This window comes from Macrotis lagotis, chromosome 2 (genome assembly GCF_037893015.1).
Source record: "Macrotis lagotis isolate mMagLag1 chromosome 2, bilby.v1.9.chrom.fasta, whole genome shotgun sequence".
In the NCBI taxonomy this organism is placed as follows: domain Eukaryota; kingdom Metazoa; phylum Chordata; class Mammalia; order Peramelemorphia; family Peramelidae; genus Macrotis; species Macrotis lagotis.
In genome coordinates this window covers 39,074,694-39,218,872 of record NC_133659.1, presented here as the reverse complement: position 1 = coordinate 39,218,872, position 144,179 = coordinate 39,074,694, and the positions used below count along the sequence as shown (strand labels likewise).

At 38.3% G+C, this 144,179-nt stretch overlaps 3 protein-coding genes and 1 pseudogene across 9 annotated transcripts; 1 reads left to right on the top strand and 3 right to left on the bottom strand.

The window, feature by feature from the left end:
- Window positions 1–1,029, bottom strand: part of LOC141511854 (transcription factor A, mitochondrial pseudogene) — a 2,898-nt pseudogene extending 1,869 nt beyond the window's left edge.
- Window positions 1,030–24,602: 23,573 nt separating this feature from the next.
- On the top strand, window positions 24,603–44,242 carry LOC141512632 (guanylate-binding protein 2-like). The gene is given in 13 exon segments (XM_074221727.1): window positions 24,603–24,711; window positions 26,390–26,462; window positions 28,418–28,626; window positions 30,051–30,178; window positions 30,303–30,412; window positions 30,701–30,897; window positions 31,375–31,512; window positions 31,515–31,616; window positions 32,693–32,973; window positions 33,546–33,758; window positions 33,952–34,054; window positions 34,354–34,547; window positions 41,018–44,242. Coding segments are annotated over 11 exon segments (1,782 nt in total). The 5' UTR covers window positions 24,603–24,711; window positions 26,390–26,462; window positions 28,418–28,436; the 3' UTR covers window positions 41,144–44,242.
- A 15,940-nt stretch (window positions 44,243–60,182) lies between these two features.
- Window positions 60,183–92,268, bottom strand: LOC141512630 (guanylate-binding protein 7-like). Of its 7 annotated transcripts, none has more exons than XM_074221721.1 (22): window positions 92,061–92,268; window positions 84,166–84,374; window positions 78,380–78,507; window positions 78,047–78,156; window positions 77,536–77,684; window positions 75,820–76,005; window positions 74,111–74,238; window positions 73,825–73,934; window positions 73,307–73,503; window positions 72,529–72,771; window positions 71,606–71,886; window positions 70,990–71,202; window positions 70,696–70,798; window positions 70,226–70,404; window positions 69,029–69,138; window positions 68,506–68,711; window positions 67,795–68,037; window positions 66,787–67,067; window positions 66,010–66,222; window positions 65,706–65,808; window positions 65,248–65,441; window positions 60,183–62,730 (listed from the first exon to the last, which is right to left on the bottom strand). In XM_074221721.1, the coding sequence occupies exons 2-22, from the start codon at window positions 84,353–84,355 to the stop codon at window positions 62,608–62,610; spliced, it is 3,690 nt and encodes a 1,229-aa protein (XP_074077822.1). In that variant the 5' UTR covers window positions 84,356–84,374; window positions 92,061–92,268; the 3' UTR covers window positions 60,183–62,607. The 7 variants fall into 7 exon arrangements, 6 of the variants coding, with proteins under 6 accessions (XP_074077822.1, XP_074077823.1, XP_074077824.1 ...); XM_074221722.1 differs by having other exon boundaries at window positions 68,515–68,711; XM_074221723.1 differs by lacking the exon at window positions 92,061–92,268 and adding an exon at window positions 78,885–79,128 and having other exon boundaries at window positions 78,380–78,591; window positions 84,166–84,254.
- A 34,917-nt stretch (window positions 92,269–127,185) lies between these two features.
- Window positions 127,186–135,633, bottom strand: LOC141510973 (guanylate-binding protein 1-like). Its single transcript, XM_074220342.1, is given in 10 exon segments — window positions 127,186–127,384; window positions 128,642–128,835; window positions 129,129–129,231; window positions 129,425–129,637; window positions 130,187–130,467; window positions 131,341–131,605; window positions 132,125–132,299; window positions 132,597–132,707; window positions 132,833–132,964; window positions 135,452–135,633. Coding segments are annotated over 10 exon segments (1,695 nt in total). The 3' UTR covers window positions 127,186–127,345.
- Window positions 135,634–144,179: the final 8,546 nt, after the last annotated feature.

Genomic DNA, 144,179 nt, shown 5'->3' with positions numbered 1-144,179 from the left:
ATAACTAGGTGCTAATAAAAAATATGTCAGCATACTGGCTGAAGTCCGTGTATTAACAAAAAGAGATCAATATAAAATGTTCACCAATGTCATCCTTGGAAATTTTGCCAGTCTGGTATAGTGAAACCTGATTGGCTCCTTCAGTATTTATCATATTCATTATGAAGATGCAAACATCAATAGATTTCTTCAAGGTGTTTTCCAATTTTGGCTTTTAGCTTTCTAAAACGTAAAAGATCTTCTCTTCCAATTTCAAGCATTTTTTCTTCCCATGATTTAATTTCATTTCCATAACGAATTTTACTATCTTGAGCAAGTTGCATATATACCTGCTTCTGAGATAATGACAGAGCTTTCCACTCTTCATTTAAAATCTTCATCACCTGTGATGAAAGTCCTTTTGATTCCTTAAAGTGTTCAGAAATAAAAATATTATAAGCTGAACGAGGTTTTTTGGGCTTTCCAAAGACAGTTAACTCCCTTTTTTTCTATATTATTTCTTTTCTAGACTTTTTTCGATGCTTTTCTTCTTGCAAACTTTTTTTCTCCTCAGGATTAAGCTCTGCTTTATATTTAGAGACCTCCTCTTTGTATACTTTAAAATCTGCCTTGGTGGCCTCTTCATGTACTTTCTACTGTGATTCTGGAAGCTCCCTCCAAGCTTCAGAAATCTTCTTTATTATCCCTTTGCTTTTCAAATCTGGATTTTGTTCTTTGAATACAGGTCGTTGTTCCATTGTAAAACGAATGTATGCAGTCAAGGCTTCTGTGGAGCATTAGATAAAATACAGTCTTTCATAAACCATTCCAATCCACAGATAGCACTGGGCTCCAACAGCCCCCCGGGCCCTCAGGGCCCCCCCCCCCCCCCCCCCCCCCCCCCCCCCCCGGCTCCCACTCAGTAGCAGCTCCCCGCCCCGGGCCATGGCCCCGGCACCGCTCCAGTCCTCCTGCAGCCCTGGCGCTAGGGGCTCCTGAGCGACCTGGGGTCCGACCACGAGCAACCTCTGAGCCCCGAGCACGAGGCATTGTGGGAGCAGGGACATATCTAGGTTTTCTAACAATTTATTTACCTCCTTAACTTCTTTCTTGTTTATTTTATGATTTCATTTATCTAAATCTGAGAGCAAGAGGTTGAGGTTTCCCACTAGTAGAGTTTTAATGTCTATGTCTTCCTGTAGTTCTTTCAGCTTCTCCTCTAAGAATTTGTATGCTATTCCATTGGATGTATACATATTCAGTATCGAAATCACTTTCTTTTCTCTGGTGCTATGCATTTTTGCAGCTGCTTTGTCTGAGATAAGAATTTCTGCCCCTGCTTTTTTTCACTTAATCTGAAGCAAAATTTATTTTACTCCAAACTTTTTCCTTTACTCTATATGTATCTCTTTGTTTTAAATGAGTTTCTTGTAAGCAGCATATTATGGGATTTTGGTTTTTAACCTACTCTGCTGTTGGCTTACATTTTAAGGGAGAGTTCATCCCATTCATATTCAAAGTTATAATTACTAACTCTTTATTTCCCCCCTTTCCCTCTGTTTGTATTTTTCTCCTTTTCCCCCTTTATCTGTATTCCCCAGTATTTTGTTTCTGAATACTACCACCTTTGATGTGTTTGCCCTCCTAAATCCACGCCCTCCCCTTTCTTAACCCTTTCCCTTTTCCCTTTTTCTTGCCCTTCCTTATGATAGTTCCCCTTTTTTCTCCTCCCTCCCTGGCTCCATTCCCCCATCCCCTTTCCCCCCCCTTTTAATACTAGAAAGGTAAGATTTTTTTAAGTTAACTGAGTGTGTGTGTAAGGTAACTTTAAGCCAAGTTTGATGAGAGGAAGAGTCAGGTGTTTCTTATTTCCTCCCTTCTCCCCCCCATTACAATAGGTCTTTTGTACTTCTTTATGTTGGATTTCTGTTAAGAGGTTTGTTTCATATTTTTTATGAGGGAAGATCAGGAGACTTTAGAATCCTGCCTGTCTTCTCTCTGCCATCTTGGCTGGAAGTCTCCAAGAAATGTTTCTTAATAAACCAGGCCTTAAAGGAAATGATGAGATCAAATAATCAAACAGAGAAATGAATAGACAATTTCTCTGATTTCCAAACCTCTAAAATTGCTAAAAACAAAAACTAACATAGAGCAACTTCCACTTCTTCCATGGTCTTAGAATCCAAAATAAAAGTTAAAACAAACAAAACAATAATCCTATTAAACTGATACTCAGCCTGCATTCCCACAGCACTCTTCTCCCATGGTTTACTGCTACCAGTGAGGCTCCACTAGCCAAGCACAGGATACAACACAAGGTCTCATAACAAAATACAAGTTTAAATCCCATTGACCTTTTCTCTGGGCTGTGGAACTTTGCTTGGTTCTTGAAAGGCAGCCAAAGTTGGGCAGCACTCCAGACTACAGAAGCTTTCTGGGTCCCAACTCACAAACAGACAGCCATGGAGGCAAACTTCTGTGCTGAGGCCTTCTACAAGCAATGCCTCCACATCCATTCCTCTCATTCTTTTCTTACTCTCTACATTTTAGTTTCTGTGCTCATCATTGAAAGGAAAATGTTCTCTTCAAAGGTGTCAGTGATTTCTTAATCAAAAGTCTAATGGCCTTTTCTCAGGCTTCATCACTCTTGACCTCTTCAATCTTTAAATTTTATTTATTTATTAATTAAAGAATTCATTAAATAAATCAATCTGTGCTAAGTACAGAGGGTACAAATAGAAAACCAAGATAGTCCACGATCTTAAGGAGCTCACATTTTAATGAGGAAACAGTATGCACAGAATGTTTTAATTCTAAGTATGATAGAAAACTCCATGTTCAGAGGCAGAGCCAGGATGGTAGAGTGAGGGGAACCAGTGAGGTAAACGCCTTCACAGTCTATTCCAAACAGATGTAGATAATGCCCCAGACCAATTCGTTAAGGAGAAAAATGGAAAAAAAAATAATCACAACAAGTCATTTAACCAGTCTATCTCAGTAGAGAAAAACAGACTGGGAGTTTTATGTATCCTGGCATTGAGGACACTCCAACACAAAAGGGAAGACTGTGCCAGGGCAAGAAGGTGTCTGGGGACACCCCCAGAGCCACATCAGCAAACTCTACTGAGTACAGGTACAAAACATCAACTTAGTCACCTATTCCCCAGTTCTGGTCACAGGTTCATGGGTATTGAGAAAGGGAACAGGGGTTCCCACATAAAAAGAGACCCTGGGATGTTCATGGAGAAAGCCAAACTTCAGAATCCCATTGCAGCAATGATGCAACTCAGGTCCCCAAATTTAGAGCAAGATCTCCCTTCTGGCATCTAGCCCAGTCTGCAGAGGAATAACCAAGTCAGAAATCATGGCCCAAATGAGAACTTACTTTGAATGAGAACTGCTACTTTAAATCAATTGAGTTTTCCAACTGGCTGCTAGGGCTGGAATCCTGTAGCAGTCTCCTCCTTCATAGACCAAACTCAGGTTACATGGCTCTGGAGCTTAAAACATATGAAGACAGAAATGAGGCAGAAGGAATATGGTGGACAGCAGACAGTGAATCAGTTCACTTTAGGAGAACTGGAAGCTTGTAGGTCACCAGCCAGTCCCTAAGAGACAGAAACAACATTCATTAATACACCAGGAACATTACAACTGGATGGGTCCAGATCTGCCCTCAAGAAGGGTGACAGAGAAGAGGGTGAACATCAGAAAGGAGGCTAGAAGATTGGGCAAAAAGAATAAAGAACTCTGCCATAATGATGCTAGACTATGGGACTAGAGTGGGCTATCATATGGTGACTATGAGGGCTGGGGTAAAAGCAGCAATAGTGAGGAATGATTAGTAATTCATAGTCCAACTTATCTGCTTCTTGGTGGCAGCAAATCAACAATTGTTGCTGCTCATGAGACAAGTGAGCTCCCTCTCTTCACTGACTTCTCTTTCCAAGGGTGGCATGGAATATGGACAGGAGGCAGATCTTGCTGTTTGAAAGGCACTGCCGCTCACAAAGACTCCTGGGTTCAGGCCCTGGCCTGCTCCCTCAGAGTCTGAGGGCAGATGTGGTCACTCAGGTGTCATGCTCAACTTCTCACCATCTCTTGCTCCCCCTCCCAACTCTTGCCAAGTCCTGTAGGTTCTCCTTTACATCTACCCTGTACATTTTCTCTTTTGGCATAACCACTACACCAGGGTGTGAACCCTTCACCTCTTGCCTGGACAATTGTGATTGCTTCTGATGGTTCTCCATGCCTCGTGTCTCTGCTCAATCTAGTCCATCCTACTTACCTATGAAAGGGAGCTTTCTAAGTACAAACCTGGCCATGTCAGCTCCCCATCTCTTAATCACCAGAGCTTGCCTATCTCCTCTAAGATCAGATCTAGAACCCTCTCATGGCTGTTCAAAACCCCCTCTAGAGACATACATATGCACATTTACAAGTGACTGAATAATGGGCTGATTTCCTAGAATCCAAAAAGTTTCAGTTTCCATCTGCCTCAAAGTTTAAAGGAAATAAACATCAATTGTCTTAAAGAGGGGAACTGGTTGGGACATTCTGCTCAGGAAACAGGTGAAATGGGAGGAGACTGGACTTGAGTCAGATGTGAAAGGACTATTTAGAACTGGGAGAAATTCCGGGAATTTTGTATAGTTTTTTAATTTTCTATTTTATTTCCTGTCCATTATTAACTAGCAGTCTTTGTGGATCTATGTTTAGCATGATTATAGATGTAGAACCTGTGTCAGATTGCTTTCTTTCAGGGGTAGGAGGTGGGGAGAGGAGGAAAGGAGAAGATTGTGAAACCCAAAGCTTTGCAAAAAAAAATGATTGGTTAAAAACTAGCATTGTATGTAGATGGGAAAAAACAAATAAAATACAAAAAAAAAGAATCAGCATTACTGAGAATCAGTTGAGATTTGCAAAGGATTTAACAAACTTAAGGTGTTACAGAAATTCTAATTATTATTCTAATTATTATCATAGTGATTATTTTTTTCTCCCTCTCTTCCTGTCACCACTTCGAAAAAAGAAAGACAAGCTAATGTCATGTAAATAATACACACAAAAAAAAGCCTCCCACACTGATTAGGTCCAACAATATATTTTTAATTCTAAATCTTGTGCAGTGTACAGTTAATCTCTGTATTCTAGATAAGTTCATCCTCTGTAAAACCATATTTTCTGCAAAAAGTGATAATTTGGTACTGATTTATATATTCTTATGCTCTTAACTTCTCATTTTGGTCTTACTGCCATTGCTATTGTCAAAGAAGAATAAAGATTCTGGGAATATTTGCTTGACCCTGATCTTACTAGAAAGGCCTCTAAGTATAAAATGTTTGTGTGAGGATTTCATTAGATGCTATTTACTCTAGTAAAGTAAGATTCATTTATTCCTCTTTTTTCTAAAAGTCTTAAAATAGTCAGTAGGTTTTGTCATAAACCTTTGAAAATCAATAATTATATGACTTGATATTTATATTATTAACCTGATTTATTATATTGTAATTTTCCTTATGATGAAAAAGCTCTATTTTCTTGAAATATATAGTACTTGGTTATGGTATATAATTTTTCTAATCTCTTTTTGTAACCTGCTTAATAATATTGTATTTAAAATGTTTGTGTCAATGTTTATTAGAGATACTTGTTTGTAACTTTCTTTCTGTGCTTTATCTCTCTCTAATTTAAGTATCAAGATGATATTTGTATCATACAAAGAAATTAGAGGCGTGCCTTCTTATTTTTGAATCAGTTTATGTAGCATTATAATTGTGTGGTCTTTGAATATTTGATAGAATTAATTTGTAAATCAATCTGATGCTAAATATTTATTTGAAAAAAATCTTCTGATTCTGGGTTATGTAAACAAATTTTCTTCTTTTTTTAATCATGCTATTTTATATAGTTTAAGTATTTATCTATTCCTTCTAGGTTTTCAGTTTTGTTAGGTATAACTGGGCAAAATTGTTGCTTTTACCCTGCCTATTTTCTCATCAGGAATTGTTGAGAGGTTTCCCTTTTCCCTTTTTTTACAGATAATCTTGTTTTCTTTCTTTTATCAGATTAACTGTATATGATTCATTTGTTTTTTTTTAAATGTAGCTTCTAGTTCAATTGGGTGTGTCATAGTGAAGAGAGGGCCTGCCTGCCCTTGGGCGGACTCATCTTCATGAGGTCAAATCTGGTCTCACATACTTGCTGATTTTGTGATCCTGGGCAATTATTGTAACCCTATTTACCACAGTTTCCTCATCTGTAAAGTGAAATGGAGAAGAAAAATTGCAAACCACTTCAGTATTTCATCTCGGAAAGCCCCAAAAGAGGTCAGAATGAATCAGACTCATGAAAAACAACTGAAGAAAAATCAACAAAATTTCAAATGTAAGCTCAATGGGCTTTTGCTTTCAATCTCGTGAATATTTTTCTTTAATTTTCAAAATTTATGCTTTGATCTTTTATTAGGGATTTTCAATTTTTCTTGTTCAGGCTATTTTTTAAGTTTTATTCCCAATTCATTATTTTCTCTCATATTCATAAAAAAAGTGAATCTAAAAAAGCAAGCATTAAAATCATGCAGTTTGATAAGAAAAAACAAACTTTCGAAAGACAGAAAGGGATAAACAGGAAACTACATTATGGTGAAATAATCATAGGCAACAAACCAATATCAGTGACAAAATTACATATCTCAAAAGCCTTAACATCCAAATTCATAAAGGAAACATGAAATGAACTATAAGAAGACATAAAACACAATAGTGGCAGAAGAATTCAGTATTCTTCACTGTATTTTTGATGTATCTATCAGAAAGATAAATAAACAGAAAAGTATGAAACTGAAAAATTTCTGAATAAATTCTCATTAAAATACTTCTGATATCTTCTAAATTGCACTAAAAAGAATTTACATAATTCATAGCATGGGATTGAACTTTTAAAAAATTGGTTGTTTTCAGACACACAGATAGAGCAATCATTAATGAAAAGACAGAATTAGTAAATACATGTTTTATAGAACATAATGCAAAGAATATAGTTATTGGGTCAGGAACAGCAATCAAAAGAAACAGACCCAGATGGAGGCTTAACAATGAGATCCTAAATAATGGGTGCACCAAAGAACAGTAATTATGTTAAATACAGGGATATTTTTGAAACAACAGAGAAACACTTTTAGGATACAATCAGTGCATGCCTCAGGAGGATAAAAAACTTTCTCATAAATGTTCACTTAAAAATAAAAAAAAATAATTTATTGAATCTGCATTTTTAAAACTAGAAAGCCAATATAAAAATAAAACTTATATAAAAGAAAAAAGGAGAGATTTTAAAGTTATTAGAGCAATAACAAATTGGAAACCAATATTAATGATAAAAATAAAAACTGATTTTTTGAAAAAAACAAAAAAATGATAAACCTTTAGCTAATCTTATTAAACATAAAGGTGGAAAACCAAATCAATTAAATCGTAAATAAGGAAGATGAGATCAAAAGAATATATGAAGAAATAAAAAGAATAATCAGAACATATCTTGAAAAGCCAAGCTTGACTTTGGCAAAGCAGTAGATGGGGGAAGGTGAGGGGGAAGGAGTGAGCCTTCATTCTTATAAGAAATGACTCAAAAAGGAAACAACATACACCATTAATAGGGTAGGAAGGGAAGGTGATGGGGGAGAGGGTACACAGAAGGGGAGGGGTGGGTGTAGGTGATGGAGGAGAGGGAAGATCCTCAGAGAGAGTAGTCAGATATAACACACTTTTTTTTTTGTTTTTAAAGGTGGTGGGGTTGGGCGATCTGCCCAGGTCCACCTGACTGGATGGTTGTTGGGTATCTGGGGTAGGATTTGGGCTTGGGTTGTCCTGGCCCCAAGGCTGGTTCTCTGTCCACTGCACCACTCGGTTGCCCCACAACACTTTTAAGGAAGGATGACTTGAAAGGGGAAAGATAAATGAATAAATGGGAGTTGGGAGGAATGATTGGAGGGAAATAAAATTAGTAATAGCAACTTAGGGGAAAACTATTGAAGTACCTTCTCTGATGGACTTGAGATAAAGATTGTGACCCATCAGAGACAGAGCTTATGGTATGACACAGACTAGTACAATGTTTTTTTTTTTTAATTTTCTCTCACTTTATTTTTTGTGATTTTTTTCTATTTTTGTGGGGGGAAGTGGAATTATGTTTACTCATACATCAAAACTATTTTAGTATTGGATAAATAAATAAAGGAATGAAAATTTAAAGAAAAATAAAAAAAGTTCTAAGTTTGACCCTGGAGAAAGTTGGGGAGGGGAAAGAGAGAGATTAGAGATGTATGATAAGGTTCTTCCACTCAAGAATTTTGTTGAATGGCTTTCCTAACTCTTTTTTATAACCTTAATTTTAAAATGTATTTTCACCCTTCTGAAACAAGGCCAGTTGTATCTCCTCTAATTTCTCGGAGTACCCTGAGCCATTCTGATGTCATCCCTCTCCTGTTAGGCACAACTGAGTAGTACTTCAATTCTGCTAACTCATTTTTAAATTGACTTTGACAGAGACAAATACAACAATGATAGAGCAGAAGCAGAAATACAAATATTTCCCACCCACTCCCACCAATTCAGGTCACTCTCTCCTCTATGCCACTTTATCTTTGAGGAGTTGGATCACATTTCACACTTTCTCCACAACCTTGGTCCCACCAAACTCATGGCCACATATGGCAAGGCTGCTAGGTGAGCCCTTCTCTCAGCTGCCCCTGGGCTGTGTCCTGAAGATCACTACTCCCTTCTAAGGGTCTCAAAACTGGACAAGACCCATACTCCATACCAGAATGTTAAGAGGGCCTCAATCTATTGCACTTTTGGAAGTCAGCTCATCATAAGCTACAATCTCTTACCACAGAAACAAAAGCACCCAAGTAGAAGCAAAGCAGCAAGACCTGTGTTCGTGGGCCACGTGTTGGTCTCCTCTGGCCAGGACCTAAGGTTCTCTCCTTCTCCCACTATCTTCCACATATGAAGGGAGCAGCCCCACCCCCAACTAGAGCAAGTCCTGGTAGATTAGTTCCCAGTCTTTTGAAGGCTTCCTTCTCCCTTTGGAACTCATCTTCCTGCTCCCAGCAAGCAGAGCAGCTGGCGCAGGTGGGATTATGAGGAACCCAGGAAAAGAGGTGGTATGGAAGAGATGAGAACCACCCAAGAGGGGCCCTCCAGAGCCGCAGTCCATTTTATCTGGGTCAGTGTGGGAACTGGTCTAGTTTGGCTGCACATATTTATTGCAAGAGCTTTGTTTTCTAATGGCAGAAGAAGAGAAGAATGGGAATAAGCATTTATTGAGTGCCTCCTATGTGGCAGATAATGTGCTGAGAACTTCACCAATATTCTCTCATTTACTCCTCATAACAGTCCTGGGAGGCAGGGATACTGTTCTCGCTAATTTACTGATGAGGATACTAAGGCTAGCCGAGGCCATGTGACTTGGCCAGGGTATTACTGTTACTCAGTGTCTGAGGTCACATTTGAACTCAGGGCATACTGACCCAAGACTCTGGGAAGGAAAGAGAGAAAAATGATTTTTGATCATTAAAAATGAAGTTTAAAACAGAGGGGGAAAAATAATTGTAGCCTTGATTATATCAGACTCTTTGCCTCCATGTACTTTAGAAGAAAGCAGGCATTTTTATAGGGAAAGACAGAACATTGCAAATGAATCCTGTGTCAAGGAAAGAAGCTGGAAATTATCATTGGGGAAGATTCTAAATGCAGTGAGTTTCCAGTAAATGGACAGGCTAGAGATGCCAGTTAATCATCCATCCATCCATCCATCCATCCATCCATTCATCCATCCATCCATCCACCTTACATTTATAAAACACCTCTGGCACAAATGCCAGACACCAGGGATATGGAGACAAAATCAAGAGTGAGAGCTTATCTAGAACAGAGACAGCCTAGAGAGATGGTTACATTTGGTTCTAGAGGCAATCGAGAGCTTTCTGAGGCTTTTTGAGTAGGTTTGTGATATGGCCACATTTGTTGTTCATGAAAAATTACTTTGGCTTCTGTATGGAGGACATCCTGGGAGAAACTTGAGGAAGGGGGTTCAATAAGGATGCCCTTGTAGTAAGTTGAGGCAAGGAGTGATGAAACCCTGCACAAGAGTAGCTGTTTTCTGAGGGGAGAGATGAGGAGATGTGAATGAAATAATAGGAAAGTTAAAAAACAGATTTTGCATCTTATTGGTTATGGTTGTGAGGGAAAACAAGAAGTCATAAAATGCCAAAATTTCAAAGATAGATGACTGGGATAGAGGCATCCTCAGCAGCGATAGGGAAGTTTCAAAAAGAGAAGGGAAGTTGGGGTGTTGGGGGGGAGGTGGTAGTTATTATGTTCAGTTTGGAACATAATGCATTTGAAATGCTTGTAGAACATTAAACACAAAGTATCCACTAGGAGTTGAATGTGTGTGACTGAAACTTTTGATGATGTTGTAAATGATATTCGGGGTATCCAAAAGAGATAGAGGGTTGCTGAAAAGTAAAGGAATTCATCATCCCTTTGAAATTTAAAACTGCTGAGGATTTTAATATAAATTATTGTTGCAAAGAATACTGTTTAAAAACTTTTCTCCTCTTGGAGAAGGGACAAGCATTTGAGGGCAGAGGTGAATAACAAAAGGCTAGGTGAGGTCGCTTGGGAGACAGAGACAGAGAGAGAGAAAGGAAGACTGTCAGGGAGTACTGACAGGGCCAGAGATAAAGGACCAGCCCAGAGTGTGGTTTAGGTCCAATGTTTAGAGACTTACCCATTATTTGGCCATTGGGTGCAAAGGGAAATCCCTATGTGACCAAAACCAAGTGGAAGTTTGGAAGCTGGGGTTATGGAATGAGACAGGTACAAAGCTTACATTTAACTATGGAACCATAGGAGTCAATTTACATCTCAGGAGCAGATAACATTTTAATACCTTAATGAAATCCAACAGCACAAAAGACTAAAAAATCTGTTTCCAACCACAAATCTCTCACATTCACAATTCTCTGCACCAATAAGGGCTAGAACCAGATACATAGTTCTGTGAGTCATCTACAAAGAGACAGGAATTAGACCCATGGTAGCTGATGAAGACATCAAGTGATAGAGTGTGGAAAGAGAGAAGAAAAGAGAATTAGAGAAGAGAAGAGAGGAGAGGACAGGAGAGGAAAGGCTAAGAGAAGGGAGGAGAATGGAATGCCTAAGGCACACCTAGGGTACAGTCATAGTTAGGAGTAGTGAAATGAAAGATGACCTTAAAAAATATTGAGTAATGGTCTGACAGATGAGAGAAGAACTAATAGAGAGCAGCGTAACTACAACCCAGAGGAGAGTAACTGGCAGAACAGGGTGGTCAGCAGTGACAGGGGCCAGAGATCAAACTAGTCCATACTGTCTATTATAGACAGTCACAGGGAAATTCTATTTACATCAATGCTTTGTACTACTATGAGTCCTGTTCTCTGGAGCTGTGGAAGGAGGTCTCTGGATAGGGAGAAAGGACAGTTTTCTTTAATTTTACCTTTTTTGTTGGGAAAGAATTCCCAATAAGGAAGATGATCTCATAGTAGCAGCTACACAAAACCTTCCAAAGTTTAATTAAAATTGTATTTGAATGCTTTTTGTCATATTTTTATGTCAGTGTCTCTTAGTTCCTAAGCCCCAAGGATTTCCAGGTCTTCATAGGTCCAATTATTTATAAAGGGAAAAAAAACCAACTTTTATACAGAAAGGAAGGACACACTAAAACTGGAAGTAAAACCAAGTTCTTTCCTGAGAAAATCAACAAGTTCCATAAATATTACTAAGGATTAATTACAAGGTTGCATTGGGAAATGCACCATTTTAGGGAGCAAGTGAGTTCATCTTTTAGGACATATTTCAGGCTTTGTCCTGGAGAAATAGTTCAAAAACTTAGGGACAAATATTGTTCCCTTTCGATTGGGAGACTTCTCCATACTAAATCAAAATCCTTTTAAAAAAGAAATCCTTATTCAAACAAATTTAATAAAGTTGTTTTCTTTAAGTCATCCATCTGGGGGGAATTAAGTTCTCTCCCCCCAACCCCTTTTATTTTATCTCCTCACCAGCATATTTCTTGTCTCCTTATTTTTATCACCTCCTTCACTTACTCCTTTTATTTCTCTTTCTTCCATGGTTCTGTGAGGAATGAGAAAATATCAAGGGAGTTTATACAGTTCAGGACAGGGAGATAATATTAGAAAGAAAATACCTTGGATTTAGTTGAAGATTGTGAAAAGATTTTTTTTTCCTATTCTGTCCTTGCTTCTTTGTATAAATAGCACCTTATTTTCTCCAGTTATATGTAAAGATAATTTTCAACATTCATTTTTTTTTAGCCAGTAACTCTTCCTGATATGCTTTAATGCTATTTTAAAAATTTTTTCCAATTTCATTCAAAAATAGTTTTCAGCATTAATCTTTTTGTAAAGTTTTGAGTTCTACATTTTCTACCATCTATCCATCTCTCCCCTCCACATGACAGCAAGTAATCTGATATAGGTTATACTTACAGAATGATGTTTAACACATTTCCATATTATGTTGTGAAAGAAGAATTGGAATTAAAGTGGGAAAAAACCATGAAAATAAAGAAAAACTAAATTAAACAATTTTCAAAACAGAAGATAATATACTTTGGTCTGCATTCAGCCTTGAAATGTTTTTTTTTCATCTGACTGTGGGTGACATTTTATATCAGAATTCCTTTAGAATTGCCTTTGATCATTAAATTTCGGAGAGGAGCTGGCCATTTCACAATGTTGCCGTTAATATCTACAATATATTCTCTTGATTGTGCTCACTTCGCTCATAATCACTTCATACAGCTCTTTCCAGGTTTTTCTGAAGTCCAGCCACTCTTAATTTTTTTTAAATTTATTTTTTATTCTCATTTTGTCCAAATGTTTTTTCACATTAATAAAATATTCTTGTTTACAGGAAAACTAAATACACCTCCCCCCGTGAATATAGATAGACTTGCTTGGGTGAAAAAAGAAAAGCAGAGAGGAAAAAAAATTAAAATTAAATTAAATAATAGTAATAATTGTAGGTATGGCTAGGTGGAGTAATGGACAAAGCACTAGCCCTGGAGCCACAAGCACCTGATTCCATATCCAGCCTCGTAAACCCAATAATCACCCAGCAATGTGACATGGAAGCCACCTGATCCCCACTGCCCTGCAAAAACCAAAAAGAAGAAAAAAAATACCCAAAATAAAATAAAGTAGTAATAATAGTAGGGGTGGCTGGGTGGCAGACAGAGCATTGGCCCTTGAGCCAAGAGCACCTGGGTCCGAATCCGGCCCCAGACACCTGAAGATCACCCTGCTATTTGGCCCCAGGCAGGCCACCCAGCCCCACTTGCCCTGCACCCTCCTCCAAATAATAATAACAAAAAATGTGCTTCAATCTTTGTCCCAACACCATCAACTCTGTCATGGGTGGATCACATTCTTTATGATAAGTCCATCGCAAAAGTTACTTCCATATTATTCCAAATTTGCCATTGCTGATCACAACTACCTCCTTTCTTATTTCTCCACTACCATGTACTATATTTTCTCTCTCCTTTCACTCTGACTCTGCTGTAGGGTCACTGAGTGGCGCAGCAGACAGATCACTGGTCCTAGGGCCAAGGACCCCTGAGCCCCCATACCACCCCTTAGGCCCAGAATCCACCTGGCCCTATGGTCCTGGGCAGGCCTTCCAATCCCAGACCCTTGCATGAAGTAAAAAAGAAAATGTGTTATATCTGACCACTCTCCGCCCATGGTCCATACTCTCCTCCTTTATTCACATCCCCACCCCTTCCCCCTGCTTCCCCCCTCCTTCTTACTCCAGATGTCTATACCCCATTGATTATATTTGCTGTTTCCTCTCCTAGCCATCTCTGATGAGAGCAAAGGTTCCCTCATTCCCCCTTGCATGCCCCCTTTCATATCATTGCAATAGCTCATTGTAATAAAAAAAAAATCTTGTTATGTGAAATATCTGGGATGATTCCCCCTCTCCTTTTTCTTTCTCCCATTCCATTTCCCTTTTTTCCCTATTGACTCCATTTTTACAACATATTTTATCTTTGAATTCAGCTTTCTCCTGTGCTTCAACTATAAAAGCTCCCTCTACCTGCTCTATTAACTGAGAAGGTTCATATGAATGCTATCAGTATCATTTTTCCTATACATGCACTTCATCCTCATTAAGTCCCTCATATTTCCCCCCTCTCCTCCAATCTCCATGCTTCACCTGAGTCCTGTATCTGAAGATTTAACCTTCTGTTCGGCTCTGGCCATTCCAAAAGGAACCTTTGAAATTCCCCTGGTTCATTGAAAGTCCATCTTTTTCCCTGGAAGAGGACATTCAGCCTTGCTGGGTAGTTCATTCTTGGCTGCTTTCTAAGCTCTTTTGACTTCAGGTATATTGTATTCCAAGCCCTACAAGCTTCCAATGTAGTTTTTGCTAAGTCCTGTGTGATCCTGACTGCAGCTCCATGATATTTGAACTATGTCCTGGCTGCTTGTAATATTTTCTCTTTGACTTGGGAGTTCTGGAACTTGGCTATACTATTCCTAGGGGTTGGTTTTTTGGGATCTCTATCTCGGGGGGATCGGTGGATTCTCTCCATTTCTATTTTGCACTCTGCTTCTAGAATATCAGGGCAATTTTCCTGTAGTAATTCTTTGAAAATGATGTCAAGGCTCTTTTCCTGATCATGACTTTCAGGTGTTCCAATAATTTTTAAATTATCTTTCCTAAGTCTGTTTTCCATATCAATTGTTTTTTTCAATGAGATATGTCACATTTTCTTCTAATTTTTTCATTGTTTAGGTTTTAAAGTATTGATTCCTGATTTCTGGTAAATTCATCAATCTCCCTGATTCTATTCTTTGTCTGAAGGATTTGTTCTCCTCAGAGAGTTTTCTTATCTCTTTTTCCATCTGGCCAATTTTGCTTTTTAAAGCATTCTTCTCCTCAGTAACTTTTTGAACTGTTTTATCCATTTGACCTAAGCTGGTTTTTAGCATGCTATTTTCTTCAGCATTTTTTTGGATTTCCTTGACTAAGCTGCTGACTTCATTTTCTTGTTTTTCCTGCATCTCTCACCTTTCTTTTCCCAGTTTTTCTTCCAACTCCCTCATTTGATTTTAAAACTCTTTTTTGAGCTCTGTCATAGCCTGAGCCCAATTTCTGTTTTTCTTGGAGTCTTTAGATGCAGGAGCTTGTGCTTCCTCATCTTCAGACTGAGTATTTTGATCCTTCTTGGGCTCATTTGCAAAATATTTCTCAATGGTCTTCCTCTTGTTTCTTTGCTTGCTCATTGTCCCAGCCTAAGCCTGTTTTTGGGGGGGTGCTTCCTGAGCTTTTGGGACACTCCCACAAGGTTCTCAGTGTGTGAGGCTCTGTCCTCCCTCCTGGTCTGTGAATGACCATAAGCGCCCCCCTCTGCCAAGGGGCTGATGTGGGGGGGGGCTGTTGTTCTATGGGGGGCTTAGACTGGGATCAGGATCTGAATGTGGTCAGAGTTCCAGAGTCCTATTCCAGGGGCCAGAGGACAGAGCTCGGCAGTCTCTCTTCCCACTCTTAATTTCTTACAGGACGATAATATTCATCTCATTCAGATGTCAAAACTTGTTTAGACATTCCCCAATTGATGAGCATCTCCCCAATGTCCAATTCTTAGCCACTACAAGAAGAGTTATTATTAATATTTTTGTACAAGTACATTTTTTCCCCCTTTTATGATCTCTTTTGGATATCAGCCTGGTAGTAGTATTGCTGGATCAAAGAGTATGTACAGTTTTATTGCCCATTGGGCTTAGTTCCAAAACACTCTCCAGAATGATTGGAAAAGTTCACAACTCTACAAACAACAAAATCACTTGTGTCTAATTTACCCATTTCCTTGCCAACATTGAACATTTTTCATTTTTTACATTTTTACTAATCGTATAAGTACGAAGTAGCACTCAGAATTCTTTTAATTTTCATTTCTCTAATCAGTAATTATTTGGGGCATTTATTCTTGTGAAAATAAATAACTAATTTCTTCATTTGAAAACTGCATGTTCATATTTTTGTCTATATATCAATTAAAGAGTAACTTCTATTCATATAAATTTTACAGAATTCTCTTTATATTTTAGAAATGAGCCCTTTCTCAGAGAAACTAACTGTAAAAATTGATTCCAGGTTTTCTGAATTTCCTCTAATCTTGGTTGCATTGGTTTTATTTGTGCAGGACCTTTCCAATTTAATGTCATCAAAATTACCCATTTTGTAATTTGTCTTGTTCTCTCTTTCTTGTTTGGTCATAAATTCCTCCAATATCCATCGATCTGACAGATAAACTATTCCTTGTTCTTTTAACTGGCTTATGCTATCACCTTTTATGTCTAAATCTTGTTATCCATTTTAACCTTATCTTGATATAGGATATGAGATGTGCTCTATGCCTCATTTCCATCACTCTATTTTTCAGTTTTTCCAAGCAATTTTTGTTATATAGTGAATTCTTATTCCGCAAGCTATAGTATTTGGGGTTATCAAAAAGTAAATTGCTATAGTCACACACTACTTCTCTTTTGTATTTAATCTATTCCATTGCTCCATTGCTCTGTCTTTTTTAAATATAGATTAAGAACTTCTTTGATTTCTTCAAGAAATAGCCAAATCTTATATTTATTTCTATGTGGATTTTCAGAATTGCAAATATAGAATCTTATATGAATTTGCTTTCATTTGATATCCCAAAAGTTTTGTTGCAGTATTACAGTTCACCCTATATAGTATTAATAGATCTAACATAACTGTTTTTTTAGGTTTTTGAATGGGATTTCTCTTTCTATCTCTTGCTGCTTGTTAGTAATATAAGAAATTGCTTATGCTTTATGGAGGTTTAATTTAAATCCTTCAACTTTGCTAAAGTTGATAATTATTTCAAGTAGTTTTTTTGTCTATTCTTTAGGATTTTCTAAGTATACCATCATATCAACTGCAAAGAACAAGAGTTTTGGTTCCTCATTGCCTGTTCTAATTCTTTTACTTTTTCTTCTATTATTACTAAAGTTAATATTTCTAGTACAATTTTGAATTATAGTGGTGATAATGAGCAGCTCTTTTTTATCCTGATCTCATTGCAAATGTTTCTAGCTTATTCCCATTTAATATAAACTTACTGATGATTTTAAACAGATATTGCTTATCATATTAAGGAAAATTCCATTTATTCCTCTATGCTCTATCGCTTTTAATTATAATGGGTCCGATTTTTTCAAAAGTTTTTCAGCATCTTTGGAGATAATCTTAAGATTTCTGTTATTTTTGTTGATGTGGTCAATTTGTTGATTTTCATAATATTGAACCAACCCTAGATATTGGGTATCAATCTTACCAGATTTTAGTATATTACTCTAGTATTGATTTCCTATAATCTCTTGATAATATTTTATTTAAATTTTTTGCATCAATAATCATTAGGAAAATAGATCTAAATTTTTCTTTCTCACTTTGGGCTCTTTCTGGCATAGATATGACACTATGTTGGTGTCATAAAAGGAATTTGGCAGAACTCCTTATTTACCTATTTTTTTCCAAAAAAAGTTTATATAGAATTACATTGAATTTTTCTTTAAATGGAATAGAACTCACTTGCAAATTTATCTGATCATGAATATTTTTTCTCAGGAACTTCATTGATTCAGTTTCTATTTCTATTCAATTCTATTTGTATTCAAATTATTCTCCTGATATAGGGTCATTTAAATCTTTTATTTCCTTTTCGGTTATTCTGGATAATTTATATTTATGTAAATAGTCATCTATTTTACTGAGGTTGTCAAATTTATTGCCATACAATTGGGCAAAATAGCTTCAGATTATTATTTTAATTTCCTCCTCATTGATGGTGATTGCTCCTTTTCATTTTTGATACTGCTAATTTGGTTTTCTTCTTTCTTTTTGAAAAACAAATTAGCCAAGGATCTATCGATTTTATTTGTTTTGTCATAAAACTATTTCTTAGTTTTATTTATTAAATAATACTTTGCTCACTTTCATTTTTGTTAATCTCTCCCTAGATGTTCAGAATTTATTGTTTGGTATTTAGTTGGGAATTTTTAATATGTTCTATTTCTAGTGTTTCTAATGCCATGCTCAATTCATTTTGTAATGGCAAGCTCAATTCATATTTTATTCATGTAAACATTTAGAGATAAAAAATTTCCCCTAAGAACTGCTTTGGCCACATCCCAAAAGTTTTGTTATGATGTCTCTTTATTTTCATAATCTTGGATGAAATTTTGATTATTTCTATGATTTGTTGACTTATCCATTCATTCTTTAAATTGAGATTATTTTTTTGCCAATTAATTTTCAGTCAGTTTTTCCATGAGCCTTTATTACATATAATTATAATTGCCTCAGGCTCAAGAAGGGATGCATTCAATCTTTCTGTCTTTCTGGCTTTGGACAAAGCTTTTCACTTCTATGGACTTCCATTTCCTCATTGATCAAATAAGAGGGTTGAACCAGTTGACCTTTAAGATCCCTTCCAACTTTTGGTCAAAATCCTAAGGGTATATCATGAGGATATTTTCCCTAATAAATGATTAGTATTACATAGCTAAACAATATTGGTGGAGTTGTGAACTGATCCAAACAATCTAAAGAACAATTTGGAACTATTCCAAAAGGCTATAAAACCTATGTCAGATTGTTGTGGTCTTTGAGAAGGGGGAGGAAAAAGAGGGAGGAAAAAGAGGAAGAGGGAACAATTTGGAGCTGAAATCTTAGAAAAATGAATGCTTGTGTAAGTGTGTGAGCTGGCTGTTCTGAAATTACAGGTTTCTTTTCATGTAATTGGGAAAAAAATAAAATGCAGTTTCAATAATATAATTATCCCTTCTACAAGATACTTTTGAGAAATTACACATCTGTACCTATCCCAAGACAATAACCAAATATAAGGGTCCCCAAATTGCATCATGCTCATTTCTCCATACTCTTGTGCAGGTTCCTCCCTTGGCTCCACAGTGCAGTCTCACACCAATGGGCTTTGGAGGAGGTGTGTTCCTCATCCCAGGAAAGAAAATCACACCCTCATTCATCTGGAACTGGAAAGGATAAGAAAGGAAGATTTTGTTCATGACTGATCATGAAGGGGAGGATGCTAGTTTTATTAAAGGTCTTAGACCTACAAAAATCTTAGAGAACTCGATTTTCATCTAGAACATAAGGATGAAAAAATAAATAAATCTCTCTAGTTGGCAATTTGGACAAGGGTATGTCATTTATTACTTAACTGGGCTTCACATGACATTCCAGCCCCAGGATAAGTTTTATCTCTTTAGCTTTCTTTGTATAATTATCCATAATTTTACCCATATTGTGGGATGGGGGGGTAGTACTAAGAGTGTGTTGAATGAAATGAAGGGAAGGGAAAGGAAGGGAAGGGAGGGGAGGGGAGGGGAGGGGAGGGAAGGGAAGGGAGGGGAGGGAAGGGGTGGGGAGGGGAGGGAAGGGAAAAGTTCCCTGACATTTTGTCCCTTCTCAATTCTTCCATTCAGGGCACCAGAAATTTCAGAAGGAATTGACAGTACTTTGGTCTTTTAATTAATTTCATAAAAAGGAGAATGGGGCCAGAAAGGAAAAAGAGGGTTCTTTCTGTGGAAGCAACAGCAAAATCTTCAGTCAATCATGATCCTGAAAGTTCATTTTCAACCTTCTTTTTTTTTCAAACTTCTTTATTTAAGACAGTCACATGGCAATTATTTTCTCTACAGATGCTAGCAAAGGAATTTCTAACCTGGGGTTCTATGAACTTGCTTTTTAAAAGTAATATGATAATTGCATTTCAATATTATTTCTTTTCTTTGAAATTCTATGTATTTTATGCATTTAAAACTACCTGAGAAAAAATCCATAGGCTTCATTAGACTGTCAAGTTAACAGAAAAGTAAAATGAATCTCATCCTGAGAACAATAGCTTAGTAGACTTTACGGTTGTGGTCTTCAGTCATGTAACCCTGAAAGTGAATTTACATCCTCCTTTATATGAGTCACATGACAGCTGTTTTCTAAAAATGCTGGTTGACTATGATATTGTAATATGAGTATTGTTAATTTTGAGAAGATCATACTTGAAGATTATACTTGAAATAAACTTAAGAATTTTTGGATTATTGTCTAAGAAAAATTATAAGGGCAAAGCTCTCTAGAAAATTACATATTGTCCAAACTGATTTGCCACTTTCCCATAATCTTTAAGATCTCTTAGGATAGCTATACCTGAGGCTACTATAACAGCAAGTCTAGAACCAGGATATGGTCCTGTTTAGAATATCTCTGAACATGCATAAGTGAGAGGGAGCAAGATTTTTTTGTGGCATTTCTAAAAATTCTGATAAGCTCTGATGAGCTCCTAACTGTATCTTTACACCTCCTTTCGTTTATATTGTTCTAAAGAATCAATTTGAAGCCAAAAGAGACAGCTGTTGTAACCAGAACCTGAATAACTCCACAAATAGGTGCAGTGCTTTGCTTCAGGACATTTTCAGACCTCTAGAGGAAACAGTGAAGCAGAGGTTCTTCTCCAAATCAGGGCCATTCTGCAGAAAAAACCATGAGCTTATAGAGAACTGCAACCATCAGCCCAGGAAGGAGGTATGGGTAAATCCTTGCATTAGGGATGAATTCACATTAGAGGTGAAGGGAGAATTTTAGGAGTCATTTTCAAGTCCTGAAGTAAACACCAATAACATCAGATTGCATGGCTTATTATCAAAGCCATTATTGCATGAACAGCCAACCTATGACTTTAACCCAACAGCATTATTTCTTTTTTTAATTCCCTGTTTTTCCATTGTCAGCCTGAGGAAACTGCCAGAATACCCGAGTTCCAAGGAAGATGTAGCTAAAACAATTGAGCTGAAGGATCAAGCATTCATGGTCAAATGAAAGGAACTTTTGGGTAAGGAACTTGTCAAACAAGACATGAGATAGTCAGGGAAATCTAAAACACTGTCATTTAAAACATCTTAGTTTCTCTGGAACACTAAGAATCCACCAAGGGATCTTCCCTGGTTCAAAATTTTGTCCATCTCTGAATACACATCCATTTGATGAAGAATGACAGTTGAAGGCTGCAAGAAGTCTATTCTGTAAAAGAACTGTGTAGTTTAAACAAAGACCAAAGATTATTACCTTCAATTTTTTGAAATAAAGTTGTCCTATGTACTAAATAATTTTCCATCTCCAATATTTTATTTTTCCTCAATGATATGTCTTTTTTCCTCTCAACACATTCAATGTTCATCAGTGCATAACCTGGAAACAATGTAAAGATTATCAGATTGCCTTCTATGGAAGGGAGAGGGGGGAAAGTGTAGAATTCAAAACCTTACCAAAAAAATGCTAAGTAGAACTCCTCTTGTATGTTATTGGAAAACAAATAAAATATATCACAAAAATAAAATAGTGAATAGTGAGGATTTTTTCCAATAACTTCGGAAATCCCAATTTTCTAATGACTTTTCTTCTCAATACATTTTCCATGTCTATTCCTTTATCGTGAATTGTCTTTTTTTTAGTTCTGTAAATATGACTGTGCAAATACTCTTTCTACTTTGTTCATTTTTTTTCTTACATAGAAGCTTCTAGTTGTTGCTTTCTGTTAGGCTTTATATGTCATGTTGTTTTGTGTTTTCTCCATTTATTCTGTTATCTCTAACTTTAGGTGTGAATCTATATTTGTTTGGAGGGGGGTGGGGAGGAGGACAAATTAACACCTATAATTACAAAATCACAGAACTTCTGAGTAAGGAGACTCCAACCTCCATCTGGCTCAGCCTGTCCTTCCGAAAGAAGCCACAATATGTGTACCATGAGATCATCCAGTAGACCTTTTTCTTGGAGACCTCCAAAGAGGTCACCATCTCCCAAAGCAATGTCTACCACTTATGGGAAACTCTAAGATGAATGGTGAAAAGATGTTGGTATGGCCCATACACCAAGATAAAATGAAAACTGATAAATCATTGAAACACCAAGCATGATATCAGAAATAAATTATGTCAACTTGGGAGAATGTACCTGTTAGGTCTTTGGAGAAGGGAAGAGTTTATGATTAAAGAAGAGATAGAGAAGATCAGTGACATCTAGGAGGTACCTGGATAGAGTTGTGACCCTGGACTTAGGTCACACAGCTAGTGAGAATCTAAGGGATAGATTTGAACTCAAGTCATCCTGACTCCTGGCTCAAAATTTAATCCACTGAATCACCTAGCTGCCATATATATAGTGTGTAGGTCTGTATCTAAATTTATTTACACACATTCACATAAAAAGAGCTTATATATTATTTGTGTGCATATATGTGTATGTGTAGATATTATCTTTAACGATGTCAACATATGAATATTAAATATCAGTAAGACAACATTTTCCTCTATCAAGTTGTATGTTGTTTGGGGGTTTTGATCAACCAACAATGAGCAGGATGAGATTTCAGATTCTCAACATTTTTCAGTCAGTCATGAGAAGGTGTTGTCCCTGGAGTGGCGTTTGTGAAAGCTCACTGCTTCCCTACTACAATCTGCTCAGTCTGTGCATGGGTGAGCTTCACAAAGGTGTGGGAGAGCCAGGAGAAGAGTGCAGAGGTCAGTATATGTTAATGCTGTTTTGGTCCTCTCTTTTGATAACAATCAGGTTTGAGATTTTGCTTCCCAAGCCTTGAGTACTCTTCCCTGATGATAGCCTGGGCTAGTGGAAAGCCTGGAATTTGGAATACAGAAGGTCTGGGTTTGAGATTCTTGCTCTCTGAGAAATTCCCATAACTTCCCTGCTTCTCGTTTTACTCATAGATTCCTTGTTTCTAAGGCCCTTTCCAACTGTGCATCTGGTCATTCACAATGTCTGAGGACAGCTCCCTTGAGGTTGCCTCCAGCATGGATTTCGAGTGGGTCCTGGCTCTGACCAGTGACCTTTTCAGACTCTGTTCTCTTGTTTCTGCATCTTTTGCAAATCTCTCAGGGTCTGGACCACTGGGGTCCCTGCAGTAGGAAAGCAAGAACTACTTCCATTGCCATCTGCATTTGCACCCACATATCCTCTTGGACTCCTTTCCTTTGGGAATAAGAACTGAAATCTGGGTCCCCTTTGCTATTGGAAAGAAATGACAATGAATTGTTCTTCGACTAAATCTCTCCACCTCTGCAGATCCTTCCTTTGCCACTTGACCCCAGATGGGGGAATTGTAAGTTTATAATGGATGGAAGTTCCCACCAGAAGATTTGGGCTCCATTTAAGAGAAAACATCCTAAGAATTGGAACCACACAAAAGGGGAATTAGCTGCTTCCTGCAGATATAGACTGAGCTAAGAGATTCAGGTATGTTGGAGGTGGGGAGGAAGGACTCCCTCACATTAGAATTAGACAATCTAACCTTCAGTCATGTCTCACTCTCCATGACCCTGGGACTCTACTGTTCATGGGGTTTTCATGACAAAGAAACTGGAGTTATTTGTCTTTTTTTCTCATGGTTTAAAGTAAATGGGGTGAAATGACTTGTACAGAGTCACACAGTCAGTACATGTGAGTTAAATTTGAACCAAGGACTTCTGACTCCAGGCCCAGCCCTCTATCCACTGAGACACCCAGATGCCTCAGAGACATTCTGAGATCCCTTTACCAAACTGTGCTTCTCTAGCCTCTTCTATTGCTCAAGGCTTCCACCACTTCCTTTCAATCCCTGTTCTGACTCCCCTAAGGCACATTTCCCACCAGTCTCTTCTGCTTTGCCAGTTTCCCAGCTTACCCTTTCCTTGGCTCACACCAGCAAGGATCAGTCCTTAGAACTCTGCTCCCCCATCAAATCAGGCCCCCTGGCATTTATCCTGAGGCCTCAGTCAAGTCCCTCTACTCTGGTCAAATCTGACACCCTCCATCTTCTTCCTCCTCCTCCCCAACCAGGCCAAGACCCTCCTCTCCTCCCTCCAACTGTCACTCAAGTTAAGCTTTCCTCTCTCAGGTGGGACCCTCCTGCTCTCCACTTGCTCTCCAAACCCAATGTTATTAGATCAGACATCACAGCCTCTCCACTCACCCTGATTCAAAGTGCTGGAAAACAACACAAGCCAGAAACAATCCTTTAAACTCAAAACTTTGGGATATGGAGTCTCAATAGACACAGGGGTACTGGTGATGATGCAGTAAGGTTCTTTTGGAGGGGGGGAGAGGGAGGGGTTTCCAGAAACCCCTCAGAGAGCAAGGGATCCAGATAGTACAAGTGGACAACATACTTCTATTGTATTATCTTTGGTTGGAAACTAATTCCAAGAAAACCCCACAAATCATGGAAAAATCCCCAAACTTGCAGAGCTCTGAGGAAATTTGTTTGAGACTAGCCTGTGGGACAAAGGCTGACCCCAAAGAGTATCCCCCCAACCTCCCCCCATTTCCTTTTTCAGCCTCTCAGGTCAGTGGGGACTCAAATAAAAGGGGATTTTCTTTTCTCTTTCACTTCCATTTCTAGTTTGCTTGAGTTTTTTGCTTATTTTTAATCTCTACCATGTGAAAGGCTATAAAAAGCCCAAACTAGGGAAGCAGAAACATCAGAATAGAAAACAACAGCCAAAGAGAAGGAGAGGAAAAGGAGAGAAGCCAGTCCTCTCAGAGCCAGCAGAAATTGGTAAGGATTCACACACATACACATACACACACACACACACACACACACACACACACACACACACACACACACACAGAAACACAAACACAAAAACAAACACATGCACACACATACAAAAACAAACACAAACACACAAAAAAACAAATACAGAGTTCCACTTCAAGGATGTTTGCACACATACAAAGACAAACAGACATAACACATGGGTGCACACACCAACACAAACAAAAACACACACACATAAGCTACTTTCTCTCTCTCTCTCTCTCTCTCTCTCTCTCTCTCTCTCTCTCTCTCTTTCTGACTCTGTCTCTCTCTCCCTCCCTCCTTTTGTAGGGGGCATCCTCCAGGACCCCTTGAATGAGCAAAACATGAAGATACTAACAGCCCCTCCCTCTCAGTGCTGGTGTAAAGATCAAATGAGATTTAGAAAGCACAGATCAGAAACATGGCTGTTTTATAAATGCTATCTATTAGTATTATTATATAAGTAAATAAGGGCATCCTTCTAATTATTATTAATTATGAATATCAGTGTATAAAAACAGGAAGGGGTCCTGGACGATGCCCTGCATAGTTGACATCAGGGTTTCTTGATCTGGGTCCATGCTGCCCTGCCCCGATACCAGGGAGTTCAGAGGACCCTTGGTCTGGATGGGAAATAATATATTGCTGTTTTTGACTTCTTCTGTAATGTGTGAATTTTATTTTCTGTATTTAAAAACCCTCTCTGAGGAAGGGTCCATGGGCTTCCCCAGACTGCTAGCTAGATGAATCCCTGTTCTAAAGGGTGGAGGGGTCCTCTGCAGAGGATGAGACCTGCAGACTCTTCAATTGGTCTCAAGCCCCCCACCACCAAAAGAGACTGAAACCGCCCAAGGGTTTGACCTCAATAACCATGAGGGAAAACCAAGTAAATGAAGGTTACCAGTGATTAGCAGACAAGACACCTTGGAAAGATGCTGTCAGTGGACATGGAACTGGACTCAACATGACCAGGAAGAGGACAATGGTCTGAATGGCTTTAGCAAAGGAGCTTTATCTGAGGCTTCATAACTGACTGCAAATCATGGAGCAAAACAGTTCTGGAAGAATGGGAGCTCAGGATCATCCAGAGGGGATGAGGGAGCACGTGGAAGGTATGGGCAGAAGGAGCCAGACCTGTCTCAGAGGCAGCAAGACCTAGGGCAGGTCATGCCTCTGACCGGCCTAACCCACTCACCCAGAGGAGTCCTCAAGAGGCTGAGCTCCAGAGCAGGGTGCTTTCTGTGCCAGGGGTGGGGGTGGGAGTTGGTGGGGGTTTTGTTGAGAGCCCCCCTCCAGTGACATTACAGTGAAGGTCCTATAAAACTCCCCCATCAAAACACACACACACACACACACACACACACACACACTCACATACAAATATACACAATACATATACATAAAGAGATACACACATATACAATATATTGATTTCCACATATATGGATACAGATATACAAACTCCTATTAAACACATAAAAACAGATATATATATTTACATATATATGTATATATATATATATATATACATTCACATTGCACATAACACAATACACTCACATGCATGTATATACATACACACACACACACACACACACACACACACACACACACACACAAACAAACACCCCTGTGCTTACCTCCTGACTAGGATAATCAGCTTTGCAGTCAAAGGACCTGAGTTCAAATCCTGTTTCTGTCATTCTCTACTTAGGTGATATAGGGTAAGTCACTTCCCTGTCTCAGCCTCATTGTAATTAGCTATAAAATTAAAGGATTGGAAAGTCTAAAGTCCTTCATGTCTCAAATCTAGAATTCCATGACCCAAGAACAATTTATCTCAATTATGCCTCTTTTGCTTTTTTTTTTAAATTTCAACATATATGACCTAATTATAGTCCCAGACGGGGAATATCTGGCAACTCTCTAATTCTTTGACTTTTATTGTTCCTCTTCCAAATAGTCATAATATCCTGAAGCCCTGAAAAAAAGGCAAATCCACAATCAAAGGGATTGCTCTTGGAGAATCTGGATTCACCCCAGGAGAGAATCCTGGTCCACCAAGACATGTCACCTCATAGCTCTAACTAGAGTCAAGAAAACAGGATACCTTGAACATTAGCAGAATCTGGTTCAGAAACTTCGAGGGGATTAAACAAAAGCCGGGAGGATGGAGACAAGAGACAAGGCAAAGGCATGATAGAAAAGAGAGACTGAAGCATCTTAAATGAGTAGAGTATTACTGAAATAAGAACTCAGGGATTCTCAATTTTTAGTGCCACAGACATATTAGCCAATCTAGTGAAGCCTTTGGTTCCCATTTAAGAATAATGCTTTTATTTTCATATGCTAAAAATACATCAGATCTTCAAAGGTACCAATAATGTTGAAATACATTGTCAAACTATTAAAAAAAAGTTCACAGAGCCCAAATGAGGAACACCTGGTAGATACTAGGACAACTTTAAATTATGAGGGTAGAGGACTAGATTTCGTGAACCATCTCTTGGACATCGTTGTATGTCTCAGAGCATTTTAGTCACTATTACATGTGTAACAGTCATCCACTTATTGAAAGAAAAAATGATGGAAAGAACAATACTCAAGATTGAGAGTAGATTGACTCCCTGGGAGGTCACTGTTGTGTCTTGACTTATTCTCATTACTTATTCAATAGGAAGGTGGCATGAGATAATGAGATACTCCTTGTGATGCTCTCAGAACTCTGCTAGGAGAGAAGTTCTTAACCATTTTGGATTTGATATTTTGAGGAATTTATTGCATCAAACTTGTGTTCTTTACAGTCCTATGCATTTTAAAGCATTACTCTGAGAATGGATCCATAGTCTTGAACAGAATAATAGTAAAAACTTCCATGCAGTGAAGAAGCAATTCCCTAAAACAGATCAATCTGGTTAAGGGGATTGAACAAAGCACCTTCATTCTCCTAATTTAGATACTTTCCTTATTAGTTTCAGGGATGCAGGGCTTCTCCATGAGTCAGTCAATCCCTCCTTTGATGAACAGTTAGGTCTTCCATAAGAATGAAGCAAAAAAAGTTCAATGCAAGATTTTATTACCTTAGAATGTGTTCAAATACAGTTAAGATTTTTTAGTAAAGTGAGGCTAATTTATTTAGGACAGGACACTGTCCTGATATTGCTTCTTAATATTTTGAAAGAAATACGAATCCTACTCATATTTGAATATATATATATATATATATTTATACATATATATATATATATATATATATATATATATGTGGTTCCATGCTACTAACTAGCTTCATATCCTTGAATAAATTATTGAAATTCACTGGGATTGATTTTCTCCATATGTGCCATATAAGAGAACTGGGCTACATATGTTAAAACATTGCTCCTGAATTTAAATTATACAATTCTATGGTTCAGATTCACACAAATTGAGAGAACTAGAGTAGACATCACTGCTTTCTCTTGTAGATTGGATTTGAAGAGACAGAAGCTAAATACTTAGAAATATCTGCATAGATTAATTCTGTTTTTTAAAGAAGACAAGAGGCTCCCCTCACATATATGGGGAGAGTCACAAGTGATACAGGGCAGCAGTTCTGTGGGGGCTGTATCTTGGTTCAATATTTAGTAATAACAATTGTGCACCTCAGGATCTATGTGACCAGACTTTCCAATTGCAGGTAGCACTCCACTTTCAAGATGGCCTCTGGTGTCCAGATGTCAGCCCCAGTCTGTCTAATTGAGAACTCAAAGGGACAAATGATGGTGAACGAGGAGGCTCAGGACATTCTCTCCTCAATAACTAATCCTGTGGTTGTGGTGGCTACTGTGGGTCTGTATCGCACTGGCAAGTCCTACCTGATGAATAGGCTGGCAGGGGAAAAATCAGGTATGTAAAGCCAGCAAAGTAATGGTATGAATAGAAGACACAGCAGTCCATTATTCATTTTAGTGACTTCTTAGAAGGCCGGGTCTCATTCTGACCCTTGGTATAGAGAGAGACCCCTTGGGGTAATCTGGAAGACAGAGGAAGCTTCCTCCTTTATGTTTTAATAACTGGCATGTAAACATATATGTATATTATGTATGTATATTATATGTAACATGTACATATAATATAGGCATAGGTATGATACCTTATATATGTTTTGTGTGTGACACATTTTGTGTGTATATATAGTGATAAATTATAGGATGATGCATTATATATAATATATAGGTATATTTTCTATACTTCCTTGTCATAATTCCATAGGTAGGGGCAACTAGATAGTTCAGTGGCCTTAGGGTCAGAAGGACAGGAGTTCAAATGCAATCTCTGGCACTTGATTCGTGCTAGATTGGGACCTTGGGCAAATCCCTTATCCCAACTATCTCACAACCAGGAACTTCTCAGGTCTTCCTGATTCATATTCGGATACTGAATCTTGAAGGTTCTGGAGGAGAAAGTGAGGCTGGTGACTTAGCACAGCCCACCCCTCCCCACTCAAATGCGATTCATTTGCTTGTCAAGGCATCACCTCCCTGATATCATGGTCTTTTTTTTGAGAAGGACAAAATCCCCCTTAATTTTCAAAGTCCAGTTTAGGTGTTCCTCTTCATAGCTGAAGAAATTTCATCAAGAAATAAAATTTCCCTCCCCTCACTTCCTTTCATATGTATACCTGTCTAAGTAGCATTTGATTTTTATCATAATATTATTTGTCTTATATCTCCTATGTACTATGTATAGGATGAAGAAACTGAAGGATTAGGTCTTTGCCAATAATCCCCCCAGTTAATTTTAGAGGTGGAATTTGAACCCAGTTCTTTCTACCATCCTCAAAACTCTGAACAACAGCACACTGTCTTAAATTCTTCTTTGAGCAAGATTTGAGACAGAATTTGAGCATAGGCTAACAGTGGGAGGGGATTTATATGAGCATTATAATAAACTTTAAGATTAAGGTTTTGTGGTACTGAGAAAAAAACAAAGGGAGTCAAAGATCTAAGCTTAGGGCTCAATACTCATATTTATTAAGTAAGAAAACCAGACATATCATGCTATCTCTCTGACTTCATCTGCAATATGAAAGAGTGAAATTGTATGATCTACAAATCCCTTTTGACTTTAAATCTAAGATCCTGTGGCTCATGAAATTCCAGACATATTTGATTCTATTCCCCTTCAAATATTCTAAAATTCAGGCAATTTGAACAAATGACTATTTCTTTCAGTGAATGATTAATGTAGCTGTACTAATCTCAAAAGCACTCATTAAATATGAGAATCTCCAGATTGCTCCCTGCTCATCTCTCCAAACTGTGGTGCAGGTTTCTCCATTGGCTCCACAGTGCAGTCTCAAACCAAGGGCATCTGGATGTGGTGTGTTCCTCATCCCAAGGAACCAAATCACACCCTCGTTCTTCTGGATACCGAAGGGCTGGCCGATATGGAGAAGGTAAGAAGGAGGACATTATGAGCCTGCAAAAACCCTAGGAAGCAGGATTTTCACCTGGTACACAGGTATGCTAATCAAGGAGCTAATGTGGGAGTGGGAGAGTATCCTGTCTCCTGACTTCTAGGGCGACAACAAGAATGACACATGGATCTTTGCCCTGGCCGTGCTCCTGAGCAGCACCTTTGTCTACAACAGCATGGGCACCATCAACCAGCAGGCCATGGACCAGCTGCAGTATCCTTCTGTGATTTGGGGGATAAGTGCAGTTGGGGAAGGGAAGAGAGGAGGGTTTTCACTCCCTTCAGACATCTCTCTGAAGCCCAAGTCTAAGGAAAGGTGTAAATTTGAGTGTGAGAATGTATATACACATCAAAAGTTATAAAGTAATTCCTTGTGTTTCATGCTGACAAAGTAACCAGCTGGTTTAGGGCTAAGAAGAATTAAAAGGTTTCAAAGAATTGAAGGAAGTGTGGAACCAGGGCTGCAAATTTGTCTGCCATATTTCCTTATTTTATCTACCAGCTTTGTGACTGAGCTCTCAGAACACATCAAGAGCAAATCTGCTTCTAACACTGAGGAAGTAGCAAACTCCTCAGAGTTTGTGAGCTTCTTTCCAGATTTTGTGTGGGTTGTGCGTGATTTCACCTTGGAATTGGAAATCGATGGGAAACCTGTCACCCCTGATGAGTACCTCGAGGCAGCACTGAAGCTTAAGCAAGGTTCTAGGGCCTGAGGGCTGGGCATTGATGTGAGGAGTAAGGGAGAGGATGGGGGGAAACCTTCTCCAGAACTTATTTTATATTCTGGACACATATTTCTCTAGCTATTGTTCCTCCATATTGACTGAAATGCAGTTTATTGGCTTCAATGCAAAACATTACTTCCATCTTTGAAAGAAGTCCTTTGTTTTTTTTTTCCATCATCATAATCATCATCAACATTAAAATCAGCAATCTTTTATTAAGCATTTTAGTGGGCCAAACACAGTGATAAGCACTAAATATACAGTGAAAGATGGGCAGTCTCTAGCTTTATGGAGCTCACATTTAGATGGGGTGTCTACCTGGACCGAGGCCTAGGCAGAAATGAGCTTATTTCAGTCCAAACAGAGGTCACTGAAAGGGATATAATTTTATAGGGGGTCCGAAGTCCAGTCTTAATTATGTATTAAAAGACTTATCTTTCCTTTATCTCAGGTGAATCTGAGAAAGTTAAAAAGTTCAACTTACCTCGTATCTGTATCCGCCAGTTCTTCCCCAAGAAGAAATGTTTTGTCTTCAACCAACCCGTCTACCGAAAGAAGCTTTCCCAGCTTGAGAAACTTGCTGACAGTGAAATGATGATGAATTTGTGGAACAATCTCAAAGTTTCTGTTCCTATATCTTCCAGCACTCCAATGTAAAAACTCTCCAGGGAGGTGTCACAGTCAATGGACCCCGTGAGTCCTTTCTCCTTCCTAGTCTTCCTGTCAGCTATTTTCTTCTACTGTCTGTAAGAAAACAAGCTCTTGGTGCAACTAATTTGTGCAGTGGTCAGAGCACCTGAGGCAGATCTGAGTTCAAATTTGACCTCAGAACCTTCATACTTATTTGCTGCCTGACCTTGAGCAAATCACTTAACCCTACTGCCCTGCAACAACCACAAAAAATACTGAGACAGAGACAGAGAAAGAGAGAGACAGAGAGAAAGAGGGAGGGAGAGAGAGGGAGAGAGAATAGATTCTCCTAGGAGAATCTCTGATAAAGATATAAGATTAGATAACAAAAAAACTTTCCTAGTTCCTTTCCAAGGATCTCTCATCCATTCTTACCATTACAAACACTTCTGTTCTCAGGTGTGAAACCCTATAAAAGGCCAAATAAATTCCCTAAAAGATAGTAAAAATTTGGAGGCATAAAAAGCTAAGCAGAAAACAGAGAGTAAGACAATTCTTTCACTATTTATGTCATAATTAATTTGTTTTAGTTTTTTTTTGCAAGGCAGTGGGGTTATGTGGCTTTGCACAAGGCCACACAGCTGGGTAATTATTAAGTGTCTGAAGCCCAGATTTGAATTCAGGTACTCATGACTCCAGGGCCAGTGCTCTATCCACTGCACCACCTAGCCTCCCTGTTGCCATAATTAAATTAATGAAATGCTTATGCATAATATTTTGCATGATAGGTTCTGACCATTTCCAAAAGAGGTAAAACAAATGAAGTTATGAAGAGACTGGCCAGAGCTACCCTGTTTAGAAATGAATCTGGACCTTTATTGATTCTTTAAATTGCTTCTCATTATTACCTTCGGGGGATACTTCTTGCTCCCATATCAGAAAGATTCCAGAAAGGTCCACAAAATCATAAAATGTTATCCTGAAAGAGTTAATTTGGGAAACTTCAATATTCTGTTGCACTCCCCTATGGTACAATAATGAAGATACTTGAAAAGTCAAATTAAAATACCCATTATTTAGCATGATAACGCCTGACATTTCTAAAATTTTCACCTCTGGCATTTTTGTTTTCTTTGTAGGTCTAAAGAACCTGGTCCTGACCTATGTCAAGACCATCACCAGTGGAGATGTACCCTGTATGGAGAATGCCCTCCTAACACTGGCTGAAACAGAGAACACAGCTGCAGTTCAAAGAGCCCTTGCATACTATGAGGAGGTGATGAAGCAAAGGGTCCAGTTCCCCACGGAAACTCTTAAGGAGTTCTTGGACGCACATGCCACCTGTGAGAAGGAAGCCATTGAAGTCTTCATGAAGGAATCCTTCAAGGATGATGACCGGAAATTTCAAATGGAACTAGGGGTACTTTGACTAGTCTTATTCATGGTAGGGGAGGGTCATCATGAAGATGGCAGGTCTGGAAAAGAAAATGAGATTCTTCCTGAGATCAACAGCTTTCTAGACTAGATCATGGTCTTCAGTCAGTCATGTGATCCTGAAAGTCTATTTGTAGTCTCTTTTAAGTAAAAAAGTCACAAGGAAAATATTTTCTAAAAGATGCTCATTGATTAAGATAATATAATACATTTATTATTAACTTTAAGAAATTTTATATTACACATAAATGAAGAATTGAGCCTTGTGGCATAGAGTACAGATGATAAGTGAAAAGACCTTAAGGAAATTGCATATTGTCGAGACTTATTGTTTCCATTTCACATAATCTGTTAGCCCTTGTATGATAAATATACCAGAGGATGCTTAATAGCAAGTCTAGAACCATGCTATGATCTTGCAGAGATGGAAGGGGGAAAAGATTTTCTTTTAAGAATTTGTTTCTAAAAAAAAGAATTTATTTCTAGAAATACTTATGTTTCTGATATATTCTCCCAACTGTGCCTTTTACATTTCATTATCTTTATATTGCTATAAAGAAACAGGTGGAAGCCAAGAAAGAGGTCTTTTATAAGCAGAACTTGGAGGAGTCCACAAAACGGTGCAGAGCTTTGCTTGAGGATATTTTTGGTCCTCTGGAGGAAGATGTGAACAAGGGGATCTTTTCTAAACCAGGGGGCTATTATTCCTTTATGAAGAATATGGATGAACTGAAACAAAAGTACTACAAGCAGTCCAGCAAGGGGATACAGGTGAACCATCGCATGAGCTATTGATTAAGGCTAGGGACAGAGAGGGAACCTTAGGTGCCATGTCCTGGGGTGAATGACAGTAATGGCAAATGGAATGCCTCACTGTCAAGGTCAGTGATACATGGATAGTCAACCTTTGACTTGACCCCAACAGCTTTATCTCCTTTTTCTAATTTGCTTTCTTCATTGCTAGGCTGAGGAGACTCTGCAGGAATACCTGAAGTCTAAGAAAGGTACAGCTGAAGCAATACTGCAGGCAGACATGACACTCTCAAAACAAGAAAAGGAAAGAGAAGGTAAGAAGTCCATGAATGTGATCCTAGCTCAAACCCTTCACAGATTACTTCAATATCATTAGCATCCAGAAAGCTCTTTTTTGTTACCTAATCTTTCTGTCTGTCGACATACATGTCTACAGACATTCAACTTGTCTGTGGCTGCTCTCTACCACTTCCCTGTAGCTGCTCTCATGCAGAATGTCTGTGAGGAGGAAGTTAAGTTATTTAAGTTGGGATAAACCAGAGCAGAATGCTGCCATGGGCACCAGTGGACCTTCATCTCTCTTTAATTTTCCCCAATTTTTCATCATCCTCAGTGGAGCGTGTGAAAGCTCAGGCTGCAGAGGCTGCTGCAAAGCAGTTGGAGGAAGGCCAAAAGAAGGACAAGGAGCTGATGGAGCAGAAGGAAAAAAGCTATCAGGAGCATTTAAAGCAAATGGAAGAAAAGATGGAATTAGAAAGGAAGCTGATAAGAGCAGAGCAAGAGAAAGTGACATTACTGAAGCTCAAGGTATGTAATCCATGAGTTCACACATATGAAGTGGTTTTTCAAAATTCATCACTAATAAAAAGTTCAAAGAACTTAATATTGAAGGGAACTTAGAGATAATCTAAACCATTCCCTTTCAACTGAGTTGACTGTTGTCCATGGTCTCATATGAATCCTTCACAGTGTGTCATGCTACGCTGAGTATATTGCTGGACTACTCTTCACAAAAACACCAAAGTTATATGTGAAGTGTCTACTGATAACTGCTCACTCTTGCCACAAGATCTTTTCAAATCAAACTTCTCTGCTTAATAGCATTCCTTACCCAGATTTTATCTTGAATAAACTGTTATTAGTGTTTTATCTAGTCATCCCCGTCATGTGCTTTTCCTCTGCCCTTTGGGTGAGCCTCAATTGTTTCAATGCCTAGATCTACTAGTGAAACAAATTAAGTGTCTTTGTCATAAACTGCTGTTTCAGTCTTTCCTACTCTCGGAACATTACTCCATTTTTGTAAGACAGGAATTTTATTTTATTTCAGAATCTCCAGTTTTGACATTTTTAAATACTATTTTCTCTACAAGATTATTTTAATTTTGGTCATTGTTTTTGAAATTATAAAACACTTTTAATCTCCTCTTAAATAGTTCTATTCCTCTCAGAAAAGTTTAAATGCCTTACTTCACAGCATATAACAACAAGCATAAAATAGCTATTATTTTGTTGAGATTTGATTGGTTTATGGAGAAGGAACTCTTTCTGGACCATATCTAGTCTCCTGTGGCCAGCTTTTCCAGAGGTCTATTGAATTGCAAATTTTTGTAAAGGAAATTATTTGAGATCCTGTCGGACTTTGTATTCCATTTTATTCATCTAGATGGAATGATCAAATTCAAGGGTTTAATTTCCTACTACAATAACTTCCCTTCAAGAGTGGAGTAAACACACACACAAATACACATGCTTTATATGTTAGAGCATATATATTTATATCCTATACTTTATAAAAATAGAAATTTATACTAAGCTTCCATAAATAGATATATATGTAATTTTTCAGTGCAATTCTTTCCCTTCAAGTGTATATATATATATATATATACTATATATATATATAATATATATATATATGTTTGCCTATAAAATATCCTTACAATTTATATATATATGTGTTTCTATATTTATATATATGCATATACATAGATATACACTGTACTGTGGAATGAGAATCAATTACAATTGAAAGTCAAATATTGCTAAAACTTGATCCTATGCATGTATGTGTATGTGGGAACACATAAATATGTGTGTCCATGTATACATCTACATACAAAACAAACTATAGTGTTTCATTTTTCTGGCATAGCCAGGAACTTTTGCAAAATGAATATCATCATTCTATCTCAAACAATTTCATTTTTTTGATACTTTAATTTTTGTCTTTATCATTCTGAAATTTCATAATGGTCTCTCTTAGAAGATGGAGTTTCTGATTTCTTCAAGCTGAAAACCTATGGATTCTTTCCGCTTCTAGGTTTTATCAGCTCTGAACCATTCTCGAAATCTCTGCTTATAAATATCTTCACTTTGGAGAAGAATACTTGATTTTTTCAATACCTCCCAGAGTCCCCACAATTCATCTCATGTTTGATCTTCTTGAGCTCTCTTCCATTGTTTCTTATTGTTATCAATATTGATTTTGGTTTGGGGAACATCTGGGATTGTTCTCCAATGTCTTGGTGGTTATTCTCATTGAGTATTCCTCTATGTCTTCCCAGGTTCTTCTTTTTTGTCTCCTTGTAGCTACTTTGGTTTCTTTAGAGAAATAATCATGTTCATTTTTTTCTCTCTCAGTATTTCTTCTCTCATCTCTGGTGCTGATTGCTTTCTTTTTCCTTTTTTTTTTCTCTTGCTCTCTGTGTTGAAATTGATAAGGTTATACACTCTCCATGTCTTAGTTTCCTCATACAGAAATTGTCCAAATCATTTCATGAACTACTTCACCGGGGTCTAGGGAGCAAAAAGTTTTGTAAACTTCCAAGCACTATGCAAATAATAGCTTGTGAACTTTAACTATTTTTCTACGTTACTTTTACTTTCCTCCCTTTTTATCAGTGCCTTCTTTCCCTTTCTTTCCCTCTCCCTCTCCCTCCCCACTTCCTTTTAGGGTAGGATATTTTTAGGGTATATATTTTTAAACACAATTGGGTGTAAATATTATTCCCTCTTTGGACTAAATTAGTTCACAGTAGTATTTATTTATTGTTCACAATCTCCCTTCTTTCCCTCTACTTTATTAGATCCTTGTGACTTTGAAGTGGTGCTCTATCTCCTCTAATGCCTCACCTTCTCCTAGAATAATACTTCTTATCCATTCTTTATTGTTTTAATCATTTCTTGTACCCACAAATCCCTCTATTGAAACATACCCCTTTTATATGAACTGGAAGTAGTACAATTTTCAAGGACTGATTGATTGATTGATTTGTAAGCAACATTGCTTCATTCACACAACTTCTGTCAAAATACACTCCCCTCTCCTGTGCCATTTAGAACTACCCTTATCCAGAGTGATAAAAAACCCATCAAATTATAATCAATTTATACCCGATCCTCTTTTCAAGTACTGTCTGTAGACATGCAATCCTCATGAGCTAAAGTATCTTGAAAAGGAAAATCACTTTATGGACCATTTATACCCTGCCTCTAATTGCACTCCCTTTAATCATAGTTAAAGGTACCAAGTAAAGCAAAATCACTTCATGATTAAGGTCTAGGCTGACTAAGGCCTCTCTTTCTCTGTCCCTGTAGCACTACAACCCTCTTTAAGTATTGAGTCCACTCCTTCCTTCTGATGCTAAAATGATACAGCTTTCATTAACTAAAGTATCAAGTAAAGAAAGATCACTTCATGATTTATTTTTGTACAGATCTTCTGAGGGCACCCACTCCCTGTATTGTAATTCCATACTGCTTAGCAACATCACTTCATGATCCATTTATGACCATACCTTATTTTTATTTGTCAGGTTCTCTGCAGATTTATTTAAGTAAACAATGATATCTTGCCATCAGAAGAAAAAGAATCTTAATTTTACATTTTATGATAGAGGGGAAGTTGGTATAGAAGGAAAAAAAATTACTAAAAGTTTCTTTTGTCATTCTAAGTGCACATAATTAAACTAAAAATTCTGAAATAAATAGATGATGGCCCTGGATTAGTCTAAAAGTTTGTCACTGGCCAGCAGAAGCATCTGTCCACTGGCTACCTGAACCTGAAATAGTTCATCCTAACCTAATTAAGGCAACAATTTTGACAAAAACAAAACCAAAGAAAACCCCCAACCAATTAGCTACACAAAGCCTGGCTGAAGATCAGCTATTGGATGGGGAATCCCTGGGCTGCACTCCCAAGTTTGAGAATGATCACTTCTGTCTCCTTCCAGAGCAGAGTCCCTCACCTAAACTAAAAACAGTATATACAACAAAGTGTGGGTATTGAGTGTGGGAGTTTTTTGAACAAACTAATTATGTAATATGAAAAATGTGTTTACTTCCAACAGGTCCAACAAAGTGAAAAGGGGCCCCTGTTAAGAGAGCAAGGGTTAAGAACTCTGGCTTCTCCACAGTGCTAAGTGGCTCTACTGCCACAGACACACAGAGAGGGTTAAGAAGACAGCAATTCAAGACTCTTTCAGATGTCTGGGACCCCAGCTGTGCCAGCTCTGGGGTCTGGCTTTGTTTGTCTTTCGTAAAGGCTTCCAAAACTAAGCCCCAGAAGCCCAGCAGGGCTCCAGCTTGTTTGTGAACAGTCCCAGGGTCATGCTCCTGTGCACAGAATCTCAGTCATTTCTCTCTGACTAAGGCATTAGAATCTGGGCTTGCAGCTCATTTTATCCCCTTCCATTTACCTCTTTCTGCATCTCTAGAGTCTTTGTATTTGAATATTGGACTTTCTGTTCAGATCTTGTCTTTCTATCAGAAAATGTTGAAAGTCCTCTATTTCATTGAAAAGTCTTCTTTTTTCCCCTGAAAAGATATGCTGAAATTTGCATTGTAGTTGATTTTTGGTTTAATATAAGGTCTTCTTCCCTCCAGAATATCATGTTCCAGGACCACCTATGGTTGCTTGTTGAAACTGATGAATCCTTTGTAATTCTGATTGTGATTTCTTGGTATTTAAATTGCTTTTTTTTTTGGTTGTTTGCAATATTTTCCCCTTTTACTGAGAATTCTGAGATTAAGTGACAATATTCCTTGGAGTTGGTATTCTTGGATCTCTTTCTGGAGGTGATCTTTCAAGTACTATTTTGTACTTGAATCTGGAATATTCTTTCAAGTACTATTTTGTTTTCTTGTTCTAGGATATTGTATTGTGATTTTAAGTGTCCGTGGATCTGCTTCCACAAAATGACACTCTCATACAACAAATTTTAATTGGGATTTATTAAACTAAACAAGGAATAGGACAATAAGACAAACGACACTGACACAAACAATACAAAATTACTTAGAGTATTAAAACTATTACAATAATTATTAAGATAGAGGAAAAAGAAAAAGAAAAAGAAAAAGAAAGCATCACAGCTTAGGGGGAACACCATCTCTCAAAGTCAATGCTGGGGAAGCCCCGGATCAGTCCAGTCGTCAGCTCCATGGGAGAGGCTTCGGTGTTTTTCAACCCGAAAGTGATTTTTATACATTAGAGGACAAAGAAGGCATAAAGCCAAGGCTTGAGCTAAGTTCCAGTATTCAGTAATAAATGTAAAAACCATCTGCAGATTGTGTGACCGGCTGAAGGCCATGTACTCGTAAACGGCATATTCTTAATTAAATTGTTTATCCTGAAGGAGGTAGCCAACTTCTTTCGAGGATAAACAGTTCCTGGAATGGCTAGTTCCTGGAATTACAGCTGTCAATAATCAGTAGAGTTCATGGATCAGTCATTCAGGCCTTGGATGGTTAGTATTTGAAATGATCTTATAAAATGGGTAAACTGATTTTTCCCTTCAGATATTAGGGTAGTTTTCTATGATTCATCAAAAACATTTCCCTTATTCTTTTTTGATTGAATTTTTTCTAGTAGACCAATAATTCATAAATTAATTCTCCTAGATCGAATGTAGAGGACATTTGCTTTTCCTAAAAGGTACTTTATTATTTTCTTCATTTTTTAAGCATTTTGGTTTTGTTTGATGAAATCTTTGTATCTCATAGAGTCATTTATTTCCATTTGTCCAATTTTAATTTTGATGATTTTATTTTCTTCAGTAAGTTTTTCTGTTTTCTTTTTCAGTTAGGTAATTTTACTTTAAAAATAGTTGCATTCCATTTCCAGTAAGTCAGTTTTATTTTTTGATCATTTGCAGTCTTTTTCCAGTTGGTCATTTTTACTTCTAGAGGAGTTGATTTCATCAGTCAATTTTTCATAATTCTCCTGCATACTCTCATTTCTTTTCCATTTTGTTTTGTTTTTTTAGGTTTTTGCAAGGCAATGGGGTTAAGTGGCTTGCCCAAGGCCACATAGCTAGGGAATCATTAAGTGTCTGAGGCGGCATTTGAACTCAGGTACTCCTGACTCCAGGGTGGGTGCTCTATCCACTGTACCACCTAGCCACCCCCTATTTCATTTTTCATTTTTCAGTTTTTGTTCTTTGGTTTTTAAAATCCTTTTTGAGTTCTTCCAATGGGGTTTTGATTTGAGATCAATTCACACACTCCTTTGAGGCTTCACATGAAGGCAATTTGTCACTTCTTTCCTCTTCTGAGATGGCATTTTTATCTTCCCTATCAGAATGGTAGTTTTCTATGGTTAGTGCTATTTTTGTTTTTCCCCTGGTATAGTTGAGCTCTGCTCCTAGGGTACAGGGAGTATAGTCCCAAGTTTTTTTCTGTTGGATCTGGGGCTGCTCCCTGGTTTATTGCTCACCAGGACATTACCCAAGTAGCCCAAGTATTGCCTATGCAGATGTTTGTTTCTTCCTTTATGCCAAAATGTTGCCTATGCAGTGATTTCTTCCCAACTCGGTTCTGTCTCTTGCCTCAGTGTTCCCAGGAAACAGACTTTGTCTTCTGGTGGGGATGGGACCCTTTGTGCTGACCTGTTGAGTTACGTCATGAGCTGGGCTGTGGCTAAGAACCTCCCTCTGGCTTTCCTGCCCTCCTGCCTAGACTGGGCTATACTTCCCCCTTACACCAGAAGAGGAAAGACTTTTACTGAAGATGTTCCATGATATCTTCAGTTGAGAACTTGTCTCACTCTGTTTTTGGTGGAATCGGTGTAGAGGATTCATTTAAAATTTGTTCAGAAAAAGCTCCAGGAGCTTCCTAGCTTCACAGTGCCCTTTGGGCTCCACCCTAGCAACTCCTCCTCAGGTCATTCAGAGACTCTGGGGAATTATCTATTTGGAGATGAATAACTAAAGAATATTCCCAGGGTTCTGTGTGGTCCTTTGGTTTCATGCTCTTCAATGCTATTTGTTTCTCTTCAGGAACAGAAAGAATTACTAAAAGAAGGATTCGCAAGAGAAGCAATGGGACTTCAAAAGCAAATTGAGTTTTTGAACGACAAAATGAATGAATGCAAAAAAAATGAGTCCACATGTATCATATTATGAAGACAGAGACCTTCTCCTTATTGTTCACCTCCAATATAATTTGAAGGAGTGAGTTCAAGGACCCGGAGATTTGTGGAATTGTACTAGTGTGAGGGTTACTAGACATGTAAGGCTTATAAGTCTGAGAGTGTGACTTACTTTACTTAAAGATCTGTGATGATTTTAAAATAGAAAATAGTGTGTGACTGTACCTTTGCATTTGATCCCTATATAAACTGGCTTTATCTTCTCTTTTTTCTTAAATAAAGTGGTGCTCCTGGTATTTATATGCAAATACCATATAGAGCTATATCCAGAAGTATAACAATTTCTAATGAATGACGACACAGGTCTGTAAAGCATGATCACCAAATGAGTGTGAGAAGGTTCATTTCAAGGTGAGAGAATGATAGCTGGGAAGATGTATCAGAATTGTCCACTTGGATTCTTGTGATTTAGGGTTGGAAATGGGGGTGAGCGGTGAAGAGGAGAAGGAACCCAAACTTCGATATCATCTCTCACTGGGCTCAGTCAGGTAGGATTACTCCCAGTTCCTGTCTTCTTGTGAATTTGACTTTACTCATTGGTGGCAGATGGGGAAAAGGTGCAGGAGGCAGTCACCGAATCACTTACCCAATTTCCTCCCTCCAGAAAATAGATCGTCCTTCCTATATGTACTGTGGTTTGGATTTACTTATTCATCTTTCTTATGGGGAAGCTTTAATAATGTGCAAACCTTTTTGTTTATCCTGATCCCCTAGCTGGTAGTCTCAGTAATTAAGTGTATTTCTTTCTCTAGCCCAGGAGTTCTTAACATTTTGTACTTCATGGATTCCTTTGTCAATCCAGGCAAATGTATAAATGCCTCAGAATGATGCTTCAAACACATAAATACATGGATATGCACATGCCAGTCATAGCACCTCCCTAGATGTCATGTTTCTCATGTATAAAATGAAAGGTTTGGACATATTTTTCTTTAATGTCCTTTTGGTTTCAGGAAGTTTGTGGAGTTGACTGGAAATACACAGATGCACACATTCATATATGCACACATCTATATATAAATACACACATAAACACATGTGTATATGTATGTAGGCATATTCAAGAAGCTGTTGTTGTTGTTCAGGCCTTTCAGTTTTACACAACTCTTCATGACTCTATTTGGAGTTTTCTTGGGAAAAATCCTGCCATAGTTTGTCATTTCCTTCTCCAGTACAGAGGAGAAAAGTAAAGCAAATAGGGTGAAGTGAAGTGCCCAGAGTCTCACAGCTGGATAGTGTCTGAGGTCAGATTTGAACTCAGGAAGAGGATTCCTCCTGATTCTGAGTCTGCCCTCTATGCACTTTCCCATGGTTTCCTATTTGGCATTATAGTAACTGCCAGCAGAAAAGAGTCCTTGCTATTAATGCCAGCAGACAAGGAACCTTCCCTGATGGAGTTCATGGATGTGGTCCTTCTGCCTAAAGAGCTGCACCATGAAGCCATAGGTTCTGCTATTCTTGCTAGGTACAAAACACAGAAAGGCTGTTTTTGAACTTGGTTTTAGAGAATAGTCCTGGTGAAGCCCCCACATGTGGGGAATCAATAGGCTCTTGCCTCATTTCACAGAGAGTTCAGCCACACATCTGTTCTAGGCTTAGGGAGTGAGAAGCATCAAGAGTGCCTTCCTCCCTTGCTTTCTTACTACAACTAGCAGAAGCATTTCAAAAAGCCAAAGACAGAAGAGAGGAAAAAAAAAGAACAAAGAAGGGAATAGACAAATGAGGAGACTTATAGAAAACCTGTGAAGAGTAAAGTTTGAAGTGCCCTGTAATACTAAGGATTATTTCCAAGTTTTCTTGAACATTTTCCCTGGACCTTGAAAGTTTGTCTCAGGATTAAAATCTAGTGAAAAGGGAAAGGGGACAGCTGGCTTGCACTGATGTCTCCAAGCAGCTTCATCTGCCCGTAGCCCCTTCATCAGAAGCCCATCACTGGCTCCTGGCTATGTGATCTGGAGACATGTAGGGTCTAGTCCCACTTAGGCAAAGTTTGCAAAGGTCCCTGATTTTAGTTAGCTGAGACGTGTACTGTTCAGGAGCAGGGCAGTGTGAGTTCCCAGAATATTTCAGGTGAATATTTCAAGACAGGTGTAGGGGGAAGGCGAACATATCCCTAATGCTAGATGGACAGCTCTGAGGTTCAACCTGTTCTTTCCTAGGTGGTAGTAAGGACATAGGCAGGAGGAAGGACCCTTGTTCTAGGTACTTGAGGTTCTGTGGGCTCACTCCTATTCAGCCAGTACTAGGAAAATGCTGGGAATATTTCAAGGACTGGCTCCAAAACAAAGGTTGGATTCTACATGGGGAAATTGCTTGTTGAGCAATAGCTGCTCTTCTTCTGAGTTGTTCATTCATGCCTAACTCTTTATGATCCCAATGACCAATTGTGTTCTTGGCAAAGTTCCTGCAGTGGTTTGTCATGTCCTTCTCTAGCAAATCATCTATTGTCAGCCAGTGCTCACTATCACCACCACAAGACAATGATCTATGAGGGCAAGGGTACATGGAGCTAATTTGTTAAGAGTATCTAAGCTAAACCTTAAAAAGAATCAGCAGGGAAAGCAGGAAGATGAATAATACTACCTAGAATTTGAATCACCCTTTGAGTTTCACTAAGTGATTTTAGTATCAGTTTAGCCACACTGCAACCCACCGAAGCAGGCACTTGTACTATTGTGCCCATTGCACAGATGAAGAAGTTGAAGTGCAGAGACCTCAATTTCATGGTCACTCAGCTAGGAGGTGTAGCGGACAGGACATGAGCCCAGCTCCTCCTGACTCCAGGCCCAGTCCTATATCCACCTTGCTGCAACAACTCACATGGGAGGCGAAGGCATGTCTTTTCACTGTTCTGTGTCTTTTCCTGACCCAGACTATACAGATGCTATTTCAAATTCAAGGTAAATGGGAAAAGTCTCCTTTCACTGTCCCATGTTGGAAACAGTAAAGTCTGCTTTGGTCCAAGCTTTAGAATGTTCCCAGGAGTAAAGATTCTCAAATTACTATATTACCCTCAAAAATAAGACTGGGACCATTATTAAATTTTGCTCCATAAAGACCATTAGGACTAATTATCAGAGGATGAAAATGTGCAACAATCGACATTTATTCATGCACAAAACCCTTTAAGTACAGCCATGTCATCTTCTGGAACATCACCATAACACTCTAAACCCATATTCCAGGCTGTATTTCTCGCTGCTCGATTTCCTGTAAAACCATCAGCCCCAGTCTCCCATGTCCCTTCAATGAGCACCTCTTGTCCATGTTGCCTGCTCCTAGTACACTGGCAACACAGCTGTCAGTGATTTTTATCCCCTGAATTCTTCACCCAAGTCACCACTTCTTGTAGGCTCCACTTCACAGAGTTTCCATGTTGATTCCTCTCCATTCCATTATGGATGAAGTCTTTGATTTCCAAACATAAATTGTCCCTGAATGGTTTGTTTAGCAATAGCAAGAGTCTGTAGCTCAGCAGTCCTTCCTGCAGGAATCATCCTTTGATCTGTTCATCTCCATGCAATGAAGTTGTTCACATCTTTGGCCGGGGAGCACCGGCTGAATCCCAGAGGAGCAGTCCTCTCTGGTGGCCTCCTAAACAAGTGACAGCATTCAATGGAAACTGCTTCTGGGCAGCAGTAGGCTTTTGTGGTTTCAAGAGCATAAATACCTGCAACACACAGTCTTATCTTTCTTGGCCTTAGTGATGATTAGAGGTGGGACTTTCTTTCTATCCCGACTTTAGCAAGTGTGCAAGTTATTTGGCAATGGCGTACCTGATCAATCATAAGTTTTGAGTTCACACGTAGGCATTTCCCTCTCATGCAAAGACCTCCACTTGGGTATTTACAAAAACAAATACGATTCGTATTTTTATTTAAGTATTAATGATTAATTATTTAAAAAATTCAAAAAATAATTGTACGATTAATAAAATTATGTATTTTTATTTACTTATTTTTAATATTATTATTTTATAATTCTGTAAATCCATTGTGTGTTGCAATGGATGTACTAAATGTATCCATCTGGCTGACAATATAACTGGGGCTTATTTTGGGCAAAGGGCAGCATTCTGATATATCATGCTGGGGCTTATTTTCTGGGAAATACAGGCACTCCTGGTTTGTCCTCTGAATTTATGGTCACCAAGTCCTTCTTTGGTTTCATTGTAGTGTGGCCCTGGCTTTAATCATTGGTTTCATTGCACAGTGGATAAAGAGTTGATTTAGGAGTCAAGAAGAGTATCTCTGATAAACCTGGGGTTTAACCCTAGGTAAGTCACATAGCTTGCCAATGGCCCATGGAGCTCTCTAAGACTTTAATTTGCAGAACAGTTATAGGCCCACATTTAAGATGGGAGTTCCACCTGGATGTAGGAGATTATTACATGAAAGAAACCTTTGGTCCAGAACAAAAAAAAAAACCAAGATGATGGAAGTTACTCCCCTTCCAAATAGGGAACAAGGACTCCACGGTTTGATCTCATGAAAGGAATCCAGAACTAGCCTCCCAGGGGATGTTCAAATAATGGCTGTATCTCTGTCTGCTTTCTGTCCCTTCAGGTGAGGCCTCAAGTGGGGGATGCAGTCAAACCCCAAGCCCAGAACCCTGGTTGAACCACAAATTGTAGACCTTTACAACCTTTTCTGGGATCAAGGAAATTAGGACAGCAGTGGGGATGGTCATGCTGCCTTCTTTTCAGGGTCACCAGGGATTCTTTCTGACTGTAGATTTCTCCCTGTGCTTCTGGTCCAATGTATATAATCTATAGATTTTTATTTGTTTTGGAGAATGTTCCAGAGTTTGAACCATGGCAGCCTTCACTGTGTCAAACATGGAGGGCAGGCTGCCCTCTGTATCATTCCTAACACTATGAGATGTAGTCCTTATTAGATAACACGGAGTAGTATAAAGAGACTGTCATTTCCCTTGAATTTGAAACAGCCAGCATCTGGATAGTCTGGGTCAGAAAAGACAAGAAAAAGTGACAAGACATCTCATCCCCTACCATGGAAGTTGTTGAGGTGAGGTGGATATGGGGTTGGATCTGGAGTCAGGAGGAGCTGGGCTCCTGTCCTGTCAGCTGGGTGACCAAGGACTTGACATCTCTGCACCTCAGCTTCCTCATCTGTGCAATGGGCACAATAGTACAAGTTGCTGTGTGACTTAAATGAGATTCTTCTCCTAAAGCACTTAGTGAAACTCAAAGGGTGATTCATATGCTAGCTAGTGCTATTATTCTTCCTGCTTTCCCTGTTTATTCTTTTTAAGGTTTAGCTTGGACATGCTAATGAATTAGCTCCAACTATTCTCCCTCTCATGGGTCACTGTCTTCTTGTGGTGGTACTGAGTCCTGGCTGACAATAGATGAACCACTGGAGAAGGACATGGCAAACCACTGTAGCATCTTTGCCAAGAAGACAATTGGTCAATGGGCTGATGAAGAGTCAAAGAAGAATGAACAACTCAATATAAGAGCAGCCCTTGCTCAACCAGCAATTTCCCCAAGTAGAATACAATGCTTTGGAGACAGTCTTGGAAACTTTTCAAGCATTCTCTTAGTAGCTACTGAACAGGGGTGAGCCCACAGAAACCCAGGGACCCAGAAGAAGGACCATCCCTACTGCCCATGCCTCTAGCCCCACCTAGAGGAAGAAGGGTCATCCTCAGAGTGGTGCATACTTACCTGAAGTGTTCTGGGAACTCATGCTGCCCTGCTTCTGAACAGTACACTTCCTAGATGAAACTCAGGTGCCTATGCAAACTTTTCCCAAGTGACAGAGGACCAGGCCATAGATGCTTGAAATCTAATTCTAGAGTGGTTTTCACTTCACTAGGCTGAGAATCATTTATTCGACTTCTATAAGAGACCTGCAGAAACCACATTGCCCCCTTTCCTACCTCTACATACATGACATTTCACCTCCACTTAGACTAATAAGAAAATGTGATACACAGAGTTTAAAGTCCAGGTCTCCCATATCTTGACTCTGTCCTCTTTCCTTTAGGCTTATCTTTATTGGTCTTCTGAGGAATGGTACATGGACATAAGCCTGTCACCCTCAACAGGTGGCACTGCATTGGGGAAAGGGGGTGAGTAGCTGGGTCTCCAGAACACCAAGCCAGGAGTCAATACTGGGCTTCCAAATAAGGAACTAAGGTCATAGGAAGCTGTTTGTAGAAAGCAAAGTAAGCAAATGTGTCTTGTTCAAGTTTGCCCCTTTTCCCTTTCTCACTGAGTGCTTCCTTTCTTTTTTCTTTTTTAAAGATCCAGATTTTATATTATTACAATAATTTTATTATAAGAATAAAAATAAACCCCCTTCCCCCCAAAAGATGAGTAATCTCAAGGATAGTGAGAGAAAAAAATGTACCTCAGTCTGTGTTCAGATTCCAATGGCTCAGCCTCTGGGGTGAGTTGCTTTCTTTATCATAAGTCTACCAAAGAAGTTGCTGCAATATTTTTCCCACATTTGCTATTACTAGCTGTATTTCCCTCTACTCTATTCCTCCCCACTCTCATTTTTTTCTATTTTCTCTCTCCCTTTTATCCTGGCCCTGTCCAAAAGTGTGTTGTATCTAAGTATCCCCCTCCTCAGTCTTCCCCGATTGTATTACCTATTTCCCCCTTCCCTCCCCACATTCCCCCTTATCCCCCTTATCTAATCCTTTTCTTCTCATTTTTCTCTAGGGTAAGATAGATTTCTCTACCCTATTAATTATGTATGTTATTTCCTCTCTGAGCTATTTCTGATGAGAATGAATACTCACTCATTCCTCCTTGCCTTCCCTCTTTCCACTCCATTCAAAAAGCTTTTTCTTGACTCTTATGTGAAATTTCTTAGCTTCTTCTTTATCTCCTTTCCCTTCCTCCCAGTACTTTCCTTTATCACCCATTGACTCCATCTTTTTACTATATTATACTATTATATTCTGCTCCTTCCTGCGCCCTGTCTATATATGCTCCTTCTAACAGCTCTTATAAATGAGAAAGATCATATGAGTTATCAGTATCTTCTTCTCATGCAGGAATACAAACAGTTCAATATCATTAAGTTCCTCATAGTTAGTCCTTCTCATCCACCCCTTCTATGGTTCACCAGAGTCCTGTACTTGGAGATCAAACTTTCTGTCCAGCTCTGGCTGTTTCAATAGGAAGGTTTGAAAGAGTTAAATAGAAATTTTGGACATCAAACAGGAAGCTCAAGAGACACAGGAAAAAGTTAAAAAAGGGTAAAAAAACTGCTATCCAATAATTTGAAAGTGGCTATATTCCCACCTGGGAGAAAGCTTCTCATAACTCTTGAGAATTGTAACTCTATTAGAGAGAATATACTTAGCCAAAAGTGACAGAAATGCATGATTTATCCACAAAACTGCTATCCATTAAAATGGGATTGGCTATATCCCTACCTGGGAAAAAGACTCTAATAATTCTCAAGAATTATAACTCTATTAGAGAGAATATACTTAACCAGAAGTAAAGGACACTTATGACTTTTCTATGACTCAGAAAGATTTAAAAACAATACCTCCTCAAAAATGGGGACAGTAAGTAGATGGGAGGAGGGCGGAGAATGAATGGGGTAAATCTTATTACATTAAGAGGTACAAAGGAACTATTGAAATAGGGGAGAATAAAGGAGGAGGTGAGAACTGCCTGAATCTTACTGTCATCAGATTTGGCTTAAAATTAACATACAACACAATAAGTTAAGAAAGCTATCTTTCAAGTATTAACAGGGGAAAAAAGGGGAGGGGAGGTAAAGGGGAGCTAACAGAAAGAAGGGAAGGAAGAACGGGCAAAGGAAAAGAGGAAAGAAAGGGGAGCGGGTTGCATATAGGAAGGCAGACACACTGAAGGTAGTAGTATTCAGAAACAAAACACTGGGTCATATGGATAAAGTGAAAAAAGAGGAAAATACAAAGAGAAGGAAGTTAGCATGGAGGGCAATAAAGAAGTCACAATTATAACTTTGAATGTGCATGGAATGAACTCTCCCCTAAAATGTAAGCAAATAGCAATAAATTCTGGATTAAAAACCAGAAGCTTACAATGCATTGCTTAGAAGAAACTCATTTGAAGCAGAGAGATACATATAATGGTAAAATGTTGGAGCAAAATATATTTTGCTTCTGCTAAAGTGAGAAAAGCAGGAGTAGCAATCCTTATCTCTGACAAAACTGCTGCAAAAATAGATAGCATTAAAAGACAAAAGAAAGGAAATTATATCCTCCTAAATGGTACCATAGACAATAAAGTAATTTCAATATTAAATATGTATGCACCCAATGGTATAAGATCCAGATTCTTAGAGGAAGAGTTGAAGGAGTTACAGGAAGACACAAACAGCATGACTCTATTAGTGGGTGACTTTAACCTCCCATTCTTAGATTTAGATAAAGCCTACCATAAGATAATCAAGAAGGAAGTTAAGGAGGCAAATAGTTTTATAGAAAACTTAGATATGATAGACATATTAAGGAAATTGAATAGGGATAGAAAATTACAAACCTGTTTTTCTGTACTACATGGCACTCACACAAAAACTGACCATCTCCTTCGGCATAAAACTCTAACAATCAATTGCAGAAATGCAGAAAAAGTTAATACATCTTTCTCTGTTCGTAAACCAATAAACATCACATGCAATATTGGGACAAAGAGATATAGACTCAAAACTAATTGGAAACTGAATAATCTCATTTTAAAGAATGAGTGGATCAAACAAAAAATTATAAAAAGAATTAATTATTTCATCCTAGATAATGATAATAATAAAACAGCATACCAAATCCTATGGGATTCACACAAGGCAGCTGTCAGGGGATATATTATATCTTTAAATGCTTACATGAATAAATTAGAGAAAGAGGGAATCAATGAACTAAATATGCAACTGAAACATTAGAGAAAGAACACATTAAAAAACCTCAATTAAATACCAAATTAGAAATTCTAATGGAATTCTATATGCTATCCAATAAGATAAGATTGGCTATATTCCTACTTGGGAGACAGACTCTAATAACTCTTGAGAATTGTAACTCTATTAGAGAGAATATACTTAGCCAGAAGGACACTGATGACTTTTCTGTGACTCAGGTAGAATGATTTAAAAACATTACCTCCTTGAAAAGGGGAACAATAAGGAGATATTAATAAAAGTGAAAGCAAGAAAACTATTGAACTAATATCTAAAACAATGAGATGGTTTTATTAAAAGAAATAAATTTGATAAACCACTTGTCAATTTGATTTAAAAAAGAAAGAAGAAAACCAAATTGCTATTATCAGAAATAATAAAGATAACCTCACCACCAATGAGGAGGAAATTAAAGTAGTAATTCAGAATTATTTTGCCTAACTCTATGCCAATAAATTTGATAATCTAAATGAAATGGATGAATATTTGCAAAAATATAAGTTGTGCAGGTTAAATGAATAGGAAATTAAATACCCAAATAGCCATATCTTAGAAAAAGAAAATCAACAACCCATTATTGAATGCCTTAATAAAAAATATCTTCAGGGCCACATAGATTCACAAGTGAATTCTATCAAACATTTATGGAACAATTGCTTCTAATTCTGTATAAACATTTTGGAAAAATAGGTGAAGACAGAAATCTGTCTAACTCTTTTTATGACACCAATATAGTGCTGATACCCAAATCAGGAAGAGTTAAAAAAAGAGAAAGAAATTATAGACCTATCTCCACGATGAATATAGATGCAAAAATCTTAAATAAAATCTTAGCAACATATTTACAACAAGTTATCACTAGGATAATACATTATGATCAATTAGGATTGATCCCAGGAATTCAGGGTTGGTTCAATATTAGGAAAACTATTAGTATAATTAATTATATCAATAACAAACCTATTAGAAATCATATGATAATATCAACAGATGCTGAAAAAGACAAAATACAGCACACATTCCTACTAAAACACCAGAAAGATAGGAATAAATGGATTGTTCCTAAGAATGATTTGTAGCATGTATCTGAAACCATCAACAAGCATTATATGCAATGGGGATAGGCAAGAGGAATTCCCAGTAAGATCAGGGGTGAAACAAGTATGCCCATTTTCACCACTACTATCCAATATTGTATTAGAAATGTTAACTTCAGTGATCAGAGAAGAAAAAGAAATTACAGGAATTAGAACTGGGAAGGAAGAGACAAAACTTTCACTCTTTGCAGATGGCATGATGGTATACATAGAGAACCCCCCAAAATTATCTAAAAAACTACTAGAAATAATTAGAAATTTAGCAAAGTTGCAGGATATATAATAAATGCTCATAAATCTTCAACATCATTTCATCATATGAATTTAGTAAGATGCAGCAGAAAGAGCTAGAAAAGAGGAAACCCCATTCAAAGTAACCTCGGATAATACAAAATACCTGGGAGTCTACCTGACAAGGGATACTCAGAAATTATTTAAAACAATTATAAAACACTTCTCACACAAATAAAATCAGATTTAATACCTGGCAAATATCAACTGCTCATGTATAGGTGGAGCTAGTATAATAATAATGACAATTTTACCAAAATTAAACTAGTTGTGCAGTGTCCTACCAATCAAAATTCAAAAAAAAATACTTTTATGAGTTAGGAAAAATTGTAAGCAAATTCATACAGAGAAATAAAAAGTCAAGAATTTCCTGGGATTCAATGAAAAAAGTGCAAAAGATGGTGGCTTAGCCTTAACAGATCTACAGTTATATTATAAAGCATCTGTCATCAAAAATGTCTGGTACTGGCTATGAAATAGAGGGGTGGATCACTGGAATAGAGTAGGTGCAATAGCAGGATATATAGGAATAAAACCTCTCTCTTTGATAAAATCTGCTGGGAAAATTGGAAGTTAGTATAGAAGAAACTTTGATTAGCCCAACACCTCACACCCTATACCAAGATAAGTTCAAAATGAATACAGGATTTAGATATTAAAAACAATATCATGAGCAAACTAGAAGCTCAAGAAATAGTTTGCACGTCAGATCTATGGAAAGACAAGCAGTTTATAACAAAGGAAGAGATGGAGAACATCATTAAAAACACACTAGACAGTTTTGATTATGTTAAATTATAAAACTTTTGCACAGAAAACTCACTGTAACCAAGATTTAAGCAAATTTAGTTAATATGGGAAATGATTTTTACAACTATTGCTTCTGACAAAGGATTCATTTCTAAAATATCCAGTGAACTGAGTCAAATTTTCATAAAAAGCCATTCTCCAATTGACAAATGGGCAAAGGATATGCAAACACAATTTACAGATGGGGAAATCAAAGCAATCCATAGTCATATCAAAAATTGTACTAAATCACTACTTATTAGAGAATGCAAATTAAAGTATCTCTGCGGTATGACCTCATACCTCTCAGACTGGCCAATATGACTCAGAAGGATAATGGTCAATCTTGAAAGGCATGTGGGAAATCTGGGACACTAATACATTAATGATGGAGCTGTGACCCCATCCAAACTTTCTGGAGAGCAATTTGGAATTATGCCCAAAGGGCAATGAAGATGTGTATACCATTTGGTCCAGCAATACCACTACTGGGTCTATACCCTGAAGAGATTATGAAAAAGGGTAAAAATTTCACTTTTACAAAAATATTCATAGCAGCCCTGTTTGTGGTAGCAAAGAATTGAAAATTATGTGAATGTCCTTCAATTGTAGAATGGCTTAATCAACTGTGCTATATGTATGTCATGAAACACTAATGTTCTATTAGAAACCGGGAGGGATGGGAATTCAGAGAAACCTGAAAAAATTTGCATGGACTGATGCTGAGCGAGATGAGCAGAACCAGAAGGACATTGTATACCCTGACAAGCAACATGGTGTGATGATTAAACTTAGTGGACTTGCTCATTCCATCAGTTCAACAATCAGATGCAATTTTGGGGTATCTGCGATGGAAAATATCATCTGTATTCAGAGCACGAATTGTGGCGTTTCAACAACACCAAAGACTTTTACCTTTTAATTTAAAAAAAAAAAACACATTTCTTATTATGTAATTTTGTTATCTCTTATACTTCATTTTTCTTTGTTAAGAGTATGATTTCTCTCTCGTCACATTCAATATAGATCAATGTATACCCATGTAAACAAATTAAAGAGCAACAGCCTGCCTTCTGTGGTGGGTGGGAGAGAGAGCAAGAGTAGGGTAAAAACTGTAAAACTCAAAACAAATAAAATCTTTCTTTTATTTAAAAAAAAGAAAAGAGAAACAAGAAAAAGAAAAAAGTTCAATTTAGATGTTAAAAAATATTTCTACCTTTCTTCATTTGATTATGAAATTTTAGTTCCCTAATACACATTCAGTTTTTGATTCAGTGCCTTGTACTGCAGGAATAATGGTTTATTCCTTTTTATTGTCATTCAATTTTCCCCATATAGCTATCACATCTAACTTTTTTACACCTTATTTTATCTCCTTAACTTTTTTCTTGTTTATTTTTGATTAGATTTATCTAATTCTGAGAGACATAGGTTGAGGTACCCCACCAGTAGAAATTTGCTTTCTGTGTCATCCTGTAACTCATTTTGCATCTCCTCTAAGAATTTGGATGCTATACTGTTTGATGCATCCATATTGAATATTAAATTATTTCATCATCTTTGGTACCTTTTGAGCAGATATGGTTTCCTTCCTTATCCCTTTTAGTGAGATTTGTTTTTAAAATTGCTTTCTCTGAAATAAGAATTATTACCCCTGCTTTTTTTCACTTCATTTGAAGCATAAATAATCTGCATCAGTCATTTACCCTGCTTCAAATATGTTTCTTATAAGCAGCATATTGTAGAATTATGGTTTTTTATTCCATTCTGCTATCTGTTTCCATTTTATGGGATAAATCATCCAATCCACATTCACAGTTATTATTATTGTCTTTATTACTTTCCATGTTATCTCCCCTCCATTTGTTCTTTTTTCCTCCTCCCTTCACGCTAACCTCTTCACTAATGCTTTTCTTCTAAGTACCTCCTCCCTCAATCGGCCCCCCTTCTATCAGTCACCCTCCCTTTTCTTCCCTCTTTCCCTTTCCTCTTCATCTTTCCATCCCATCTAATTCCTCCTTCTCTTCCCCTCCTAATACTTGAGTGCTAAGATAAATTTCTAAACCCAATTGAGTGTATGTGTTATTCCCACTTTAAGCTAAATTCAATGAGAGTAGTATTCAAGGAGTTCTCACCCCCTCTCTTCTATCTCTGTGCTGAAATAGGAATTTTGTGCCTCTGCATGTGATGTAATTTACCCTATTTTGTCTGCCCTTTCTCTCAATCTCAATAAAATCCCCTCCCCTTTTGAATGTCTCAATTTTTTAAAACATTCTATCAAAATCAAGTTATGTTCATACTTTCAACCTCAGCATGCTCTCTCTAATAGAATTACAGTTTCTAAGAGTTTTGAGAATTTTCATCCCATGTAGGCTTGTAAGCAGTTTAACCTTATTGAGTAGCAGTCTTTTCCTTTTTCCCATTTATCTTTTCATGTATCTCTTGTGTCTCCTATTTGAAGATGAGATTTCTGGTTCTGTTTGCTCCGGTCTTTTCATCAGGAAAGTTTGAAAGTTACCCATTTCATTAAATGTCCATCTTTTCCCCTGAAAAGATATGCACAATTTGGTGGGTAGGTGATTCTTGGTTTTATTCCAAGTCCTGTAACCTCTGTTATATCATATTCCAAGACTTTCAGTCCTTTAATTTGGATGCAGCCAGATCCTATGTAATCCTCACCATGTCTCTTTAGTATTTGAATTGCTTCTTTCTGGACACTTGGAGAATTTTCTCCTTATTCTGATCATTCTATAGTTTGGCTGCAATATTCCTTGGCATTTTCATTTTGAGATCCCTTTTCACTTGGTGATGATTGGATTCCTTCAATGACTATTTTACCTTCTGGTTCCAGATATCAGGGCAGTTCATGAGGATTTACTGAAGAATGAAAACCAGGCTCTTTTTCAATCCTGGCTTTCAGGTAGTATAATTAATATCAAATTATGTCTGCTGAGCATGGAAAGAATTACATAAATTGATGCTGAACCAAGAGAATATAGTACATATTAGCAACATTGTGAATTGATCAAATATATGGATTATATGGATTCAGCTCCTCTCAGTGGTCTGGGGAGCTAGGATAACTCTGGGAGATCTGTTATGGACAACCCCATCCACACCCAGATTAAAACACACACACAAAATCCAAATGAATCCGCTGTTCACCTTTTAAAAATTTGTCGCATATTTTCCCTTCATATCCCATGGTTTTCTTTCTTTTTCCTTAGTCCTAATACCTTAAATACAAAATGATTACTATGTAAACATGTTAAACACAAATGTATGTGCACAACATTCACTAGACTGAGGGGCTGGAGGGGGAGGGAGAGTGCAAGAAAAGTGTATAATTTATAAATAATGTGAGTGGATGAATGTTGAAAAATCTTTCCACGTAATTGGAAAAAATAAAATATCAATCAGAAATTCTCTCTCCATTTATTATCCTCCATTGCCCAGTTCAACTGTTTACCAATGAGGTATTTTACTTTTTTGTTCTATTTTTAATTTTTTAATTTTATTTAACAGGTTTCTCATTAAATTCTTAGTTTCCATTATTCCTAATCTATTTTTCAAGGAAGTATTTTCTTCCTTCAACTCTTGCATCTCCCTGTCCATTTGGTCAATTCTATTTTTTTAATAGTTATTCTCATTTTGTACAAATAAGTTTTTTTTGCATTAATAAAACATTCTTGTTTAAGAGTAAACAAAATACCCCCTCCCCCCATAAATATAGACTTGCTTGAGCAATAAAGTAAAGGGGAGAGAAAAAAAATTAAAATTAAAAGAATAATAGTAATAATTGTAGGTATGGCCAGGTGGCGCAATGGATGGAGCACCAGCCCTGGAGCCATGAGCACCCGAGCCCACATCCGTCCCCGTAGGCCCAACCATCCCCCAGCCTAGTGACATGCAAGCCACCTGAACCCCACTGCCCTGTAAAAACCAAAAAAGAAAAAAGAAAAAAAGACCCAAAATAAAATAAAATAGTATTAGTAGTAGGGGTGGCTGGGTGGCAAACAGAGCATTGGCCCTTAAGCCAGGAGCACCCGGGTCCAAATCCGGCCTCAGACAACCAACAATCATCCTGCTATGCTTCTCCAGGCAGGCCACCCATCCCCATTTGCCCTGCAACCCCCCCAAATAATAATAATAAAAAATGTGCTTGAGTCTTTGTTCCAACACCAACAACTCTGTCATGGATGGATCACATTCTTTATGATAAGTCCATCGCAAAAGTTACTTTCATATTTTTCCACAGTTGCCATTGCTGATCGCAACTCCCTCCTTCCGTATTTCTCCACTACCATGTACTATATTTTCTCTCTCCTTTCACTCTGACTCTGCTGTAGGGTAGCAGAGTGGTGCAGCAGACAGATCCCTGGTCCTGGGGCCAAGAAGCCCTGAGCCTCCACACCACCCCTTAGACCCAGCATCTACCTGGTCCTATGGTACAGGATACGCCATCCAATCCCAGCCCCTTGCAAGAAGTGAAAAAGAAAATGTGTTATATCTCACCACTCTCCCCCCATGGTCCATACTCTCCTCCTTCATTCAGATCCCCAGCCTTCCCCCTGCTCCCCACTCCTTCTTACTCCAGATGCCTATATCCCATTGAATATATATGCTGTTTCCTCTCCTAGCCACTTCTGATGAGAGGAGAGGTTCCCTCATTTCCCTTTGCCTCCCCCCTTCCATATCATTGCAATAGCTCATTGTAATTTTAAAAAAAATCTTATTATATGAAATATCTTGGCCTATTCCCCCTCTCCTTTTTCTTTCTCCCATTACATTCCCCTTTTTTTCTATTGACTCCAATTTTATACCATATTTTCTGTTCAAATTCAGCTTTCTCCTGTGCTTCAACTATAAAACCTCCCTCTACCTGCTCTACTAACTGAGAAGGTTCATATGACTATTATCAGTGTCACTTTTCTATGCAGGAATACATGCAGTTCATTCTCATTAAGTCCCTCATATTTCCCCCCTCTCCTCCAATCTCCGTGCTTCACCTGAGTCCTGTATCTGAAGATTAAACCTTCTGTTCAGCTCTGGCCGTTCCAAAAGGAACATTTGAAATTCCTCTGGTTCATTGAAAGTCCATCTTTTTCCCTGTAAGAGGATATTCAGCCTTGCTGGGTAGTTGATTCTTGGTTGCATTCTAAGCTCTTTTGCCTTCTGGTATATTATATTCCAAGCCCTATGAGCTTGAAGTGTAGTTGCTGCTAAGTCCTGTGTGATCCTGACTGCAGCTCCATAATAGTTGAACTGTGTCCTTCTGGCTGCTTGTAATATTTTCTCTTTGACTTGGGAGTTCTGGAACTTGGCTATAATATTCCTAGGGGTTGGTTTTTTGGGATCTCTTTCTCAGGGGGATCGGTGGATTCTCTCCATTTCTATTTTGCCCTCTGCTTCTAGAATATCAGGGCAATTTTCCTGTAGCAATTCATTGAAAATGATGTCAAGCTTCTTTTCCTGATCATGACTTTCAGGTATTCCAATAATTTTTAAATTATCTTTTTTAAGGCTGTTTTCCATATCAGTTGTATTTTCAATAAGATATTTTACATTTTCTTCTAATTTTTCATTTTTTTTTTGGTTTTTGAAGTATTGATTACTGATTTCTGGTAAATTCATCAATCTCCCTGAATTCTCTTCTTTGTCTGAAGGATTTCTTCTCCTCAGAGAGTTTTCTTATCTCTTTTTCCATCTGGCCAATTTGGCTTTTTAAGGCATTCTTCTCCTCAATAACTTTTTGTACTGTTTTATCCATTTGACCTAAGCTGGTTTTTAGCATGCTATTTTCTTCAGCATTTTTTTTGGATTTCCTTGACTAAGCTGCTGACTTCATTTTCATGTTTTCCTGCATCTCTCTCATTTCTTTTCCCAGTTTTTCTTCCAACTCCCTCATTTGATTTTCAAAGTATTTTTTGAGCTCTGTCTGAACCTGAGCCCAATTTCTGTTTTTCTAGGAGTCTTTAGATGCAGGAGCTTGTGCTTCCTCATCTTCAGACTGAGTATTTTGATCCTTCTTGGGCTCATGTGCAAAATATTTCTCAATGGTGTTCCTCTTTTTTCTCTGCTTGCTCATTTTCCCAGCCTGAGCCTGGTTTTGGGGTGCTTCCTGAGATTTTGGGACACTCCCACAAGGGTCTCAGTGTGTGAAGCTCTGTCCTCCCTCCTGGTCTGTGAATGACCATATGAGCTCCCCTCTGCCATGGGCTGAGGTGGGGTGGCCCTGCTAGACTGCAATTAGGATCTGAATGTGGTCAGAGCCCCAGAGTCCTGTTCCAGGGGCAGAGGACAGAGCTCTGCAATCTCTCTCTTCACTCCCCTCCCTCAACTCAATGGGCTTATGCCCTGGGGGCTCCTGCTCACCAGCTTTGCCTGTTTCTGTTTCTGGATCTGGGCTGTGGTGGCCACTCTGCTCACTGTGTGCTCTGAGGACTGGGCTCCACGTGCTCGTTCTGGCAGAGGTCCCCTGCTGTTCCCCTGCTTTGTGCTCGTTACTCCATGGGGTGTATCTCAGGAGACTCCCCCGCTGCTGTGAGCTGGGGCTCCTAGCACCCTGGGGCTGCCTCCGGGAGGCTGGAGTCCTTTCACTCTGGCTGGCCACCCCTCCGAAGGGCCGCCCCTCTGACCCTGGGGAACAGAGCCTTTCTGCTCTTTTCCAGGTTACCTTGAGTAGGAGAACAGCCTCACTGGGTCCCTCTGTGGGTTCTGTCTCTCGAAAATTTAGTTAGTGTCCTTAGCTTATAAATTTTATGAGGGATCCTAAGACACTATCCTTTGTTGTCTCTGGTCAATTCTATTTTTAAAACAACTGCTACCTTTTTTCCAACTGCCCTAATATATTTTTAAAGGATTTATTTTCTTATCTCAATTTTTGTTGCAAAGAATTAAAATTTTCTTGCATTTCTTTTCTCATTTTTCCATTTGATTTAAAAAAATCCTATCTGAGTTCTAAGTTCTTCTAGGCTTCATATTCTTCTGCTCTCCTTTTCTGAACTTTTGTTTTGCCCATCTTTATCTCCAAGTAACCTTTCAATGGATCCTGTTTTTCTCTGACTTTTCCTGTTAATGTTGAGATTTGTTATCTATCCCAAGGTTCTTGTGTTGGGGAGATTGCTTACTATCCTTTGGTGGTGAGAGCGCTAGAGAATTGCTAGCTATCTTGGGCTGTTGGTGTTGGGACCTCCTGGGGCAGCCTGTTCCCTACAGTGGGAATGCCTGAGGCTATCTTGGTGTTATCCACAGGCAGACCAATCACTGGGGTAGTCTGAAAAGATTGGAAATACCAAGGACTCTCTCTCTGGACCCACCATCATCAAGGGTAAACTCAGTCTCCTGGGGGGGGGGGGGCAATTGGGAAATGTGGGAACATCTGGGGCCTTCTCTGTATTGTTTACACAATGTCACCAAGCCCTCCTCCTGCCTAGGAATGCCAGAGGCTCATTATCAGGGTCAGGCCATCCAGACCAACCAGGCACATGAACTGAGTGTGGGTTCTGGGCCTCAGCACTGGAGCTTTGCCAGCCCCCTGGAGCAGCCCACCCTTTAGGCAAGTCATAACTCCAAACCCTCCACTCCCACCAACAAGGATCTCAAGTTAGTCCCCTGCCTCATGCCTCCCCCTTGCACTGGGTTTCTGCTCTTTGCCCTTCCCTCCCCCATTCTCCCTCATGACAAACTTGGAGCATGCTTCACTCTGATCTTTTGTGTGTTCTGTCACTCCAAAACCTGTTAAGAACCTTGATTAAGATCAGGAGCAGATTTCCCTCTGGGTTTCTGTCCACCATCTTGACCAGAAATCCTCATTGTGTTTTAATCTTGAAACAAACTTTCAAGCTCCAAGGAAAAAGTTTCAAGAGAAAAAGTGAAAATAATGCCTAGATATGTGAACCTGGACAAATCACCCAACTTCTCAATCTTAGTTCTTTAATCTGTAAAATGGGTACAATACACAATCACATTGATTAGAAGAAAAAATTAAATGGAATGTTTGAAATAAACTTTAAAGTTTAAAAAAAGAAAAGAACCCTTAGCTATTTTTCAAGGCTTCAAGTCTAACTCTTCAGGAATGCTCTACAAGTTTCCTTTTTCATTTAATTCCTTCTTTGCTCTTCCTGCTTTTCTCCTCTCTTCTTTCTAAGGCTTTTTGAAATGCTTCTGTTAGTTTATAGATAAAAAGCCTCTGTAGCAGGGAACTCTTGCTACTCCTCACTCCCTAAATCCAGAATGAGAGACTAAAACAGACTAAAACATACTGTCTGAGAAATGAGGCAAGAACGTAAAGAATCACTGCATGTGCAGGTTCCAACAGGAGTATTTTCTAATACCAAGTCCCCAAACAACCTTCACATGCTTTATATCTACAGGAGAAGCAAAGTCCATGACTTCACATGAATATTTTTAGGTAGAAGAACTATATCCTCCAACCATCAGGGAAGGGTCACTGGCTGTTGGCAGTAAAAAAAAGTGACCATTAGCAAAGCCTCTTTTCTGCTGGCAGTAACTTAATATATAGCAGAAAAGAGGAAGTCATGGGATAACAGATAGAGGGCCAGGCTCAGAGTCAGGAGGACTCCTCTTCCTGAGTTCAAATCTGACCTTAGACACGACCTAGTGGTGAGACTCCAGTCAAGTCACTTCCCCTTGTTTGCCTCTGTTTTCTCATCTGCAAATGACCTGCAGAAGGAAATGGCAAAACTCTCCAGTATTTTTCCCCAAGAAAACTTCAAATGGGGTCATGAGGAACTGTACAAAACTGAAAAGACTGAACAACAACAGCTTCCTGAATTTGCATATAAACATACATTTATGTGTGGATATGTGCATGCATCTGTGGTGTATAATTGTAGGCATGTTCACACTCAAGTACACAGACTCCCTGAAATGTGAGGGGCATTGAAGACCATAATGACTAGCGCTCTCATTTTAAACATGAGAAACATGATGTCCAGTACCTAAGATGACTTGTCTCAAGGACACTCAAGCAGCATTTGAAGCAGAGTTTGCCTGGTTTTTAAAAATTCAATTGTACATGCACATATATGCATTTATGCATTTAAAAGCATTATTCTGAGGCATCCGTAGATTTTGGACAGATTGTCAAAGAAATTCATGAAGTACAAAAAATTAGGAATCCCTGAGCTAAAGAGAGAAATAGACTTAATTGATGGAACCTCCAGGTAGGGGTTCAGGATTACCAATAGAGCTTGTATTTGTGCTCATTATTATAACTTCAGAAAGGAAGGATGAATAAAACTGAATCCATATCACAGTGGACAAAGGAAAAGCCAGGAGATTTGTGGTGGGAGTGAGAGACTGCCCCCTGGATCTTTCCCTATCCCCCACAAATGGGTAAAGCAGATTCACAGGAATAGAGGAGCTGGGAGTGATCTTGCCTGGAGGCTCCTCCTCCTCTCCACCTCCAGCTCCTTCTTCCTCCCCAAATCAAGAGAAGAATCCAAGTGGATAAGTCTAATTCATCTTCCCAGCCATCATTCTCTTACCTTGAAATAAATGAACCTTCTGACATTCATTTGACACAAATGTGTTATTATTCATAAGAAATTGCTATATTTCTGAATATAGCTCTATATGGTATGAATGAATAATTCCTCAAGACAGCATTGTAATAAAAAATTAATTGTCTTCAGAGAAGATTCAACTTCATATAGGTCTCTAGTTAAAAATGAAGACTTGGGCAGAAAATGAAAATGAAAATGAAAGACTCCCCTTTAGTTAAATACAAGGTTAAGGGGACAATGGGCAGGATGTGCAGACCACCAGAATTTCAGATAATAAGGTTGATATGGTTTAGGCCACTAAAGATGTTAATGATTTTCTCTATTCTTTGATTCTATATTAAAAGTCTGATTTCTTTCCAAGTTCTGTAAGATCATTGTGGATGATCCTCACCTATAGATTTATTGGCAAGTCCCAGATAATAAAATTTTATGTTTAATCTATATTTTTCTGTTATATTATTTTAATCCTACTTTTTAAGGTTTCTTACAGTTTTACAATTTATAATGGTGTATTCATATAAATACCAAGAACCCTACTTAATTCAAGAAAAACAAAAAAGAGAAGAGATGACAAAGCCAGTCTATATAGGAATCAAATGCAAAGGTAAAGTTGCACACTTTTCCCCTATTTTAAAATCATTGCAGGACCTTGGGTTGGGGTGGGGGGTAAATCGCACTCTTAGACTTGTAAGCCTTGAATTTTTAATAGCCCTCACAGTACCACTTCACAAATAAATGGAACCTTGAACACACTCCTTCAAGTTAATTTGGGTGTTTACAAGAGGGAGAAGGTCTCAGTCTTCATAATAGAATACAGCTCTCCTCTTCTTTGGGTTTATCCATTTCAGATGTCAGATAATTGATTTCCTCTTGAAGTTGCTCAGCTTCTTTTTTGAATTCTTCTTTTAGTAACTGTCTCTGTTCCTGAAGAGAAACAAATAGGATTCAAGATCATGAAAACAAAAGATACCACATAGAACTCGGAGAATATTGTTCAGATATTCAAGTAAACCTCTCCAGATCCTCAGAATGACCTGTGGAAAGTGTATGCCAGACTGTGAACTTGAGAGAAAAGACCTGGGGAACTGGCCAGAGTGAAAGCATCTGCCACAAGTTTCCCCAGGGTACTGAGGGTAGGTGGAATGTGAGGAGGCAGTGGAAGGCCCTCACCTGAGAGGCCTCTCCAGAAGTGTAGACTAAGAGTCCACACCTGCATCTGCAATAGCTAACAGGTCTGGGGTCTCTGGCAGGAGCTGCTGACATAGAACAGAGCACAGGGTAGATACCAGCACCTGTGCCGCCTTCTGCCTCTGGAAGAGAGGGAGGCAGCTTTAAATCCAGAATTATCTGTCTCTCAAGGTGGTTAAAAAATATTCTTAGAAGTACAAGGAGATAAAAGCAAATTTTATCTGACATATGGAGAACAAGTCAAATAAAAACGCCAAAAAATTAATAAGTTCTATAGTATCACATATTAACTACCATTTGCATAGAACTTGGAGGTTTGCAGAGCATTTTTCTCCCCACACCTCAGTGAAGTTGCATGAAATGACATGCCCATTTTCTAGATGAGGAAACTAAGATATGGGGAGATTATGAGATGATGGGGATTTTCCACAGCCATGTGGTCAGTGTGTGGTATTGGCTTTAGGATTCAGAGTGAGAGAAGACAGGAAAAAGAAAGCAATCAGCACCACAGATGAGAGAAAAAATGTATATAATTGGTGCTCTAAAGAAACCCCAAGGAGCGAAAAAAGAACCAGGGAAGAGGCAGAGGAAGACATAATGGGAGAGTGGAACAAAACAAAAAGAATAAAAAGACACTGGAGAACAATCCCAGATATTCCCCAAACCAAAACCAATATTGAGAAAATCAGGGCGGCAATGGAAGAGAGCTAAAGAAGTTCAAACATTAGATTAATTGTAGGGACTCTGGAAGGTATTGATGAAAACAAAAATCCTACTTCATACTGAAGACATTTGAAAGTAGGAAAGATTTCCCAGAGTGGATCAGAGCTGAGCATGGCACACGAGTGGAAAGAATTCAAAGGGTTTCAGCAAGAAGAAATCAGAAATTCCATCCATCATGAGATACCATTGTGAAATTTCAGAGTAATAAAGGCAATGATTAAAGTGAGGTGAAAGAAAATTGAAATTACCTAAGGGACAAAATAATGGTATGCCTTTCCCAGAGTTCTCAGCCATGCCAGAAAAAAGAAATAGTATGATCTGTTTTGTATAGACATACACCCACACACATGCACGTGTACATATGTGCATATGATCAAAGTCTGGTAATTTTAAATTTTCTGATGTAATTCTTTGCCCTTCAAGAATAAATTATGTATATGTGTATATATATTTCCATTTCTATAAATACAACTGTATAATATATTTATATTGTAAAGATCTATACTCTATGCAAACATGGCTTGAAGAGAAATAATTACACTGAAAAAATAACATATCTATTTATATAAACTTTATATATATTTATATACTAATAAACTATATATTATATATACTCTATATATTATATAAAGTATGTGTATTTTACTCTTGAAGGGAAATAATTTGAAGGGAAAATTTAACTTTTATCTAGATATAGAAAATGGCATTCAAAACCCAAAAAGACCTCAAACAATTTCTTTAATAAAAGTCTGGGGGAAGTCTGGGAGACCACACATTGTCTAGGGAGAGTTCCTGTTCCATAAACCAATCAAATCTCAACAAAAAGAGTAGAATAGTAATCATGTTGTTACCTGTGCTATAAAGTAGAGCATTTGAACTTCTATAATAGAAATAGAAACAATTTAAGATGATTTAAGTGCTGAAAATTTAAAAAACAAACTAAGCAAAATAAAAAATAATCCTGTACATAAAATTATATTTTAAAATTATCAAACTGGAGATTCTGAAATAAAAATTCTTATTTTTTACAAAAATGGAGTAATGACAATATAATAGGATAAGTTAAACCTGTAGTTTATGACATCTAAGCTTAATTTGTTTCATCAGTTGATCTAGGCATTGGAAGAGTTGAGAATCACCTATAGGCCAAAGGAGAAGCACTTGATGGACATGTGTAGGTACATTACCCATAGCGATTTGCTCAAGGAAATCAGAGAAAGAATTGTTATTAATCAGAGAAGTATGATTTGAAAAGATCATGCTGCAAGAGTGAACAATTATCAACAGGCAATTCCCATACTCTCTTGGGATTTTTTTGTCAAGAAACCTCCAGGAAGGCAGCCAGCATGTTGGGTAGCTGCTCTATGAAGGATTTCTATGAGACACTGGACAAGAGTGACTTCAGAGGAGAGGGAATGATTTAGATTATCTCTGAGGTCCCTTCAATCCTAAATTCCTTGAACCCTTTGTTACTGATGAATTTTAAAGATTAGAAACTATTTCATCTACAAGAACACACAGATTACATACCTTGAGCTTCAGAGCCTGGACTCTCTCTTGCTCTGCTATCCACAGTTTCCTTTCTAATTCCATCATTCCAGTCATTTGTTTTACATGCTCCTGATAGCTTTTTTCTTTCTGCTCCATCATCTCCAGGTTCTTCTTTTGTCTTTCCTCTAACTGCAATACAGCAACCTCTGCAGCCTGAGCTTTTAGATGCTCCACTGTGGTTGATGAAAAATAGGGGAAAATGAATGAAGGACCACTGATTCTTCTAGTCATTCTGCTATGATTTCTCTCATTTTAAATAATTTAACTTCTTGGCATTGATTTTCCAAGACAGTAACCAACAATCAAGTGAACATATATGCCAGAGAATGTTTTGGTAAGAAGAAAGAACTCTTTCTGTATACTAATGGCCAAGTCACATTAAAGTAGTCTGTGGAGGCCTTCCCGATAATCTAGAACCAAGTTCATGGACTTCTAACCTTCAATTTCCTTTTCCTTTGCAGAGAGTGATGGGTCTGCCTGCAGTATTGCTTCAGCTTCATCTTTCTTGGACTTCAGGTAGTCCTGCAGAGTCTCTTCAGACTGAAAATGCAAAGAATGTGAACTATAAAGAGGAAATAAAACTGTTGGGATAAAGTCACAAATTGACTGTTCACATAACACTGGTCTTGACAGTGGTCCATTCTACTTGCCATTGTTGTCATTCACCTTGGAGCTTGGAAATGGCTCTTGAAGATCCCTCTCCACCCCTAGTCAGAATCAATTGCTCATGGGAGAGTTCACCTGTATCCCCTTCCTGGGCTGCTGGTAGTACTTCTGTTTCAGCTCTTTCTTCTTCTGCAGAAAGAGATGATAGCCCCCTGGTTTAGAGAAGGCTCCCTTCTTCACAGCTTCTTCCAGAGGACTGAAAATATCCTGAAGTAAAGCTCTGCACCGTTGTACAGACTCGGTCTGGTTCTGGTTACAAAAGTCATCTAGCTTAGCTTCTAGCTGGCTCTTTAGAGAAATATAAAGGAAAAGAAGTGTAAAAGGTAAAGTTGGAAGAACTTATCCGAAGTATCAGAATTTCTAGAAATGAATTCTTAAAAAAAAAACTTGCCTTCCCTCCCACATATGCATTTCAGAGATATTCCAACCCTTATACTCGACTGATTTTTACAGAATCCTCTGGTGGATCTATTTTGAGATCTTAAAGATTATGGGAAAAGGGCAAAACAGGTTCCATAATATGCAATTTCCTAAAGTCCCTTTCCCACATCTTTGCCTTAGATCACAATCCTCAGTTCTTCATATTAATTGTTTCTAATCTTCAATTTCTCAAAATTAATAATAAATGTATTACAGTATCATAGTTAATCAGCATCTTTTATAAAACATCTGCCATAAGACTCTTTAACTTAAAGGAGTACAAATGAATTTTCTGGGGCACACGATTAACTGAACACCACAACCTTAGACTCTTGTAGGCTAGTTTTCTTAAGAAGAACTTCATTTTCCTTTCTGGAACTGCCCTTCTTCATGTGGACCCTCCTCTCCCATGAAGAGGAGCAGCCAAATTACCGTCAGTTCCTTCTGAAATTTCTGGTTCACATCTTTGAAAGAATCCCTCAAGAAGACTCCAATGGCTTCTCTTTCACAGGTGGCATGTATTTCCAATAACTCCTTAAGGGTCTCTGTGGGAAACTGGACCCTTTGTTTCATCATCCCTTCATATAGTATAAGGGCCCTTTGAACTGCAGCTGAGTTCTCTAATTGAACCAGTCCCAAGATTGCATTCTCCATACAAGGCATATCTCCGCTGGTTATGGCCTCGAGATAGGTCAGGACTAAATATTCTAGACCTATAGTGAAACCAAAAAAGGGAGAGGTCAAATCCATCAGAAGACTCAGAATCAATCATAATAACGAATTAGTATATATGCTTCACTTTACATTATATCTTAATTATTGCGCCATTGGGAAAATATTAGACATGGTGTATGTAAAGTTTTCAAATTAACCCTTTTCAATTCTAACATTTTATGATTCTTTGAAAGCTTCACAGCAAACTTTTCCTTTGAGAGGAAGAGGAGTCCCCAATGGTAATAATGAGAAGCAATGGAGAGAATAGATAAAGGAACTGCCTCATTCTCAAACAAGGTAGCTCTGGTCATTCTCTTAATGACCCCAATTATCTTCTCTCTTTTGAGAATGGTCAGAAGCAAGAAACTTAAATGATAGGTATAAACATTTCATTATCTTAATTACTGCAACATTGGTGAAGGATTGGGCATGGGGTGTGGTACTGAAGATTTTCATGTGGGCTTTTCTGGTTCTAACTTCTTATTTTCTTTTAGGAAAATTATTTAGCCTTATAATAGACTTTCTGATATTGGAACATAAAATTTTAATAATATTAAGAGACAGCGGAAGGGAACTTAGAATGGACTTTGTAATGTATTCACTACACTATATCTAGTTATCAGGGGCTCTCCTTAGAGTGTTCTCTCTTATATTTCCCTCTCCTGTTCCTCTACAAATAGCCTAAGAAAAATCTTGGAAGAATGACTCGGGGCGGAAAGGACTTACGGGGTCCATTGACTGTGATGCCTCCCTGGAGAGTTTTTACATTGGAATGGTGGAAGATATAGGAGCAGAAACTTTCCACTTGTTCCACAAATCGAGGATCCAGGTCACCATCATGAAAGTTCTCAAGCTGGGAAAGCTTCTTTTGGTGCATAGGTAGGTTGAAGATAAAGCATTTCCTTTTGGGGAATAACTGGCGGATACACTGACGAGGTTGGTTGAACATTTTAACTTTCTCAGGTTTACCTGATGGAAGGAAAGAAGAAATCTTGTAATACAGAATAAAGCTTGAACTTCAGACACGGGTTCTAACATTATGTACCCTTTCAGGAACCTGTATTTGGGCTGAAATGATGTGTTTGTGCCTAGGTCTTTTGCACTCTCTCCCTCTATATTTTTTGACTCCCACATTGGAATATGAGGTACTGAAGATAGGAACTGATCCCCCCCCACTTCTTTGTATATCCAGTGTTTACTCCTGTGCTTGATACAATCAAAATGCTTAATAAAAGACTCTTCATGGTAATTAATGATGATAATGATGATAACAATTATAAAATGAAATGAAAATAGCCTTTAGTTTTTCCCTGAAGTCATATTTGATGCAAGGATTTATGACTAGAGAAGTATGTATACAGAAAATAAAATAAATTCTGGAAAAAGTTTCCCCCTCCCTCTTCTTTTACTGCCCACATAAATGTCCAACTCTCAAACCCTGGGGACCTTTCTTGGGTTTCAGTGCCATCTCTAGGAACACATCAGAGGTGATGGATTTCCCACCAACTTCCAACTCCAAGGTAAAACCGTGCACTGTCCACACGAAATTTGGGAAGAAGCTCACGAATTCTGAGGAGTTTTCTACTTCATCCATGTTGGGAGCAGATCTGCTTATGAGCTTGTCTATCAGTTTAGTCAAAAAGCTGGGGAATTAATTAAGGAAATATGGCAAAGAAAAGCAATAGCTCCTGTTCCACAATTCCTTCAATTCTTTGAAGTCTTTTAATTCCCCTTGGTCTTGAATAATCTGATTATATTTTTGGCATAAAGTATAAGCAATTTCTCTATAACTTGTGATTCATATATACATACTCACAAACATGTGTACACAGACACTAACACCTGTCCTTAGATCATGAGAAACAGAACATGGGCTTCAGAGAGATGTCCAAGGAAAGTGAAGATAATCCTCTAGTCCCTTCCCCAACTGTACTCTTCCCCCAAATCACAGAAAGGATACTTCAGTTGGTCTGTGGCCTCCTGGTTGATGTTGCCCATGCTGTTGTAATTAAAAATACTTCTCAGGAGCACAATCCAGGCAGAGATCCATGTGTCATCTGTGTTGTCACCCTACAAGTCAGATCACATTCCTTGATCTTATTACATGATACTTTTTGACTCCCATGGCAGCTCCTAGATTAGTATACCTCTGTACCAGGTGAAAATCCAGTTCCCCTAGGCTTTTGCTGACCTTTGTCCTATAGTAATGCCAACATACTCTCCTTCATTTTCCACCATAAATACCATCTTTCCTTCTTCGTTTTTCCATATCACCCAGCCACTCACTGTCCAGGAGAACAAGATTGTGACTTGGTTTCTCAGGATGAGGAATGTATATATCACAGTCAGATACCCTCTGGGGAGTGTCTGGTCTAGGGAGACCAAATATGGTCTAGTGAGTGTTCCTAGTCCATTAAAACAAGCATTTCTCAACAATAGTAATAGGATACTTTAAGCATATTGTTACATAGATTGTGAAGTAGGAATTTGATCTTTTGTAAGAGGAATAGAAATATTTAAGATGAGATAAAAAGTATATTATAATTTTTAAAAGATATTAAGCAGAATAAAAAAAAATCTTTTAGATAAAATAGTATTTAAAATGATATAGGAATGACCTGATGATTTTGAAGTAAAAAGTCTTATTTCTTACAAAAATAGAATGATAATGCTATTGAAGGAAAAAGTGAAACAGTAGTTTATGAAATCTAAATTTAATTGTTTCATTAGTTGATCTAGATGTTGGAAGAGTTGAGATCACCCAAAGGGAAATGGAGAAGCACATGATGGATATGAGTAGGTACATTACCAATAATGATTTGCTCAAGAAAATCAGGATGAGGGATGCTATTAATGAGAGAAAGTGCATTTGGAAAGATCATGAAGCAAGAATGAGCAATTATCAATAGACACTTCATATAGGCCCTTACTGGCTTTTTTTCTCAAGAAAAGTATGGGAAGATAACTAGCTTGCTGAGTTGACTCCTTTATGGAGGATTAATACGAGACCATGGTCACAAGTCAACTCAGATGAGACAGAATGGTTGAGATTTTCTCTGAGATCCCTTTTATTTTTATACTTCTTTGAACAATTTTTAATGCCACATATTAAAAGATGAGAAACTACTTCATCTGTCTGAACTAATGGATTACATACCTTGAGTTTCAGAGCCTGGGCATTCTTTTGTTCTACTAGCAAAAGTTTCCTTTTTATTTCCATCCTTGTATGATAGAATAGAAATAGGTGGCCCCTTTGCTCCATCATCTCTTGAATCTCTTGTATTTCATTCAACAGCTTTGCAGCAGCCTCTGCAGCCTGAACTTTCAGATGCTCCACTAAGGATGATGAAAAATTGGGGAAAAATTAAAGAGAGTTGAAGGACTACTGGTGCCCATGGAGGCATTCTGCTCTGATTTATCTCAGTTTTAATGATTTAACTTTGTGGTGTTAATTAGGGACATTCTCCAAGACAGTGACCAACAAACAGGTGAACAGACATACCTACAGACAGAGAAAATTTTGATACCAAGAAAGAGCTCTTTCTGGATACTGATACTCACGTTGCTTTAATGCAATTAGTGGAGGACTTACCAAATGATCCAGGGTCATAGTCATGGACTGCTCACCTTCAATATCTTTTTCTTTTGCTGAAAGTGACTGGTCTGCCTGTAGAATTGCATCAACTACATCTTCCTTCGACTTCAGGTATTCCTGTAGAACTTCCTCAGCCTGGCAATGGGAAGACAGGGAATTTGAAAAAAGGAAATAAAGTCGTGATAAAGTCAAAGGTTGACTGTACACAGAACACTGGCCTTGACAATGGGTGATTTGATTTGCCATTACCATCATTCACCTCAGGGCTTCAAATCGACTCTTAAAGTTCCCTCTCCATCCTTAGCCTGAATCAATTAATGTTTCACCTGTATGCCTTTCCTGGGCTGCTGGTGGTACTTCTCTTTCAGCTCCTTAATCATCTGAAGAAACAGACCATAGCCACCTGGTTTAAAGAAGGTCCCATTGTTCACTGCTTCCTCCAGAGGGCTAAAAATGTCCTGAATTAAAGCTCTGCATCTTTTTTCAGACTCAATCATGTTTTGCTTATAAAAGGCAAGTCGTTTGGCTTCTAACTGGCTCTTTAAAGAAAAATAAAGAAAAACAGATGTACAAGGTACAATTGGGATTATATATTAGAAATATCAGAATGGGGGTGGCTAGTGGGCTTGGGGAATAGAGCACCAGCCCTGAACAGAATTTTCAATTCTTCAAACTAATTCATGGGTAATCTTCAATTTCTCAAAATTAATAAAAAGTATATTATAAAATCTTAGCCAACTAATATCTTTCACAAGTCATTTGCCATGAGACTCTTTGACTTAAAGAAGACTGCAAATGGTCTTTCAGTGTCACATGACTGAGAGAAGACCATGAATTAGAGTTTGGTAAGCTATTGCTGTCTGGAAGAGTCTCAATGTCTTTTCCAACTCTGCCCTCCCTCATGTAGATCTCCTTTCCCAAGAATAGGAGTAACAAAAGTACCATCAATAGTTTTTGGAATTCCTGATCCACATCTTCAAAAGAATCCTTGTGGAAGATTTCAATGGCTTCCTTCTCACAGGTGGCGTGTATGTCCAACAACTCTGTAAGAGTTTCTGTGGGGAACTGGACTCTTTGTTTCATCATGTCTTCATAGTGTGTAAGGGCCCTTTGAACTGCAGCTGAGTTCTTTAATTGAACCACTCCCCAGATTGCATCCTCCATACGGGGCATATCTCCACTGTGGATTGCATTGACATAGCTCAGAACCAGGTATTCTAGACCTATCAAGGCAGTAAAAATGGAAGAGAGAGAACCATTAGGAGAAGAATCAGAATCTATTGTGCTAAAGAATGAATGGTACACTTGAGTTTTCATTATATTTTTATTCTTGCTTATCTTTACTGTTACTCCATTGAAGAAGCACTATACCTAGAGTATGGAAAGTTTGCAGAATAGCCCTTTTCAGTTCTAATACCTAATGACTCTATGAAACTTTCACAATTTTTTTTTAACATGAGAGGAAGAAATGTCCCAAATGGCAATAAAAAGAATGGATAGAATGTATAAAGCAACAGCTTCATTTCTAAATAGGTTAGGTCTGACCATTCTCTTGATAACCTCATTTGTCTTCTGCATAGTAGGTGGTGCTGATGATTTTCATGTAAAGTTTTTCTAGCTATAACTTTTTATTATCTTTCAGGAAATGTATTTAAAATTATGCAGAATTCCTGATGTAGGAACAAGTGATAAGATTGATGAAAGACTATGGACAGGAACCTGGGAAGGAATTTGTTGTGTACTAACTAAATTATCTCTAGTAACCATGGCCACTCATAGGAGGGCTGACTCTTACACTTCCTTCTCTTTCCTTACAGTGGAAGAAAAGAGCAATAACAGTAGTTAGGAGGGAGAAAAAAACTCACAGGGTCCATTGACTGTGATGCCTCCTTGCAAAGTTTTCACATTGGAATGCAGGAAAATATAGGAGCAGAAATGTTGAGCTTGTTCCACAAACTCAGGATCCAGTTCACTGTCATGAAGCTTCTCAAGCTGGGAAAGCTTCTTTCTCTGTGCAGGTTGGCTGAAGACAAAACATTTCCTCTTGGGGAACAACTGGCAGATAGACTCACGAGGGTCATTAAATATTTTAACTTCCTCGGGTTTACCTGATGGAAAGGAAAGAGGAGTTTTATAATATAGGATAAAGCCTGAGATTCAGACACAGTCTCTAAAATTATGTCCATTTTTACTTGAAGGTTGGGAAGGCTTCCTTCTTCTTTGTGTGTATATAAATATATATATATATATATATATATATATATATATAGTACTATATATATATATAGTACTATATATATATATATATATATATATATATATATATATAGTACTTAGCACTATGCTTAGTCTGATATAGATGTTTAATAAAATCTGGTTGATACCACTGATGATTAGGATGAAGAAAATCTAGACAGTGAAAAAAGATCAAGGACTTCTTCCAACAGTAGAAGAGGTATTTAGTTTTTCACTGAATCCAATAGTCTAGATTTCAGTCAATTTGGAATAACTTTCTTTATCTCCAAATAAGTAAGGAGCCATAACTAGAGAAATATATATTAAGAACATAAAGCAAATTTTGAAGATTTCCCTTTCCCACCTTGCTTTACTTCCCACACCAATGCCCAGTTCTCAAGCCCTAACCTTGCTTAAGCTTCAGTGCTGTCTCCAGGTACTCATCAGAGGTGATAGGTTTCCCATTCATTTCCAATTCCAAGGTGAAATCACGCACAGTCCACACAAAATCTGGAAAGAAACTCACAGATTCTGAGGAGTTTTCTTCCATATCAGTTTTGGGGGCAGATTTGCTCCTGATGTGATCTGTCAACTTAGTCACATAACTGGGGAATTAAATAAGGAAACATGGCCAAAAAAAAAGCACCATCCACAATTCCTTCAATTATCTGAAGTCATTTACTTTCCTTTGACTTGGATTAACTGACTATTTTTTCATCATGAAATGAGTAATTTCTCTATAACTTGTATTCACACACATATACACATAAACCCACAGACACAAAAATATGTTCTCACAAATTTTTGCCTATCTTTAGACCATGAAGAACAGAACATGGACTTCAGAGAAATGTCTGAGGAAAATAGAGACCTTCCTCTAGTCCCTTCCCCAACTGTACACTTCCCTTGAATCACTGAAAGGATACTACAGCTGGTCTATGGCCTGCTGATTGATGGTGCCCATGCTATTGTAGACAAAGGTACTGCTCAAGAGCACAGCCAGGGCAAAGATCCATGAGTCATTGCTGTTGTCGCCCTAGAAGTCAGATCACATTTCCTAGTCATTTCTACCACCATGGCAGCTCGTAGATTATCATACCCGTTTACTAGGTGAAAAACCAACTCTCTTGAGTTTTTGGAAACCTAAGACCTATAATAATACTAACATTCTCTCCCTCACTTTCAGTCATGAACAACAACTTCCTTTCTTACCTTCTCCACATCGCCTAGCCCCTCAGTGTCCAGGAGAACAAGGGTGTGATTCGGTTTCTTGGGATGAGGAACACACCACATCCAGATACCCTTCGTGTGAGACTGCACTGTGGAGCCAAGGGAGAAACCTGCACAAGAGTTTGGAGAGATGAGCCTGCATTGATTGTGTTTTAGGGATTAGTATTGTTGGGCAATGTTAATCATTCACTAGAAAAAATATCGACTATTTTCTCATAGTGAAAAAGGAGATTACATATCATAGAATCAGTCTTTTGGGGCAGCCAGGTGGCACAATGGATAGAGCACCTGCCCTGGAGTTAGGAGAATCTGAGTTCAAATGCGGCCTCAGACACTTAATAATTGCATCACTGTTGGACCTTTTGTAAATCACTTAACCCCATTTCTTTAAATAATAATTAAAAAAAGAATCAGTCCTTTAAGTCTAATTTTTAAATTACACCAGAGAGATACCAAATAGACCAACTGCATGGGTAGCTGGACAGTGCAATGGACAGAGTACTGACTGTGGATTTAAGAGGACAGGTGATTGAATCCAGCATCAGACACTTGTCACATACTAGCTGTGTGACCTTGATCCAGCCAACCAACCCTGATTGTCCTGTATCCAAGGCTGTCTCCAATCATCCTGCTTTCTATTTTCCCACTGGATCTAGATGACTCTGAAGGAAAAAGTGAAGCTGGTGACATAGCACAGCAGCCCCTCACTCTATTTCAATTTATGTGCTTGTGATCACATTAGCTCCCTGATATTTTGGTTTTCTTTGAAAATGGACAAACATGGGAACCATCAACCACCTGCAAGATCATTGCTTCATAAAGCAGTTTAGATGCCTAGGAAATTTTCCTTCAGTGATTTCATTTTCATTCATTCATCAATCTATATATTCATACATTTCATTTGTTTAACTCACTTTTATTGAACACCTACTTTGGGCAAGGTGCTATTCTAGAAGCTATGAGTGAAACAATGAAAACAGGACCTGATCTCTTCCCTGAAGAATTTCCATCTTCTTAGGAGATCTAAGACATGCATAGAAAACTATAATAAAGAAACAAATGTTCCTTAGGTAGGCAAAAATTCAAAAGGAATTCAGGAGAGGATATTATTTCTTGCTTTAAGGACCTTGGATTGAGATCTTGGGAGGAAGAGAGGCACCAAAACTGGTCTTTGAAGATTAAATGAATTGAAGCCTGAAGGAAATTTGGAGATCATCTAATTTTGCTCTTTTGTTTCACAGATGAAGTCAGACAGACAAAGTGATGTGCTCAATTTAATTACTTAAATTAGTATATTTGAGTATTTGGTCCTAAGCCCAGATTCTTTGACTCCCTCTGCTTTTCTCTCAGTACCACATAGTTTTAATCATAAAATTCATTAGAATATTTATACAAATCACTATTAACAATTACCCTATTTCCAAAGGAATTCTTAAGTCTTGTTCAATGCAGAAACTATATCAGTGTGGTGGGAGGGTATGAGACCTCAAAACGGGAAGGAATTGGCTTCAAATCCCATCTCTAAAGTTTATTAGCTGTGTGACTATTGGCAAGAATCTTATGCCTCAGTTTCTTCATCTGTAAAATGTTGATATCCTTCCTTGCTAAAGAGACATCACCAAAATTAATAATAGGCATTTATATCTTCAAGGACTAACCATACACACCATTACTTGGCTGATTGCACATACCTGATTTTTTCCCTGCCAGTTTATTCATCAGGTAGGACTTTCCAGTACGATACAGGCCCACAATAGCTACCACCACCACAGGATTGGTTATTGAGGAAAGAATCTCCAGAGCTTTCTGGTTCACTTTCAATTGTCCTTTTGAGTTCTCAATTAGACACAATGGGGCTGGCATCTTAACAGGTTTACCTGAAGGAAGATAAGGATGAGTCTTCTAATACAGAATAAAACCTGGACTTCAGACATGCTCTGTAAAATTATGTCCCCTTTCCAAAATTATATTTAGGGACCAATATTTGGACTAAAATAAATGCATTTGTGTCTAGTCGTTTAGAATGTGAGCACTTGCCATTCCCCAATTGACAAATCGTCAAAGGATATGCAAAGGCAACTTACAGCTAAGGAAATCAAAGTAATCCATAGTCACATGAAAAATTGCTCTAAACCATTACTTATTAGAGAAATGCAAATTAAAATATCCCTGAGGTACCACCTCACACCTCTCAGACTGGCCATTATGGCCAGAAAGGACAAGGATCATTGTTGGAAGGGATGTAGGAAATCTGGGACACTAATTTGTTGTTGGTGGAGCAGTGAACTCATCTCTCTGGAGAGCAATTTGGAATTACACCCAAAGGCAACAAAAATGTGCACACCCTTTGATGCAGCAATACCACTACTGGGTCTATACCCTGAAGAAATTATGAAAAAGGGTAAAAACATCACTTGTACAAAAATATTCATAGCAGCCCTATTAGTGGTGACAAACAATTGGAAATTAAGTGAATGTCAATCAAATGGGGAATGGCTTGACAATTGTGGTATACGTATGTCATGGAACTCTATTGTTCTATCAGAAACCAGGAGGGAGGGGAATTCAGGGAAGCCTGGAGGGATTTGCATGAACTGATGCTGAGTGAGATGAGCAGAACCAGAAAAACATTGTATGCTCTAACAGCAACATGGGAGTGATGATCAACCCTGATGGATTTGCTCATTCCATCAGTGCAACAAACAGGCACAATTTTGGGATATCTGTGATGGAGAATACCTTCTGTATTCAGAGAAAGAATTATGGAGTTTGAACAAAGACCAAAGACCAAAGTCTATTACCTTTAATTAAAAAAAACCTTATCTTATTATAATTTTGCTATCTCTTATGCTTCATTTTTTCCCTTAAGGATGTGATTTCTCTCTCATCACATTCAACTTGGATCAATGTATACCATGGGAGCAATGTAAAGACTAACAGACTACATTCTATGGCGGGGGGAGGGAAGCAAGATTAGGGGAAAAATTGTAAAACTCAAATAAAATCTTTTTGAAAAAAAAAGAATGTGAGCTACTGGGTGGTATGGACTTTTCTCTCTCCTCTTTTCTTTGTATATCCAATGCTTAGCAAAATGAAGATGCTTCATAAAAATTTATTAATGACAATGATGAATATGATGATGATGACAGTGATGATGAAGGACTTATTCCAATGATTGAAGAGGAGGTTATTTTTCACTGAAGCCAGTGTTCTAGACTTCAACCAAAATGTAATAACTTTGCTTGTCTTCAAATTGTAATGGAACATTAACTGCAGAAAATATTCAGAGAATAAAATAAATTTTAGATGTGGTTTCATCCTCCCCACTCCCCATCTCCCTACATCAATGCCCACCTCTCAAGTCATGTAACCTTTCTTTGGCTTCAGTGCCATCTCCAGGTACTTACCAGAGGTGTTGAATTTTAGCTTTGAGATTAAATATTGCATAATCCCCCGAAAATTTGGAAAAATGTTTGGAAATTCTGAGATATTTTCTACCTTATCAGGGTTCAGGGCAGATTTGCTTTGGATGCTTTCTGCCTGCTCAATCACAAATCTGGGGAATTAAATAAGGAAACAGGACAGAAAAAGATGCCAGTCCTTACTCCACAATTTCTTCAATTCTCTGAAATCTTTTACTTCTCCTTGGCCCTGAACCAATTGATTATTTTTACATCATGAATCATAAGTGATTTCTAAGAACTTAAAATATATGGATTTTGATATATATATACACACATACATATATGTAAACATGTTTGTAATTATGTACACACACACACACACACACACACACTTATAACTGCCCTTAGATAATGAATAACAGAACATGAGCTTCAGAGAAAAGTCTGGGGAAAATGAAGAGCCTCCTCTAGTCCCTTCCCCAATTTATTCTTCCCCCAAATCACAGAAGGATACTGCAGCTGCTCCATGGCCTGCTGGTTGATGGTGCTCATGCTGTTGTAGACAAAGGTGCTGCTCAGGAGCACGGCCAGGACAAAAAGCCATGAGTCATTCTTGTTGTCATCCTAGAAGTCAGATCACATTTCCTGGCCTTATTATATGACTCTGTTACACTACCATGCAGCACCTAAATGAGTGTTCATGTGTACTAGGTGAAAATCTTGCTACTTTGGATTTTTGGAGATCTAGGACTAAAAATAATAATAATAATAATAATAATAGTAATAGTAATAGTAATAATCATGTGCTCCCTTATTTTCCATCATGAACAAAGCTTTCCCTTCTTACCTCCTCCATATTACCCAGACCCTCAATGTCCAGGAGAATGAGGGTATGATTTGGTTTCTTTGGATGAGGAACACAACACATCCAGATGCCTTTGGTGTGAGACTGCACCATGGAGCCAAGAGAGAAACCTGCACAAGAGTTTGGAGAGATGAGCCTGGGGGCACTCTTGGATTAGTGACTTGAGGATTGGATCAGCTGGCTATTTATCCACACTATAGAAGAGAGGAGATTTTTAAAATAATAGAATTAGTCCTTTAGGTCTAATCATTAAATTACCAACAGAGAGACACAAAATAGACCAGTTACGTTATCATCACAAGTAGGAACAATTTTTTTTTGTTTCAGAAACCAGTAGAGATGCCTAGGAAGTTTTCCATCAATGATTTTTTCTTCATTCATTATTCATCCAACCATTGATCTTTCCATCTATTCAGTAATCTATCCATCCATCCATTCATCTATTCATACATTTCATTTATTTAAATAAATTTTGTTGAATACCTACTTTGGAAGAGGTGCTCTCCTAGAAGCTGTAAGTGATACAGTGATGATCTGAAGCTATTGTCTTCTCTGAAAAAAACTTCTATCTTCTTAGGAGATATGGGACATGCATAGAATATTATGATAAAATACCAAATATGCCTTAAACAGGCATAAAATATGAAAGGAATTCAGGGGATGCCTAGGCATGCCTGGGAGAGGAAAAGGGGCACCTAAATGGAACTTTGCAGATTAATTGGGTTCTTGACCTGAGGAAATAGGAACAGAAAGAATAGGAATAGTGTCAATGAACACAGAGAAATAGATAATATTTCAACCATTTTGAGAAATAGCAATTAGTCTAATTTGCCTGAATTTTAGAATACATGAAGGGTATCAAATATGTCTGCAAAAGTATTTGTGAGCAAGATGGCAGAGAGAAAATAGGCACTGTGCTAAAGTCTCCTGCTTTCCCCTTAGAAATAATATGAAAGAAACCTCTTAACAGAAATCCTATCAACAAAACCCAGAAATAGAATCTAGGAGAAGATTACCCACCAAAAGGTCTGTCTCCAGGATTGTGGATGAGCTAGGGGCAGAGAGCTGAGAGCCAGTGGGGGCAGGGGGAGAGCCAGACTGACCTAGGATCAGCCTTGGAGGATTTGACTGTAGGAGTTGTGGGCTGGGGAGCCCCAGTGGGGCTGAGGGGGTGTGTCGCAAGGTCCAGCACAGAGAAGCAGAGTGTGGCTAGACCTCAATCTCCTTAGCTCACACCATGGATTCCATACATTCAGCAGAGTCCTCTTCCCAGGACAAACACAGTAACACTCCTCCCCCACCAGGCTCAGGCCTGGCCAGTTGAACTCCCTCAGGTGAATAGGGAGATTAACGATGTCTCCTCAGGGCCAGTCAACATTGTTCACCCCTACCAGGACTTGGGAGAGGGCCTCAAATCAAGGCCACAGACACTCCAGAGACAGCACCCCCTAGTGGCTGACCCACTTGGAGTTACTAAGCCAAGTGAGCAAAGGCTCTAGGGTTTTCAAAACCAGACCTCTGTGAGCCAGCCCCTTCCTCTACACAAGATCCTAGGAAAATGAAGAAAGGCCATCAAAAGGGGGCTCTATAGAAAACTACCTAGAAGGTAAAGATCCTCACTCAGAGAGATCTATAACTTCTGAGGTGAATATGAATTGGTCTCAAGGCCAGAAAAACTTCCTAGAAGAAATCAGGAAGGAGTTTAAAAATAAAGTGGAAACACTGGAAAAAGAAACTCAAGGGAAAATTAACACCTTGTATGACAAAATTAATATCTTTCAACAAGAAAACAAATCCTTGGAAAATACAATTGGGCAAATACAAAAAAAATAATTCTCTCAAATCCTCATTTGGGCAAATGCAAAAAGAAACTATTTCTCTTAAAGCTACATGGGCAAATGGAAAACTTCAAAAATAGAATTGACTAATTGAAAAAAGGAATTGCAAAAGAAAAATGAAGAAAATTCTTCTCTTAAAAAAAAGAATGGAATCAGTGGAAACTAATGACTTCATGAAACAACAAGAATCCCTTAAATAGAACCAAAAAATCAAAAAAATAGAAAAAATGTAAAATGCCTCTGGCAAAACTACTGATCTCAAGAAAAGAACCAGGAGAGACACCTTAAGAATCATTGGGCTTCCTGAAAACATTGATGAGAAAAGAAGCCCAAACTTAATATTATAGGATTTAGTAATGGAAAAATGCCCTGAAATCATGGAACCAGAGGGCAAAATAGTTATTGAAAGAATATATCAATCCCCTCAAAGAAAGGGATCCCAAAATGAAAACACCAAGGAATATTGTGGACAACTTCCAGAACTATCAGATAAAAAAGAAAACCCTACAAGCAGCCAGAAAGAAACAATTTAGATACCAAGGGTCCACCAAGGATTACACAGGACATGGCTGCATCAACATTAAGTAATTGAAGGGCCTGGAATGCAATGTTCCAAAGAGCAAGGCAGCTTGGAATGCAGCCAAGAATCCACTATCCAGGAAAACTGAGCCTTCTCTTCCAGGGGAAAAGATGGACATTTAATGAAATAGGAAATTTCCAACTTTTCCTGATTAAGCAGAGCTTAATCGAAAAAAAATGGAGACTCAAGAAACACAAGAAAAGGTTAAAAAATGGTAAAGAAAAAAACTGACATACAATAAGATGAAACTGACTATATCCCTAACTGGGAGAAAGACTGTAATAACTCTTGAGAATTGTAACTCTATTAGCGAGGCTATACTTTGCCAAAAGTGATGGATACTCATGACTTATCCACGATTCTGACAGAATAATTTAAAAATGATATCTCCTTAAAAAGGTGGGACAGTAAAGAGACAAGAAGATTGAGTGTATTGAATAGGATGAATCACATTACATGAAGAGCTACAAAATGACCTATAAACTGCCTGACTCTTACTCTCACCAGATTAGGTCTCAAGTTAACTTACACACATTCAGTTAAGTTGAGGAACTTATCTTACCTTAGAATTATTCAAAGGGGAGAGGGGGGAGGACAGATGAAAAGAGGAACTAACAGAAAGAAGAAGGGGCAAAGGGAAAGGGAAAAGAAAGGGGAGGGAGGCTGGATATAAGAGGGTAATTATACTGAAGGTGGTGGAATTCAGAAAAATACAAGGGAATATGGATAAAGTAAAAAGGGGGAATAATATAAACAGAGGAAGGATAGCATGGAGGGCATTAAAGAGTTAGTAATTATAACTTTGAATGTGAATGGGATGAACTCTCCCATAAAATGTAAGTGAATAGCAGACTAGATTAAAAACCAGAATCCTACAATATACTGCTTACATTGGAGCAAAATATATTTTGCTCCAGCTGAAGTAAAAAAAGCAGGAGTAGCAATCCTTATCTCAGACAGAACAACTGCAAAAATACATCTCATTAAAAGAGATAAGAAAAGAAACTATATCCCCCAATAAGGTACTATAAATAATGAAGCAAGTTCATTCATAATTATATTTATATATATACATATATATGTATATATATATATACATGTGGTATACCATCCAGGATTTAGACATAAAAGACAATATTATTAGCAAACTAGGAGATCAAGGAATAATTTACCTATCAGATCTGTGGAAAGAGAAGCCATTTATAACCAAGGAAGAGATGGAGAACATCATTAAAAACAAACTAGATAATTTTGATTACATTACATTAAAAAGTTTTCGCTAAGAGAAAACAACTGTAAACAAGAGCAAATGAAGTATAGTAAATTGGGAAACATGTTTTACAACTAGCATTTCTAACAAAGGACTCATTTCTAAAATATACAGAGAACTGAACCAAATTTATTTTAAAAAAGCCTTTCCCCAATTAACAAATGGTCAAAGGATATGCAAAGGCATGTTACAGATGAAGAAATTAAGGTGATCCATAGTCATTTGGAAAATTGCTCTAAATCATTGATTATTAGAGAAATGCAAAGTAAAGCATCTCTGAGATACCACCTCACACCTCTCAGACTGGCTAATATGACCAGAAAGGACACGGATCAATGTTAGAAGAGATGTGGGAAATTTGGGACATTAATACATTGTTGATGGAGCTGTGAACTCATCTAACACTTCTGGAGAGCAATTTGGAATTACACCCAAAAGGCAATAAAAATGTGCAGAACCTTTGATCCAACAAAATCAGCACTAGGTCTATACCCTGAAGAAATCATGAAAAAAGGTAAAAACATCACTTGTACAAAAATATTCATAGCAGCTCTATTTGTGGTAGCAAAGAATTGGAAATCCAGTGAATGCTCATCAATTGAGGAATGGCTCAACAAATTGTGGTATATAGAATGGTATATAGAATGCTATTGTTCTATTAGTAACCAGGAGGGATGAGAATTCAGCCTGGAAGGATTTTCATGAACTGATGCTGAGTGGGATGAGCAGAGCCAGAAGAATATTATGTACCATAAGAACAACTTGGGACTGATGATCAACCTTGATGGACTTGCTCATTTCATAAGTGCAGCAATCAAGGACAATTTTGGGGTATCTGTGATGGAGAATACTATTTGTATCCAGAAAAAGAATTTTGGAGTTTGAACAAAGACTATTACCTTTAATTTTTTAAAAACCATTATCTTATTATGTAATCTTGCTATCTCTCACATTTTTTAAATTTAAGGATATAATTTCTCTCTCAACACATTCATTTTAGATCCATGTATAGCATGGAAACAATGTAGAGACTACCAGACTGCTTTCTGTGGGGGTGGAGGTGGGGGAAGGGTAGTTAGTTTGGGGGAAAAATTGTAAAATTCAAAAATAAATATATTAATTAAGTAAATAAAATAAATTTAATAAAAGGAAAAAATATTTAGAATCTCTTGACATGTAGGACCCTAGAACTAGAGCCAGATGGGACTTTGGAAATCATCCAGTTTCACTCTCATTTTGTAGATGAAGTTAAGGAGATAAAGTGATGTGCCCAGTTTACATCTTTTGGATATAAGTAATTGGGTCCTAAACCCAGATTCTTTGATTCCCTCTACTTTTCTCTCTCTACCATGTAGCTTTAGTTATCATGTTTATTGAATGCTTATATAAATCTCCATCACAGTTATGCTTTTCCAAATTTCATCTTGAGTCTTGTTCTAAGGGGAAACATAATTCCTGTGGCATAGATGATAGGGCATAAGGCCCCATGGTAGGAAGTTGGCTCATGGGTTCAAATCTCAACTCTACTACTTACAAGCTGTGTAACTATTGACAAAGACTTTATGACTCAGTTTCTTCATCTGTAAAATGTCGATAACACTACCAGTATTACCTACCTCATAAGTATATAGTAAGCCTCAAATGGAATGAGGTATGTAAAATATTTTATAAATTGTATAGTGATATATGCATGAACATATATAAATAAATATTCATGCAGAAAGTTATATTTGTACACAAGACATGCAATATATTCATATATTGTATTATAAATTATTTTACATGAATATCATGTGTATACAAATTTATACAAAATATATTATCATGCCTATGTCTGTTATTATATGTGTACTTATCATAACACAATATACATACGATTATTTATCAGTTATTGTTAAGGCAAAATGGAGGAAACTTCTCCTTTGTTTCCCAGATTACCCTAAGGGGTCTATAAAGCAGAGGTCAGAATGAGACCTGACCTTTCTAAGTCTGTCCCTCCTTTGCTGCACAGAAGTCACCAAAATAAATAATGGACAGTTATGTCTTCCATACATACCACTACTTTGTTGGTTTCACATACCTGATTTTTCCCCCAACAAATTATTCATCAGGTAGGACCTGCCAGGGTGGTACAGACCCACAACAGCCACCACCACCACAGGATTGGTTATTGAGGAGAGAATCTCCCGAGCCTCCTGCTTCACCCTCAGTTGTCCCCTTGAGTTCTCAATTAGACACACTGGGGCTGGCATCTGGATATCAGAGGCCATTTTGATAGTGATGTGTTATCTGCAAATAGAAAGTCTGGTCAAATAGGCCCTGAGATGCACCATTATTATTTCTAAATCTTGAACCAACATGCAGCCCCCACAGCACTGCTCCCCTGTATCATTTGTGACTCTCCCCATATCTTGTTTTGTCCCCTTTAACAGCCAGAGACTTTTCTGATCTAATCAGCCCAAATATTTGTGAGTATTTAGCTTCTGTCTCTTCAAATTCAATCTGCAAGAGAAAGCAGTGACATCTCCTCTATTTCTATAATTTTATGTGAATCGGAACCATAGAATTGTATTTTAAATTGAGAAAAAGCCCAGTTCAGTCTTATAACACATATGTGGAAAATGAGTTCCAATAAGGTTCAAGGATTTATTTAAGGACATGAAGTAGTACAGAAGTACATTTGTTCAGGATTCCTATTAATTTTAAAATATTAAAAAGTAATATTAGGATAGTGTCCTGTCCTATATTCCTCAGTTTCACTTGGATAAAAAAACCAAATGTCTATTTGGTCAGATTCTAAGGTAACAAATCCTGCATTGAAATCTTTTTACTTCCTTCTTATGGAAGAACTTGACCTATTTCTCAAGGGATGGGATGAACTTGACTCAAAGAGGGACCCAGCATCCCTGGAACCCATAAGGACAGCAACCAGACTAAGAGGATGAATGAGCATTGATCAAGTCTTGAGAAGAAGCACCCCTTCACCAGATTGATCTGTTTTAGGGAAATTGTGTGAAAGTTGTTACTATCATACTGCCTAAGACTAAAATATCATGCACAGAGTAATACTTTGAATTGCAGAGAATAAAATACATATAATTACAAAGAAAATAAATAATATTGCAATAGAGTACTCAAAATATTAAACAAAAAGGTTTTATCCAGAGCTCAGTTTAATTGTTATCTCTTGCCACCATACTCTCTAATAGTTAATGAGAATAATTGGGGCCACGACAGTGCCCTTGCAGAGAGTTGATGGGAAAACAAGTTTACTCTCCATAAGGATTTTGGATTCTTTCCTTCATTTCTACTTTTTTCTCCTCATCCTTCATCTTCAAGTGGGAGGTTATTACACACATAATGGTGACTGAATTGTTCTGGGAGCTACAAAGATGTCCACAAACTCATTCATGAAATTCAGTCCCTGGCTCTCATAATCTAAACCAGACCTGGTATCTATCAAGTGTTCCTAACTTGGGGGCCATGACCTTTTTTAATAGTTTCATAATGTCTTTCAATATAATTGTCATCTTTGGAGATCTTAATTATTTTAATTTATACCTTCAAAAGCATTATTTATAAGTGTGAAGCATGGGGTTCACAAGATCACTTAATAGATCCGTGGTTAAAAAAAAAAGATTAAGAATCCCTGAATTTTAGACTCAAGTGGTTCAGCCTCACTTTTCTTATTCTGCCTTTTGCTTTGCCTCTTGTCTCTATCTTCCTGATTTTTGTCTAATGCCCCTCTAGTTTTCTGATCTTGATTCTGCTAATATCCCATTACCTTAGCTCTGACTAGAACTATGAGGTGACACCTCTTAGAGGTGCACTGTGGTTATTTACTGGGGTCAACCCAGGTTTTTCAAGAGCATTACATTTAATTGTGGATTAGGTTTTCTTTGGGTTTCAGCATATTATAACTATTCGAATACTAGTAATAAAGTCACAAAATTTCGGAGTTGCAAGATCTTCCCCTGGCCATTGAGGCCAGCTAGGACTTAGGCAAAGATCTTTTTAACAATATCACTAAGAATGATCATCTAGTTTTTTTTTTCTTCTAGAAAACCTCCCATGGGGAGAACACTGTGTCTCTAATTAATGCATTACATTTCAGGACAGATCTTATTATTATGAAGATTTTCTTTTTCATCAAATCCAATTTTGTCTTTTTTGCTATTTTCATCCTTAATTAATCATTGAGGACTAGCAAGAACAAATTCAATTCCTCTTCTGCTCAACAATCCATCAAATACTTCAAAACAATTAATCTTTATTCCAAGCCCAACATCCGTCCTTCCTTCCACTGATTCTCATGTGGCACCAGTCATCTCACAGCTCTGGTTACTCTCCTGTGGATCCCTAAGTCCATCTGAAAACATGATTGACCTAAACCTAATCCTCCTAGAACTGAACCCAAGACTCAAGATGTCATCTTCCCAAGGCAGAGAGGCTCCAAGAATGCCAGGGTCATCCTTCACTCTAGTTCTAGAAGTCTGAGTTGGGATGGAAACCTTTGCAGGATTGTTAACAGGTACAGCTAGACTCAACTCCCACCATGTGATGGTCGATGGAAGGACCTGGAAGGTTTGTCTGGTTCACAGAAGACTCAGAGGGACCTGAAGCTTTTCCCAGTGTTTGTGTGTGGCCCTGAAGGGCTGAACTTGGAAACAATGGGAAGAAGATTAAGGACAAGCATATATAGGCCTGGGGAAAGAAGCTGTCAGTAAGCATTTATTAAGCACTTACTGTGGACCAAGCATCTTGCTAAGCATTAAGGCTACTAAGAAAGGAAAAAGAGCCTTGGCTAGCAGGGATCTCATGTGTGTGTGTGTGTGTGTGTGTGTATACATATACACGTATGTATATGTGTGTGTGTGTGTCCGTGTGTGTAAAAGGGAAAGCAACAAATAAATGATTTGTACACATTTTCCTTGTGATTTGTTGTTGTTCATTTGTTTGGGTCCTGTCTGATTCTTTATAACACTACTTGGGATTTTCTTGGCAGAGACACTGGAGTGGTTTGTCATTTCTTTCTCCAGATTATTTTATAGGTGAGGAAACTGAGGCAAGCAGGTTAAATGACTTGTCCAAGATCACATGGCTAGTAAGTGTTTGAGGCAAGATTTACACTCAGTCAAGATGAGTCTTCCTGACTTCAGGGTTGGCATTCTACTCACAGTGCCACCTGCCTGCCCAATGAGAACTGTCCAAATGTGGAATGGGTTCCCATGGGAAGGACATTCCTCCTTCCTGACTATATTCAGGTTGAGATACGGCCACTTATTGTGCTTATGATTGAAAAGATTTTTGTTCTGGTTTAGATGAGAATAGAGGGTCCTTAAGGCCTCTTCTAGTTCTGGAATTCTGTGATCCTTTGAAGTGTCTTTGGTTGTTTTTTTTGTCCTCATCACATATTATACAATGATTTGTTACCAAATGAGATTTGAAAAATGCACATACATACATACATACATACATAAACACAGAAGCTTGCATACATACAGATATATACATCTTTCACATCTGTGTGTTCATATTTGAATTTTACCATAAAACATATATTTATACTTATATAGATTAACAAGTTATATGTATATATGTAAATATACATATATGTGTATACATCATTATATATGCACAAGGCTGTCCCAAAAGCATTATCTCAATTTGTAATTATTAAAACTTAAAACTGCTCTAAGACTGGGATGTTCTGTACTGTACATTATTAAACAGTAAAAAATGCAAAGCAGTGGAGTCCAGTAGGAAGAACACTGGAATTGTCACCATCTTTTCTGTGCTTCAGTTTTTCATTTTTGTTAAATGAAGAGGTTGGACCTTTTAAGGTTGTCATTTAGGACTTATAAATTGGAGCCGGAAATTATAAAACAGCTTCATCGCTCCTGTCCCTTTCCCATATGTTTACTTCCATAGACTTTCCTGGGTCTAGTTATCATTAGGAAAGAAGAAAGATGTCCTCCATCTTCCAGAGGTCTTGAGGTGAGCTCCTGAGAACCTTTGCGATTTAAATCCGTAAAAAATGCAATTATTGAACCCCCAAATTTACCACTCTCTGCTTTTCTTAACCAAAGCTCACATATTTTAAGGACCCCTGCCACCCTTTTCTCTATGAAGATAGTTGAATGAAATGAAGAGCCAAAAAGAAAGTTGAGTGAGTGGAGGAGTAGACCAAAGGGGGGGAAGCAAGAAAAAGCTGATTTTGAAAAAGGCAAATCAATCAGGAATCTAAGAATCTGGTCTTAGATGAAGTAACTTATGGCAGCTTTAGTTTAGACAAAAAACATCTCTGGTTAGAATGGGAGAAGGACTCCACCAAAGACAATGTAAGAGCAATAACTTGACTGTTGTCGATTTTTTTTGGAGGATATTTTTGCCCTTAAAGATGGCATCAGAATTCCTTATTTCTCTCCTAGTGGGAGACAGTACCATAAACATAGTGTTAAACCTGATGTCAGAAATATTTGAGTTAGATTCTCACCTCAAACAATTACTGACATTGTGACCTTGGGCAAGTCACTTTCCTTCTGGTGTCAGTGATACATCTATCTATAAAGGGGGAAGTAGTTGGACTTGATGACATCTAAGTTTCTTCCCAATTCCAAATTGATGATCCTATGAAAAAACAACCACCATTTCTGTGTGCACAACACAGGATTGTCTAGTTATTTAATTAGTCAGTAAAGAATTCAACTTTCTTTTCATTTTCAGTGAAACTTTCCATTCTCTACAGCTGGTTTTTTTCCAGTGGACTTAGGAAAATGTGCAAAAGTTGAGACTTGGGTGCACAGAGTCATTTGTAAAAGATGGCTGAAAGCTTTTAAGCCAATTCTATTCATCTTTGGAAGGGACTGCATGACTGCATTTATGAATATGGTGTATAGGTAGAAATTTAAAAAAAAGGAAAGACACAATAAGTTGTCATTGCATCATAGATTCATAGGTTTGGAGCTGAAGGAACTTAGACTTGCTCAATCCTTTCATTTTATAGTTAATTAAAATTAGAACCAGATTGGGGGAGGTGACTTACCCTACATCACCTAAGCAGTGAATGACAGAGGTGTGATTTGAACTCAGTTCTCTGATTCCAAAGCTGCTGGTTTGGGTAAGGAAATTAACCCAGGTGTTTGTGAATGTGTGTGTATGTACATATGTGTATGTGTGTAATTGTATATTGTGTTGTATATATGTGACTAATTGTATATTGCATTGTGTGTAATTGTGTATATGTGTTGTGTATGAGTGTATAATTGTGTATGTGTGTTGTGTGTGTAATTATGTGTGTGTTGTGTGTGCATGTCTGTCTGAATGTGTGTGAGTATTGTGTGCTTGTGTGTGTGCAAGTTCATATGAATATATGTGAATTTATGTTTGTATGTGCTAGTTGTGTCTCTGTGTGTGCATTGTGTGTCCATGCATGTCAGTGTGTGCACACATGAGTATGTTTGTGTGTCCATGGACTTGCATGTCAGTGTGTGTGAGTCTGTGTGCTTTGTTGGGGGACAGGGGAAAGGCAAGGTCAGACCTTCACCTGTAATGTCACTGGAGGGGGGCCCTCGACAAAGCCCCCCCCCCAAACACAGAGGGTGCCCTGCTCTGGAGCTCAGTCTCTTGAGGAATCCTCTGGGTCAGTGGGCCTAGCTGGTCAGAGGCAGGACCTGCCCCGGGGCTCCCCGGCTCTGAGAGGGCTCTGGGTCCTTCTGCCCACACCCACCATGTGGATTCCCATTCCCCAGAACTGTTCAGCTCCATGATTTGTAGTTACGAAGTCTCAGAAACAAACTCTTTTCCCAAAGCCATCCAGACCATCCTCTTCCTGGTCATTTTTCCAGCTCTATGTCCATGGCAGCATCTGTCCAAGACTCCTTGTCTACTAATCATTAGGGAACTTTCATCTACTTAGGCTTCTCCTGTAGTTACTGAGGCCAAACCCTGGGGTGGTTTGTCTTTCTTGGGGCCCCACTGTGTTGGGAGGGTGGGTTGAGACAAATTGAAGGGTCTGCAGGCCTCATTCTCTGCAGGGGACCCCTCCTCCATTTAGAACGGGGAATCATCTTTGTGTGTCCTAAACTCTCATTAGCAGTCTGGGGAAGCCCATGGGCCCTTCCTGAGAGAGTTTTTAAATAAACAAAATACACACATTACAGAAGAAGTCAATAACAACAAAGATAGTTCTCAACATTTTTCCCATCCAGGGTCACAGGGTCCTCTGAACTCCCTTCAGGGTCTTGGACCCTGGTCAAGAAACCTTTTTGCCAACTGTGTGGGGCATCCTCCTGGACCCCTTGAATGAGCACATGTGTTTTTATACACCAATATTAATAATTAGTAATAATTAAATTTCCTTTTTTATCTTATCTAATAATAAAAATGATAGCTGGCATTTATAGAACACTCCCATGTGTCTGGCCTGTGCTTTATAAATCTGTTTGGTCTTTACAACAGTCCTGAGAGGGAGGGGCTATTATCTTCATTTGGGGGAAACTGAGGCAGGCAGAGGATTATTGACTTGTCCACCAGGATATGTCTGGAACTGCACTTGAACTCAGGTCTCCCTGCTGGCAAGTCCATTAACAGTACTCTATGGCCCCCTTAGGGTCTCTTCCTTGGTCCCCTGCAGACCCTCTCCCCAGCCCACAGGCCCAGCAGGTCCCCCAGTCAGTCATGGACTCTGCAGCAGCCTCAACCCGGCCTCCCAGCCACAGGTCCAGCACTTTCCACATCCTACACCACAAAAGCCCCTCTGATGGTAAAGGAACCCCCTGTTCCCTTGGCCCAGCTCTCTCATTCTCTCCCTTTCCTGTCCTGAAAAGCAGAGAGGCAAGGCCATGGAAGAGCTGAGTTCAAATACATCCTCAGCCACGGAGAGCCTGGACAAGTCATTTCGCCTCAGTTGCCTTGGTTTCTCCATCTCTAAACTGGGGACAACAGCAGCCCCTCCTCCCAGGGTTGTGATCAAGTGGTTTACCAGCTTCACCAGCTCCAGGAATCGGTAGTGTTTCCCCTGGATCAGTGAGTTTTAGAACCTCTGAGAGCAGGAATCTCAGCAGCTCCATCCCTGGCAGCCTTGGGCCGGTCACATTGGGTGGGCTCCATGCTACTGCAGCCCCTTCTCCAACCCCTCCCCAGAAGCTAAGGCCTTTGTCTTGATCAGAGATTTTTTTGTATTTGCCTCACAGTTCAGTTTCTGGTAGACACAAGGTGCTTAATTAATGTTTATTGATTGTTTGCTTGACCTTTTCCTGTGTCCTGATCCCTTGATCAGTCTTGGGAAACCTCTGGACCCCTTCCCGTAAGAATGTTTTCTTATGTGCAATAAAATATTGGATTGGATAGGAAGCCAATTCTATTGAAATGAGAGTCATTTTCTGCCCTGCTAAGATCACAATTCCCCCCACCCACCCCAGATCTGTCCATGAACCTTTAGGTACTGGAAGACCCCCTGAGAAAGAACCTCTCTGAGTCAGAGCCCTGGGTCTAGGGTTAGAACAAGGATTGAACTAGTGAGAGCAAGAAAATGAGAAGAAAGGGAGAAAGCATCCCTTCAGTCACGGAAAAAGGAGGAAGAGAAGGGCGGTCATAAACCCATCATGAGCATGTGAGTATGTCTGTGTGTGTGTGTGTTTGTGTGTGTGTGTGTGATTATGTGTAAGTGTGAGTGTGTGTATGACTGTGAGTGTGTGAATGTATTGTGTGAGTTTGAGTGTGTGTGTTTGTGAGTATGTGTAAGTGTATGTGTGATTATGCATAAGTGTGCGTTTGAGAGAATGTGTGTGTGAGTGTGTTTATGAGTATGTGTGAGAATGTCTGTGAATGTGAGTGTGTGTTGTGTGAATGAGTGTGAGTGTGTGAGTGTGCGTGTGTGTGTGCATTTGTTCCCCCTTCCTGTTGCAGTATTTTCCATTAGAGATTAAAGATGCAGAAAGCCATCAAAGAAGAAAATCCAGAACAAATCCTTACCAGTTCTCCTTGATGCTGGGGGGGGGGGGGGTGCTGCTGGTCCTCTTCTCTCCTCCTCCCTGATTGGCTTTTATTCTGCTGCCTCTGCTTCCCTGCCTTGGATATTTCTGGGCTTTCACAATAGGTTTAAAGATTTATAAGAAAAGGAATATCAGAAATGGAAGCAAACGAGAAATGAAACAGAAAGCAAAAACATTTTCCCTTTGAGTCACCAGTTAACTTGAGAGGCCAAAAGAGGAGATGAGGGGGCAGGCTCTCTGGGGCCAGTGTTTCTCTGGGAAAACTGCCAGAAGGGCAGGAACATAGGCTAGGGTAAAACAAATACCACACAGCTCTGCAGGTTTGGAGTTTTTCAAGATTTGTGGGGTATTTTTGCAATTAATTTCCAACAAAAGACAACACAATGGAAGAATGCCGTGTACTTGTACATCTGGATCCCTTGCTCTCTTACTTATTTCTGGGATTTGACTGTACTATCACAGCACCCCAAAATCTATTGAGATTCTATACTTTCAGATTTTGAATCTTAAGGGATTTGTTTTGATTGGGTTGTTTTCTGACACTTTGAATCAGAGTATGTAGAGAGGCTGAGATGTCTGGCCTAATGATAGTAGCATTGGAGCTGAGGAGAGGAGGAGGGTCCCACCTGAGAGAAGAAAGCTTAACCTGAGTGACAGCTGGAGGTGGGGGACAGGAGGTGACTGAGAAGGGAGGGGCTTGGTCTGGGTGAGGAGGAGGAAGAAGATGGAGGGTGTAAGGTGGGACCAGAGGAGAGGGACTTGATTGAGGATAGGTGGGCTCAAAAATAAATCTGGAGGGGCATGATTTGATGGGGGAGGGGAGTAATAAGACTTGAAGACTAAGCCTTGGTGATGTGGGCCAAAGAAAAGGTAAACTGGGAAACCTGATAAAGCAGAAGACACTGGTGGGAAATGTGCCTTAGGGGAGACAGAGCAGGGCTTGAAAGGAAGAACTGGATGGCTTGAGCAATAGTGGGGAGTATTCCCTGAGAAGAAGGAAGAACTGGGGGGGGGGGTTAGAAAGTACAACCTGGTCAAAATTTAAAGGATTCTCCAAATGCATCTGAGGAATCTGGGTGGCTCAGTAGATAGAGAGCTGGACCTGGGTTCAAATTTCACCTCATACATGTATGACTCAGGAAAAGTCACCTAACCTCAATTTGCCTTAATTCACTGAAGAAAGAAATGGCAAATCACTCCAGTATCTTTGCAAAGAAAACCCCATGGACAGTGTAGTACCAGGGTCCTGAAGTGTTAGACATAGTTGACAATAGAAGGCTAAATTGTCTAACTCTAATCTGAGGAAGCCCCTCCTCCCCAGATTCAAGACCCACTGGAGATCTGTGCTGGAAGCAGCCAAGCAGCCTCAAAGACTTTCTCCCTGGACAATGTGTATGAAGGAAGGGGAGTCTGTGGGGCCACAGGACCAGAGATGCAGAGCTGGAAAGGGCCTTAGAAACATGGAGCCTGTGAGGAAAGTGAGACCCAGGGAAGTTATGGGATTTTCTCAGGATCCCACAGAGAGCAAGAGTCTCACACCCAGATCTTCTTGATGCCAAATCCAGGGCTCTCTACTACCCTGAGTGTCATTAGGGGGAAGTCCCTAATGGGGAGCAAAATTTCAAACCTGCTTGATATCAAGCTAGAGAAGACTCATATCACCAGACTTGACAGGGAATCCTTGGGAGGAATGGAGTTGGAAACAGCCATAGCAGTGGTCACCTAGTACTGAAGACTTGGACATTTCATGACTTCATCACACATAGTGTCTTCTGTTTACCTAAATACAATAAAAAAGTCAGAAGAGTGTAAAAGGAGATAAATAAAAAATGCGGATAAATATAACATTAAAAGCCAGTCCACAAGGTAAATGAGGAGAAGAATGCCTTAATAAAAGAATTGTCCAGTTGGAAAAGGAGAAGAAAAGCACTTGGATGGAATTAACTCCCTCAAATGGAGAATGGTCCTAAAGGAAGCTGATGATTTGATAAGAAGTTGTAAACCAAACCAAAGAATTAAACAAAATCAAAGAATGAAAAACTAAAAGAAAATGTGAAATATCTCATTGGAAAAGCAACTGACCTAGAAGACAGATTAAGAAGACACAACTAAAAATTATTGGTTTTCCTGAAAGTCATGCCAGGAAAGAGCCTAGACTTCATTTTTCATGAAATAATCCAGCAAAATTGCCCTGAGATCTTAGAAGCAGAGGGTAAAATAGAAATTGAGGGAATCTACTGATCACCTCATGAAAGAGATTTCCCCTCCAAAAAATACTCCCAGCAATATTATAGCCAAATTCCAAGACTCTCATGTCAAGGAGAAAATACTGTTAAACTGCCAGAAGGAAACAATTCAACTACTGTGGTGCTACCATCAGGATTTCATGGGACTTAGCAGTGTCTACATTAAGGGTTTATAGGGCTTGGAATATAATATTCAGAAGGCAAAAAAGCTTGGGTTACAACTGAGAATCAACTACCCAGAAAAACTGAAAACCCTCTTTCAGGGGAAAAGATGCACATTCAATAAAACAGGGGAATTTCAAACCTTCCTACTGAAATAACCAAAACTGAATATAAAGTTTAATCTCTAAGGACAGGACTCAGATGAAGCAAAAAGAGGGTGGACAAAAAGGATTAATTATAAAGGATTTAATGATGTTGAACTCTGTGCATTCCTACATGGAAAGAATATACTGAACCTTCTCATTTATTAAGGCAATTAGAAGGAGTATTTATGACAAGACACAGGAGGGCACTGAATATGAAGGTCTAATATAGTATGGAGTTAATGGACAAGAAAGGAATGCACTGGGAGAAAGGGAAAAGAGAGGTAGAATGGGCTAAGATATTTTACATAAAAGAGTCAAGATAGAGCTTTTGCGATGGAGTGGAAGAGGGGAAGGCAAGGGGGATGAGTGAGACTTCATTCTAAGAGAAATGAATCTAAGTGGACATAATATACACACTTAATGGGGTATATATTTTACAGGACAAATGAGAGGAAAGGGATGGGAGAAGGGGGACAGGGGGAAGAGAAGGGGAGTACATGATAGAAGAGAAAGATAGTGGTCAGATGTAACAAACTTTTGAGGAGGGACAGGGACAAAGGAGAGAGAGAGAGAATAGAATAAATGGGAGTGGGGAGGAATAGAATGGAGGGTAATACAGTTATTAATAGAAGCTGTGGAAAAAATAGTGAAGCAACTTTTCTGATGGACATAAGATGAAGAATAAAACCAATCCCAGAGACATTGGTATCTAAATACAGACTGAAGTAAACAGCATCACTCTCACTTCATTTCTCTTGATGTTTATCTATCTTTTATGGGGGGGTTATATTTTCTTTCACAGCAAGATTATTATAATAATGTGAAAATAATTAAAAAAATCATTAAAAAGTGAGGGGGAGAGTATCAATAATAAAGAGTAAAGATAAAAATTTGTTGGGAAAACTGTAAAATAGTATGGCAAAAACTAGGCATAGAGCTACATCTCACACTCTATACCAAAATAAGGTAAAAATGGGTACAGAATTTATACATAAAGAATGATACCATAAATAAATCAATAGCCCAAGAAATATTCTATCAGATCTATGATAAGGTGATACATTTTTGACCAAGAAAGAATTAGAACATATTATAAATTCAAAACAAATGATTTTAAACTATATTAAATTTTAAAAAATTGTACTAATAAAATCAATGCTGCCAAAAATAGAAGGAAAGCAGAGATCTGGGAAACAATTTTCACTACCAGGAGTTCTTTCCCCCCCCTTTTTGATTTATTTATCTATTTATTTATTCTTATTTTTGTACAAATGATGTTTTATACATTACTAAAATATTCTCATTTAAGAGTAAACATAATACCCCTCCCCCCAAAATATAGACCTTTCAGTAAAGGAAAGAGAAAAAAATTAAAATTAAAATTAAAAATAATAATAGGTGCAGCCAGGTGGTACAGTGGACAGAGCACTGACAATGGAGCTAGGAGCACCTGAGCCCAAATCCAGCCCCAGATACCCAAAGAACATGAAGCTCTGTGACCCTGGGCAAGCCACCCCAACCCCATTGCATTGTAAAAACAAAAAAAAAAACCAAATAAAATAAAGGTAATAATGATAATAATAATAATAGGGACAGCCAGATGGCACAGCAGGCAGAGCACCAGTCCTAGAGCCAGGAGCACCTGGGTTCAAATCTGGCTTCAGACACCCAACAATCACCCAGCTGTGGGGCCCCAGGCAAGCCATCCAGCCCCAAATGCCCTGCAATCCCCCCCCCAAAATAATAACAAACATGCTTCAGTCTGTGTTTCAACACCTCCAGCTCTATAGTGGGTGGATCACATTCTTTATGATAAGTCCATCACGAAAACTACTTCCATATTTTTCCACCATTGCCATTGCTGATTGCAGCTCCCTCCATTTGTACTTCCCCACTACCATATACTATATTTTCTCTCTCCTTTCACTCTATCCCTCTTCTTAAATGTGCTGTAGGGTAGCTGAGTGGCGGAGCAGTCAGATCCCTGGGCCTGGGGCCAAGAGGCCCCAAGCCTACATACCACCCCTTAGGCCCAGCATCCACCTGGCCTTATGGTCCCAGACAGGCCATCCAATCCCAGCCCCTTGCAAGAAGTAAAAAAAGAAAATGTGTTCCATCTGACCACTCTCCCCCCACAGTCCATCCTCTACTCCATCACTCATATCCCCCCATTCCACCTGTCCCCCTTCTTTCCTTCTTACTCTAGATGTCTATACCCCATTGAGTATATATGCTGTTTCCTCACCTAGCCACCTCTGATAAGAGCAAAGGTTCCCTCATTCTCTGTTGCCTTCTCCCTTCCATATCTTTGCAATAGCTTGTTGTAATAAAAAAAAATATTATATGAACTATCTTAGCCTATTCCACTTCTCCTTTTCTTTCTCCCATTAAACTTCTCTTTTAGCCATTGAATCCATTTTTACACTATATTATATCTTCAAATTCAGCTCTTCCTGTGCTTCATCTATAAAAGCTGCTTCTACCTGCTCTATTAAATGAGAAGGTTCAAATGAGTATTATCAGTATTGTTTTTCTATGCAGGAATATATGTAGTTCATTATCATTGAGTCCCTCATATTTTCCCCTTCTCCTCCACACTTACTATGCTTTACCTGAGTCCTGTATTTGAAGATCAAACTTTCTGTTTGGCTCTGGCCATTTCAACAGGAACATTTGAAATTCCCCTGGTTGAAAGTCCAGCATTTTCCTTGGAAGAGGATGTTCAGTTTTGCTGGGTAGTTGATTCTCAGTTGCATTCCAAGCTCTTTTGCCTTCTGGAATATTATATCTCAAGCCCTACAAGCTTTTAATGTAGTTTCTGCTAAGTCCTGTGTGATCCTGACTGCAACTCCACAATATTTGAATTGTGTCCTTCTGGCTGCTTGTAATATTTTCTCTTTGACTTGGGAGTTCTGGAACTTGGCTATAATATTCCTGGGGGTTGTTTGTTTTGGATCTCTTTCTCAGGGGAGATCAGTGGTTTCCTTTAAATTTCTATTTTTCTCTCTGCTTCTAGGATATATGGGAAATTTTCCTGTAGTAATTCTTTGAAAATGATGTCAAGGCTCTTTTCCTGATCATGACTTTCAGGTATTCCAATAATTTTTTAATTATGTTTCTTGAATCTGTTTTCCATATCAGTTGTTTATTCAAGGAGGTGTTTCACATTTTCTTCTACTTTTTCATTCTTTTGGTTTTGAAGTATTGTATCTTGACTTCTCATGAAGTCAGCAGCTTCGTTTTCCTTTAGTTCCATTCTACATCTGAAGGATTTGTTTTCCTCAGAGAGCTTTCTTATCTCTTTTTCCATCTGGCCAATTCTGCTTTTTAAAACATTCTTCTCCTCAATAACTTTTTGAACTGTTTTATCCATTTGACCTATGCTGGTTTTTCACATGTTATTTTCTTCAACATTTTTGGATCTCCTTGACTAAGCTACTGACTTCTTTTTCATGTTTTTCATGCATCTCTCTCATTTCTTTACTCAATTTTTCTTCTATCTCCCTCACTTGATTTTCAAAATCTTTTTTGAGCTCTATAATAGCCTGAGCCAAATTTCTGTTTTTCTTTGAGTCTTTAGAAGCAAGAGCATGTACTTCCTCAACTTCAGATTGAATATTTCGATCCTTCTTGGGGTCATAAACAAAGTATTTCTCAATCTTGTTCCTTTTTTCCCCTCTGCCTGCGCCTTGTTTTTGGGTGCTTCCTGAGTTTTTGAATATTATTGGCATACCCCCCGCACAAGGATCTCCCTGTGTGAAACTCTGTCTTCCCTCCTGGTCTGTGAATGACCACAACTGCACTCCTTTGCCACAAGGCTGAGGTGGGAGGGTCCTGCTGTTCTATGGAGGGCCTTGACTGCAATCAGGATCTGAATGTGGTCAGAGCCCCAGAGTCCTGTTCCAGGTACAGAGGACAGACCTCAACAGTCTCTCTCCTCTCCCCTACCTAGGCTGAGCACTCAAGCCTGGAGGCTCCTGCTTAGCTGCTCTGCCTGTTTCCTGTTCCTGGATCTGAGGTGCCACAGCCAGGCTGCTCATTGAGTGCCCTGAGAGATGGGCTTCACATGCTCATTCTGGCAGAGGTTCCCCACTGATCTTCCAAGTTGTGCCTGGTGCTGCCTGGTGCTCCTCAGGGTGTAGATCAGGAAACTGCCCCCACTACCATGAGCAGCAACTCCAAGTGCCCTGGGCCTATCTCTTGGAGGCTGAAGTTCCTTTACTCTGGCAGGCTTCCCCCTAACCCCATGGAACAGAACCTTTCTGCTATTTTCCAGGTTACATTGGGTTGGAGAACTGCCTCACTGGATCTCTCTGTGGGTTCTGTCTCTCAAAAATTTAGTTAGAGTCCTTATTATATAAGTTTGCAAATATCAGAGAGAGAGAAAGCACCTAAGAGAGGATCTTCTCCTGTCACCATCTTGGCTCCGCCAACAACCAGGAGTTCTGATAAAGGTCTCATTTCTAAAATATATCACGGTTACAAGTCATTGTATCAAAGTTATAAGGTTACAAATCATTCCCTAATTGATAAATGGTCAAAGGAAATGAAAAGATAGTTTTCAAATGAACAAATTTAAAGCTATATATAATCATTTGAAAAATGCTCTAAATCATTACTGATTAGAGAAATACAAATTAAAACAACAGTGAACTATTGCCTCACACGTATCAGATTGACTAAGATTAGAAAAGGGGGGAATGATCAATGTTGTAGAGGTTGTAGGAGGATTAGAACATTGATGCATTGCTGGTAGAGTTGTGTACAGATATAACCTCTCTGGAGAGCAATATCGAACTATACCCAAAGAGCAATAAAACTGTTTACACCTTTTGATCCAGCAATTCCAATTCTAGGTCTATATCCAGAAGAAATTATATAAAAAAAAGGGAAAAGTTCTACAAATTCCAAAATATCCATAGCAGCTCTTTTTGCAGTGGCAAAGAATTGGAATGCGCATCAATGGGGAATGACTAAACAAATTATGGTACATGAATGCTATGGAATATTATCATTCTATAAGAAACCATAAATGGTCAGACTTTAGAGAAGCATGGAATGACTTATGGGATCTGATGCTGAGTGAAGGGAGCAGAACCAAGAGAACAATGTCCACAACAATAACAACATTATGGGATGATCAACCTTGATGGAAGCAGCTCTTCTCTGCAGTCCAGAGAGCTAGAACAACCCTATTATAGACAATGTTATTCCCATCCAGAGGGAAAAAAATTAAACAAAACAAAACACACACACACACACACACACACACACACACAGACAGCAACCCTTCAGAACGTGATGTACACTTTATAAAAAGTATCTCTATTGTATCTCTTTTCCTTAGTCTTAATTCCTCATACCACAGATAACTAATTTGTAAACACATTTATCAAAAATATGCATGTACAATGCTAACCTGACTGTTCCCTGCTGAGGGGAAGGGGGGTGGGATGGGAGGGTGGCTGGATATTTTGTAACTTAAAAATGTACATGTGAATATGGATGAAAATAAATAAATTAGTTAAATTAAATAATAGAGTAAATATGAAAAAAAGTTGTTCATTTTTCATAGAATAACTTTTTGATGGTTTTATAGTAACTAGTGGAAGATAATGTCTATCTAAAATGATAGGACAGGAAGTAGTTGGCAAAGTAGAGTAGTGCAAGGCTTCTTTGGATCCAACTAGAAATGGTTCCTTTTTGTTTGTTTGTTTTAAAAACTTGTCTAAATGTCCTTTATTGCTCATCTACACCCAGAAATCATAGGAGATCTGAAAGTAAGGGGTGACTAGTTGTATGCTGTTTTACATGTTATGTTAAATGTATGATATAATTTTATTTATAACATTATTTAACATGTTATGTAAAATTTCTATTAATCAGGTCTCTTCTCTGCCTAGTCCTTTTCCTATGGATCTTCTAATTGATTGTGGCTAGAGTATGCTACAAAGGAGTGCACCCTGAAGTCTGTAAGCTTCTGGGAACACTTGAGGCTCAGAGTTATGTTGAAAGACTTGGCCCTTTGGGATATTGCAACAATCCCTAGGCTTCTATCTCGGCAGAATGGGAAGAGGTTGATTAAAAAAAGTCTGGTCACTGAGACAGGAAGCACTGCCCATACAATAGTCTTTAGAAGGAGTAATTCTGCTCTTGGAATTCTTTCTTCCTTCATCCCTCTGGAACTTGAAGCATGGAACTAATTCTTTCTCTCTTTTTTGTTTTTGTGGAAATTGGGGTCCATAAGATCACACACTTAGGTATAAAATGTCTGAGATTGGATCTGAACTCAGGTCTTCCTGACTCCAGGGCTGGTGTTCCATCTACTGTGCCATTTTGCTTCCCCCAGAACTAACCCTTTCTTTCTGAGACTTCCTATGACAGGGTACAGGGGCCCCTTTTCCACCCCAACAGAAATGCTGATTCCATGTACATGGGATTAAGTTTACTTGAGCCTGAACCTCTGGTAGCCATTTATTGAATATTAATCTTCAGATGGGCTTTCCAGTCTTGGAGACAACCTTGTGAGATTAGGAAATGGAGAACCTCAGGGACTCAAAGTTAGTACCAGCTCTGTTACAGGAGGGAAGTATCCACTGCGGATGTTTTAGTCCTTCTTGGAAAAGCCAGTCATCAATAAAAAGAAGAGCCAACCCTCTAGCCAGGCTTATAGAAGACCTTGAGGGAGACAATGCAGGGTCTTTGACAGTGAACTGAAAAATGCATTATTTTACTGTTTTACCTATCAAGTTTCTGGGAGACTAAAATAGTAGTTTTAAGTGATGATTTCATGTTTAAATCTCCATTCCTGTACATTCCTTTGTCTTAAGTTTTAAATATTTCTTCTGTGTAGAAGAAATAAAATACTTTTCTATACCTAATGTGTTTTGTTTACTAAGACCCTGTCTACTACTTTTTGGAGGATATCTTGGCCATGAGCCAGGGAATCAGGTCTCTGAACCTCTCAACAACTGTAGGAGTGCTTCCACAGGGCTTGACCTGGAGAGGATCCAAGATAAGGGGGAAGAGGCCAAAGCTTCAGCTTCTACCACCAGCTGACCCAAGGCTGGGTGGAGAAGAGGAGAAGCAGGACAGGGGTAGAAGTGTAGAGTGGGTCCACGGAGATCCCATGTCCGTAATCTGAGAGGGTTGTTATGAGTCCTGAATGAGTTAATTAAGATGAATTAGACTTGGTCAGTCAATAGATTTTGATTAGGCATCCACTATGCCCCAGGTGCTGTGCTAAGAGCTGTTAGTCACAGGGCTTAAACCCAAGTCCTCCTGGGTCTGAGATCAGAGCTCTGTCCCCTATGGAACAATACCTCTCCTATTAAATATCCCTCCTCTCCAGTATTTAATGGATCAATGAAAGATGTCACTCTTAGATTTAAGAAATTGATGAGAGGAAAGACATGGTTAGCAGTTTGGAAAAGATGTTAGGGTCTTAGTAGACTGTCATCTCACTAAATAGAGTAGGATACATCAAAAGCTAATGCAAGTATCGATTGCATTAAGAAAAAGATGGTTTTCAAGAATCGAACCCTTGCTCTTAGTTCCTCAGTACTCCACGTTGGTCAGGGCTCACCTGAAGCATTGAGTTTGGTTCATACAGATTGATAGCAGGCAGTGGACTACAACCAGGTGAAGGACTTCAATTTTTTTTTTCCTTCCTCTGAAAAAACTGGGAATTCTTAGTCAGAAAAGGTGCCTAAGGTAGTGGTGATGGAGGGGAGAATGGAGGGAGTGATGTGGTCTTAGTATTTGAAAGACTTTGGAAAGAGAGATTAGACATTTTGTCTTTTACCCCAGAGGGCAGAATTTGTAGAGACCACTTTAGGATATAGATAGATAGATAGATAGATAGATAGATAGATAGATAGATAGATAGATAGATAGATAGATAGAAACACTTACATATATGTATATAGACACATATATCCATACATTTATTTGTATAAAACAGTTACAGTTGCCCACAGGAGGAAGGCATTGCTTTAGATGCTGGTGACCTCATTGGAGTTCTCCAACCAAAGCTGGGTGACCATATGGTATAAGCATTGTGGCTTCCTTTGGGAGGACAGGTCAAGCTAGATGGAGACCGGAGTCTTCTAACTCAGTAGTTCTTTGATTTTCTAATTAAAGAGGCTCATTCAGTCTCCTCTCCCCCCTAAACAAATATAAATAAAAACCTGAAACAGAGATAATGGAATAAATAGCAATGTGACATTTAAAAATCTCACCAAAAATGCAGCTAGCAGCATAAATGTAAACAAAATTAAACAAAATTGAAAGACTAATGAGAACAGATATTTATAGAACTAAAAAAGACAATTCAGGATAAAGGAACAGACCTGGAAAGTGTGCTGAGAAGAAAAGATATTAAATAATTGGAATGCTAGAATTATATATATATGAAAAATGCTCACTATTCTCTTTTGAAAGAAATAAGCAAAATTTTCATAGAATGTGTTTGACCTCAGATCAGAGGAATTTCAAATTCAAGTCCTGGAGGTATATAATTAGACTCTGGCAGCCAGAATAGAGCATCAGAAATAGAGTCAGGAAGACCTGAGTTCAAATCCTACCTTGACTACAGTGGCCAGTGTGGCTTTGGGCAAGTCATTTACCTTCTCCAGCCTCAGGAAACTCATCCATAAAATGAGGATAATAATAGCACCTGCTTCCCAGGGTTGTTGTGAGGGCCAAATGATATAAAATATGTAGAATTTGAAAAGCTTAAAATGCTCTATAAATCTGTAAGCTCCTTGAGGGCAAGAATTATAGAACTGTATGTTTTTATTTGTTTCCCGTCACTCAGCATAATTCCTGATATTTACTAAATGTTTTTAACTAAAAATTCTATGTAAATGCTATTATTATTATTTTAAAATAATGACAAAAATGAAAGCTTCAAGACTGAAATACAAATTATTTCTCAAAAGATTTCACCTTAGCTTTTCCTCTCATCAGCTTGTATGAATTTGGGCAAATCTCTCTACTGCCACTTACCTTGAGTTTCTCACCTGCAAATTCAGGAGTAGATGATCTCTCTAAACTTCCTGCTAATGCTCAAATCTTCTGAAGTTTTAAAAATGTACAATGTTCAAATTAGAACAACTCTGAAGCATCACCTCCCACCTATAAGATTGACTATGATGGCAAAAAGGGAAAATGATTAATGTTGGAGAAGTTGTGGGAGGATTGGGACATTGATGCATCACTGATGGAGTTATGAACCAATCCAACCTTTCTGGAAAGTAATATGGAATTATGTCTAAAGAACAATAAAACTGTTCATTCCCTTTGACCCAGCAATTTCAATTCTAGTATTATATAGAGAAGAATTTATAAAAAAGGAAAAAAGTCTTAAATGTTCCAAGATATTCATTGCAGCTCTTTCTGTAGAGGCAAAGAATTGAAATTTAGGGGATGCCATCAATTAGGGAATGATTAAACAAGTTATGGTACATGTATATTATGGAAAATTATTATTCTATAAGAAAATATCTTTAGTCAGTCTCTAGGGAAGCATGAAATGACTTATAGGATCTGATGCTGAGTAAAGGGGGCAGAAGCAAGAGAATGCACACATTAAAAACAGCATTGTGAGATGATCAGCCCTGATGGATGCAGCTCCTCTCAGTAGTTCAGAGAGTTAGGACAACCCAACAGAACAACTGTGGACAATGCTATTCCCATCCAGTAAAAGAAAAACAAAACAAAACAAACAAAAAACCTTCAGAATCTGAGGAATATACATTCACTTTTTTTTTTAGATTTTTCAAGGCAAATGTGGTTAAGTGGCTTGCCCAAGGCCACACACCTAGGTAATTATTAAGTGTCTGAGGCTGGATTTAAACTCAGGTACTCCTGACTCCAGGGCGAGTGCTCTATCCATTGCACCACCTAGCCGCCCCCATACATTCACTTTTTCAAAAAAAAATTACCTCTTAGGTATTTCTTTCCCTGAATCTTAATATCTCATATCGAAAATGGCTAACCTGTCAGCATGCTTAACACACATACAGGTACAATATTAACCTAACTGTTCACCGCTGAAGGGAGGGGAGTGGGAAGGTAGGGTGGAAGGAAATTTTGTTACTTAGAAATATGTACAGGAATATGGATAAATGTTAAAAAAATGTTTCATAACATGTATTTGGAAAAGTAAAACATCAATAAAATATTTGACAAAATAAGCATGGTGTTTAAGAAGTTATGAAGTAGGGGGCAGAGCCAAGATGGCAAAGTGAAGTTAGGGACATCTAGCAACTGCCCCTCAGACCTCTCCAAATACCTCCAAATTATAAATCTAACTAAATTCTAGAAGGAATGACTAAAACAATATTCCCAAGACACTGGAAGATCCATGGCAAGGGTTTGGTCCACTTAGGGGTAGACAGGGCCACAGCACATTCCATATACCTTCAGCCATCCAGGAACAGCCCACAGGGTGTCTGGATTCCTGGGGCTATCTGGGTCCATGGTAGCTAGGGCAGTGTCCAGGCTCTCAGTCCAGGGATTGCCACGGTCAACTTGTAAGTTTAGTGGGAAAACTCTGCTTCACCAGAATGAGTGCAGAACCCAGTCCATTGCAGGTCTCAGTGCAACCCTGGCCCCTAGGAACCAGGAGCAGGCCTGGGGAATCACCCTGTAGGCAACTACCCAGGAGCTGATTGGGGTCGGGGGATGACTGCAGAGGTCTCTCCACTGTCTCTGGGACAAGACTCTCTTTCTTTGCCTATACACATATACAAGTCACAGTCTGGGACCCCATACTGCCATAGAGGAACAGGGATCCTTCTCACAACTCCAGAGCACAGGGGAGTGCTTATGGTCATCCCTAGGTCAGAACACAGGCCAGGAGAACAGTGAGAACTTCTCATAAGATCTTGGAGGAATTCAGATCCATGGGTGGGGTGTCCCTGAAAATAGCAGCAAAACACTCAAAAGCTTAGGAAAGTGGGTCCTCCACCCTGGAATCAGGGCCCCACCTTAACAAAGAATTAAAATCAAGTCATAGACTGGGGAAATGAGCAAACAACAAAAGATAAAAAAATATCTAGTGATAGACAATTAATTTGATCAAATGAAGGATCAAAATACACACTCGGGGTGGGGGGGGGCGGGCGTAGCTAGTTGGCTCAGTGGATAGAGCACTAGTCCTGGATTCAGGAGGACCTGAGTTCAAAGCCGACCTCAAACACTTAATAATTGCCTAGCTGTGTGACCTTGGGCAAGTCACTTAACCCCACTGCCTTAAAAAACAAAATAAAATATACATTCAGAAGATGACAAAGTCCAAGCATTTATATACAAAGTCTCCAAGAAAAATAGGAATTAGCCCCAGGATATGGAAGAGATCAAAAAAGATTTTGAAAATCAAGTAAAGTAGGTAGAGGAAAAATTGGGAAGAGAAATGGGAGCCCCGCAGGAAAATCAATAAAACCAAGGCTTGGTGAAGGAGATACAAAAAATACTGAAGAAAATAAACCATCAAAACCATTTTAGGTCAATTAGAAGAAGTAGTCCAAAATGTCAAAGAGGAGAAGAATGCCTTAAAAAACAGAATTGGCCATATATAATGGAGATACAAAAGCTTGATGAAGAAAGTAATTCCTTTTAAATGTAGAATAGAGCTAAGGGATGCAGGTGATTTTATGAGAAATCAAGAAATAATAAAACAAAACCAAAAGAATGAAAAACTAAAAGAAAATATGAAATCTCCTTGGAAATCATATCCAGGAGAGATAATTTTAAAATTATTGGCCTACTACAACATCATGACCAGGAAAAGAACCTAGACTTCATTTTTCAAGAAATAATCCAGGAAAATTGCCCTGATATCCTAGAAAAAGAGGGTAAAATAAAAACTGAGGGTATTGATGGATCACTTTCTGAAAGAAATTTCAATATTAAAACTCCCAGAAATAGTATAGGCAAATTCCAGAACTCCCAAATCAAGGAGAAAATTTTACAAGCAGTCAGAAAAAAACACACCAGATATTATGGAAGTACATTCGGGCAAACGTAGGATTTAGCAGAGTCTTCATTAAAGGCTTGTAGGGATTGGAATATGATTTTCCAGAAGGCAAAAAAAAACTTGAATTACAACCAATAATCAACTACCCAGCAAAACAGAACCATCCTTCTACAGGGGAAATGATAGACATTCAATGAAATAGGGAACTTTCAAACTTTCCTTTGAAATGATCAGAGATGAACAGAAAGTTTGATCTCCAAGTACAAGACTCAGATGAAGCATGGGAGAACTTCACCTGAGGATGGATAGGAAGGGCAAATTATGAATAATTCAATGATGTTGAATAACTTGTATTGTTGCATGGGAAAATGATACTGATAACTCATATGAACCTCCTCATTTATTAGAGCAGTTAGAAGGAGCATATATAGACAAGGTACATGAGGAAACTGAATATGAAGGTATAATATGTTATAAATATGGAGTTAATGGACAAGAAAGGAATTTACTGGGAGAAAGGGAAAGGACAGGTAGAATGGTTTAAGGGGCATACAGGGAGGGTTTTTGTGTTTAGGTAAACAGAATACAGTTTTTAATGATGAGAAGGTCATGAGATATGCAGTAGTAGATGACCATTGCTCTTGCTGTTTCCAATTCCATTTGCTTCAAGGTCTTCCTGGCACGCTTAGCATTAAAGTCACCCAGAATTATAAACTTGTTCTCTTTTGGTTCATTGATGATAAGGGTCTCCAAGTCTTCATAAAATTTTTCTTTGACTTCATCAGGGTTTGTCATAGTGGGAGCCTAGGCACTGATGATGGTGGCATGGCATATTCCTGCAAATGGAAATCTCATTGTCATGAGCCTGTCATGAATTCCTTTTGGTAAGCAGTTAATTTTGTTGACTAAATTAGTATTGATTGACCTCAGCATCATGATGCTCCTCTTCTCTGCAGTCATTTTAGAAAAAAATATATATATATCTATATATATATCCAATTTTGACTTCTATAAGCCTTCATTTCCCAGCCTTGTTTCCCTCAGGACTGCTATTTGGATGTGATACCTGCTGAGGTTTCTTGCAACAAGAGCTGTTTGTCTTTCTGATCTATTGAATGAATTTTTTGTTGACTTTGAGTGTATGCATATTCCAGACTCTAAGGATGAGTGAAATGTCCTTTGAAGAAGTTTTTGTAGATTTTTTTTTTTATGTCTAGACTTCAAGGTGGGATCGCCTCCTGATGCAGTAATCATACAAGGATTGAATAAGTAGACAATTTTTAGGACACCTTTTCTAGCCCCTTCCTCACACCAGGGAGGTAAGCACTGTGATCCTGAAAAGGGTTGTTCAGTCACCCAGGGGGTTCCTGAATCCCACTGTTGCTTTCAATGGGGAAAGACCTGGGCCAAATGTATGTAGGATTATGTCTACACATGACTATAGTGTATCTATACCTGCTGCTTCATCACTTGCTTACCATTACAGGTCTTTAAGATAAGAATGGTAAAATGGTTTCAGTGATAGCTTTTCTTTCATGTGTAAATTGGATTTCTGTGAGACAGATTTGCATGAAGCTGTTGTTCTCACTCTCTCTTCCAAAGACAAGACAGATTCAAGACAACTGGTATTGACTCTAGATGCAGTGGATGACCTTGGTGGCTTTGATTTCTAACCAAGCTCTATGTGATCCAAAGCACCTGCTTCTGCTTCCTTCATGGCCACTGAAATTAAGTGTTTTCATCCCCCATTTCTCCAGTGGAAGATTTCACTTGCTTGGGGTAAATACCCCAGTGAACACACCCATGAGTGTGATACTCCCTTGTAACTACCCTGGTTTAGCCCACCTACCAAAATGTTTTATCAGAGTGTGGGCACTATGCATACTGCAAACTACTTGGAGCCACAGATAGGTGGCTCAGGTGAACATCAAAGTGAGAAAGCAACCCGGAAAATGGTTCAGCAGTCCTTATGCCAGAGGTGCTAGTTTTCCTAAGTGCAATTACCTAAATCAGGAAGAATAAAAATAGAGGGGGAAAAATTATAGACCAATTTCCCAAATAAATATGGATGTAATTTTTTTGGGGGGGGGGGGTTTCAAGGCAATCAGGTTAAGTGACTTGCCTAAGGTCACATTGCTAAGTAACTTTTAAGTGTCTGAGGCTGTATTTGAACTCGGGTCTTCTTCGGTGCTCTATCCACTGCACCACATAACTGCCACTTAGCGGCAAAATTTTAAATAAAATGTTAGCAAAGTGATTAAATCAGGTTATCAGTAGGATAATACATTATGATTGAGTAGAATTTATATCAGGTATATAAGGATGACTTCATATTAGGAAAACTATCAGCATAACTGACCATATCCTTAGCAAACTTAACAGAAACCATATGATAATTTCAAAAGGTGTTGAAAAAGCTTTCAACACAATACAGCACCCATTCCCATTAAAAACATTAGAGAGCCTAGGAATAAATGAAATGTTCCTTAAAACAATAAACTGTATTTCTCTAAACTATCAATAAAGATTATATTAAATGGAGAAAAAGTAGAAGCATTCTCAATAAGTTTAGGGATGAAACAAAGATATCACCATTATTATTTACTATTGTATTATAAATATTACTCCTAGCCATAAGAGGAGAAAAAGAAATGGAAGAAATTAGAATAGGCAATGTAAAAGCAAAACCCTCACTCTTTGTAGATGATGTGTTGGTATACTTAGAGAACCCAAGAAAATCATCTTAAAAAGTACCTGAGGGGTGGCTAGGTGGTGCAGTTGCTAGAGCACCAGCCCTGGAGTCAGGAGTTTCTGAGTTCAAATCCGTCCTCAGACACTTAATAATTACCTAGTTGTGTGGCCTTGGGCAAGCCACTTAACCCCGTTTACCTTTCATAAACCTAACAAAAAAGTACCTGGAACAATTAGCAACTTTAGTAAATTTACAGGATATAAAGTAAACCCACATAAATCGTCACCATAGAGAAATTCTATTCAAAGTATTGGCAAACATAAAATACTTGGGAGTCTACCTGCTAAGACAGAATCAGAAACTTTGAGAAAATATCTATTAAAGAATTGCTCACACAAATAAAATCAGATCTAAATAACTGGGCAAATGTCAGTTACTCATGGGTAAGACAAGCTAAGGTAATAAAAATGACAATTCTGCTAAATTAAATTACTTATTCAGTGCCAAAACAATAAAACTCCTAAAAATTACTTTATTGAACTGGAAAAAATAGTAACCAACTTCATATAGAGGATCAACACGTCAAGAACATCAAGGGAATTAATGAACAAAAATGTAAAGGAAACTAGTCATTCCAGATCTATAATTATAGTATAAAGTATCAGTCATCAAACTTCTTGGTCCTGGCTAAGAAATAGAGTGGGAAATAGTTTAGGTGCAAAAAGAAAAGCCAGCAGTAAATGACTATAGTAATCTGTTATTTGATAAACACAAAGACTGGCACATGAACCCTCTCCTTGATAAAAATTGTTGGTAAAGCTGGTAAATAGTCTGTTACAAACAAGGCAGAGACCAACATGTCACACCCTATATCAAGAAAATGTCAAATTGGGTGCAGAATTTAACCATAAAAGGTAATATTATAAATCAATTAGGAGAACAAGGAATAGTTTACCTGTCAGATCTATGGAAAGGGGAGCAGCTTAAGACCAAAGAAGACATAGAGAACATTACAAAGACAAAATCAATAATTCTGATTAAAATGAAGAGTTTTTGGACAATCAAAACCAACGCAACCAAGATTAAAAGAAATGCAGTAAATTATGATTCAATTTTTATAACTGGTGTTTCTGACAAGGATTCACTTTTAAAATATAGAGAGAACTGAGTCAAATTTATTTTAAAAAATCCTCAATTGATAAGTGGTCAAAGGATATGGAAAGGAAATTCTCAGAAAAGAAACTAAAGTTAGCTATAGTCATATGAAAAATTGCTCTAAATCATTATTGATAGGGAAATATAAATTAAACATTTCTGAGGTACTACCTCACACTTATCCGATTAATCAATATGACTTAAAAGGAAAATGATCAATATTGGAGGGAATGCGTCAAAACTGAGACACTGAAGCACTGTTGGTGGTATGAACTGAACCAACCTTTCTGAAGAACAATCTGGAATTATGCTCAAAGGGCAATAAAACTGTGCATACCCTTTGATCCAGCAATAATACTACTAGGTCTGCATCTCAGGGAGAGTACCAAAAAAGATTTTAAAAAACCCATATATACACAAAAATATTCATCATAGTTCTTTTTATGGCAGTAAAGAATTGGAAATTGAGGGAATGCCCATCAATGGGAAATGGTTGAACAAATTCTGGTATATGAATGTGATACAGTACTATTGTTCTATAAGAAATCATGAGAGATGGAACTTCAGAATAACCTGGAGAGACTTGCATGAAGTAATGTAGAGTGAAGTTGGCAGAACCAGAATAATATACATACCAACAACAAGGGACGATGATCAACCATGATGGATTTGTTCATTTCAACAGTACAATAATCAAAGACAATTTGAAACACTTGAGATGGAAAATACCATCTATGTCCAGAGAAGGAACTGTGGAGTCTAAATGCAAAATTTTAAAAGTTATCTTAATCATTATGTTTTTTTCTGTCTTATGTTTTTTCTATTTTGATTTGATTTTTTTCTTTCAACAGTATTAATATGGATATATTTAGTATGGTTATACTTGTAAAGTCTATAGTAGATTGCTCTCTGTCCAGGGGATAGAAGGGATGAAGGGGAGGGAGGGAAGGAGAAAAATGTAAAACTCAAAACCTTGCAATAAAATGATAGGTGAAAACTACCACTGCCTACAGTGAAAAAAACAAATAAAAATATTTAAATTGAAAAAAACACTCAGTGAGAAGGGACAAGGGGCAAGGTTGAACAAGACACATTTGCTTGCTTTGCTTTCTCCAGACATCTTTCTCTGACCTCAGCTCCTTATTCAGAAGTCCAATATTGGATCCTGGTTTTGTGTGCTGGAGACCCAGCTACTCTTCCCCCACCCATTCCCAATGCAGTGCCAGCTGTTGAGGGTGACAGGCCATGTGCCATTCTTCAGAAGACCAAGGAAGACAAGCTTAAAGGGAAGAGGAGAGAGTCGTGATATGGGAGACCTGGCCTTTAACCTCTGTGAGCCACAGTTTTCTCATTTAGTACAAGTGAAGATGAAATGTTACAGGTAGGAGATGTATACATGTAGGAGATGGGGCCATATGACTTCTTGTGGTCTCTTACAGATGTGGAATCAGTGATTCTCAACATAGTGAAGTGAAGTGGAAGTGGAAGTGAAGTGGAAACCACACTAGAATTAGATTTCAAGCACTTGGCTCTCTGTCACCTGGGCAAAGTTTGCAAAGGCCTCTGAATTTTATGATCTGGAAAGTGTACTGTTCAGGAGCAGGGCAGTGTGAGTTCCCAGAACACTTCAGGTGAGTATGGACTACACTGAAGATGACTCTGATCCTTCTTAGGTGGGGCTAGGGGCATGGGCAGTAGGGATGGTCCTTTTTCTGGGTCCCTGGGGCACTGTGGCCTCACCTCTGTTCAGTAGGTGCTAAGAGAATGCTTGGAAAATTTCCAAGACTGGCTCCAAAACAAAGTTTGGATTCTACTTGGGGAAATTGCTTGTTGAACAAGAGATGGTCTTGTTTTGAGTTGTTCATTCATGTCTGACTCTTCATCACCCCATAGACAAATTGTTTTCTTGGCAAAGATGCTACAGTGCTTTGCCATGTCCTTTTCCAGTGGTTCATCTATTGTTAGCCAGTAGTTGGTATCCCCAGCCACAGCAAGACAGTGATCCATGAGGAAGAGAATAGTTGGAGCTAATTTATTAGGGGTGTCCAAGTTAAACCTTAAAAAGAATGAACAGGGAAAGCAGGAAGAATAACACTAGCTAGCATCTGAATGCTTTAGGAAAAGTATCTCATTTAAACCACGCAATAATTTGTACTATTGCGCCCATTGCACAGATGAGGAAATGAGTTATGCAAAGAACTCAAGTCCATGATCACCCAGTTGGGAGTTGAGAGTGACAGGACCATGAGCTCAGCTCCTCCTGACTCCAGGTCAGCCCCATATCTACCTCACCTCAACACCTCCTATCTTGGGGGATGATATGTCTTGTCACTTTTTCTTGTCTTTTCCTGACTCATATTGTCCAGATGGGCATTTCAAATTTCCTATAAAATAAGCCCTAGCATGATTTTTCAGTGTGCTTGTAATATCTGCCCTTTGCCCAAAATAAGCCCCAGTTAAGTTTGTCAATCAGATGGATACATTTTGTACATTCACTGCAACACACGATGGATATAATGAATTATAAAATAATAAAATAATAAATAAATATAAATATTACTATTGATTAATACTAAAATTAATTTTATGAATTTTTACTTAATGCTTAATCATCATTACTTAAATAATAATACAAAGTATGATTAAGTATCTGTAAACACCCAGGTGGATGCTTTTGGATGAAAGGTATATGCTTATGTAAATCAGATGAACTCAAAAATCATTGCTTTATGACTCATTGGAATACAGACACAACACACAACTTGCACACTTGCTAAAGTCTGGATAGAAAGCAAGTCCCACCTCTAATCATCACTAAAGGCCAAGAGAGATAAGACTGTGTGTTGCAGGCATTTCTGCTCTTGAAATCACAAGAGCCTGCTGCTGCCCAGAAGCAGCTTCCATTGAATGCTGTCACTTGTTTTGGAGGTGACCAGAGAGGACTGCCCCTCTGGGATTCAGCCAGTGCTCCCAGGCTAAAGATTTGAAAAGCTTCCTTACCAAGAGAATAGATCAGATAATGATTCCTGCAGGAAGGACTGCCTAGCTCCAGACTCTTGATATTGTCTAAACAAACCATTCAAGGACCATTTACACTCGGAAATCAATGACTACTTCTAAACTACAATGGAGAGAAATCAGTGTGGAAACCTTGTGAAGCTGACCCTACAAGAGGTGGTGACTTGGGTGAAGAACTCAGGGGATAAAAGATCAGACTGCTATGTCACCAATGTACTAGGAGCAGGCAACATGGACAAGAAGTGCTCATTGAAGGAGAGTTCTACTGCAGGACATGAGAGACCAGGGCTAATGGTTCTACAGGACATGGAGTCGCAAGAAATTCAGACCAGAATAAGGGGTTTGGAGAGTTGTGAAGATGTTCCAGAAGATGGCATGACTGTACTTGAACAAATGAATATTTTTGAACATGAATAAATGTCGATTGTTGCACATAAAAAAAAGACATTCTCTGAAAATAAGGCCTAATGCCAATTTGATATTAGATCCAGTCTTATTGGGGGGGGGGGTGATAATCTGTAAATATTTACTCCTGGGAAGATTCTAAAGCTTAGACCAAGGCAATCTTTTACTGTGTCAAACATGCAGGGCAGGTTGCCCTCTGTATCAACCCTGACCTCATAAGATAAAGTTTTCATTAGAGAAAAGGTAGCAGTGCAGGGAGACGTTACCCATTTCTCTTAAATGTGTCTCTTGAAACAGCATCTAGATAGTCTGGGTCAGGCAAAGACAAGGAACAGTGACAAGACCTGCCTTCCCTACTATGGGAGTTGTTGAAGCAAGGTGGATATAAGACTGGACCTGGAATCAGGAGGAGTTGGGCTCATGTCCTGACAGCTATACATCCCAGCTGGGTGACCACGGACTTTCCATCTCTGTACCTCAGCTTCTTCATCTGTGCAATGGACATAATAGTATAAATGCCTACTTCATTGTATTGTTCTGTGGATTAAATGAGATACAAAAATCACTTAAACTTAAAGGGTGATTCAAATGCCAGCTAGTGTTATTCCTCTTCCTGCTTTCTCTGTTCATTTTTTTCAGGTTTAGCTTAGATGCTCTTAATGAATTAGCCCCATCTATCCTTTTCATATAGATCACTCTCTTGTGGTGGTGATAGTGAACTGACCTTAGATGAACCACTAGAGAAGGACATGACAAAGCACTACAACATCTTTGCCAAGAAAACAATTGGTCACTGGGGTCATAGAGAGTCAAACAAAAATGAACAATGCAAAATAAAAGCAACTCTTGCTCAACCAACAATTTCCCCATGTAGAATTCCATCTTTGTTTTGGAGTCAGTCCTGGAAAGTTTCCCAGCAATCTCTTATTACTGGTTGAACAGGAGTGAGCTCACAAGGTCCCAGAGGATACAGAGGAAGGGTCCTTCCTCCTGCCATGCCCCTAGGACCATCTAGGAAGGAAAAGGGTGAACCTCAGAGTTCCTCCATCAAGCATTAGGGCTAAGCCATCCCCTTGCACCTGTTTTGAAGTATTCACCTGAAATATTCTGGTAACTCACATACTGCTCTGCTCCTGAAGAATACACTTCCCAGCTGATCAAAGTCAGAAGCCTTTGCAAACTTTGCCTAAGTGACAAAGGACCAGACTCTATATGTCTCCAGAACACATAGCCAGGAGTCGGTGTTAGGCTTCTGAATAAGAAACTAAGGTCTGATGAAGCTGCTTGGAGAAATCAATGAAGCATGGTGTCCCCTTGACCCTTTTCACTGGATTTTAATCCTGAGACAAACTTTCAAGCTCCAGAAAAAAAGATTCAAGAAAAATAAGAGAAAACTTGGAAATAATCCTTAGCTGTTTCTTGAGGCTTCAAACCCAACTCTTCATGGGTGCTCTACATGTTTCCTCTTTCACCTAACCCCTTCTTTATTCTTCCTTTGAGCCTCTTTTCTTTCTATGACTTTTTGAAATGCTTCTCTAAGAAAGCAATGCTGGGAGGGATCTCTTGCTACTTCTAATTCCCTAAGACCAGAATAGGAGATGAAAACAGATATTTAACTGTACTGCCTGAGAAATGAGCCAAAAGTCTATTGACTCACCAATTGTGGGGACTTCAACAGGATTATTCTCTAAAATCAAGTTCAAAAACAGCCTAAATGTGCTTCATACCAATCAGGAGGAGCAGAACCTATGACTTCATGGTGCAGTTCTTTAAGAAGGACTTCATCTGACCACTACATCAGGGAGGGCTCCTTGGCTGCTGGCATTAAAGAAATATGACCATATCAAAGAATCTTTTCTGCTGGCAGTTACTTTAATGCAAAATATAACAGACCAAAGGAAGACATGGGATAGTGGATAGAAGGCAGGGTCAGAATTAGGAGATCTCCTCTCCCTGAGTTCAAATCTGAGCTCAGACACTATCTAGCTATGAGATTCTGGGCAAGTCACTTCATCCAGCTTGCCTTAGGTTTCTCCTCTGTAAATGACCTGAAGAAGGAAATTACAAACCACTCCAGTATTTTCCCAAGAAAACCCCAAATGGAGTCATGAAGAGTTGTATAAAACTGAAATTCCTGAACAGCAACAGCTTCTTGAATATGCATACATAGATATACACATGTGTATATATATATATATATATATATATATATATATGTATTCATGTATATATGTGCATATGTGTATGTGTGTATGTACATTTTCAGCCAAGTACACAAACTTCCATTGTGTCCAACCATTTCATTTTACACATGAGAAATTTGACACCTAAGGAGGTGATATGACTTGCCTCAGGTCAATCAAATAGCATGGAAAGTAGAGATTCTTTTAAAAAATTAATTTGTATGAGCACATCCATGTAGTTATGCATTTAAGAGCATCATACTGAGGCATCTTTAGTTCTGCTAAAGGAATCCATGAAGTACAAAAGGTTAAGAACCCCTGGGCTAGAGAGAGAGAAATCGACTTAATTGCTGGGAATACCATCTAGAAGCTCAGGATGAACAAAAGAGCTTGTATTTATGCACATTATTAAACATTCCCCAGAAAAAAGATGAATAAGTGAATCCAAACCACACTGCATATAGGAAGAACCATCTGTTTTCTGGTGGGAGGAAGTTGGGTAAGTGATTCAGTGACTGCCTCCTGCACCCTTCCCCTATCTGCCACCAATGAATAAAGTGAGATTCACAGGAAAAGAGGAACTGGGAGTGATCCTACCTGACTGAGGCCAGCAGGAGATGATATCTAAGTCTGGGTTCCTTCTTCCCTTCACCCCTCACCCCCATCTCCCACCCTAAATCCCAAGAATCCAAGTGGACAAGTCTGATATATCTTCCCAGTTATCATTCTCTCACCTTGAAATGAACCTTCTCACACTCATTTGGTGATCATGCTTTACAGAAATATGTCACTATTCATTAGAAATTGTTACATTTCTGGATATAGCTCTATATGGTATTTGCATATAAATACCAAGAGCACCACTTTATTTAAGAAAAAAGAGAAGATAAAGCCAGTTTATATAGGAATCAAATGTAAAGGTACAATCACACACTATTTTCTATTTTAAAATCATCACAGATCGTTAAGTACTGTAAGTCACACTCAGACTTATAAGCTTTGAATTTCTAATAACCCTTACACTACTAGAAGTCCAAAAATCTCTGGGTCCTTGAACTCACTCCTTCAAATTATATTGGAGTTGAACAATAAGGAGAAGGTCTCAGTCTTCATAATATGATACAGTCGCTCTCCATTTTGTGGAGTTCAATCATTATGTCCTTCGTAGAATCAATTTGCTTTTGAAATTCCTTTGCTTCTCTTATGATTCCTTCTTTTAGTAATTCTTTCTGTTCCTAAAGAGAAACAAATAGGATTGAAGAGCATAAAACCAAAAACAGCACTCTAGGAATATTGTTATTTATAAATCACCAGATAGATAATTCCCCAGAGTCTCAGAATGACCTGAGGAGGGGTTGCTAGGGTGGAGCCAAAAGGGCACTGTGAAGCTAGGAAGCTCCCGGAACTTTTTCTGAACCAATTTTAAATGAAGCCTCTGCACAGACCATAAAGCTATAGATTCCACCAAAAAGAGAGTGAGACAAGTTCTCAACTCAAGATTATCATGGATCATCTTCAGTAAAGGTCTTTCTCTTATGGTGTAAGGGGTAAGTATAGCCCAGCCTAGGCAGGAGGGCAGGAAAGCCAGAGGGAGGCTCTTAGCCACAGCTCAGCTCATGACCCACCTCAGCAGGTCAGCACGGAAGGTCCCAACCCCAGATCAGAAGACAAATTCTGATCCCTGGGAACACTGAGGCAAGAGATAGAACCGAGTTGGGAAGAAATCACTGCATAGGAAAACTTTGGCATAAAGGAGGAAGCAAACATTTGAATAGGTAGTGCTTGGCCTACATAGGAAACATCTTGGCAAGCAATAAACCAGGGACGAGTCCCAGTTCCAGGAGAAAAAAAGCTTGAGACTGTACTTGCTGTTTCATGGGAGCAGAGCTCAACTATCAAAAAGAGCATCAACAAGAAGAGCACTAACTATAGAAAGCTACTATTCTGATAGGCCTGACAAAAGCGCCATCTCAAAAGAGGAATGCATTGACAAATTGCTTTCATGTGAAGCCTTAAATCAAAAACCTCTTGGAAGAGCTCAAAAAGGATTTTAAAAACCAAGGAGAGGAAGAAGAAAAATGGAAAAAAGAAAAGAACCATGAGAGAATTATGAAAAATTCACCAAAGAAATCAATTCCTTTAGAAGTAAAAATAACAAAAAAATTACCAAAAAATGAAATGTGATGCAACTCATCAAAAAGCAAAATTAACCACCTGGAGATGGAAAACAACTTATTTTAAAGTAAAATTAACCAACTGGAAAAGTAAACACAAAAGCTTACTGGAGAAAATAAAAATCAGCAAAATTAGACTTAGACAAATGGAAGCTAATGATTCTATGAGACATGAAAATTCCATCAAACAAAACCAAAAGACTGAAAATAATTAAAGGAAATATAAAGTACCTTTTTGGAAAAACAAATGACCTTGACATTAGATCCAGGAGAATTAATTTATGAATTGGTGATCTACTAGAAAAATATAATCAAAAAAGAGCCTGGAAAATTTCCTCGATCAATTTTCATGAAAAACTTCCCTAATATTCTAGAACAAGAAGAGAAAAATAGTACTTGAAAGAATTCATCAATTACCTCCAAAAAGAGATCCCAGAATAACAACTCCAAGGAATATTGTAACCTATTTTCAGAATTCTCAGTTAAAGGAGAAAATATTGCAAACAGCCAGAAAGAAGCCATTTAAATGCCAAGGAACCACAATCAGAATTACACAGGACTTATTAGCTTCAATAAGAAAGGATTGATGGGTCTGGAATATAATATTCTGGAGGGCAAAGAACATGGGATTACAACCAAGAATCAACTAACATGCAAAACTCAGATTATCTTTTAAGGGGAAAAAAGAATGATTTTCAAAGAAATAGAGGACTTTCAACATTTTCTGATAAAAAGACCAGACCTGAACAGGAAATTCAATCTTCAAATACAAGACTCAAGAGATGCATAAAAAGGTAAATGGAAGGGGAAAATGCTGATTAATAACATCAAAATAGAAACATCCCTAGAAGGGAAAGATAATACTTGGTATTCTAGGGGTTTTAGAGGGAGGATATTGATACAGGATGACCATGAAATTATTGAGCTTTTGTCAATATTTTAGGAAATGAGGATTCAATATATTTGGTATTCTACTTAGAAGGTATGGACTTTAAATGGATCATGAAGTGATGTTGCTAAACAGTATTGTAATTCTATTTGGAATTACAATAAAGGGAGGGAGTTTGACTTGATACTTTAGTTAACAAAGGCTGTATTTCTATAGGGAAAGAAAGAAGGATTATACCTTATACTTGTAGTGCTTTAGGGACAGAGGAAGAGATTCTTTAGAGGGGTTAGACCTAAAGAGATCATGAAGTGATTTTGCTTTACTTACTACTTTAACTATAATTAAAGGGACTGAACTTAGGAGGGGAGGGTATGATTGGTTTATAAAGTGATTTTGCTTTATAAGATACTTTAGCTCATGAAAATTGTATGTCTATAGAAAGAACTTGGAAAGAGGATGTGGTATAAAGTGAGTATAATTTATAAATGAAGTGATGATGAGGCAATGTTCCCTATAAATCTATCAACCAATCAATCAATCTACCCTTGAAAATTGTACTCCTTTTAGTTCATATAAAAGGATTATATTACAATAGAGGGATTTGTGAGTATAAGTCAGAATTAAAAAAAATAAAGAAATGTTAAGAAAAATTATACTAGGAGAAGGTGAGGTATTAGAGGATAAATACCACCACTTGAAGAGTCACAAAGATCTATTATAGTAGAGGGAAAGAAGGGAGAGTGTGAACAATGATCAAATCCTGCTATGAACTAATTTGGTCTAAAGAGGGAATAATATACATATCCAATCAGGTTTAAAAATATATTCTATCCAACAAGGAAGTGGAGGTGGGGGGAGGGGAAAAAAAGGAAAGAAGGGTCTAATAAAAGAGAAGGAAATGTAAAAGTAAAGTACAAAAATAGCTAAAGTTAAAATTAAGGAAAAGTTAAAAGGGAAAGGGAAAACAACAGAAAGGAAGGATAAGGAGGAAGGAAAGAGAAAATTATACATGGAGAAGAGTCCAAGGTCAGTAATCTTAACTATAAATGTGAATGAGGTGAAAGCTGCCATGAAAGTGAAGTAGATGGCAGAATGGATTAAAAACCAGAATCCTACATTATGTTAGTATATTATGCTTCAGCTGAAGTGAAAAATCAGGGGCAGCAATCATGATCCCAGACAAAGCAAAAGCCAAAATTGATCCCATTAAAAGTAATAGGAAGGAAACTACAACTCCTTAAAAGTCATCATAGGCATTGAAGTAATATTATTAATCAAATATGCACCAAGTTATATAACTTTGAAATTCTTAGAGGAGAAGCTAAATTAATCACAGGGAGAAAAAGGCAATAAAACTATGATAATGTGGACCTCAATCTTCCACTCTCAGAATTACATAAATCTAAACACAAAGTAAATTAGAAGGAAGTTAGGAAGGCGAATAGAATTATAGCAAACTTAGATAGGATATCTCTCTGGAGAAAACTGAATGGGGATAGAAAAGAACATACCTTTTCCTCTGAAGTATATAGACCAATACCAAAACTGATCATGAACTAGGGCATTACAAACCTTACAAACAAATGCAAAAAGGCAGACATATTACATGCATCCTTTTCAGATCATGATCACTAAAATTTATGTTTAATGAAGGGTCACAGAAAGATAAAACAAAAACCAATTGTAAACTAAATAACCTCATTTTAAAGAATGAATGGATGAAACAACAAATCATAGAAATAATCAACAATTTTTTTTCCCAAAGCAATGACATCAATGAAACATCATACCCAAATTTGTGGGATGCAACCAAAACAGTTATTAGGGGAAATTTCATATCACTAAATTTTTATTAGAATGAAATATAGAAAGAGGTGACTAATGAATTGGGCATGCAACTATAATAGTTAGAAAAAGAACAAAGTAAAATTCCCAATAAAATACCAAATAAAAATTTTGAAAATCAAGGTAAATTAATAAAATTAAAATCAAGCAAGCCATTGAAGTAATAAGTTGGTTTTATGAAAAAAGAAATTAATAAAATAAATAAAATTTTAGTTAACCTGATTTTTAAAAAAAGAAAGAATAAAAATCAAATTACCAGTATCAAAAAAAGGAAAATCTTGGATTCACCACCAATGAAAAGGAAATTAAATAAAAAATTCAGATCTATTGTGTCCAACCACATGCCAATAAATTTGACAATCAAAGTGAAATGGATGAATATTTATAAAAATATAAACTACACATATTAACAGAAGAGGAAATAAAATACTTAAATCATCCCATTTCAGAAAAAAAAATTGAAGATATCATCAATGAACTCCCTAAGAAAAAATTCCCAGGACTGGATGAATTTACAAGAGAATTCTACCAAATATTTAAGGAACAATTGATTCCAATTCTATATAAACTGTTTTTAAAAATAGTAGGAGAGGAGTTTTGTCAAATTCCTTTTATGAGATGCAGAGAGTTCTGATACCTAATAGTACTGATATCCAAAATAGACGCATAAATCTATACGCCAATATCCCTAATGAACACTGATGTAAAAACTTTAAATAAAATTTTAGCAAAGAGATTACAAGTTAATAGTAGTATAATATATCATGTTCAAGTAGAATTTATACCAGGTGGGCAGAATGGTTCAACATTAGAAAAACAATCACCATAAATGACTATATCAGTAATAAAACTAACAGAAATTATGTAATTTTTTCAATAGATGCTGGAAAAGCATTTGCAAAAACAAAACACTCATTCCTTTAACAACCCTAGAGAATAAGGAATACATGCAATTTTCCATAAAATAATAAATATCTAAAATAATCAATAAACATTATATGTAATGGAAATAAATTAGGAGAATTTCCAATAAGATCAGGGGTGCAACAAGTATGCCTATTATCACCATTACTATTAGATATTGTATAAGAAATGACAAATTTGGGGCAGCTAGGTGGTACATTGGATAGAACACCCGCCCTGGAACCAGGAAGACGTGAGTTCAAATCTGGAATCATTACCTAGCTGTGTGACTTTTGGGAAGTTACTTATTCCTATTACCTTGCCGAAGAAGAAGAAGAAGAAGAAGAAGAAGAAGAAGAAGAAGAAGAAGAAGAAGAAGAAGAAGAAGAAGAAGAAGAAGAAGAAGAAGAAGAAGAAGAAGAAGAAGAAGAAAAGAAGAAGCAATGGAAGGAATTAGAATTGAGAATGAGGAAGCAAAACTTCCAATTTTTGAAGACAATATGATAGTTTGTACTAGAGAATCCTAGAAAATCATTTTAAAAACTACTTGAAACAATTAGCAAGTTTAGCAAAGCAAGAGGATATGAAATAAAACCACAAAGTAATCAGCATTTCTTTATATGAACAATAAAGCCCATAGACAAGAGATAGAGAAATTCCATTTTAAGTACGATAAACAATATAAAATACTTGGGAACCTACCTTCTGGGTTTTTATACCCAGAAACTATATGAAGGAATACTTTTCACACAAATAAAGTAAAACAGAGCTAGAAAAAATAGTAACAAAATTCACCTGAGAAACAAAAGATCAAGAATATCAAAGCAATTGATGAAAAAATGCAAAGGAAACTGGCATAGCTGTGCCAGCTCTAGAACTGTATTATAAAGTGGCAGTTACCAAAACTGTTTGGTACTGGTTAAGAAATAGAGTAATGGAAATGATCAATTTTGGAGAGGATATAAGAAAATTTGAACAGTAATGTGCTGTTAGTGAAGTTGTTAACTGCTCCAGTCATTCTGGAGAGAAGTCTAAAACTAGGCTCAAAGAACAATAAAACTGTTCATACCTTTTGATCCAACAATTCCAATGCTAGGTCTATATCCCCAGATATCAACAAAAATGGGAAAAGTCTCACATGTTCAAAAATATTTATAGCAGCTTTTTGTAGTGCAAAGGATTGGAAATTGAGGGAATGCCCATCAATAAGGGAATACTTGAAAAATGATGGTATATGAATGTTATGGAGTACTATTGTTCTGTAAGAAATCAAGAGTGGTCAGACTTTAGAGAAGCAGGAAAAGACTTGCTTGAAATGATGCTGAGTGAAGTGAGCAGAACCAAGAGAACATTGTACACATCGACAGCAACATTGTGAGATGAGCAATTATGAGGTTTATAGCATCTCTCAGCAGTTCAGAGACCAAGGATAATCTTGAAAGACCTGTTATCAACAATGTCATCCATATCCAGAAAAAAAGCCTATGAAGTCTGAATGAAGATCAAAGCATACTACATTCACTTTTTTAAAAATTTCTTTTATGTTTTTCCATTCTCTTTCATGTCTTTTTCTTTCTCCTTAGTTTTAATTCCTCTATCAGAACATGACTGTTATGGAAATATGTTAAACCCAATTGTACATATACACCTTTTACCAGACTGTTCACCACCATGCGGAGGGGGGGAAGAAATGGTGGTACAAAAATGTGGAACTCATAAATTTGCTAATGGATGAATTTTGGAAAACTATCTTAGCATGTAATTGGAAAAATAAAATAAAATTTCAATTGAAAAAAAGAAGAAAATAATAACGATATAGAACTTACCAAAACAAAAAAAAAAGAAAGAAAGGTTTTCCTCACACTGTGGACTAGAGTGAAAATGACTGAAAAAGGTGAGAGAGTGCCTGCATCGGCCACTAGTTTCCCTGGGGCCCTGAGAGTAGGACAGGGTGTGAGGAGGCAGCAGAAACGAGTCTACTGAGAGGCCACTCCAAAGTGGCCTCAAACTCAGATTCTACATCAGCATCTACAATAGCTAAGAGGTCTGTGATCTCTTACAGGAGCTGTTGGACTAGAACAGGAAACAGTCTAGATACCAGCCCCTGTGCCTGCCTTTTCCCTCTGGAAGATCTGCCTCTCAAGTTGGTTAAAAGACTGTCCATAGATGTACAAGGGAAGGGAAGCAAAGTTGATCAGAGAAATGAAGAAGAAGCCAAATAAAAAGCACCAATGTGATTGATAAGTTCCACAATATAAGATAACTATCATTTCCATAATGTTTGGAGGTTTCCAAAGCTTTTTGCTCACTACACACAAGTGAAGTAGGCCATTAAATGATTTGACCATATTCTTTATAAGGAAACATATCTATCTATCTATCTATCTATCTATCTATCTATCTATCTATCTATCTATATATATATATATATATATATATAGAGAGAGAGAGAGAGAGAGAGAGAGAGATACATACATTAGCACAGGCAGTGAGAGAACAAAGAGTGAAAAAAATGAACATAATTATTGCTCTAAAGAAACTAAAGTAACTGCAAGGAGGCAAAAGCTGAACTAGGGGAGACACAGAGGAGCACTGAGTGAGGGAGTTGAACTAAATAAAAAGAATAACAAACAATCCCAGATGTTTGCCAAAGCAAAACCAATATTGATCACAATAAGAACAACAATGGAAGAGAGATCAAGAAGTCCAAATGTAAGAGTATTTGTAGGGACTCTGGAAGCTATTGAAAAAAAAACCAATTCTACTCCAAAATGAAGATATTTGTAAGCAGAGAAGATTTCTAGAGTGGATCAGAGCTTATAACACCTAGAAGTATAAAGAATTCATAGAATTTTAGGATGAAAAAATCAGAAACTCCATGCTCTGAGAGACCATTATGAAATTTCAGAATGATAAAGACAAAGATTAAAGTATCATAAAAGAAAAATGAAACTATTTATGCAAAAATGATGGTATTCATTCCCCCAGAGTTCTTAGCTATGCCAGAAAAACAAAACACTATAATTTGCTTTGTATATACACACACATACACACACATACACATATGTAAGCCCCCACATACATGTAAACATACATACATATGATCAAACTCAAAGAATTTTTTACTTTCTATTTTAATTATTTTTCATTCCAGCGAAAAGTGAGTATTTTATACAAATGTGCAGAAATATACATACATATTCATATATATGTAAATTGTAGGGATATACTATAAACATAGTACACAAAAAAGTACATATACAGTAGAAGGGAAATAATTATAGTGAAAAATTACATATGCATCTATTTATAGAAGCTTAATATATGTATATTATATATTAATATATTTATATTTATTTGTAATATATTATATAAATATATTTATATATTTTTAACTATATAGTGTATACATACACCATATAATATATAAAGCATGTGTATTTGTGTGTGTTAGCTTCAATCCTGAAGGAAAATTATGGTAGTAGAGAAATAAATCTTTGAACTTGATCATTTCATGTAGATGAATAAAAGGGAATTCAAAGTCCAATAGGATCTTAAAGAATTTCCTTTACAAAAATCTGCAATTCAATAGACCTGGGAAAGGCTGGTCACAAGAGACCAGATGTGGTCCACGAAGAGTTCCTTCTCCACAAATCAAACATATCTCAACAAATATAATAGATATTTTATACTTGTTGTTATGTGCTCTGAAGTAAGGCATTTAAACTTTTGTAAGAGGAATAGAAACTATAAAAGAGGAGATTAAAAGTGTTTTATAATTTCAAAAACAATGACCAAAATGAAAAATAATCTTGTAGAGAAAATAGTGTTCAAAAATGTCAAAACCAGAGATTCTGAAATAAAATGAAATTCCTGTCTTACAAAAATGGAGTAATGATACAAGATTAGGAAAGACTGAAACAGTACTTTCTGACAAAGACACTTAATTTGTTTCACTAGTCGATCTAGGCATTGGAACAGTTGAAGATCACCCAAAGGGGAGAGGAGAAGCACATGACGGGGATGACTAGATACAACACCAATAACAGTTTATTCAAGACAAAATCTGGGTAAGGAATGTTATGAAACAGAGAAGTTTGATTTGAAAAGATCTTGTGGCAAGAGTGAGCAATTAAGGGCTGCTAGGTGGCACAGTGGATAAAGCACTGGCCCTGGAGTCAGGAGTACCTGGGTTCAAATCCAGTCTCAGACATTTAATAACTACCTATCCATGTGGCCTTGGGCAAGCCACTTAACCCCATTGCCTTGCAAAAACCTAAAAAAAAAAGCATGAGCAATTATCAGTAGATACTTCCCAGATAACATTAGTGTTTTTGTCAAGTATAGTGCAGGAATATACCCAGTATGTTGGATGACACACTGTGAAGGAATCATATGAGACCCTGGACAAGAGTCAACTCAGATGAAAGGGAAGGGTTTAGAACATCTCTAAGGTCCCTTCAATCTTAAGTTCTTTGAACCTTTTATTAATGATGAATTTTAAAGATTAAAAACCACTTCATATGTGTGAACTCATGGATTACATACCTTGAGCTTCAAGTCCAGGATGCTTGCTTGCCCTGCTCTCATCAATTTCCTTTCTAATTCCATCTTTGCTTCCATTTGCTTTAAATGCCCCTGATAGCTTCTTTCCTTCTGCTCCATCAGCTCCTTGCCCTTTTGCCTTTCCTCCAACAGCTTTGCAGCAGCCTCTGCAGCCTGAGCTTTCACACGCTCCACTGAGGTTGATGGAAAAATTGGGGAAAATGAACGAGAGATGAAGGACCACTGGTACCCATGGCAGCATTCTGCTCTGGTTTATCCCAACTTAATTGACTTAACTTCTACATTACATATATTCTCTATGAGAGCAACTACAGACAAGTGAGAGAGAAGGACTTAGTAACAAGAAAGAGATTTTTCTGGATACTAATGGTTTTGAAGTAATCTGTGGTGGGTGTGAACTAGGACCACATTCTTGACCTGCTCACCTTCCATTTTCTTTTCCTTTACTGAGAGTGACTGGTCTGCCCACAGTATTTCTTTAGCTGCATCTTCCTTGGACATCAGGTAATTCTGCAGAGTCTCCTCAGCTTGACTATGGAAAAAAAAGTGAATTAGAAAAAAGAGATAAAGCTGTTGGTGTAAAGTCAAAGGTTAGCTATTCGTGTATCACTGGCCCTGACAGTGTGGCATTCCATTTCCCATTACTGTCATTCACCTCAGGACATAGTTCCTAAAGTTCCTTCTCCATCCCTAGGCTTAATCAATTCTTCATGGGATGGTTTACTTGTACCTCCTTCCTGTACTGCCAGTAGTATTTCTGTATCAGCTCCTCCATCTTCAACTTAAAGAGACCATAGCCCACTGGTATATAAAAGGCATCCTGCTCTATTTCTTCCTCCAGAGGTCGAAAAATATCCAGAAGTAAAGCTCTGCACCATTTCGTGGACTCCTCCAAGTTCTACTTACCAGAGGCCTCTTGCTTGGCTTCCACCTGGCTCTTTGCAGCAATATAAAAGAAACAAAATGGAAAAGTCAGAGTTGGGAGAATATATCAGAAGCTTATAAGAGTTTCTAGAAATGAATTCCTTGAAAAACACAATGATATATTTTTATACACATATACACACATATACATCTTCACATATATATAAATTGTAAGGATGTGGTATAAGCAAACAGTATTTATAAAGTATATACACTTGAAGGGAAATAATTGCACTGAAAAATTACAGATGCATCTATTTATGAAAACTTAATGTATATTTATGTCTTTATAATTATAGTATGCTCTAACATATAAAGCACGTGTATTTGTGTGTGTTTACTCTACTCTTGAAGGGAAGTTATTGTAGTAGGAAATTAAATATTGAACCTGATCATTTCATCTAGATGAATAAAAGGGAATTCAAAGTCCAACAGGATCTCAAACAATTTCCTTTACAAAAATCTGTAATTCAATAGACCTGGGAAAGGCTGGTCACAGGAGACCAGATATGGTCCAGAAAGAGTTCCTTCTCCATATATCAATCAAATCGCAACAAATATAATAGATATTTTATGCTTGTTGCTACATGCTGTGAAGTAGGGCATTTAAACTTTTGTAAGAGGGATAGAAACTATATAAGAGGAGATTAAAAGTGTTTTATAATTTCAAAAACAATGACCAAAATGAAAAATAATCTTGTAGAGAAAATAGTATTTAAAAATGTTGAAAACTGGAGATTCTGAAATAAAATGAAATTCCTGTCTTACAAAAATGGAGTAATCATCTGAGAGTAGAAAAGACTGAAACAGTACTTTATGACAAAGACACTTAATTTGTTTCACTAGCTGATCTAGGTATCAGAACAGTTGAGGATCACTCAAAGGGCAGAGGAGAAGCACATGATGGGGATGATTAGATACAATACCAATAAGAGTTTATTCAAGACAAAATTTGGGCAAGGAATGCTATTTAAACAGAGAAGTTTGATTTGAAAAAATCTTGTGGCAAGAGTGAACAATTATCAGTAGATGACTCCCATATAACATTAGTGTTTTTGTCAAGAATAGTCTGGGAATATACCCAGCATATTGGATGACACATTGTGCAGGATTTATATGAGACCCTGGACAAGAAACAACTCAGATGAAATAAAATGGTTTAGAATATCTCTAGGGTCCCTTCAATCTTAAATTCTTTGAACCTTTTATTATTGATGAATTTTAAAGATTAAAAAACCACTTCATATGTGTGAACTCATGGATTACATACCTTGAGGTTCAGAAGCATCACTTTCTCTTGGTCTGCTCTCATCAGCTCCCTTTCTAATTCCATCTTTTCTTCCATTTGCTTTAAATACTCCTGATAGCTTTTTACCTTCTGCTCCATCAGCTCCTTGTCCTTCTTCTGCATTTCCTCCAGCTGCTTTGCAGCAGCCTCTGCAGCCTGAGCTTTCACACGCTCCACTGAGGATGATGAAAAATTGGGGAAAATTAAAGAGAGAAGAAGGACCACTGGTGCCCATTCTGCTCTAGTTCATCCCAACTTAAATGACTTAACTTCTTCATTACGGACATTCTGCATGAGAGCAGCTACAGACAAGTGGTAGAGAGCAGCCACAGATAAGTTGAATGTCTGTTGACATGTATGTCGACAGACAGAAAGATTTGGTAACAAGAAAGAGCTCTTTCTGGATGCTAATGATATTGAAGTAATCTGTGAAGGGTTTGAGCTAGGATCACATTCATGGACTTCTTACCTTCTCTTTCCTTTTCCTGTTTTGAGAGTGTCATGTCTGCCTGCAGTATTGCTTCCGCTGTACTTTTCTTAGACTTCAGGTATTCCTGCAGATTCTCCTCAGCCTAGCAATGGAAGAAAGCGTATCAGAAAAAGGAGATAAAGCTGTTGGGTAAAGTGAAAGTTTGACTACTCATGTATCGCTGACCTTGAAAGTGTGGCACTCCACTTGCCATTACTGTCATTCACTGCAGGACATTACTCCTAAAATTCCCTCTCCATCCCTATCTTTAATCGATAGCTCATGGGATGGTTCACCTGTATCTCCTTCCTGAGATGTTCGTAGTACTTTTGTTTCAGTTCCTCCACCTTCTGCATAAAGAAATGATAGCCCCCTGGTTTAGAGGAGGCCCCCTGTTTCACTTCTTCCTCCAGAGGACCAAAAACATCCTGAAGTAAAGCTCTGCACCATTTTGTGGACTCCTCCAAGTTCTGCTTACAAAAGGTCTCTTTCTTGGCTTCCACCTGGTTCTTTATAGCAATATAAAGATAATGAAATGTAAAAGGTACAGTCAGGAGAATATATCAGAAAAATAAGTATTTCAAAAATGAATTCTTAAAAAAATAACTTCCCCCCTTCCATCTGTGCAGAAGCATAGCATGGTTCTTGACATGCTATTATAGGATCCTCTTGTATATTTATCTTACAAGGTCTAACAGATTATGGGAAATGGGACAAATCAGTCTTGACAATATGTAATTTCCTTAAGCCCTTTTCACTTATCACCTGTACTTTATACTGCAATGCTCAATTCTTCATTTATGTGTAATCTAAAAGTTCTTAAAATTAAGAATAAATGTATTATAGTATCTTAGTCAGTCAACATCTTTTAGAACATATTTTCCTTGTGACTTTTTTACTTAAAGGAGATTGAAAATAGACTTTCAGGATCACATGATTGACTGAAGACCATGATCTCATCTAGAAAGTTGTTGATTTTAGGAAGACTCTCATTTTCCTTTCTAGATCTCTCTTCTTCAGGTCGACCCCCCCCCCATGAATAAGACTAATCAAAGTACCACCAGTTCCTTTTGGAAATTATGGTCCTCATCCTTGAAAGAATCCTTCATGAAGACTTCAAGGGCTTCCTTCTCACAGGTGGCATGTATGTCCAAGAACTCATTAAGAGTCTCTCTGGGGAACTGGACCCTTTGCTTTATCATCTCTTCATAGTGTGTAAGGGCCCTTCGAACTGCAGCTGAGTTCTCTGTTTGAGCCAGTGTTAGGATTGCATTCTCCATACAGGGTATATGTCCACTGGAGATGGTTTTGACATAGGTCAGGACCAGGTTCTCCAGACCTACAAAGAAAACAAAAATGTAAGAGGTCAACATTTTAGAAGAAGGGTCAGAAGTTATCATGCTAAATAGTGGGTATTTTAATTTGACTTTTCAAGTTTCTTAATTATTGCACCATAGGGAATACAACAGAATACTGAAGATTTCCAAATTAACTCTTTCAGGCTAACATTTTATGATTCTGTGAAACTTTTTGGAATCCTTTTGATATGGGAGCAAGAAGCATCCCCAAAGGTAATAATGAAAAGCAATGAGAAGTATCAATAAAGATACAGACTCATTCCTAAACATGGTAGCTCTATCCAGTCTCTTGATAGCTCCATTTGTTTTCCCTTTTTTGGAAATGGTCAGAACCTATCATGCAAAATAATAGGCATAAACATTTAATTAACTTAATTATGGAAACAATAGAGAAGGAATTGTCTTGGTCTGTGTTTTCTGTTTAGCTTTTATATCTCTAGATTTTTATTATCTTTTAGGGAATTTATTTGGCATTTTATAAGTTTTCAGACCAAAGAGCTGAAGTGTTCATAATGGTAAGAATGGATGAGAGATCCATGGAAAGGAACCAGGAAAGGTTTTTTTTTGTTATCTAAAATTATATCTTTATCTGGGGTTCTCCTAGGAGAGACTGTTTCTCTCTCTCCCTGTCTCTATCTCTCTGAATGTTTTTTGTAGTTGTTGTAGGGCATGGGGTTAACTGACTTGATCAAGGTCTCACGACAAAGTATTAAGTGTTTGAGGTCAAATTTGAACTTGGATCCTCCGCAGGTGCTATAATCACTGCACAAACTAGCTGCCCCAAATGCCTCTTCTCTTACAAACAGCAGGGAAAAAAGCACTAGCAGGATGACTAGGAAGGAGAAAGGACTCACGGGGTCCATTGACTGTGACACCTCCCTGGAGAGTTTTTACATTGGAATGCTGGAAGATATAGGAGCAGAAACTTTGAGCTTGTTCCACAAATTCAGGATCCAGTTCACAGTCAGCAAGTTTCTCAAGCTGGGAAAGCTTCTTTTGGTGGACAGGTTGGTTGAAGACAAAGCATTTCTTCTTGGGGAAGAACTGGCAGATATGCTGACGAGGTAAGTTGAATTTTTTAACTTCCTCAGATTCACCTAAGATAAAGGAAAGAGGAGTCTTTTACCACAGAATTAAGCCTGGACTTCGGACCCTCTATAAAATTATGTTTCCTTTCAGTGACCTCTATTTGGCTGAAATAAGCCTTTTTGTGCCTAGGTGCACAAATTTGTGCCTAGGTAGACACCCCCATTTGAATGTGAGTTCCATGAAGGCAGAGACTGCCCCCTCTTTCATTGTGTATTTTTAGTGCTCATCACTGTGTTTGGTCCATTAAAATGCTTAATAAAAGATTGCTGATTTTAATGTTGTTGATGATGATGATGATGATGATGAAATAAAGCAAAGGACTTCTTCCAAAGATGGAAGTGGGTGTTTTGCATTGAAGCCAATAGACTGGACTTCAGTCAAAATGGACGAACTTTCCTTGTCTTCAAATAGGCAGGGAACAATAACTAGAGAAATATGTGTTCAGAATATAAAATAAATTCTGGAGGTTTTTCCCCATCCTCTCCCTTACTCCTCACATCAATGCCCAGCCCTCAGGCCCTAGAACCTTGCTTAAGCTTCAGTGCTTGCCTCCAGGTACTCATCAGGGGTGATTGGTTTCCCATCAATTTCCTATTCCAAGCTGAAATCACATAGAATCCACACAAAATCTGGACAGAAACTCACAAACTCTAAGGAGTTTTCTACCTCCTCAGTGTTAGAAGCAGATTTGCTCTTGATGTGTTCTGACAGCTCAGTCACAAAGCTGATGGACAAAATAAGGAAATATGGCAGAAAACGTCACAGCCCTGGTTCCACACTTCCTTCAATTATTCGAAACCTTTTCTTTCTGCTTGGCCCTAAACCAGCTGTTTACTTTGTCAGCATGAAGCATGAGGAATTTATAACTTATGATGTGTATATACACACACTCACAAATTTACACCTGCCCCTAGACCATGAGGAACAGAACACGGGCTTCAGAGAGATGTCTGTGGAGAGTGAAGACCCTCCCCTCCTCCCTCCCCCACCTATTCTCTTCCCCCAAATCACAGAAGGATACTGCAGCTGCTCCATGGCCTGCTGGTTGATGGTGCCCATGCTGTTGTAGACAAAGGGGCTGCTCAGGAGCACCGCCAGGGTGAAGGTCCATGTGCCATCCTTGTTGTTGCCCCAGAAGTCAGATCACATGATATTTTCCCACTCCCATTGCAGCTCCTAGATTAGCATACCTGTGTACCAGGTGAAAACCCTGCTCCCTTGGGTTTCTGGAGGCTCACGGTGTCCTCCCTTCTTACCTTCTCCACATCCCCCAGCCCCTTGGTATCCAGAAGAACGAGGGTGTGATTTTGTTTCTTGGGATGAGGAACACACCACATCCAGATGCCCTTGGTGTGAGACTGCGCTGTGGAGCCAAGGGAGAAACCTGCACCACAGTTTGGAGAGATGAACAGGGAGCAATCCCATATTTAATGAGTATCTTTGAGATTAGTACAGCTCTGTAATAGTAATCATTTGCTCCAAGAAAATTGACTGTTTTCTCAATGTATAAGAAAGGAGATTACAAATAATAGAATAATTTCTTTAGGTCTAATTTTAAATTACCTGCAGAGAGACACAAAATAGACCAGTTGCTTGATCACTACAAAAGTAAGAACATTTTCTTGTGCTTCAGAGACCCATAGAGATACCAGGATGTTTTCCTTATTTCTGTTCATTCATTCATTCGTTAACTCTTTCATTCATTCATCCATTTATCTTTTATATATCAATTTCACGTTATTTCTGTTTTTTTAGGTTTTTGCAAGGCAATGGGGTTAAGTGGCTTTCCCAAGGCCACACAGCTAGGTAATTATTAAGAGTCTGAGGTCAGATTTGAACTCAGGTACCCCTGACTCCAGGGCCAGTGCTCTCTCTTGTGCCACCTAGCCACCCCTAATTTCAAGTTTTTAACTCACTTTGCGTACTCATCTGTTTTGTGTAAGGTGCTCTCCTTGATGCTCTGAATGATTCAGTGATAAATAGAGCATGGTCTCTTCTCTCAAGCACTTCTATCAGCATAAGAGCATAGAAAATTATGATAACAAACCAAACATGCCTCAGGTGGACATAAAATATGAAAATAATTCCGGGGAGAGGAATTTCACTTTTTGGTTTAAGGGCCAGGGATCTCTTCAGAGAGGAAGGGGGTCACTTGAACTGGATTTTGAAAAGTAAGGTTTTGACCTGTGGAAATATGGCCAGGAAGAATATGAAATATTGTCAGTGAATATATAAAAATAGAGAAATAGTCATTTGTCCAAATTGCCTGAATTTTAGAATATTTCAAGGGGAATAGGGTCAAATGACTGGAAGCTGATGAGTCACAGGATCTTAGATTTAAAGTCAGAAGGGATTTATAGACCATCCAATTTCACTCTTTCATTTCGCAGATGAAGTCATAGAGACAACATGAGATGTCTGGTTTCCCCACTTAATAAATATGAAAATTGAGTGCTAAGCTTAGATTCTTTGACTTCCTTTGTTTTTCTCTCAGTACCACAAAACCTTAATCATAAAGTTTATTATAATGCTCACATAAATCACCTCCCACTGTTAGCCTATTCTCAAAATCTGTCTAGTCTTGATCTAGGAAGAAATGTCAGATGAATGCTGCCTCAAGGTAGAAAGACATGGGTTCAAATCCCACCTCTAAAATTAACTGGGTGCCTAATGGCAAGAACCTGATCAGTTTGTTCATCTAAAGTGCTGGCGATAATACCAGCAGTGCCTACTTCTTAGAAGTCTTGTGACCCTCAAATGGAATAGGGTACGGAAAAAGCTTTGTAAATTTAATAGTGATATGTACACATATATAAAAATCATACAGAAAGTAATATATTTGTTCATAAGACATATAATATACATATATTCTATTAGAGACTATATTAATATTAATGTCACATATTTACATATATTGAGTATGTCATATTCATCATATACTCTTCTATAATTTATTTAAGTACATAGATATACATGTATAAGTCATGGGAAATATGACATGCATGTAATACTATAATATACACCAAATGTGCCTTGGACAGGCAAAAATTATTAAAGGAATTTGGGGGAGGGAAATTTTATTTCTTAATGGAATCTCTTCAGAGATGAAGAGGAGCACCTAAACTGGATTTTAAAGATTAATGGGAATTTTGTCCATCTCAAAGAAGACCATGACATTAGGGAGATGATGTCTTGATAAGTAAATGAATTGGATTTGAGTGTGGGGGGGTGCTAAGTCCCCAGCCTCACTTTCTCCTCAAGAAGCTTCCAGGTTATATGTCCAGGTATGAATCAGGATGACTGGAGATGGTCCTGGATGTGAGGTAGTTGGGGTTAAGTGGCTTGCCCAAGGTCATACAGTTAGTAAGAATCAAGTGTCTGATACCATATTTGAACTCCCATCCTCCTGGTATTAATGCCACTGGCACTGTCTAGTTGCCCCTACCTGGGTATATATAGCCTGGATGGTTAGGGAAATGTGTGTGTATGTGTGTATACACATACACATACATATACATATATGTGTGTTTGTGGATATACATATGTGAAATGTTTCTATAATTTTTCTTTGTGTATACACACACACATATACGGTACACAGAACATATATAAGGTATCATACCAATGCCTGTATTACATGTACTTACATTATACATCATATGCATACACAATATAAATATATGTTTATATGTCAGTTACTATTAAGGCAAAATGGAGGAAGCTTCTCCTTTGTCTCCCAGATTACCCTAAGAGGTCAGAATGAGACCTGCCTTTCTAAGTCTATCCCTCCTTGCTAAACAAAAGTCATCAAAATGAATAATGAACAGTTATGTCTTCCATTCATACCTTTACTTTGCTGATAGCACATACCTGATTTTTTTCCCTGCCAGTCTATTCATCAGGTAGGACTTGCCATTGAGATAGAGGCCCACAATAGCCACCACCACCACAGGATTGGTTATTTGGGAGAGAATCTTCAGGGATTCCTGGTTCACCCTCAGTTGTCCTGTGTTCTCAATTAGACAGACTGGGGCTGACATCTGGACACCGGAGGCCATCTTGATAGTGGTGTGTTATCTGCAAATGGCAAGTCTGGTCACATAGACCCTGAGATGCACCATTGTTATTTCTAAATATTGAACCAAGATAAAGCCCCCGCAGCACTGCTCTCCCCATATATGTGAGAGGAGCCTCTTGTCTCCTTTAACAGCCAGAAACTTTTCTAATCTAATCAGTTCAAATATTTGTATTTAGCTTATGTCTCTTCAAATCCAATCTACAAGAGAAAGCAGTGACGTCTACTCTATTTCTCTAATTTTGTGTGAATCAAAACCATAGAATTATAAAATTTAAACCCAGAAGGAGTCTTATAAAACATATAACCCAGTCCTCTCTCTCTTTTTTTGTAACGTTTTTTTTTTGCAAGGCAATGGGGTTAAGTGTCTTGCTGAAGGTCATACAGCTAGATAATTATTAAGTGTCTGAGGCCGGATTTGAACTCAAGGTCAGTGCTCTATCCACTGCACCACCTAGCTGCCCCCCCCCCCAGTCCTCTCTTATAGCATGTATAGGGAAGATGAGTCTCAGTGAGGTTCAAGGATTTATTTAAGGATATGGAGGTTGTTAGGAGTGTGGAAGCATATCTACTCAGGATTTCTATTTCTTTTAAAATATTAGGAACTAATATCAGGATAGTGTCCTGTCCAAAATAACTTTAGTCTCACTTGACTAGAAAAACCTAATCAGTATTTGATCAAATTCTAAGGTAACAAAGACCTTCTCTGAAATCTTTTTGCTTCGTTCTTAGAGAAGACCTGACCTGTTTATCAAGGGAGGAGCTTGACTGACTCTTGGAGGAGTCCTGCATCCTAATGAGACAGGAACCAAACTAGGAGAATGATCAGTCCCATGAAAAGCAACTCCCCTTAACCAGATTGATCTATTTTAGGGAAGTGGTTCTTTCTTGCACGTAAACTGTTACTATTATTTTGTTTAAGACTACTCTCAGAGTAAAGGATAAAATACACAGGATTGTAAAGAAAACAAATTATAATACAATACTGTGGTATCTTTATGTGCTTCAGGCCAAGGGTTATGAAGGGTTAACACAGAAATAGCTATGTGCCTTAACAAGCAAGATGTACTCCAGAGCTTAGATAAAGGAGTAGCTACATGTCTGAGCAAACAAGATGTACTCCAGGGCTCAGATAAGAAAGCACATTCTGAGAAAAATACCTTCTGCACTGTTCTCAAAGCATTCTGCACTGTTTGGTTCTCAAAACACTGTTTGGTTCTCAAAACATTCACTCAAGACAAACACAAGGAAAATGAATGTTATGCATGTGAAAAAGGTGCTTGCTAAAACGCTTATGCAAGTGGTTACATAAATGAAGAGTATAAAAGAATGTATCCTGTGATCAATAAACGAACCAGCTTATTCACCACATTGGTGCTTGTCTGCGTTCCTCTCCTAGCAGACTCAACACGATAAATTACTCAAAATATCAAGCCAAAAAAAAATTATAGATCCCAGGTTAAAAACTTCTGTCCTAGCAGAATTCTGAGAGCATCACTTGAAATCTCTTATTAGCTCATGCCACCATTCTAGCTAGTGCTTAATGACAATAACTGGGGACACAAGGCCTCACAGGGCCAATACTCTCAATAATGATTGTTTTGTTCTTTCCTTCCTTCATTTTTTTCTTTCAACAAGTAGGTGGAAGCTACACATGTAGTAGTGACTGAAATGTTCTGAGACATACAAAGATGTCCAAGAACTCAGTCATGAAATTCTAATCCTCTGCTCTCATAATTTAAAGCTGACCTGGTTATCTACCAGGTGTTCTTCATGTGTACTCTGTGACCTTTTTTTTAATAGTCTGGCAATGTATTTTAATGTAATTAGTATCTTTGAAGATCTTATGTATTTTAATTTATGCATTTAAAAACATGATTCTTAAATGGGAACCAAAGGCTTCACTAACCTGCCTAATAGGTCTATGGCATTAAAAATTGAGAATCCTGAATTCTTATTTCAGTATTACTCTACTTAATTTTTTTTAGGGTTGTTTTTTTTTTTTTGCAAGGCAAATGGGGTTAAGTGGCTTGCCCAAGGCCACACAGCTAGGTCATTATTAAGTGTCTGAGACCGGATTTGAACCCAGGTCCTCCTGACTCCACGGCCAGTGCTCTATCCACTGCGTCGCCTAGTCACCCCATTACTCTACTTATTTATGATACTTCAGCCTCTTTTCTTGTTCTGCCTTTTTTTTTTTTTTTTGTCTCTTGCGACCGTCCTCTGGGTTTTATTTAATGCCACTCTAAGTTTCTGATCCAGGTTCTGCTAATGTTCAAGGTATCCTGTTGTCTTGACTCTAGTTAGAGCTATGAAGTGACATCTCTTGGTGGACCGGGATTCTCTTCTGGGATGCATCCAGATTCTCTAAGAGCATTACCTTTGATTGCCTTTTCTTTGGGGCTTCAGGATATTATGACTATTTGAAATAATAGCAGTAAAAGTCTGAGAATATAGAGTTGCCACATATTCCCTGACTGAGGCTATAAATATGTTGTGTGTGTTGAAATTCTATTTATTTATTTATTTATTTATTTGTTTATTTATTTATTTATATTAGATTTTTCAAGGCAATGGGATTAAGTGGCTTGCCCAAGGCCACACGGCTAGGTAATTATTAAGTGTCTGAGGTTCAATTTGAACCCAGGTACTCCTGACTCCAAGGCCGGTGCTCTAGTCACTGCATCACCTAGCTGCCCCAAGGAGAGGGAAGTTTCTTTTTTTTTTCTTTTAGGTTTTTTTGAAAGGCAAATGGGGTTAAGTAGCTTGCCCAAGGCCACACAGCTAGGTAATTACTAAGTGTCTGAGACCAGATTTGAACCCAGGTACTCCTGACTCCAGGGCTGGTGCTTTATCACTGTGCTACCTAGCTGCCCCATGTTGAAATTTAAAAAAAAATAAAAAGAGGCATAATTAAGACTAGTTGGCATTGGATCATGGAATCATAGATTTGGGGCTGGAAGGACCTTAGATTCGCCAACCCTTTAATTGTATAGATAATTAAAATGAGCCAAGGCAGGGGAAGTGACTTACCCTACATCACCTGGGCAGAGAATGACAGAAGCAGGATTTGAACTCAGGTCTGATTCTAGTCAGGAGGTAAGAGTGAGAGTGTTTGTGTTGGTTTGTATATATATATATGTTGATGTGTGCATATGATTTTGTTGTGTATGTATATGTGTATATGTGGGTGTATGTGTGTGTGTTTAATGTGAGTTTGTGTGTGCACATTGTATAGATGTGTGCTCTGTTTGTGTGTGCATGTGAATGTGTATTGTGTATATGTGTGTATTGTGTGAATTTGTATATTTGTGTGTACATGTGTGTGAGAGTTTGTGTTTGTTGTGTATGTGTGTGCCTGTGGTTGTGTATGAGTGTTTGTGTTTATATATATATATATATATATATATATGTATTGTTGGGGGAGAGGTGAAGGGCAAGGTTGGACCTTCACTGTAATGTCACTGGAGAAGGACTCTCGACAAAGCTGCCCCCCCACCTCGGGCACAGAGGGCGGCCTGCTCTGGAGCTCAGCCTCTTGAGGAGTCCTCTGGGTCAGTGGGTCATTGTGGTCAGAGGCAGGACCTGCCCCATTCTCCCCGGCTCTGAGAAGGCTCTGGCTCCTTCTGCCCACACCCACCAGCTCCCTCATCCCCTCTGGATGATCCTGAGCTCCCATTCCCCAGAACTGTTCTGCTCCACGATTTTCAGTCAGTTATGAGGGCTCAGAAAACAACTCTTTTCCTAAAGCTATCCAGACCATCATCTGGTCATTTTGAGTCCAGTAACATATCCAGTGACACCATCTGTCCGTGACGCCTTGTCTACTGATCACTAGGGAACTCTCATCTACTTGGTTTTCCCTCCTAGTTAGTGAGGTCAAACCCTGGAGTGGTTTCAGTCTCTTTAGGGGACCCCACTGTGTTGGGGGGTTTGAGACCAATTGAAGGGTCTGTGGGCCTCATCTTCTGCAGGGGACCCCTCCTCCATTTAGAACAAGGATTCATCTTTGTGTGCCCTGGACTCTCATTAGCAGTCTGCAGAAGCCTATGGGACCTTCCTCTGAGAGAGTTTTTAAATTCATAAAACAAAACACACACACATTACAGAGTAGTCAGTACTGGAAGATACAGTTCTCAACATAGTTTTTCCTGTCCAGGGCCACAGGGTCCTCTGAACTCCCCTTGGCAAGGGGGTGGGGTGGGAATCATGCACCAGGTCAACATGCCCTAATGTCGACTGTGTGGGACACTCTTAAATGAGCACATATCTGTTTTATATACTGATAGTCATAATTAATAACATTAGGATTCCCTTTTTTACTTATCTAACAATAACAATGATAATAATGATAGCTAGCGTGCATAGAGTGCCCCTGTGTGCCAACCCGTGCTTTCTAAATATCATTTGATCTTTACAGTAGCCCTGGGAGGGAGGGGCTGTTGTTATGTTCATGTTTTGTTCATTCAAGGGGTCCTGGAGAGTGCCCCCCATAAAGGGAGGGAGGGAAGGAGAGAGAGAGACCGAGTCAGAAACAGAGAGAGAAAGACAGAGACAGAGACAGAGAGAGAGTAGGTTATACATATGTGTATGTGAGTGTATGTATGTGCATGTATGTTTGTGTTTGTGTGTGTGTGTGCATGTAAAATCCTTATCAGCTTCCACTGGCTCTGAGAGGTCTCCCTTCTTCTCTCCTTCTCCTCTCCTCCTTCGTGACTGTTACTTTTCATTCTGCTATCTCTGCTTCCCTGTCTTGGGTGTTTTTAGCCGTTCATAAGATAAAGATAAAAAAAAATCAAACATCAAAACCAGAAGCAAACAAGAAGTGAAAATGAAAGGGAAAAGTCCTTTTTCTTTGAGTCCCCTAGCTGTAAAAGGAGATATGGCCGGGGGCGGGGGGAGGGTGTCAGGATGGTGCTCTTTGGGACCAATCTTTCTCTCACAGGTTACTCTAAAACAAATTTCCTCAAAGGTCTGCAGTCGTGGGACTTTTCAGGATTTGTGGAGGTTTCTTGGAATTAATTTCCAACAAAAGATAACTCAGGGGAAGGATGTTGACCTCTTGCACTATCTGAATCCTTTGCTCTCTTATCATTTCTAGAAATCCCCCCCCACCAAATATCACAGTACTATCACAAGTACCCCAGTGCTTATTGAGATTTCATATCCAAAAATTTTTAGTTTTAAGGAATTTTATTTTGATTGTTTGCTTCCTGATACTTTGAATCAGAGTAGAGAGGTTGTGATGACTGGTCTAATGATATTAGTGTTGGAGGGTCCCACCTGAGAGAGGAAAGTCTGGTCTGAGTGACAGGTGGAGGGAAGAGAAGAGGGGCCTGAGAAGGTAGGTTCTTGACCTGTTGAGGAAGAAAAAGGAGGGTGTAAGATGTGAGGAGGGCTCACTATAAATAGGGAGGGGGCATGATTTGCTCAGGAGGGGAGTAATGTGACCTGAGGATGGGGCAATGGTGGTGTAGGCCAAGGAAAGGGTAAATTGGGAAACTGGCAAAACAAAAGAGACTGGTGGGAAATGTGCCTTAGGGGAGACAGGGTATAGCTTGAAAGGTCTGTAGGTAGAAGGCCTGAGAAATAGTTGGGAACATACCCTGAGATGAAGGCGGAGCTATGCTAGAAAGTACAACCTGGTCAAAATTTGAAGGGATCTCAGAAAGCATCTGGGTGGCTCAGTGGATAAAGATCTGGAGTCAGAAGTCCTGGATTCAAATCCAACCTCATACATGTATTGACTGTGTGACTCTGGACAAGTCATTTCACCTCATTTTCTTTAATCCAAAAGAAATGGCAAATCACTCCAGTTTCTTTGCCAAGAAAACCCCAGAGACAGTATGATCCCCAAGGTCATGAAAAGTTGAATGTTGCCAGAAGCCAGAAGACTAGATTTGCTTAACTCTGATCTGAGGAAGTCCTCCTCTCCACCTCCAAGATATGTGAATATGATGACCCAGTCCTTGAGGGAAGAATTCACCAACTCTGTAGGAAGCAGCTAATTCCACTTTTGGGTGGTCCTAATTATTTGGAGGTTTTATCTTACATGGAGACAAAATCCAATCATGGCAACTTCCACCCATTGTATACAATTCCATCATCTGGGGCCAAGTAGAAAAGGATGGATGTGCAGAGATGGAGAGATCAGTCATAGAATAATGGATTGTCATTTCTTTCCAATAGCAAAGGAGACAAAGATTTGAGTTCTATTCCCAGAACTAGAGACATCAAGTGAAGATGGGGTTGCAAATGCAGATGACAAGGGAAGATGGCCCTGATTTCCTGCTGCAAGGACCCCAGACATACAGACTCTGAGGGATTTACAAAAGATGACACAGCTAGGAAAGACCACTGGTCAGATCCAGGACCCACTGGAGATCTGTGCTGACGGCAGCCTTGAGAGACCTGTCCCCAGACATTGTGTATGAAGGAAGGGAAGGCCTGTGGAGTCACAGGATCAGAGATGCAGAGATAGAAAGGTCCTCAGAGACATGGAGTCTATAAGGAAAATGAGACTCAGGGAAGTTAAGGGACTTTCTCAGAAAGTGAGAGTCTCAAACACAGATCTTGATTCCAAATCCAGAGTTCTCCACTAGCCCAAGCTGTCATTAGGGGAACAAAGGCTTGGAGAACAAAATCTCAAACCTGATGGATATCAAAAGAGAGAACTAAGAAAGTATTAACAGCTACTGACCTCTGTCCTCTTCTCCTGGGTCTCCAACACCTTCGTGAGGCTCAGCCTTACATAGACTGAGAGGATTTTTAACAGGGAAGCAGCAAACATTCACAAGAAATATTCCATGGATCACACATGAGATCACCACTGACTGAAAGACGTCAAGACCATGAAACCTCATCATGCTCATTGTTGGTTGACTAAAACCCTCAAACAACATTCACCTTGGTAGAAGAAAATGTTTTACTGACTCTTTTATAACAAGATGTCTCCCATTCATATCTCCATAACATTTTACTTAATATGTATACATGCATACACACATATGACATCTAGGTGGTTCAATGAGACAGGAAGACTTGAGTTCAAATCTGTCCTTAGACACTCACTAGCTGTGTGATTCTAGGTAAATCACTTAACCTCTATTTGCTTTAATCCACTCTTAATACCACTAAATTCACAAATAAAGGACAAATCAGCATGGTATCTTTGCCAAGAAAACCCTAAAAGTGACCATGAAAAGTTGGGCACAACTGCATCATATCTATGTGTGTATAGGTGCACATATCCATGTGGGTGCATATATGTGTGAACATATGTATCTGGCCCCAGAGACCATTAACCCTGTAACTCCCAGGACCCTCTGAAACAAGCCTCAGATGAGACTTTTGCTTGTTCCAGAATATTTGCCTCTTGATAAGAAAAGATTCAGCACAGAGTCCAAATGTGGGTGGGATGCTCTGAGCATGGTGAAGTCTTCCTTGTGCTCCTGGTTCCCAGTGTAGCAGATTGCTATGGAAAATTAAAAAGGATGCTGCTTGCCTCCAAGCCTCTCACAACAAGGTCCATTTTCCTGAAGTTATTACTTCACAAAGAGACTGGGCAGGCTACTGGCTCCTGAGAACTAGAGATCGTCATCACAGGAGGATGATGGAGAGGCTTGGGTAGGGTTTGAGAGGCTATCACATGGACCAATGAGGAACACTAAAGATCAATAGTTATGAAGGATGAGAGCAAAGGAATTAGATGGCAGGAACTGAAAATCAGATGTTCAAAGGGTGATATCTAGATAAAGTTTTTATTATGGACTTATGGACTCTGATGGCACTAAGTATCAAGAATATAAATGAAAACAGAAATGCGAGATAGTCCTTGACCTCAAAGAGCTTTACATTCTTTTTAACAAAATAAATTTTTATTGACAATGGTTTTTTACAATGCTGATTTTTTACATCATCATTGTTTCCCTCAGTTTCTGTCCTTCTTCCCCTTCTTGAGAGCCACCCTTATAACAACTTATGTTTTAATGCCAGAAAAGAGGAAAAGAGTCAGCCTAACTGATTAATACATTGAAAAAGCTGAAAGATGTTGTTGTGGCTTGCTTCCTTGGGGCCCACAGCGGCAACCTCCCTCCAGGAGGGGAGCTGAGAATAAGGAGTCAAGCCACTACTGCCTTATGCCTCCAGCTCAATTTTATTATTGCTTAGCTATTACATATATACTGTTAGGTCTTCCAGGGTAGAACAAAGAATAATGAGGTATTTGTTAGGGGTGCAAGCAATGTGTATACGCAGCTTCTTGCATTACAGGGTACGTTAGGGAGGAGATGATAAGGTACAGCTGTGTTTAGTGCCCTTGGACAGTGGGGTGGAATGTCCAGCTCCCAAGGACTCTGGCTCCCAAGGACTCCAGCTCACCTTATCTCTCAGGGCGGCATGCCAGCTCCTGAGACTGTCCAGGTGGCAGTTTACTTGGAGATGATTTGTGTCATGGCTGTTAGAATAGCCTGTGTACCCACAAGATGTAATGAGCATTACCTGTGAGCCTCCTACCTCTGGAGTTCCAGG

What these genes read in the sequence shown, in the direction of transcription:
- LOC141512630 (XM_074221721.1), bottom strand. Translation starts at nt 84,355, where the DNA reads ATGGCCTCTGATATCCAGATGCCAGCCCCAGTGTGTCTAATTGAGAAC. An exon ending in CAGGCCATAGACCAGCTGTA is followed by an intron (nt 73,504 to 73,824) that starts GTATCCTTTCAG and finishes TTAATTCCCCAG; the next exon opens with TTATGTGACTAAGTTGACAG. An exon ending in AATTCCAAAAACTATTGATG is followed by an intron (nt 71,203 to 71,605) that starts GTACTTTTGTTA and finishes TTTTCTTTAAAG; the next exon opens with AGCCAGTTAGAAGCCAAACG.